The sequence below is a fragment of the Coloeus monedula genome, assembly GCF_965178545.1.
Source record: "Coloeus monedula genome assembly, chromosome: Z".
Lineage (NCBI taxonomy): Eukaryota > Metazoa > Chordata > Aves > Passeriformes > Corvidae > Coloeus > Coloeus monedula.
This window is the reverse complement of record NC_138822.1, coordinates 64,285,694-64,429,872: the sequence shown is the minus strand read 5'-3', so window position 1 is coordinate 64,429,872 and position 144,179 is coordinate 64,285,694. Positions and strand designations below refer to the sequence as shown.

Genomic DNA, 144,179 nt, shown 5'->3' with positions numbered 1-144,179 from the left:
TGATGACAAGTTCCCATGTCCTATTCTCATTCCATTCATCTGCCTTACTGCAACTCTTATGCTCATCATTTTTATTAAAGACAGAAACTAATTCTTTATAACACGCACACATATTTATTTGGTATTTTTGCCTTTCTCTGCCAAGAGTTTACAGTAGTAACTAAAATTACATCATAACTCAGCAGGGCTCACAAGAGGGGATAATCCATTTCACCTCACACTCTTAGAAGTAATAGAAGAGTAGGTAAACATTTCATCTAAAATGAGTAAGTGTTATGTATATTCAAGCAATATCACTGAAGTGAAACTGTTACTAGAGATGCCTGCGAAGTAAATCGTGGGGCAGCTTTTATGCAAGTCTAGAAGTATAAAGATCAAATTTTAAATGTTTGCTTTCATATTCTCCCTCTGTGAAGTAAAGAGACTTTCAAGCATGTTTGTTTGAACATAAGTTTTCATAAGTTTGCAGAAAATTCTTGGAATTTTGACATTCTATGAAAACTGGAATTTAGGATTCATTTTCCATGTTGCCCCTTCTGTATAACAGTGCAGCTGTGATGAAGGAAGAGCTGTGATAATGTCTTTTAACCATTTGTGCACATTCTTGATACTAAAGCTGCTAAGCTTGAATTTGACTTCAGAAGAAACTCTGGGCGAATCTACTTAGTCATCTTAATCATGCTGTGGGGGGAACAAAGCAATGTTCCAGCTCTGCTGAGGTTTTTATCAGCACATCCATGTCAGAGACAAGGGACAGCAATGCACAGAACTGGTGCATTAGGAGCTGGTAAGAATCACCTCTGTGGTGCAATGCAGCCCCAAGAATCCAGAATATTGCCTGAATGGATTGTTAAAAACTGTGTTCTGATATTTGCGATCTAATTAAAAAATACTCACTCACAATTCATGCTTTCTCAATGTTTTCAAAAAAAAAATCATCTTAATATTATCCCATACACAACTCTAAAATTGATAACTAGCACTGAGGAACGTCTTGGTTAAATCAGGCTTTTTCTTACAGCTAATTAAGATTATTTCATCTATTTATTTAACAGTCACATTGATCTTATAGCAAAATACATAACTAGCTTAAACTGTTTGCTGAAAATACATATCCCCTTCCAGAAGTATTCTAGATCTTAAGCAATTTTCACAGGTTTTATACAATGTTTGCCTAACTGTTTAAACAAGGAGTGCTGATATATTCCAAGCTTTGCAATAATTTCTAGTTTTTCTCTCATTAGTTATTTTATTTATGGATACATTTTAGCAGAAGAACTCAGGTTTTTTGGTTTGTTACCTTACCCCAAGCACCTCCTTCAAAAAAAAGACTGGCTTCTAAATGGGAAGGACTTTAATACAATGAGCATTAAAAGACTTGCAAATAAATTTTCATTTAAGGAGATTTATGCTCTAAAGATTTTTATTGCAAGGATATTTTTTGCCATTTTTTATATGTATAGTATTTCACTTCAGAGGAGACAAAGAAACAAATTATTCTATAAGAACAGTAAGTTATGAAAAAACATCTCTAACTAGACTTCTACAGGCATCACCTTTAACTATCAGGCCAATCTAAATGAGTTTGTCAGGATTTTCCAAAACAAAGTTAAGGTATATGAATGTCACAGTTGAGTTGCAGGTATAACAACTGATGACTTCTGCTCTTACCATGTCAGAACTTCAATACTACATTAGATTAAAAGTAAATTAAATAAGCATCATTGTCTCCTTATCAACAAAGACAGAAACCAGAGTTTCAAAATTATTGCTTATAAAGGATATAAATTCTCCAATTTTATGCACACTGGCTGGAGCTCAACAGTAGCGCCTGCAGTTCAGTATATTAATCCATGTCAAGTTTTAAAAAAGATGTTATTATGATTTAATTTCAATTTTCTCACATTTAATTTAATGTAATACTATTATTTTAAAAATACAGCTTGGAAAAAGCAGGGCTGATGTATAGACAATAAAGGTTTTGTCTTTGCAAAGTAACTTTATCCTTTTAAATGAAAAACAAGTTGTTTTATCAACACAGAGATGAGTCACATGGAGTTACAGAGGCCCACACAGACTCTGCTTTTAGACTGACATTGACAAAGGCCATGAGGATATTGTCTTTGCTGATCTATTAATCTCCTTTACCTAGGGCATTAGTTGGCACAGTAGTAAACCACCATCTATTCCAAAGAACCTGGGGCCTTGTTCAGGAAGAAAAGTTGTGGGATTTTTTGCTGGAAGTAAATGTACTCTTGAGGAATTATTCAGCTGCAGCTGCCTTCTTTTTCTTTATGAGTTTTCCTGGTACAATTTCTGTGCCATGCACAAACGCTAGTGCTTGAGGCAGTTGGAGTGTACAGCCAGGGATGCAGTGTAAGGTAGAAATGCCCCTTCAGCAGCATCCCCTACCTGATGCCAGTTTATAAGTGTTCATTCATTGTTGCCGCTCATTAACTTTGAGGCGCCCTACTGACTAATGGGTTTCAGGTTAAGTTAATCACCCTGTGTTCCTATGTAACAAATGGAGTTCATCAATCCACAAAAAACATACACAAAAGTTGATGCCTTGAACATACAGCCTCTTAATCCTTCCATGATCAAATGCTAAGAAGAGTGTTTCTTAGCCTGTTCTCACCAAAGCTGTTCAGCTACCCAATTCCATCAGCAGAGCTAGAAAACTCAGGAAATTGCTGTCTGTTTTCAAACAGTTTTAAAAATCCTGGGGCTTTGGGTATAGAGTGATGAAAGGCAGCACTACTACCTTGTCTTGGTTGTGTTTGTATGGGATTAAGCCAGTTCAAAATAAACCTGCTGGACAGAGTTCAGTCTGTGAATCCACATAGATCTTAGATGAGTTCTCAGTGTTGCTAGGAAACAATCAGTTCTGTGTGTTCATAACAGCAACAATGTGGGCTCTCTTGAGCTGACCAGGGAAATAAACAGTAGAAAAGGCCAGGATACCAATGAGTAGCTCAGGCCACTGTCCCCCACCTCATTTCCAGTCTATTCACCAGATGGCCTTAAAGGACACCAGCGAAGGAAACCATACAATGAGGGCAAATAGATATTTTGGCTAACTATGCCACTTGGAGGCACACAGAGAGCAAAACATTATGTAACCTAATGAATGAGTTTACTATCAAGATAAGCCATACAGATCCTGTCTGCTACAATGGAACAAAGCTCATGAAGCTACACTGAAGTGAGATTTGATCAAATCTCAGCACTAGGGAAAGAGTATGGGAGGTTTCATATAATTTCTTGGGTGATGATGTTGTTCCTTGATGACATTAATTCTTTTTCAGTGTTTTTATGATGTGTTAATCACTCTTTATAAGCTCCTAAACTCTAAGCAAAATTTCTGTCCTCTCAGGACCTCTATCATATCTGCCACAGACGTTCACCATTCCCTTTCCAGTCAAGTCATCTGAACTCCCTCTTCACAGTTTCTGTTGTTACTCAGTTAAATTCAAAATAAGTAAAAATGTATGAGGTTTTTTTAGCCTGAGATCACCTAATTAGGGTTTCCTCATTTTTAATCTCACCTGAGCAGATAAGATCAGATTTTGAGGCCCTCAAAACTATCTGAATGGCACACTACAACTGTGTAATTGTACTGCAATATCCTGCTAAAACTTCTAGGAATCTTCATCTACAAGTAGGCTTTTTGAGAATGAAAGTCTTACCCATAGGCACATGTTAAAATGAACTCAGTTGCAAAGCTAGCAACTTATTAATTTGATTATAGGCTGCTTCCATTTACTTACATCAAAGAACTCATCATTGTAGTACCAGTATCTGTGCCACTACAAAAAAAAAATCCAAAAACCAGGAAAAACATTAAAAAGAAAAAACATAAAACAAGGTATTAAGAAAATTTTAACAAACCAGACTCTTCCTTTCCATTTTCTGCAATAATTTTCTCTTAATGACTGTTCATACAAAAGAGTCACGATATGTTTTATACATCTAGTACATCATGTATCCCACAAGGTTTGTCACAGTTTTTCTTGATAAGACAAATTTTATGTTAGTCATGAAAGACTAGACAAGCTTTTTTTAACCTGTACTCTGGTGCAATACACAATTGCATTACTGTAAAGAAGAGTAGCATTATGTCCCTGAGAGGAGCAATTAATTTCTGTCTTTCCACTTCTTCAGAGGGGAGAGTAAAATGCCAGTTTTTACCTGTTTCTGTCCATCTCCTTTAGAAAAAAAAAGGAGTACGGCAAAAGGTTCTTTATTCCTTCCTCTCTGAGTACCTGCGGGACATTCTATTTTCCCCCACGCAACACTGATTATGTAAACTAAAAAACAAAAAGGTAGTTTATTCATTAACTATACAAAGTTATTCTTAGGTTTTTCTAAAGATGGGTCCATGAAAATTAGCACTGCAGCCACACATCTAGTGTTTACTTTCTATCAGTCCTCTTCTGCACTATATTCCATTTTAGTAAGAAATCAATATTATGATATCACCCGTGAATTCAATTGCATTTGGCTTACCCTCCATTTCTGTTTGTGCAAGACTATAGTGAGTAATTATGCTGGCTAAGGCTTTTCAAACAAGAAATGGAGTAAATAGTTTTCTGTATAAATGCACATATTGGTTTTGTTTATCTTAATGTCAGATTAACATTGCCATCATGAGGGTAAATTTGTTTGTATTTAATTATTGCAAGACAATGAGAGACACTAGAGTTGAGGAAGATGGCATTTATGACTCTTTTTGTCTGCAATATCATTCAAGTCATTAATATATCTGGATCCAAACACACAACAGAGGAACCCAAAAAAAAATTGCCCATTTTCTTACTTATGCAAGTCTTGTATATTCATTTATGGATTAATGTTTTGAACTGTGGCTGCATCCTCCTCAGTGGTGACTTCTATCATGGTAATGTGGTGGGATGACTCTCATCACTGGGGTGCTGCCGTGGGTGGCTGTGAACTCTTTAGGAGAGACAGGTGAAGCAGGGGAAGTGGTGAGATAGCCCTGTGTGTTAGGAAGTGCTTTGATTGTATTGAGATTGGTGATGATGAAGATGACACAGCTGAGAGCCTCTGGGTGAAGAGCGGGGAAGGTCAGCAGGGTGCAGCTCTGCAGGGATTCTGCCAGAGACCCGCCAGCCAGGGTGAATGGGCACTTGGGGTGTTCTACAAATGGCTGCCAGAAGGCCCATGGTCACCAGACTTTGCTCATGCACAACGTCATCTTGCCAGATGTCTGCTGGAAATACAACACAGCAGATAGGAAGCATCTAGGAGGTTCCTGGAGTGTGTGGGAGACAACTTTCTTATACAACTGGAAAATGAGCCTACCTGAGGAGGTGCTCTGCTGGACCTGTTGTTTGTGAACAGAGGACTGGTGGGTAATGTGCTGCTCAGAGACTGTCTGGAGCACCAGGAATGTGAGAGGTTGCAGTAGTGGCTAAAAGAAGGAGGGGCACCAGCAGAACTTCCTCCTTGGATTTATGGTGGGCAGACTTTGTCCTGTTTAGGAGATCAATTGGCAGAGTCCTGTTTTATATCTTTATTGATGATTTGGATGTGGGAATTAAGTGCACCCTCAGTAAATTTGCAGACAAGACCGACTTGGGTGGGAGTGTTGATCTGCTTGAGGGTAGGAAAGCTCTGCAGAGAGACCTGGACAGACTCTGTCAGTGGGATGAGGTCTCAGCTGCAGGAGGTTCAACAAGGCCCAGTGCAGGGTCCTGCACTGGGTCACAGCAACCCCAGGCAGCTCCACAGGCTGGGGGAGGAGTGGCTTGAGAGCTGTTGGACAGAAAGGGACTTGGGGGTGGTGCTTGACAGTGGCTGAACATGAGCCAGGGTGTGCCCAGGTGACTAAGAAGGCCAATGGCATCCTCGCCTGGATCAAGAATAGTTTATCCAGCAGGACTAAATAAGTGGTCATACCCCTGAAACTTCACCTTCAGTACTGTGTTCAGTTCTGGGCCCCTCCCTTTGAGAAGTAGATTGAGGAGCTGGAGCATGTCCAGCAAAGGGCAACAAGGCTCGGGAAGCATCTAGAGAAAATGTCTTACGAGGAATAGCTGAGGGAGCTGGGTTTGTTTAGTCACAAGAAAAGGAGGCTGCGAAGAGACCTCATTGCTCTCTACAATCCCCTGAAAGGGGGGTGTAGCCAGGTGGGGGTTGGTCTCTCCTACAGTGCCTGCAGTGAGAGGTCTAGAGGAAATGGCCTTAAGCTGAGACAGGGGAGATTCAGATTAGATATAAGAAAACATTTTTCCACTGTTAGAGTGGTCAGGCTTCCTGGGGAGAGGGTGGAGTCACCAGCAGATGGTGTTTAAGCAGCATCTGAACCTGCTGCTGGTCGATATGGTTTAGTGATCTAGAGGTAACAGTGGTGGTGCTGGGTGGACAGTTGGACACAATAGACCTTAGAGGTCTCTTCCAACCTTGATGATTCTATGATTCTATGATTCTATCTGCTCATTCACTCAGTGGTAAATAAGTACATACGGTTCAAAAAGGGATAAATGCCTCTCCTTCTTTTCTATCACCAGGAATCCTTTCTTTTAAGTCTCATGGGATCCAAACATCATTTGTGTCTCTCTCCAACACTTGAATGCAGAAAGTCAAGTCGGTTGTATAGAAATAACTGCAGCAGGGAGAAGCTCCACTCCTTGAGACAAATGATGCTTCAGTGACCACTTGGAGTTCAAGAGGAGGCCATAAGCCCCCACGGGGCAATTATTCAAGATATACCAAGTGGAGAAATTTTGAGAGATTTTGCAGTCCCCCACAGCTAATGATTAATGGATGTTCAAAAAGAAGACATAATCTGTTCATATCTCTTCCTTTACATTTTTTACCTTAAAGTAACTAAGGTCATTAAAATATCAGGTTCAAAAAGAAAGCATCTTTTGCTCTTCACACTTACTTAACATTTGGCAAAGTTTGAATAGTTTAATTATATGTTATGTAAAGCATTATAAATGAGTTTTTACATTTTTAATTGCAAGTCTTCTATTTGTACACCAAGAAAAGCCTAAAAATAACTTCTTTATCCCCATTTTATCTGTCTCAGATCTCTTTCTAATAATTTTCTGTTTGAACAGAATTACTTCATTCCCTCCACCTCACAAGGAAGCTCTCTAAGCTCTTCTCTGTTTTGATTCTTCAAACATTGTCCCACTAGAAAAAAGCCTGTAAAGTTCTTTTTCCTGAGAGTTTTCAGTTTGATAAATGTGAAATTCTCACATGAGGAAGTTATTTAGTTACTATTTACAGTATTAAATTCAAAAGAGCATTATCAGTAACTAGTTCTATAAACAGCTTCTCCCTCTACTTGAACTACCTTAGTTAATGTTGGAGCAAACTTCTATTTCTATATAATATTTAATTTCTCTTGAACTCATCACTGTTCACCCACAGGATCGCCTCTGTTAGAGCTACATTACTGACTTTGGGCACATGCCAGTTTTTGCTGTAATGTTTATCACGTCACTCTGATGATGGTTTAACCAACTGTCTTGGGGTGACTTTATGATGTGTATCCCCTTTTGCTGCTCTACGCCCAGACATGATTCCTGTGCCTTTCTGTGTCTTTAAAACTGGGCGCGAGAGAAAGAAAATAAAAGCCAGATGAACTTTTCAAAGCAGTTTGTGCTCCAAGGTCATGCTTCTGTGGTGACAAGAGAAGAGGAAGCACCCTTTGCTGCTTTTCAGCCAGCTTTTGGCTCTGTTTTCTCCAGAGAGACATGGAGAGTTAATTTTTTTTTTCCCCTGGGACTTCAGCTTCTTCTTCTTCTCTTCTGGAACTGTTTAGAACTTTCCAACGAGGTCCAGAGGGGGCCCAGGCCGACCCAGCTCTGAAGAGGAAAAAGAGAGAGACCACACCCAAAGAAAGGACTCTCAAATCTTACCAGGTTCTCTTCACAGCAAGAGGTTTTATAATCTAGCATTATTCTTTTCCCATTTTGCATTGTCTCTGTTAAATAATTTCTTTTTTTCCTTTCACTTTCCTCCGAGGAAAATTTTTCCCAAACCTGGTGGGGGAGGGATGGCTGTAACCTGACTTCTGTCTGAGGATGTTCAAATTTGGACGTTTCTCCAAATTTGTATCAAATCGGGACACCAATGCTCACTCTATAATTGTTGTTACCTGTATACAAATCTGTTTGCCTGCTGTTTTGGGGACCATTGTAGTGAAGGCCACCTCAAAAGATTATGGTTATGGTACGTACATGTTACTTTTTCTAACTTCTTTCTCCATTTTTTATTTGTCTTCTCTTGGGGTTCACTGAAAGCAAATCCTTATTAGTTTAATTCTTCTCTATTACTTTTTTCCTTCATACCTGAGGTGGATCTTCCAATTCCTCATAGGATTGTGCTCATAGCAGGAATGCAGTTAGTCATAACTTAAAGCAACTTGTGCTTCAGGAAAACTACCACTGATTTTAGTGTAAGTTCTATAGCTATAAGGGCAACAGGTTTACCAAACATATATGGATAGCTTCTCAATACCCTTTTTCTACAGAACTGTGGGTACAAATATGCGGCTAGCAAGAATTTTTCTTGCTATTTTCCAGTCCCATGAGATATTTTTCTCTCACACAGAAGATATTAGTAGAGTTCTATAAGCTATGAATGCCTGTGACCTTGCAAACCTTTGTTTATAGTACAGTAGAAAAATATTTTGACAATGGATGTTTTAGGATTTTAGCCAATCACCCCAAGGGGTGGCTGATCCTTTGACCAACTAGACCATGAAGAAAAAAGTCTATACAAGAGTTGTAAAATAATTAAATAAAGGAATCTTGCTGCACAATTCCTGCCTGCTGGATCTCTCTTCTCCTCCCTACCACTCTGGGATACCACAATACAGAACTACATTAAAATAAAGATAAAGGTAAGGAAACATCAATTAATAATTTGATTCTCGAAATAAGAGTCTTCATGAAATGACAAATCATTTTCTTCTGTTCTCAACTGGTATTTATTTCAGCCAGAGAGAGTTGAATGTGCTGGTTTTGCAAAGCATTTTAAGCACATGTGTAATACCCACAAAACATATAGTTCTGCTTGCATGGGTATGTCCCACTTATATATATAGGTAAGCCAACTCCCCCAGAAATATTCAAAATTCAGAGATAAGTAATAAGCTCTGATTATTTTAAAAACAAGATGGTTTTGCACTGAAGCTAATTCCATTGTCTTCCACGAAGACAGGGTCTTTTCAACATTTTATTTTCACGTTTACCATTGCTAGTTGACACTAACTGATTGCTCATTTCTTAAATGGATAAGAATAATAAAAGAAGTACAGAGCCAGAATTTCTCTCTCTAATTTTCTCTTGGTGAAAAGTATTTTAATTTCTGTAAATAAATAAAGATTTATTAGTTCACAGGGAGAACTATTCACAAGCAGGATCACCTCACCATAGACGAGGCTGCTCAGAGCATTATCCAGCCTGGTCTTCAGCACTTCTGGACATGGGGCATTCACAACTCCAAGCAGCCTGCTCCTGTGCCTTAACATCCTTATAATAATGAGTTTCTTCCTAATATCTAATTTAAATCTACCCTCTGTCAGCTTAAAGCCATTCCCCCTCATCCTGTCACTCCTTGCCCTTCTAAAAAGTCACTTTCTGTCTCTCTTTTCAGTCCTGGAAGGTCCTCCCAGAGCCTTCTATTCTCCAGGCTGAACAACCCCAGCTCTCTCAGCCTGTCTTCAAAGGAGAAACATTCCAGCCCCTTGATCAACTCAGTGGCTCTTTTCAGGACTTGTTCCAATGGGTTCACATCTCACAGTTATTGCAATCAGCATTTCTGCACCAGGATGGAGTTTTCCTGAAATTTTAGAGTAAACCAAAATAGACAGGCGTTTTCTTCCTGGCAGATCAGTTGTAGTAATTTAACATTTTTCTCTGGATTTGTCATGGTAATCACCTGATTTTAAAGGTACAGGATGTGCACTTGTCTCCACACTCATAATCTTAGACTGGCAAACCATGATTTGTGTAAGAGACCAGAAGTTTTGGATATCTACAAGCTAGATCTTCTTTTTTTCCACAATGGGATCCTTCATTGGACTACATGTCTAATACTTCCTAAGTGTGGGTATGTGGTCATGCCTCTTTACCTGTTCACTAGACACTAACTGTAGCAGGATATATATTTTTCAAAATAATCAAGCTGCAGCCCATAGCTGCACAAAATGCACACAAAATATAAAATAAAAGAGATAAGATAAAAATAAAATAAAGACAGTTTTAAATATTATTTTATTTCTTAATAGTACAAAAAATATTCTCTTTCCACACTCCAACAGATTTTCTTGTGCATGCACTGGGGTGTACACACCACTCTAAAGACCATTGTCCTAAAGTTCTGTAATTACTATTTCTTTTTCTAAGCAAAGTCTACCCCTGTGTAATTTACATGTCACTATCAATGACAATGTTTTTCTGAGTTATACTTTAAATGTCAGGGAGCATTCAGCAGTTTAAAGTGTACAACAATAAAGAAGCAAAGCCTGCTAGCTCTGCAATCAAGGTTTCTATAGCTAAGAGTAATTGTCCTACTTATTGCCCAGGAAAACAATGTAGAGCTGGTTTTTTCTGCAAAGACATCATATGTCATCATGTCAAGCAATTGCCAACACACAGTTTCATATGAAAATGTAGGTGGCACTGTAGAAGCCACATATGACGCAAACTAAAACAATCAGAAAAATAAACCAGAAAAGGACCTGAAATAATCTCATAGATAAGAGTATGAAGCTTGTGAATAAAATCCTGGTTCCACTGAAATTCAAAGTTCTCATACACTCCCACTAGGTTAAAATTCTGTATCAAATACAGATTGTGAGCAGCAGTCTCTTTGTCAAAGACAGGCAAGATTTCAAACAGGAGCTCTGGAAGTCAGATCAATGCATATCCTTAGAAAGATAAAATATATTTTATTTGCTGGAAAGAAACTGGTCTGGTGGAATGCATTAGGTAACAAGCTGTCAGAAAGGAACTCCATCTTTTAAAATTGAATGAAAATGTGCTTAAATATATTTTAACTGGCAATCAGAAACAGACAGGTTAATTAATTTTTAAATACATCTCAGCTGCAGGAAGGCAATCCAAATTTTGAGAATTCCATTTAGAATTCAGCTAATAGCTACAAAAAAGAGCATAGAAGAAGCAAAAGCTATGCCAGTTCTCTTCAAAAATGTATAGCCTGGAGATTGAAGTGGAATGGTAGCTGTGCTGCTTTTAGCAAGCCTTTTTTGGAAGAGTTTAAAGCCTGCAATTACAGTAGCAAAACACATCCTTTAAAAGATAGTGATTCCAGGGCCTAGAGTGGGACTGTTTGAATGTTTAGAGATAACTCCTGATACAGCAAAATTCTTATAAAAGTGTTGAAACTGGCAGGCATTTACATTTTTCAGTGCTACTGAATGAAATCACATAACCATGTCTGCTTGACGTTACAGATCAGTATTCTTCACTCATTCAGAGGTGTTTCTGCCTTAGGGAAGCACATAAATCTGTCAAATCTCTAAATCAGATCAACACATTAAATGGTGATATGGACACAATAGAGAGTTACTAGAGCATGTAGTCTTGAAACAAAGATAGGTGAGAATGCCCTTTAAATATGTAGGTACAAACAGTGGCTGGGATGAACCAACATACTGTGATACTCCAGACAGGAATCTCTAGTTTTTTCTTTCGGACACCTGTGATTAGGAATTAGTTAATAGGAAAAATGCAAGAAGCCTTGGAGTATGTATTACATAATCCTCAGAAGTTCCAGGATGAAATCCCTTGGGTTTGAGCCTGATGAATAGAATTTTGTAATATTCCAATAGGATTTGCTATCTCTTAGTCACCATTTCAGTTCAGATTAGTAATCCTAAAATTAAACCAGATGTCAGTTACTGCCTGGGCTGCAGTGAGATACAAAGAATTGCCAAAGATGCTGCCAATACCCTCACGTGCTCCTGAAAACACTGAAATGGTTTGAAATGGGTGTGGTAACTTACACAAACTGCTTCTGTCTTAACAGATGTGAGCCAAGCACTGCAGTACCAGTGAAACATACTGAAATAGCTCTAAATGTCAAATCAGGTCAGTTTATGTCATATTCTCCAGGGACAACTTGTTTATTTGGGGCTGGGAAGGGGGGTTTTTCTGCTGATTAAGTAAAAAGTATATTTGGAATTTGGGACCAGGAGAATATAGCTTAGTAAATATTTAAAGAGGAACCTAACCAATTGATTACAGATTTCAGGAAGTCAATTTCACAAAGACAGTAAAACAGCAAGTACTGTTTTCACATTGTAGAAGAAACAATTCATCAGCACTCTAATGAAATTGTCCTGGCTGACTTTTTAGCTGGGAACTGGCCAAATGCTCTTCATATACACAGAGTGGAAATACTGAAAGAAATGAATGAACAAATAAAAGCTGGTAGGATATTAATCTCTTATGCAAAGAAGTCTGCAAGCATAACAGAATTAAGTTGGGGAGAACTTTATCACTATATTATTGGTAACTGAACTTTTAATACCCTGGCGAAGGGTTTATGCTATGTGCATTTTATAGCTAGAGTTGAAAGAAGTACAATAAAAATTATTGGCTGGAGTGAATATAACCTACCATCAAAGAAAGCCGTGGTTTAAAGAACAATCCTTCCTTTAAAAGAAAATGATATAATGACTCTATCTAGGTTATAGCAGTTATAGCTGTGCTTATATGTTACATATGCAAATATTGGAGCTTGTGAGTTGAAAACAGAAAGACCATCTCTCCTCCAGAAACCCCTTCTGCTCATACTCAGTAAGTTTCTCATTCCTGTAGGCATAGAGGTCAAACACTGTAGAATCTAGCTATGTGCTATAGGACCAAGGGACAGCAAGCTCATGTGTTTCTGTACTCTCCAGGATCATCTACCCTCAGGAAGCCAGACTGGTTTTGACATACGGTGAGAAAGTGGACAGAAATATGTCTGATCAATTTTTAGCTACACATATCCACTATTTATCATTCTGAGATGTGGAGTCACACTTGACATAAAGTAAAACACACATTTTTGTAGATCACAAATATTTATGGACTGGGAATTTCATGGATATCTGGGGGAAAAATTAGGTTAACACTGAGTACAGCTAAAAGTGTTTATCTAATGGAAAGAAAGTAGTAACAGAACAAGTAGGCATTTTATTGTATTTAATTACTACTTCAGTTATTAGTATCTTTTAATAATTTAAACAGTTTGGGAAGCATCAGCCATTGCAGCACCCAGTTTGGTAACCACATTCAGTATAAACCAGGCAGGCAGCTCACACTATTCCAGTCAATTAAATTGGAACGCTCTTGGGCACCAAAATGAGATGTGTGAAAAGGCCCGCAGCTATGCTGACAAACTCTCTTAGCACCCACAAGGTGGTAGTTGATACAATATGTCTCTTAGTAACACCTCAGAGGCACAGGAATAGACTGGAAGTGCAAATGACCGGAGATGAAGGCGTCCCAGGCAAAGTACATCTGAGGAAAAGTAGATTCCAGTGCATGGGCATGTTTTAGCTACTGCTTAGCAACTGGGAAGCAGTGGTTGATAATTCAGGTGTATTACTACATTTGTAACTTGATGCTCGATGTGTCATACACACACCCCTGTATGCAAATCTGAACACTTAATAGTTGCACACTTCCAGAATTTTCTGTGATAAACTGCCTAGACTCTGGGAGAGGAGAGATTGCTCCTTTATCTAAACAGATACAAATTCATATAGTTCTAAATTTCATTAATCTACTTCACTTCCACACCCAGATTTTCTTCTGTTCATTTTGTTTCACATTGGCACTAAACTAGGCTGCAGCCTTGCCACGAGATCGCTGCCATGGGATATTGCTGAAATTAGCAATATCCATAAAATGAGAAAATGATGTGCAATGGCTGGTTATGCAGGATCCTCAGCTAGTGAAAGTGAAGGTTTGGCAGTAGTGAAAAAAAAGATTTTTCCAGAAACTGATAAAATTAAATCCCGAAGGAATTTCTGATCATTTAGCCTGGTCTTTTAGGTGGCACAAGCTGTTCTGTTTCTGCCAATTACCCCTATACTTATCCAAATAATTTATTATCCAATTTTGATTTGAAGGCATTTGATCATTAAAAAAAACCAACAAAACTTTGATAGTTTGTTCCAATATTTCGCACTTTTTTTGTTACAGCCCATGCTCAACATCCAGTTTTAATTAGTCTCATTTCAGCTTCAAGTTCTAATTTACAGCAATTGCACTTCAAAAATTTCTTTTTCTTTACAGACAGAGAAGAGACTCTTTAGCTGTAGAATATTCCACAGAAGGAAAATTAAAGGATTATAGTAACTTTCAGAATAATCATCTCTCCCAGTTTTGAAAAGCCTTTTAAAATTTTGTGGTACGTTATTTCCCTATGCATCTCCATAAAGAGTCATATTCGCCAGCAGGTTTGGAGGTATTTCTACATCTGTTCATAAGCATTCAGCTGCTTCCCCTTGGTCACTGTTAGATCACTAAAGTACTCACCCATTTTAAAAACAAAAACATTCAAAACGACCTTTCTTTTCAAGGAAGATCTGGATTTAGTATATTTTCAACCTTAACAAAGCCTTTCCCATTCTGTGAATATATAATCACTTGCAAATTATACTCACACGAGCTGGGCATGACAAATGCATATTTAGTACCCAGCACTTCTCTGAATATTAAAAAAAAAATCTGTAATGTTCAGCAATTAATTTGCTTTGCAGAGGTTTTTGGGTCATCTGGAGAGTACTGGCCATTTCATGCAATTCGAGAACTGGCAGACTCAGGGCAAAGCCAAGGGTTTAACTGCAGTCAAAATCAGTAGTCTGTTACACTGCCCCTTCCCTTTTTCTTTCCATGGTAATTTTAGTTGTCATATATGTTTTTGCACCTTTTATCCCACAATAAACCTTGTTTTGTCCAGAAGAGCTTATTAGTTTAATTGTGCATGATGTGTTACACACCTGTGACTATTCATTCCTACCTCATGCCACAAGGCATCACACCTCAGTTGGTTTTGCACATCTTAGTGGAATCTGCAGATTTAATCACTGAATCACTGAAATTTCCTAGTCTAAAAAGGAGTAAATAAGGAAGAACATTTTGGGGTACACTTAATTCCCATGGCCCAGGGTGCAACCCAGCTCATGCATTCTAGCAATGCCAAAAGTGGTGAGGTGGTGACAGACTGCAATGCAGAAATAAGAACATGCATTCTGTCCTGATTTTGGCTGGAATAGAGATAATTTTCTTCCTACTAACTGGTACAGTGCTGCACTCAGGGTGAGAGTAATGTTGATAGCACTGATGTTTTAGTTGCTGTTAATTTGTGCTTACCCTAAATCTTTTCAGTTTCCCGTTCTCTGTCAATAAGCAGGCTCATGAGACACTGGGAGGGCGCATGGCCAGGAGAGCTGACCCGAACAGGCCAAAGGGATGTTGCATACCACAGAACATCATGCCCAGGATGTAGACAGGGAGAAGGTGGTCAGGAGGATGGGGAATGGGCTGGGAACTGGTCAGCAGGTGGTTAGATCTTGTATTGTGTGTCACTTGTTTCTCTTGGGCTTTATTCTTCTCTCTCAGTCTCTCTCCCCCTCTCTTTTTCACAGCAGTCATTACTATTATTATTGTTATTATTATCATTAATCTTACTGTAGTAATGGTATTTTTCTTTGCTTCAATTATCAAATTGTTCTTATCTCAACCCACAAGTCTTACTTTTCTTTTCCATTTTCCTCCACACTGGAGGGAAGGCAGGTTGTAGAGGAGTGAGCAAGCAGCTGCATGGTACTTAGGTGTGGGATTAAGCTATGACACATGAAAGGAGGAGTTTTTCATGCCAGTTAGGATGTACTTGTGAAAACAACTGCATCCAAGGGATTAGTCCATAGTTTCATGACACAATGAGTCTGGCTTTAGAGCTCCCAGTGCTAGATCAAAATCAGTACCATCACATGACACAAAAGCACTGATCCAGCACAAATTATTGGCAGCTTGAGATATTTTTGCACTTTTTAATGGGCTGACTTTGTACCATAAGGCCAGTATTATCTGACCTCCTATATATCTGGCTATTGGCATAAAAGCTCTCATGAATTTCACAGTGCACTTTACCTAAAGCAATATAAACACAGCCATAAGCTGCATGCTTGATCTGGATCAATTTCTTACAAATGATTCAATAATATGGCTTATTAGTATTGATGACTATGAAAGTATGGCCTCACTCTGGAGTGATACACTTTAAAACAACAGTCATTAAAGAGATGTCTGTGATAAAATTATCTTGCTATTTTTTTAACTCTGACATCTGATACAAATTTTCAGGAAAAGGTGGGAAAGTTCTCATTATACAGAGTTTAGGAATGAACAGAACCAGTTGAGTAAAATACCACCTTTTCTGCTATATACACATACATACACTTCAATTATCCACTACTTTTTCTACTCAAGTACAGATTGGGTACAATAAACTGGAATATTTCTCTGAGTTGGGGATTGTGTAAGGAGGACAATGTTCTGTTCCACTCTTTTACCCTTTCTTAGCATGAGTTCAGATAGAAGATTCTTCATACCTTGTCATAAAGAACTCTATAATCTTTCTGATAACTATTGTTCACATTATTCGCAAAAGAGCAGTCTAGCGTAATGATTGAAGGAAGGTTTCTGTCACAACTTTCCTGGTCTCAAATCACTCTCTTAACAGCCCTCACAGGATAAGTGGACCAAGGATTCTACTAATCTAATACCTTACAATAGGGAAAGTACATAAGGTTCCCTCAATATCTTACCCCTTCAGCTCAGAAAACAAACACACAAAAAAATTACAGTTAGAAATGTTAAAGGGAGCCCCCCAGAGCCCCCCATCCTTGTTTATTCTAATGAAAAGCTCTGGCGTCACACCTCATCAAACACCATTGCAGACTGTATTCCCCCATTTCACACCAAATAGCAGGTGGTCAGACATGCCTGAGTTTCTACTGACACATTTCCAAGAAAAAAACTAATGCAACTGCACTAGGGGAGCACAAAAGGAGTCAGCAGACTGCAATACCAAACACAGTTGGGAAAAAGTTCACAGTCCATTTCAGGAGCCGTTTTCCACAAAGAAAATCCACAAAGGAAAACCAGATATCAGGAGTATCTTGTTTTGCTGTAATAAAATTATTCTCCATTTGTATAAATTGGTGTTGCCAGTTTGGACAGCCTGATGGTGTGTTTATGTATCCTCTCCCCAGTGGTAACAATATGTCCTGTTGTGCAGAATATGACATTAGCTGTCTTTTAAGTTCGCTTTTTCACTGTCGTCCTAAAATAATAGACTCTATCCCTTCTGTTCACCTCCCATCCTGTTCCATTAGTGTCTCTCCTCAGAGTAATCAATTCTGTGATTTTTCCCCACATATCTTATATATGCAGGACCCGGAGTTGCTCTCAATGATCCTGATGGATCCTGTCCGTCTCCGTTTACTCTGTGATTCTGTAATTCTATGATCATATGATATGTGATTATGCTTGATTGCTTGTTCCTAAATGGGCACTACAGTTTATTTCATCTATCCAGCCTAGTTTGTTTTTCTGGGTTAAGTTAAAATAGCTTCTAATCACACCAGTTGCTCAATTAATAATGAGAATCTTACTCAGGTATTCCTCAAAAAATATATACACATCTCTGTCTTGTTGTGGGGTTTAGTGCAGTGGATTGCAGGGTTACTCAATTCTGCAAAGATCACTGACTGCTAATTAAGACATTTTTCCCTAGCGCCTATATACTCATGCCATGAATTTAAAGAAAAACTAACCTTTAACAATATAATATACACAACAAAAGTAATATTATTTGCATTTGGATTTTTGGATAACATTCACAAAAGTAATGTTTGTTGGAGTTTCAACTCTTTATTATAATAAGAACACTCTGAATGCCAGTCCTCCTCTCTTCCCTCCAAAACATTTAAAATCCTTGGTATTCCAGCAATATTTGCAGACCTTTTCAATATGTTCTGTTTTCCACAATCCAGGCCATTAACAAAAATCTTGAACAGAACCATGCTATAGACAGGCTTATGCAGAATTGGAATGTCTTTCCAGACTAAGAGATACAGTCGAGAAATGTACAGTGTTTCCCACTGTAGGACCATTTCATCTGGACCATCCTTCCTTAGTTTGCAAATAAGAATGTCAAGCAGAATGATGACATACCAAAGCCAGTATCTCATACAACCTGTTTGTCCCTCATTTACTAGTCTTGTTCTACCAAAAGAGGAAAGGAAATTACATTGGGTTCCACTATTTGATCTTGAGAAATCTACATTGGATACTTAATTGTTATTTTGGTCCCACAGACGCTCACAAAACTGGTTGTTATACCACTTTAACCAATGTTAACATTAGGCTAAAAAACTCAAAATTCTTCAAATTCTTTCTTCCTGCTTTTCAAGTTATGTTCCATACATGCCTCATCTTTTCCACATTTGAAGCAGTAATCTCGATTGCTTTCAAGAATACTCAGAATTTTTTCATCAAACAAAACCGAGCTTCACCAGCTCTTGCAACCTGTAGTCATACAGCATATCCACATATTGTATTTTTCTTTATGTTATGATCTGTTTACCATTGTAAAGAAAGTTCTTTAACCAAGTGGTAATAAACAGCTCTTTGACAGCTATTTTGTCCTTTTCTGCACCTATGATTATTTAACCATCACTCTCCCTTACAGAATAAGTCTCTGTTTCATTCTATCACAAAATATTGTCTGATTCTCAGTGGGGTTTTTTGTTTCATTTATTCTTGTTTAGTCTTTTAAATTTTGTCCTGGTATATTTGTTTTTTCTTGTCCATTTAATAACAGCACATGCAGCTGTATTTCTCCCTTTTTGTTAGTTATGTTTTCTCCACAACAGGTCAGTTTGCCATCCTGATTTCAATAAAATTTCTTTTATACTTAATTTCTCTTACACAGTCCTTGAAATGATCATGCTAAGAGCCCACTGACTAGCTCTTTGCATTCATTTAGGTGTCCTTTCAGGAACATAAGAATAGCTGAATTCTGTCTTATATCAAAGTACTCCAAATTTCTAGTGTAATTCTATTCTTACTTCTACATTCACGTTTATGACTATTAAATATGTGAATTTAAAGAGTTTCTACTTGCTATATAATAATTCCTCTTCCCTAAGGAATTTTCCTTTAATAATATTGTTATTCCAATTGGTTCTCTGATATAAAGCATTAGCAAACACCTCCTACTAGAAAACACCTTCAACTAGTTGTTTCCTAATTATCTATTTGTTTCTCCTAGAAAAGACTCCAGCCACAAATTCAGAACAATACCAGATTCATTCAGGATCGTGTGTTGGAGTAAAAAAAACTTGGAAGAAATGTTATCCCTTATCTCAAGCAATCAAATTCCAGCCAAAAGGTAATAGTTCTGCAGTCTGTGGGTTTCTTATGTATTTTGCTATATATTGGGGGAACACTCACAAGATTGGTAGGTAGGATGCTCTGGTGGTGTTTCACAGGGGCAATATTTCTCACTAATTTCATAGGCTAAATGAAAACCAAGCTGATTTATGAATGATCAGGTGGGTTTGCTTTAGAGACAGCAGTGCTATCAAGGAGCTAGGCAGGAAGGTTAGGGGAGGGAAGCTGTTTGGTTTTGCTGTGACATCACCTCACAGCTGCTAAAGGGATTCAATTTTGCCAAGTTGCTCAGGACTACTACACATTTCAGCTATATGGAGCCATTAGATTAGGACTTTGCTCAGCAGCAGATTTGTTCAAAAATTCATCCATATATGTCTTCTGCAAGACTAGTTTGAGCATTAACAGCACCCAAGTTTTACCACACCTCCAGGACAGGCCAGTTGGTAAAAACGTTTACAACACTGCTCAGCTGTCTCTAAGTACTTCTGGGTTCTGCTAGTGCTAAAAGGATGAACACAAGTTTTTATAATTTAGTGTTTTGTCTTTATGCTATGTAAGTCATACATGCCTAGTGTAACAGGGCAGAATGGACAGACTTGTGCTCAAATATTACAAAGGTAAACATACAATCTTAAGTAACTCATACATATAAGTCTGTACTACACAGAACCTATTTCTCTTCTTGTGGATGATTTTATCCTTTATTACCTATAAAATTCCCCACTTTACAATAATACATAGCAAATGCTAAAATGCTGCTAATATCAGATAAGTATTTTATGTTCCTTCTGCTTTGATGCATACCATATTATGCACAGTAACAGCTACTTACTCTTTTAAGGACCTAATCTTCATATAAAATGTAGCAATAAAGAAGTTTCTATTTCACATTTCTTAAATGTGAATAGAAAAACGACACTCGGAGTTTGTAATTTCTGTCTGCCTAAAGGTGGTGAATCAGTCTTGCTATGCAACACTTAAAAGCTGTCAGCAATACCTTTCAGAGGCATCTAATCTTTAAGAAATCTCTCTCCAGTATTTACTGATTATAGAAATAATACACAGCTGCATGCCATGCATCACATGGGGGGAAAGGGTCTATTCTTTAGCATAGACTTATTCAGCCATTGTGTAATGGAACTTGTGTTCAGTGATGAATCAGTTTCTACTGTATCTGCATGAAATCGCTAAATAATTAGTCAAGATTGAAATGTTAAGACTAATAAACCTACTGGATACAACACCAAAGATGTGTTAGTCTCACTGTTTCTCCATATTTTTTTGGCTGAACAGGATACCAGAAAGAATAAGGCAGGTACAGGCTATACCTGTCTCAAAACTATACAGAATTTATACAGCCAGAGACATGGTAACCACAACCAGACACAAAACATTAAAATAAAACTCTCTTTCCATTAGCAATCCTCATGCTTCTTACAAATCAATCTCATTAACAGGGAAGGAGAAACCCCTTAAGCTGCTCCTCTTTCCTTCTCAGCATGTAGATCTGTAACATACGCAGTGTGACATCCTTCAAAATAGGGCAACTATTGTACTTCTGTAAGCAGGATCCCAAAGACCACGCTGATGCTACAGGTGGATTGTCACTAGCTCCCATGTGACTGTTGTGCCCAAATGTTTGACAGGACTCATTCATTCACAGGTCTCCACTTGTGTTATTAGCATTTTCCCAAGGCCGATTCTCACGTGCCTGAGACAGTCCAAATGGGAGTACAATGGCATGTGGGAAGAATCCTTTCCTTGTTATTAACATTTGCCAGGTGTAAATTCAGAAGTAATCTGCAAATTCTGGCACACCTTTATGAGAAAGTGTAAGGATGAATCTTACATCTCATACACACTCCTGTTGAACAGCTGTGCTTCCCTTCCAATACCCAAGAGAGTGTTTGGGGATTTTTGGTGAGTTAAGTCATTCCTGGAGATGCCATCATGTGTGTCTTCTCCTTAGCAGCTGTTCTGATCCTTTCCGAAAAAAAAAATCTTATTGCAGGTGCTAATTCCATGGTTAATCAAACCAGTTAGAACTAAATTATTTAATCTGTGGGAAGATGCTTGCCCCTTCTCCCCTGGGGTGCTCTGTTCTCTCATTCTTTTGCCAGTGTCTTTGATGCTGACATTTACACACTCATATGGTCAATTTTATACAATTACAACTCAAGAAATGTAACTGACTTTGAAATACCAAACATATTTGCCAGTTTTTTCTTTCACAGTGACCCACACAACCATATTTCTGGCATAATCTTCTAGGAATAAAACTTTCAGTATCATCTGTGAGAAGCAAGCTAATGTCTGCATGCTAATATTTTTCTCATCTTCTCTTCCCATGAGAACTTCAGGGTCTTTTTTCCCTTTAGTCAAGATACTTCCTTCTCAATGTTTGCCACTGGATGAGGTGGATTGTGTACCATCAGCAAATGTTAACAAGTATATTTTTATTCCACCAGTACGTAACAGTGAAAGGTTTCGCATGAAGATGGACAGGGATCAGAGTGAAATATATGCAGGAGATATTTTTCCAAAGCCTGGGAAATGTCTCTGAAAGTTGGACAGTTAAAAAATTAAAAACAAAATATTAAAACAACATTTTAAAAATGAGCAGTTGCATTTTTTGTACACAGTTCACAGCAGTGAAAATAATTGCTTTCTGCTCAAAATAGGACTTAGTTATAGCTCTAGGAATGAAAACATTGTATCTTTTTACACTTTTATCTATATCCACAGTATAAAATTTTATTCTCTTTAGATCACAGATGAGTAAACTTTTGCATTAATACAGAAGTCTCATATGCATTAACAGAAATGTGATTCTGCACATTTGTCCTTTATTTGATTAAAATTCATGGCTGATACACAGTGATGTTTTCTTCCCTCTATTTTATTTTATCCAGAGCGATTTCTCCTATGCGGTTCACTGGCATAGAGTCATAAAATTAGAGAGAAAAGATTAGGTTGTCCTTTGAAAGCAGATCTTTTGACTTCCCTCTAGATGTACGAACTTTTCCCTGATGATTCTGTGGTAAGCATTTACCTCAGTTTTACTACCTTTAAAGTCCAGTCACCTTTAGATAACTACGTTTTGAAAAAATCTAAATCAACTTATTCTCTCAAAGGTATTGGTTTATTTTGTTGCTCATTGAGCCCCTTAAGAAATACAATGTAGCACAAATTCTTTTGAAGTGAGGGTGTTTTATCTTCAACTTGACTCTTTATGCCAGTTAGAAAATGAAGAGTCCACAATGTTTAAAAAAAAATTAGAAGTTTGTTTTGGCTTAAGTAAAAAAGAAACAAAATCTGACCTTGACATTAAACCTGGGTAAAGTTGCACAGTCTTTTAGACCCAACAGGTTCTTTTCTCATAACAAAAAACAGTTTTTCAATATTCAGACATCTGTTATCATTAAGGATGACAGGAGTTGTTTAGAGTAATGGCAACTCACTGGGAAAGTCCTATGGAATGCAAAAATGAAAAAAACAAGGAAGAGATTAGAAAATCAGACTGCAGAAATTGCTCAAACAAGTTATGATTTATAATCTAGAAATACATCCCTCCAAAACTATTTTATTCAAATAATTGGACATTCTTGGATGATTATTAAAAACACAATCATTTTTCCATCAAGTTCTGTTGATGTTTCCCCTTATAAATCTTACTTCAGAAAAAGTGAATATCTGACATTAGAACAAGTTAACTCGATACAAAAATTTTAAAAGAGAAATAAAATTTTAAATGCACCTCAACAGTTGAATACTAACAAATCCTAGCAGAAAGGTCACTATCTTCCAGAACAGGGAAATAAAAAACTCTATTATTGTAACATTTTATTATTCTCTTATACTTCAGATTTCACATGTACTAGAAAAGAGGTTCTCAGTTTTAGACTTGTGAACAGATAGTGGGGTATTAAGAGCATCTTTGTCTTAATAGCTAGATAAAGATGATGAAACTCAGGGGCCAAGAATACTTGAGAACAAAGCCCATGATAGGCTGATGACAGCTATCATAGGCTAACACACCTTCCTTGGCCAAACTTTCAGAGATTTCATGTCTCTATTTTATTCTACTTAAATATTTCCTTTTCACTTTTTTATCCTGGAAAGTCCCATTCACCATCTATTGGCTAAGATACCTAAGTGCTCAAAAGATTATCAAAAGTGGTATCTTTCAAGGGCAAATTTACCTCACAGAAAAATTAATGTGATAAAACAGCTTTTACTAGCTTTTACTGGAAGCATGTGTATTGGGTTTGCATGGCCAGGTTTTGGTAGTGAGGGGGCTACAGGAGTGGCTTCTGTGAGAAGCTGCAAGAAGCTTCCTATATGGTTGGCAGAGCCAGGGCCATCTGGGTCTGAGACACACCCGCTGCAGGCTGAGGCCAAGCCCTTCGGTAGCTGTGGTAGTGCCTCTGGGATAATGTATTTTAGAAAGGGAGAAAATGCACCATTGAAGCCAGAAGAAAGGAGTGACAATATGTGAGAGAAACGGCCCTGTAGACACAAGGTCAGTGCAAAAGGAAAGGAAGGAGGTAATCCAGATGCTGGAGCAGAGATTTCCCCTGCAGCACGTGGTGAAGACCATGGTGAGGCATCTGAGCCCCTGCAGCCCACGGAGGTCCTTAGGACAGGTGCCATCATTTAGCAATGGCACTCCCCAGCTGAGTCTCCCCCACAAACAAGACACTCCCAAACCAGACGCTGCTTGCTCGCTCCCCCCACTCTTCTGGTGAGAGGGGAAAAAAAGGCAAAAATAATGGGTACAGATAAGAACAATTTACTGGAAACAGCAGTTAGACAAGAAAACAAACAGTAACAGAAACAATACTAAAAAGTATACAAAAAGAGGGTGACTTACAAGCAAAAAATGCTCACCAACCGATCCAATGTGGCACCACCCTGAGACAATTTACCCTGACCAATAGAGCCTCTGCACCTATGAAAGAAATCCCATTCTTCTGACCCCAGGGGTGACATGAGGTGATATAGAATAACAACCCAGACATGCTCACACAGCTCCAGTCTCTGCCCCCTTCCTGGCTACTGCAAAATATTAACTCTGTCCTGGCCAAAAACCAGGACAACAGGGAAGCAGTCTGTCAGTGTAAGCTGTGATTTATATGGTTGATTGAGTGCAGCCTATTATATTAATTAATTCTAATTAAACTACAGAATAACAAGGACAACATTTTTCATTAGAAAATGTTTTGCTCCTGTGTACTTCTGCTAATTAGACCAAATAACATTTGATTTCTAAAGCCAGTGTACAAAACATGTTTATTGGACTTCTGTTTTCTGAGCCTCTGAAGATGAGCATTTTCACATTTTCCTATACTGGTCACCAAACTATAAAAAGGCCCTTAATGTAGAGACACTTAAATGAGTTGAATATTTGTTTAAATCTGTTTTGCACAGGTAACTTATTGACTCAAGTTAATTCAAGTAAAGTATAATTACATCAAAAAAATTTTTAGGCCTTTGAACTGCTCCATGTAAGCTGCTTCAGTTTGCCCTACTGCAACATTTTGCATATGTGGAAAACCCAAAAGAATCACAGTTTGTAAAGTCTGCCTGTTGATCAACACACAAGGACAAAAGGAAGAACTTAACTGTAAGAATCAAGGTTTCTGCAATTTGAGCTAAGAATTGGCTCAGACTACAATGGTTTGAAGGGATAGGCACAAACAGGAAATTCAAGTATGTATGCAAGCATATAGACAAGCCAGCCAGGCAAATCTATCGCTACATGCTCTCCCATATGTGGAAAATCTCAAGGGTGCATCAAGCACAGCATTGCTGCACACTTGAGGGAGGTGATTTTTCCACTCTACTCTGCACTTGTAGGTGGAGACTGACCTTGAGCGTCCTGTCTGTAGTTTTGGGTGCCTCAGCAGAAGGAGAACATAAAGCTATTGAAGAGTGTCCAAAGGAGGGCAAAGAAGATGGTGAAGTGCCTTGAGGGGAGATTGTTTGAAGAGCAGCTTGAGCAACACAGCTTGGTCTGTTCAGCCTGGAGGAGACTGACGGGATGCCTCATCACAGTCTACAGCTTCCTCAAGGGGGGAAGAGGAGGGGCAGGGGCTGATTTTTCTCTGGTGACCAGTGATACAACCAAAGGGAACTGCATGAGGCAGTATCAGGGTGGTTAAGTTGGATACTAGGAAAAGGTTTTTCACCTGGAGGGTTGTTGGGCACTGGAACAGTGTTGGTCACAGCACCAAGTCTGCCAGGGTTCAAGAAGAGTTTGAAAAATGTTCTTAGGCAAATGGTGATTCTGTGATTCTTGGGGTGTCTTGTGTGCAGGGCAAGGAGTTGGACTCAATGATTCTTGGAGGTCCTTTCCAACTCAAGATATTCTATAATTCTATGACTTTATGACATTATATTCTTGTAATACAATTTCATAATCATCATAATAAATATTAATAGTATAATTATGTTTACTGTAATTACAGACACCTGATATTAAAATAGTATAAAATAAAAGAAAACATGTGGCATCAAATTCTTAAGCTCAACTAGAAGAAATAAATGATGTTCAAAGTCCAAAGTCAAAGTCCACTTTACTGTCTACTGTTCTTTACTAGGAGACCAGGTAAACACTGCAGAAGCAGGAAAAGGAGCAAAACTCCAACAGATGGGGTTGAAGAAGAGAAATCAGAATATGTCCAACAATGTAGCAACTATCTCTTGCTTTTCCTATTAAAAAATAATTTGCAAAATATACAGAGAAGCTTTATAATTAACTCCTCTACATGGAAAAACTATTGATAATTTCTCTTTCTCAGATCACTTTCCATTTTGAATGGTTGCCATTTTTAGACAGTTACATCACCTACAGATTGTTCTTCAAATTATTTGTTTCATTCTACAATGCTTTTCTATGTCCTTCACAGTTACTTTGTCACAAATCAGCAACATTGATGGAACATTTTAAAAGTTTGAACTTTGGTCCTCACAGATCATCTCTTAAATGTAACAACAAAAAGAATACTTCAATGCCACTGGGACTGTAAGCAAAGTGGTGGGAAGGAGTTTCTTTTCTACCTTTTCTACCCTATGATTTCCCTAGTAAATTTGACCTTCAAATGAGTTGTTAGCTAAGACAGATCATTCCAAGCCAAGGCTGCAATACAAAATCTATGTTGTTATTCCAAAAAGTGTTCTCGTAAGAATCTGTCGTGGTTTGAAGCCAGCTAGGCGCCAAGCCCCATGAAATCTATTATTTGTTCATAAGGGGAAATAAATATTATTGAGGAAAACTGAAAAACTGCAAGGCAAAACAGGTTCAGACTTAAACAGTTGCAGTATAAGGAAAAGTTTATTACTAACAGAATTAAAAGTAAAAAGAAATAGTAAGAAATTAAAGCAAACTCCCCTCTCTTCCAGCACCAGCTCCTTCCCACCGAACCCACATAAGGGAAAAACAAATCATGGGATTTGGTCAGAGTTGCAGTTCTTAGAAGTTTCTCCAATATTACAGAAAAAGAGTTTCTTCTGCTTTAACGTGGTTTTCAAACTGTCACCAGCAACAGTCCCACCTGGAAACAATCTGCTGAGGTGGAAAAATGTCTCTCCCATGAAAATCTCATAGTCTATTCATACTGCAGTCATGGGCCCATAATATGGGTTTTATTCTTTTAAGGATGAGTTATTCTGGCCTGAAAACAAAGGCTCTCTTCTTCAAAATCTCTAAAAGCCTTTCACTGCTTCTATATAACTTGGCATAGGCATTTTCATATCCTCACATGCTGCGCCTGAATTCTCCATCCCCCCATGCACTTCAAATGGATTACAGAGACATACAGTTTGTGATATTGCAGTTTTTACCAGGGCCTGCAGAAAACATTGTTAAGCTATGCTCTAAAAGCACCTCAGCTCTCTTTCCATGCTGGCATCTTGACTTCATCCCATGTGACTTACTTCCCCTTTCTTTCTGACCTTGACATCGCCATGTTAAGGAATTGATCTTGTTCAGGCTTTACACTGGGGAAAGCCTTGCTCCCTTGTATGCTGCTGGCTGCATGGTGTCTTCAGTTTGGTACAAGTTGTGCTGGCCGCAGAGAGGCTCCGCCGGCTCCCGCCTGGTCCGCGGGGACCGCACCGGCCATGTGGAGGAGAGGGGAAGAGGCCCGCTGGTCCCCAGAAGCTGTGCTGGGTGGTTTTAGCTGTGTGGCAGTTCATGGCTATTTTTGGCTGCCTGTGGCTCTGGGATGGTTCCCCCGCTGCCACACGGCGGGCTGTGCCGCTGCACCGGGGGAGGGGAGGCCCAGGCCCACTCCAAGAGATGGACCCCGGGACCCATTTTCCCGCTCGCTCCCCATGGAAAAACCAGAACAAAAGGGGACTTCCTGCACTTGTGCTGTCTTCAAATATGCAAATCGCACGAAGCGCCGTTGGATCAGCAACTTGTCCATTAAATAAGTCTCGACCTACTACAGTATGTTCTACTTGCATCTCTAGTGCTCAGCTTGTTTTGTGGCCATAATGTAGTGCTTTTATTTAATTTGAAGGGCCCCCTTCAAAAATCAGAAATTAAAAAATCAAAATACAGAAGTTCATATACAAAGCCACAGCTCAAATTTGAGTGAGTCATCAACATACTACAGTTGCTGCTCAGTATAAGACTGGACTAAATAATTATTAGGATTCTGCACAGTTGTGCTTTCCCATTTAAAAAGCAAGGAATGATGTTTGCTTTTGTATTCATTAGACTTCATAGACCATATAAAAATTCTGACTCCCATGGATATCAGTAACAAAAAAGCAATGATGACCAAACTCAAATCCGTCACGAATTCAATGAAAATCCTCAATGAGACAAACTTGCCAGTCACTTTTTTTATCATAATTCATAATCTATGTAGCCATATAAAGAAAATAGCATTTGTGACTATGTACTGACTATACACTGCATTCCTTTCCTCATCCATGGTCTTTTCCTTATGTTCATACTGAAAGTTCCTAATCTGGGGGTTATAAATGACCCAGATCCGATATGGAAATGGGCTATTAAAATTTACTGAGAACTCAATAAAAATGGCAAAGCAAAAGGGGACAGCACTGGGAGTGTGGCTGGGCGCCAAAGGCTTGCCCACAAAATGGCGATCCTGCTTTTTATACCCTTGTGGTTGCATCAGCCTAATGCGTATTTATTTATGGTTTTGCATAGTCTTACCTCCGTGTCAATCTTTTGGGAGCCTGCACTTTTCTGTTGCTGTGGCCTTCAGGGTCCTCACTGGTTGGAGTCCTATTCCTTTTATGGTGGTGTCTTCGAAGTCTGGCTGGCAGCAGCCCATCCATTTGCAAACCTCACAGAACTGATATTACAACATGCAAACCTAACAGCTCCGCAAAACCAACCCTTACAACCAGACCACCCCAGCAACATTAAACATTTCAGCATACCCTATCACCTTGATATTTCCCCTGGGAAAATATCATAATATCCAACATCACAACTCATAATATTACTCATAATATAACCCATAATTCATACAACATACGGCAAAAGCCAACTCTCAGTAATTCATCTATAACACTGGGGACTCTAACATTTCTTACTAATGCTTTGAACCACTGGTGATTGGTCAGTTTCCTGCTCATCTGTCCAGAGCTATACAGCATACTTTACATGAGGAGAAGGATCAACAAAGCTCTCCTTATGTTCCAAATCTTTTCTATCTGTGACTCCAACTGCTTTTAACTTCTGTTCAGGGTACACTAGTTCAGTCTGAGAATGATGAAAAGATAAAATTGAGGAGAGATTGCAAGAGCAGCTGCATAACAGAAGTGGCTGTGTACTTTTTCTGAGGTGCTTATTATTTGTGGAATATATGACTTGCAGTCAGAAGAATTGCAATATTTTTGCCTCCCTTCTGTCAGATCCAAAAATAAGTAATTGTATTTCACAGCTCATCTTAATACCTCATCCCTACGCAATTTTAACATGACTTTAGTTATAAGGTGGAATGGTGGAAATACACTCAACTTTTAAAAAAAAATCGTACAGATTAAAGGTCAATACAGATATTGTCAATGAACAGACACCACACTAATATGCAATCCCCGTTCAAGTTTTTATCTATACCTTGTATTAATTACCTTTAGAGGGAAGGAAAGAAAATTTTGACATTGGTATATTCAAACAGATAATCCTTGAAATTACTAAAGTCTTCAAAACTGTTATCCAGACAAGACTAAGAATTGCTGTTCAGAATTACTCCCAGGTCTTCCCACATTTATGGCAATAAAGTTCCAGCCACTCTTGATTCTGTACCTTCATTATTTGGCTCTTCGATTTTTTTTAGCTGGAAGCTGCAATACCACAGATGTAGTATTAGACAAGCAAAATACTCTGCTATCCAGGACGAAGAATGAGGCCACTCCAGAATGTAAGAAGGCATCAGGAGAAGGGATAAAGAATGCCTTAAGAATTAGTAATTACAATATGAAAGTGGTGTCTTAAAAAAGGAATTCCATTACTGTCACTGGTGATGACATGAAATGTTTGACTGCTTATCTCAGAATTTTGCAGAATCTATTTAACTTTGACAGGTGTGATTAACTTTTAAATCTCTTGCCTTCCATGTGTTTAAGAGTTTCTTTGATACCTTTATATTTAAGCAAATATGAAATTGCCCTTGAGAATATGACTTAATTATTTTCATTCAGCTACATCACTGTAGTAGTAATTGGTTTTAAGTAAAACTAATTTATCTCCCCAGAGTACGTCAGAGTAGTTTGTGCTTTGGGAATCTTTAGTAGTTGACCTAAATTGGATGGGTACACACAGAACAGACAGAAACATTATTAAAGTGATATTCAGAAACATAGTTTGTACACTGCCTGGTTTATGTCTTTGGGATTTCTCTCTTGATTTCTCTCAACACCTAATGAACTTTCCTGCAATAACATATATTTTCTGTGATTTTTAGTGTACATTTGCAGTTTTAGGTTGGTTCTTTTTGCCTAGTTTGAGTGAGAAAATGCACTCACAGATGCAATTTAAGAAGCAGGATCACTGCTTTCATACAAGTAAATCTTATGACTGAGAGCTGGTAACAGGCTTCTTAGCAAAGAGTTTTTAAATGAGCATCATCACTTCTCGTTGAGATTTGAGGGAAGGAGATAAGATTTGTGTATCAGCTGGTTTTAGCATGCTCAGCCAGATGTCAAGGAGACAAGGTCATTCTGGCTGGCTACCCTGAAAGAGGGAATAAGTGAGCCTTACAGACTGAGATTGCTACTAGCCCTTCATTATGCCAATGAAAAAAATTATGTGGTCTCTCTTGAGACTTTTCATATACTGTAAGTTTAGTTAAGTGTGCCTGCATTACAGTTGCTGGTGCCATCTGGGAGAGAACAGCTCACTTCCACACCCCTAAGTTATCTTAGCCTATAAAGGCTTAGGCACATGCAATCTGACTAGTGGAAATGATCCATAATATATCACAAACTGAGATTGGAAATTATTTGGAACAGTGCAATCTCATGTGGGACAAAAATATACTAGTGACCTGTGCTGGCTTTGGCTGGGGTAGAGTTAATTTTTTTCACAGTGGCTGGCATGGGGATGTGTTTTGGAGTTGTGCTGAACACAGAGCTGAGAATATAGAGGGTTTTTTTTTTGTCACTGAACAGTTCTTACACAGCACCAAGCCCTTTTCTACTTCTCGTACTGCCACACTGGTGACGATGCTGAGGGTGCCTGGGACATTGGAAGGAGACACAGCCAGGACAGGTGACCCCAACTGACCAAAGGGATATTCCAGACCCTGTGACATCATGCTCAGTGCATAAAGTGGGGGAAAGAAGAAGGAAGGGGGGAACATTTGGAGTGATGGTTGGTTTTCCCAAGTCACTGTTACATGTGTTAGGGCCCTGCTCTCCTGGAGATGGCTGAACACCTGCCTGCCCATGGGAAGCAGTGAATTCATTCCTTTGTTTTGCTTTGTCTGTGTGCATGACTTTTGCTTTCCGTATTAAGCTCTCTTTATCTCAACCCACAAGTTTTCCAGCTTTTACCCTTCTGATTCTCTGCCAGATCGTGCTGGTGCGGGAGAGAGCAGGTTGCTGTGTGGAGCTTGATTGCTGACTGCTGTTAAACACCAACAGAACCACAACAAAAATTTCACAGCATGTACAATTGAATTTCAGCTCTCAGGAGTGCTCCCTGGCACAGTTCAATTTACTAGTAGGTTTCAAAAAGACAGCTCACAACAGTGAGGTTCTTATGTCCCTTAGAACTCTTTGAGGTAGTTTATTCTGTTAATGTAATTATTAACATAATCTAGACAGTGATGCAAATGTCTCTGTGTTTGAAGAATAGTGGCTACACTTGCTCCCTGTAATAACAATCACTAAGACAAGGGGTGTGTTAAGTAGGTATCACACTGAAAGAAAGATGGAATTGCTTTTTGTTTCTCTCGACATGAAATTGATGGATGTAATTGTTTGTATGAGCAATTCCACACCCTTTCTGTGCAAGGATAGTAGCTACGTGGTATCAAGAGCTTTTTTTCAACATTCCTATTCACACCTGGTTCAGAGTGTGAGAGAACCCGGCAGTCTCTGATGCAGTGACAGTTCTCCAGAGTTTCCTCAAATTTGCAGAAGAAAGAAGGGAAGAAAGCCTAGTCTGAAACATCCTGAATTCTCAAAGGTATTCTGACCAAAAGGAAATGGCTGATATTAAAGAAGTTCAGCTTTTAACTGACTTAAGTATGTCTTTATGATTCATGCCCTTGCTGCTTATCTAAAAGTTAAAAGCATTTGGGGTATTACTGCTAAAGCTGCATTTCGAAGGGAAAAGTATCTTAAAGATGAAAAGGATATACTCAGAATGAATTTTTTTTATTCCCATCTACCTTCTAGACCATCTCCTATTTTCACATGAGCCTACAAATTCTCAAATCAGGAAAAAGTAGAACTAATGAGCTTTCCAGCAGAAACCTTCAATGAGACAGAAGAAGAAATAAAATAATCTTACTTAGGATGCTTTCACTAAGAAAATACTGTAAGAGAGATAAATGTCAAATATAATAAAAATCCAGTTCAACCAAACAGATCAATGGTCTATCTGTGCATTTTTAGTATATCTTAAAATTTTACATGGTACCTAAACTTTGTCTCTTCCTCTTTTCTATTGTTTGTTAGGGGTTTTTTCTCTTTTTTTATTTCTGCTTTCTTTTGGTTTTTTACTGAAGATGAAAAACTTCTCAAGGTTTTCTGAATTTCAAAGATTTCTATAAGGATTTCCTTAAATTTTGTGTGCTTAGCAGTCTTGCAGATCAGGCCTTTCAGATTCTACTTCCTCTATATGCAGCTGTGACTCTGGGCTTGAAACCTCTGTGTGATCCAAATGAGAATGCAGATCAGTGACAGGGAACAAAAGTTCAGAGAAAAGACTTTAAGTGCCTCATTCTTGTCTGAGGTCTTAAATCTGGAGTCAAATGTAGACATCTGAAATATCAATACTGTTAATTATATTTTATTCAGATGAGAAAAACTAATCTGAAAAGACATTCCGGGGGGATGACAAATCGTTAGGCCTTGAGGGTGTTATGTCTCACTCAGAACACAATTACCAGCTCCAAAAGTAGAGGAAATGTAGATGTTACGCTGGCGTATTTGCTCAGTGGACTGCTGTCCTCTGGTTAATTAGTAACAGTTAGAGTGTAGAAATGGAAGAGTTAAGCTTTGGAGATACCGATTCAAATTTCTTCTACAGACACTGAGATTATTCCACATGTTTTCAATAGTTCTCCATACTCATGTGCATGGAGCAGAATTCTGTGAAAGGCAAGCAAGTAGCAACCACTTCAGAAGAGGTGGAAAATAGCTTCCTTCCACTCTTGCTCTGTTGCATGAACCTACCTCAAAAATAAGGAATTTTGACTGAAGGTTTGGAAGGTACAAAGTACTGAATTAGTCTCTTTTTGCACAGACATAAATATTATCTATATGTAGAAGCAACCACATTATGTTGCTGGGCAACACCTGGAACAAAAGGACACTACTGTGCCATGATCCCAGTTGCAAAAAAATAACCACAGCAAAGTGAAGTATTTCCTAAACAAGACAGGACTGTGCTCTCATTCTGTTGCATTTCTAAATTGTAAATGCGGGTTTACAGCCAATTTGCCTCATTAGTAGAAACTTTTGCCCACCCTCTCTTTCATCATGCTTTAAGAAACCACTAGCTGTTACGATGACTTTTGAGTAACTCCTTTCATTGTGGGAAGGGAGATTCTTGTCTAGAATTTACACATTATACTGCTTCCATCCACTGAGGAGGCTCAGTGGAGCAAGCCCAGGTAAGAAGCAAATTTCAGCCCAGATAATTTTATAACAAGACAGCAGAAAAATTCCTTTCATCATAGGCAAATAGGGTGGGTAATCTCTTTGCTGTCTAGTAAGCAAAAAGGGAGACTGTAAATCTTAGAGCAGATGGTAGATTTATGCCCTAGCCGGTATTCTTTTCAGTGGATTTATTACCATATGTGTTACAGTGCGGATACTGTAACACGTGTACCAATCAAGGAGGCCCGTAGAAAAGAAATATACATGGACAGATTCTTGATAGCTGTTTCAGAGATGTTTATTTCCCCAGCCGCATGGCCGGGGCTCTGCCGAGGAACTGCTCAGTCACGGGACCCGAGGGTCCTTCTGCCCGCGCAGGGAACACAAACCAACCCATGGGAACGAGGCTGAGCAGGGACAGGGAAACCCCGTGTCTGTGCCCTCAGGGCCCCTCTGCCAGGACCCCACATCAGGAGGGAGGGCCCCAACATTTCACCTGTTTATTTTTAACAAAAAGAGATTTAAAACTTAACATTGAAAACAACTGGATAAACATAACAAGAACAGTTTCAAAACATACCAAGCCACCTCCTGAGTCTTTAATTGTCCAGACAGATTCTGTGGAACATCTTAGGGCTGACAGAAGGGAGACAGGACTCTCTGGGCATGCTTTGTGGAGAAACTGAGGCAGGAGAGGGTTTAATTTCTTCCCTCTCCCTTTTCATCCCCCACTTGGCATTGGAGAGGAGTTGTAGGGAGAGGGAATTGTATAGGGAAGCCATGGGGTGAAAAACAGATTAGGAATAAACTGGGGATAGGGTGAACTTAGGAAAGGGTTCATATTGGGTATAGGGTAAAAGGGGAAAGTAGGTTGTGGGTAGGGAAGTTGCTGGGATGGATATTGTTTATAATTTTGTGCATAATGGCTGCCTTTGACTGGAATACCTCCAGGCCCAGTAACATTCGCTGCTTGTAAACCCTTCTTTCCTTGCACTATATCAAAATGTGTAACTTCCCCATCTCCTACACTTTGCAGGTAATTTTTAGGGTTATTCCTTTTAATGGCAGTTCTATGGATGAATAAATCTTCCCCTGTATCATCTCGTGTTATAAATCCATTGTTGTTTTTTACATTATACCATTTCACAGTTCCTGTGATTTTCATTGCTACAACTTCTCCTATCACATGCTTGCATGTTTGTCATGGCTGCATGTCCCGCGTGGCTGCTGCCTTACTGACTCCAGTGTCTCAGCCGGGCCCCCACGTTGCGGCTGCTCCGTGCCCTCCAAGCAGCGCTGCTCTGGCGTGTGTCTCGGCTGGGCACAGCTCCACTCCACCGCCACCGCCGCCGGCCACCACCTACACGCTGCCCCTCTCGGCCGGGCGTTCCCGGGGCTCGCTCCACCACGCTCTGCACGGGGCCGGGCGGGCACCGCCGGGTCCCGCTGCTCCCGCCGCGCCTCGCTCCGCCACCGACACTGCGGCTCGCGTGGCTCTGCCCACACGCGGGAACTGCCTCGCTGCTGCTCGCAGAGCGCTCGGTGCACGTGGCCTGGGCCGCACGGTCCCTGAGCCAGGCTTCCCTTCACCAGGACACAGCTGACATTGCTCAACAGTCTCGGTAATTAAATAATATTCACGAAAATATTCTTCCATGGGCATATATATTAACTCAGAAATTAACTGTCTAAACAGTCTTCCAAAAGTCTTTGGTAAGAATTAAATCCCAAGCAACATGGAAAAAGTTCTTAAACAACCATGCCAGGAAGTGTTTCAATTCCTTTTGAGCTTGAATTAAGTTAAAATTTACAAATTGTTGTTCAAGAATCTTTTCAAGTTTAAGATAAATGTCCATGTGTGGCTCTGAGAGCCAAGAGTCTTTCCACAGTTCCTCCATAATTTAGATATGGAACAGCAAAACAAAAACAAGAAGAGAAATCCAGAGTTTCTAGAGTTTACTCACAAATCAGGGATCGGGGATAGTTCTGCTCGCAATTCTCTACCATTAGTTACAGTGCGGATTCTGTAACACGCGTATCAATCAAGGAGGCCCGTAGAAAAGAAATATATATGAACCGATTCTTGATAGATGTTTCAGAGATGTTTATTTCCCCAGCCGCATGGCCGGGGCTCTGCCGAGGAACTGCTCAGTCACGGGACCCGAGGGTCCTTTCCCGCGCAGGGAAACACAAAACAACCAGTGGGGAACGAGGCTGAGCAGGGGCAGGGAAACCCCGTACCTCCCCCCAGGGCCCCTCTGCCAGGAGCCCACGGGAGGGGGGAGGGCCCCAACACATATGTGCTTCTTCAGTTTTTACCATCCTTCTCTTTTGATTACTGATACTACTCTACTGGAACGCAAGAAGGGTTAGGTCTCAGTGTAATCCAAGCCAGGTTCCAAAAGAGCAATAAGCAGTGCACTCATCCCTAACACAACATGGTACCAGACCAAAAGTTTAAATTATATTAAAGAAATTATCAAACTGATTTTTTTCTCCAGTCTTTCATATGCTGTGCCCTGGGATTTGAATTCTCCAAAGAAGTGGGGAAAGGCCAGCACAAGCTTTTAAGAATATTCATGTTAAATTTGCATTAATTTGCATTAATATCAGCATTTAGCTACACATTCAAATCCATAAGACAGCTGACAACTTCAAGAAGTCTTCTTGGGTGCACTGTAAGAGAGGTACCTCCTCTGTGCCTCTTCATTCCAAGCTGCAGTATTATTGCTTCCACTCTTTCTCAGTGTCCTCATCCCCTTCTTGTCTGTGTTGTTCTTTATTCAGGTAGTTGACTTCTACATGTGGGGAAGGAGCAGCCAAAAGGCAAGCACATTCAGCCAAAGATGAATACAAATACATCTTTATATCCATGAAGAAGTATGAGCCTCTCATTAGGTTTCAGAATAAGAAAGAGAATTGGAATATCTCACTGAAAATCAGAAATATTTTTGCAATAAAAGCAGCCCAGAAGAGACCTGTGATTTCCATACCAATTCTAGAATTTTGAGAAGGAGCTCTGTTTGACAACTTATGGCTCAGTGTTCTCCTGCATGCCTTCAAAATGAGGAAAAGGATGGCCAGTATCTAGCCCTTAAAAAACAACTATGGTTGTGGTGCTACCTGTTTTGGGCCATGAAGTGCTCTTAGACAACCCATAAAAGCCATTGCCTTTCCTGGTAGCCACTTGGTTTAGTTTTATTGAAGAAAAGGGACATCCACATTTAGTTATTTTCCCTCAGCAGTAGTCTGGAATGAAAGAGGTTCATTGCACACTACTGATGGCTCATCATGGTTTTTTCTATTCACAGAAAAATCTGAGACTTCTGGATAGTATTGAAAACCTAATAATCAAAGAGTTGTGTGTTTATTTGTTCTGTTTGTCTAGTGTGATGCATGTAAATTCTAAAGTTATGGCAGACATGCTGGAGAGGGCAATCACAGTCCACTCGGATCCGTATCTACTTTACACAGGAGATCAGTCAGAGCCAGTAAAACTTAATAAATACACAATTGGGGCACCCAGTACCAAGACACATTACAGTTTGTATTTAAAGAGACACACTAGATATTTAGAGGTGTCAGAAGAAGAGTTATTCTTCAAGTTTTTTATATTTTTGATGTCTAACATCTGAAAGCACTTGTCATGCCACAGGGTAAATTCTGGCAATAATCAGTCCAAAACACATGGCCTCACCTAAATGGTCTAGATAAACTGAATGCACTATTTCCTATAAATGCATTTTATAAATAATGATAACTTTTAAACAAATTAAAATAACAGAAATGTAAACCACAATTCAAAGTGAAAGCCTGTTGCAGTGGTGCTTAGGAAACCCTCAAGTATACATGTCTCTGCAGACTCCACCATTCAGCATCAGTCCTAGCAATCATCATGACAACTTTCAAGAAACTCAGGTTTGGATGCTAAAAGGCAGGAGCAGAGAAATTTTCCAGCTCTGCAGTTTGTGAAGTTTTTCCTTTCTCAGGCTTTAGCTGAGAAACAGAGAAATCCAGCTTCTCACAGTTTCTCTGTGAGAGCTTTCGTTCTCGTGAGAACTGGATGGACAACAGTTTGTAAGAACGTGAACTATTTCTACACCTGCTATTGTTGCCAGAACACTAGAATTGTTTTCAGTCTTGTGAGAATAATATTTGGAAATGGGTGTCTTACTGCTCGGCCTATCACCTTGAGAGGTGGTGAGTGAATAAGTCAATCATGTAATTTCTTTATTGCGAACTATGCTATAAAAGAGGAGAAATTCATTAAATGAGGTTTTAGCTCTGCTTTGGCCATATCTTTTAACCTGGACCTATGTCGTGATTCACCATTCTCTGGGGATAACAGCAACACTCAGGAACCTTTGACAATCTAGCCACAGTCACACAGCTCAGCAGAAGCATTTACCCTGGTAAATACTGGTTCTTAAATCGATCCTGCTTTGAGTGGACAGTTCTTGATTTTCAGGCCAAGTTTCGTATACCCCTATAGTTTAGAGCAAGACATAACATTTAACAGCCTATAGAAAGAATCTCAGTATGACCTGGACAGTATATTTTCCTGAAAGATACTGCCCGGTCTAGAAGAAGGTGAGAGGTGACTTTTTGAACAAATTGTGAAAAGGACTGCCAAGCCTTATCACATCTTTTCAATGAATGCAAGATTTTTGTTTAACTGATATCTATATGTGCTAATATTTTTTAAGCGTATATTCACACATTGATTATTTCTTTCATTGTTTCTCATTATTGGACCTTACTTTCTTAAACATTGCTCCCTTAGAGCTTTTAGAAACCATACAATTACTGTACTTTGCAAACATATTGCTACCACATGATACTCCTACTGGCAGTGTGCTTATGGGCACTAAATAAATTTTTTAAATTGACATAAAAGTCAACATCTTTTTCAGCAATAATTTCTTCGCTTGTGAAGCATTGAACCAGTCTGCCCAGATAAGTGATGGAGTCCCCACATAGCATGTGGTGCTATGGTTTATTTGATATGGTGATGCTCAGTCAAAAGTTGGGCTCAATGATCTTGGATGTCTTTTCCAACCTTAATAATGATTCTACGGCTGTATGATACAAAGCAATAATATCCATCTTCTTCCTTTTAAGCTACTACAAGTTCTTCTCAAGGTAAATACTACTGGTATTGAGCTTACAGCTAATTTTACCATACTATTATACCATACTATATACTATTACATGATGACTACAGAAACTCTAACCAAATCCACTAAATATACTTTAGGTAACTATCTAGAACAATGCTTGACAGAGCATGGAAGGCACTTCAGAAAGATCTAATAGGGAAATAACACTTCTGAAAATACCAATTTTTACTAGTACTTGTTGCACTTGGGAAGACCTAATTATAAATACTAGGTTTTCCAATTTCTTTCAGTAGATTCTGACAAAAGTATTTAACAATCAATATGGTATTAATTCCCAGGGGAGGAAAAAACTGAAAAGCAATAAGTTAATCATTTCACAAATCATGTATTTTTATTTCCTTTTGAAAAGATACAGAAGTCGAATATATGCTTTTTAGTCAATTTTCATTAGCAGTCTTCTCCAACATACACTATTTTCCTTGGTAAAAGTATCCCTAGCATATAAACAATGCCAAGTGCACTATGCATTTTGGAGGATGTTTTGGAGACAGTTTGATGGTGAGAAAACGATGGGAATTAACATATATGATTGTCATTGATATATCTCACACTAAAAAACCTGTATTTCATTACACAATTATTTAAAAATTAATTGACCTTGTGGTGACACTGCAGAAGAGGGTTTTGAGGATCAAAAATCAGTGAAAATTCATACAGTTTGTTAAAATATCCTTGTATATGAAGATGAAATAAGTAAGTATAGCTACATGTCTGAATAAAGTCTCTGTCTTGATCTTGTCCTTGTATATACTTAAGCCACTTACATCACAGCATTGGGATGGTCTCTGCAGTCTGTTTATATCTATTTTTAAAGAAGAGCAGTCTTCTGAAGCACTGTTTAATTTTTTTTCTGATCATATCATTTAGCCTAAGATAAGTATCAAACCCTCCCTCAGAAACCTGCTCCCCCTCTTCCCTTACAAAAAAAAGAAGAAACCATATCAAATCTAGAAAATATCCTTAGAATGACACCTGCTGCCAAAACACTTCCAAACACTCAATCTGACAGAAACATTCCTTCATATATTAATATCCTATTACATCTTCTAAACCCCATATTTGTATCAGAATAAATCAAAAGAATTGCTTTCCTTAATTCTATATCAAAATAATTGCAGCAGGTAGAGTCAAAAATAGCTACATCACCCACCCATCTTTCTGCCAGTATTTCAGGGTTTTTTGTGAATGCTACATATTGTCCAGACCCAATGGTATAATGCAGAAATCTTCATGTTAATCATCGTATCCTTTTGAGAGTTCCAGTGTATACAGCCTTTGCCACCTCTTAGTACCTCAGTTTTATTGCTTTTCACTGCTAACAACTTCAATTTCCCTTATCTTTTGAAATTTTGGTTTTCTGTTTAGATCTAGATTATAGGTATTCTAATCAACAAAAGAAATTAAGGAGAACATTACCTAGTACCACCTCACTTTCTGAGGAGAATACAAATTTGGCTAATGTTATCAAACCACTAAATCTCAGCCTTATTTTCAGAGTTCAACAGACAGTGAAAATAAGTCACAGGTGTTCATCACTTGATATAATGTTCCTATTTTATTAGATGACAATACCTATATTACTCACTGATGGTTCACAGTTTCAGATGAGATTTTTAAGAGAAACATTCTGTCTTGATGTGGAATGAAGGCCTCCCTGCCTCAGTTGTGGCTACTGCAAAATTACCAAAATATTTTGCAAATAATTATGGTGAGCAAGATACTTCTGTATTCTCCCTTTGAATTTTAATACTAGATATTCTTAAAGTAGCTTCTAATGACCAAAGCCATGCTGAGTTCTATGGTGACAGGTGCTGAACAAAAACACGGCAAGTAGGCAATGTTGATAATTTCCAGATAAATTTGCTGGGGGGTTGCATCTGCTTTCTGTTGAATTCTAGAAGTATTTCCAAGTATTAAATGAGTAGTTGTTGTGCACACTTTATAACACGGTTTTGGTAAATTGAAAAAACACTATCAGAACAAAGTAATCCTTTCTCCATTTGAACAAAATATCCTTTTACTACCTATCCCAGGGACAACAGTCTAGGTAAATATGACTTTGGCATTTGGCATGACCTAAAGATCAACAAGACTAAACCTCCTTACTTCACCCAAGTTTCAATCAATCTATACATACTACAGACTGGATTACTTACCCAGAGCTCCACTAGGTGTGGTTTAGGTTGTTACATAGTATGCCCTATTGTTAATAAACTTTGCTACACTATGCTTTTTGAAAATGACACACTGTTCCACAATTTCCTTTTATGTTGTGTTTTGATCTAAAATGGCATCCTAGAACATTGGCAATCCATACAATAAAATGTTATTTGAATCATTAACAAGTTGGTATTGTTTCTAACATTGACTCTTTTTTTGAATCTTGACACTTACCTCTCCAAAACCAGTTTGAATAATTATTTTTTAGCTCATAATAACCAAGTCCATTAATTTTGTTTCTAATCTATATGTACTAAAGGATTATTACTCAGCAGCCTTATTTTTTATAGAACCAAAAATTAATTTTGGTAAATTATGGAAGGAAGAGAAGATAGCAAACATGATAGAAAGCTGATTTGGGTCAATTTATTTGCTGTGTTGTTATTCAGGTCAGTCCACTTTGTCTGTGTCTCATGTCTATTCACCCTTCTCTGCTTCCAGTAAAAACTGAGACAAAGCAATAGCTAAATACTTCAGTACAGTCAACACCTTTCTTAGTGCTCATTACACCTAGAGATCAATGACTGCTTTCAAAATGTTGACAGCTCATGGATAAATCAACTTGACTTTTCCATTCATTCCCAGGAAGTTACCTCAGGAAAATCCTTGGAGTCATTAATAACAAACATTCTGGAAAAACATCCGGAGGTTTTTACCTTGCTACTTGCCCAGTACATACTGATCAAACTGAGATTCAAAAAGTTCCAGGCATTACCAGTGAATTAATAGGTCAGCTTTTATGAGTTGTTTGTTTTTATCATTTGTTTACATAATTTTCATAGCTAGTGGAAAAACTTTTGTTAACCAATAAGAATTTCAACTAACAGAGGTAGCATTTCAGCAGAAAGAGATAGCATTTCAGTTTATGCTTTAATGAGCTGATGTGATAAATTACATGTTCCAGCTATTAAATTCCCATATTACAGACTTAATATCATTTCATCAATATTTGATTTGTGGCAATCATTAAGACAAATATCACCAGCACTGGTTAAAATTATTTCCTGACTAATATCTCACACTTCTAGTTAGCTGGAGTTTGGCTGGGATAGAATTTTTTTTGTCGTCACTGGTACAGTACTGTGTTTTAGGTTCAGCACAAGAGTAATGCTGGTAGCACACTGATGTTTTAGTTGTTGCTGAGCAGTGCTCACCCTAAGCCAAGGACCTCTCAGTGTCCCATTCCCTGTCAGTGAACACATGCGAGAGACACTGGGAGGGAGCATGGCCAGGAGAGCTGACCTGAACAGGCCACAGGGATGTTCCACACCACAGAACATCATGGCCAGAACGTAAACTGGAGGGAGGTGGTCAGGAGTGGCTGGCTGCTGCTGGGGGTTGGGCTGGGCATTGGTCAGCAGGTGGTGAGACTTTGCATATTGTGTGTCACTTGTTCCTTTTGGGCTTTATTACTCTCTCTTCTTTTCATCATCATCATCATTATTATTACTACTATTAGTAGTAGTAGTAGTATAAGAAGTAGTAGTAGTTGTAGCAGAAGCAGTAGTTGTAGTGCAATAATATTTTATTTTGTTTTAATTATTAAACTGTTCTTATGTCATAGCACAAGCTTACTTTTCTTTTATTCTGATTTTCCTCCCCACCAGGGGAATGGGGAGCAAGGAGTGAGCAAGCAGCTGTGTAGTACTTAGCTGTCCACTGAGGTTAAACCACCACACCAGCTAATCATTATTTTTGAGTTTTACCTCCTAAATTCTTCAAACTTTTTAGTAGTTAGATAAAAATTACAGCCATTTCAAGATATTTCTTTCTGGTTAGGTAGTTTACATAATGTGTTTTAGGGATCTCTTTTTGCACATCTCACAAGCTTCACTCTCGTGCTGCTGCTGGCATGCTGATGCTCTTTCCTTGAGGCTGGAGTCAAGACAACCCGATCAGAGGGGTATTGGCTGAGGAGATCACTCCCTCTGCTGGATATTCGAGCCTCTCGCTCTTACTGCAATCTCAACCCAGCATCAAAAGGATTTCAGCTGAGGGTTTACATTTCCCTATCTGTTGGTGGCCCACTAAAACCACAGCCAGTAGTCATCTCATACGTATTTCTACAGTCAGCAAAAGATACGGTCCACATGTGTCTGCTCAGCTCAGAAGTTAAGGGAGAGACAGACGTCTAATGGAAAGAGAAGATGCTTTGTAAATAAATGAAAGGAAAAGGCAGTGCCAGATTAAAAGAAAAAATAAAAATTGACTGCAAATAAGAAAAGGTAGTTAACAACCAGAACAAAAGAATATTAGTACCCTGGCAAAATAAGACATATATGTGCAAATGGGACAAAGAAAATGTTTTAAAGCAGATACTACAGAAAACACATAGAAGCTAAGCAGGTATCAGAAGTGCCTAAAAAATGCAATCAGGTGAAACATGGAAAATTCAAAGAAAACCCTAAATGGAGATACCTACAATGGGCAGCAGACTTCCAGAACCTAAAGGGGCCTACAAGAAAGCTGGAGAGGGACTTTTTACACGGGCAAGTAGTGATAGGACACGGGGTAATGGCTTTAAAGTGCAAAGAGCAGGCTTAGGTTAGATATTAAGAAGAAATTCTTTTCTGTGAGGGTGGTGAGACACTTGAACCAGTCACCCAGAGAAGTTGCCAATGTCCCATCCCTGGAAGTGTTCAGGGCAGGGCTGGATGAGGCTCTGATCAAGCGGGTGGGAGGTGTTGCTGCCCATGGTAGGGGGGTTGGAACTAGATTATCTTTGTGGACCCTTCCAGCTGAAGCCATTCTATGATTCTGTGGCTACCCCAAGCTTGTACTTTTTGCAAGGCAAGGTGAGAAATGCATGTATCCTGTGCAGTGCAGGATATGAACTGTGCAGGACCATCAGCTTATATCAGGGCTGTACTGCTCTCAGTCACTGACAATTTAGCTTCTGGGAAGAATATGAATAGCTGAACATCCAATTTTCCTGACATCTCTACTTTATTTCAAAATTGTAATGTTAAAAATATGCCAAAGCATACATCTGACTTCTCAGCTTAGAAGATGTGAGAACATGGTTATGGGCATGAGTCAGACAATGATATCTATCAAATGCAGAAATAGCCTCTTTAGCTCTTTTGGTCAGTGATGTGATACTTGAAGGCCTCAGCACAGATGGGTTGCTTCAGGAGATGACTGTGTCTCAGGATCATTCAGAAGCATCAACAGCAGTGTCTGATGTGCTGCCCACACACAGTGGCTACTCAGAAACAGAAAACTTTCGGGGAAGCATATGCCTGGGACAGAGAGCTCCAGCCCACAAATTCCTCCAGCTGTTCTCCTGGAGCACTACAAACACTAGTACACTCTCACTGCCAACCTGACAAAGGCGGGGAATATGATTCTTTGGCACATCAGTGGTTTCAAATTGGAAGAGAGTAAGTTTAGATTAGATATTAGGAAAAAATTATTTACTGTGAGGGTTGTGAGGCACTAAAACAGGTTGCTCAGAGGATATATGGCTGCCCCATGCCTGGAAGTGTTCAAGGTCTGGTTGGATGGTGCTCTGAGCAGCCTGGGCTGGTGAAAGGTGTCCCTGCACACAGCAGGAGGCTTGGAATTAGATTATATTTAAGGTCTATTCCAACCCAGGCTATCCTGTGATTCTGCAGTTCTTTACTGTGAGAGTGACAGAGTACTGGAACAGATTGCTTAGAGAGGCCGTGGAGTCTCCCTCCCCAGAAATATTCAAAATCTCACTGGATTGTTTCTCTTGTAGCAAAGTTAATTTCTTTGTAGCAGTTGTCATATTTCAAAGTTTAAAACATTTTTCTTCTTTCATATACAAAACACATACAAAAGTATTTTATATGCCAGGATGTAAGAACATGCTACCAGATAAAAAGATTTTAGGAATTGTTTTATTTTTCATTTTTCTTTCACTTCCTCCTTCTCATTTTCCTTTGCTTTTTCCTTCTTTTCCTTTTCTTCCTACATCCCATTTTTAAATCTATTTATTTTATGGTAATCATGATAATTAGATCAAGTTTCAAACATATGAGAAAAGACAGGAAAAAGTTTAATGAATTTCAGTCTGCTATAGCTTTTCTGTCTCATATCTTATAAGATTCTGCTGAGCTGGGTCAAATATTCATCACCTATCAGCTCACTAAAAATCCTGACATTTTTCTCATATTTGGAAAGTCTTGTGTATAAAATGTTGTGACTAACTACTATGTATTTCGGGCTCCTGTGTCCTGACACATGACAGGAAAGCATATTTATCACAGTATGAAAAGTATATGATGCATACAGTCAAGTCTACTGGACTAATGAGGCTGCTTAACTTCAGGATTCTCAGTCCATTTTAAGTCTGGGTTTGGCAAAGCAAGCAGCAGTCAGGGGAGTGAAAGCAAATGGAAATAAAACTTAGCTGCAGACAACTGTTGTCTGACAGAATTACATTTTCATTATCTTCTGTGGAATGATTTTTATCTGCAGATTTTTCTATTAACAGCAGATATTTTTTCAATGCCTTGTTAAAATTTTGACACTAAGCGAAGTTCATAGCCTCAGCATAATAATTTTCATGATAAAATTAATGGGTATATTTTTAATGTATACACAAATGAAGGAAATTATCTGTGACACCAAACTACATTAGAAGTTCTCTGCAACTGCTGGAATTTTCTCTGGACATAAGAAACCTGGGAAAGTGTTCCTACTGCTCCCAAAGGACATACTCAGCCACTTAACAACCTACATTTCAAAACAGAAAGTCTTACTACTTTATTGGTCCAAAGGTGGATTTTTGACACCTTCTTCCGAAAATGATGCAATAGTCAATAGCTCCAGTGAGGAGGACAGCATCCTGCTGAGAAGGCAGACAGGGAAGACATCAGGCTTTTCGGGGCTGACATAAGGGACAGACCACACAATGGTACAGATCAAGTGCCATTGCTTTTGTGAGCTGTGTGGTTTTTACATTGTCAGGTCAGAGCAAGCTCCCAGGCATGCCATTTCTGGATGCAGGCATCGGTTTTGAAAAACAAGATGGAAACAGCAGGTCTCTCTCCATAAAAGGCCACACAAAAACTTGCAAAGACTGGGGAGATGAGAAGACAGTATGGACTGTCTTCTCATGCAGATGCTGTGAGTTTCCATATGTTCAGAAACTCTTGCCAGGTTTCTGGCTAGAAAAGCTCTCGTTTCACACACCGCAAAGTGCTTCTACACCAGAGTTCCACACAGATTTCCCCAGACTGCTTGCAACACACCCAGATTATGCTGGGAAGATGTTTACAGTGAAGAGCACCTTTGCTAAATCCAGAGCATCCCTGAGGAAGAGTCTGGTTTAAGTCATTCCCATCTTCTGCCCAGGAGATGAAAGCAAATGGGATTGCGCCTCTGCTCTTCCCAGGATCTGAGTCCCACCCTGCCTGCCTTCCACATGCCTGGGTTGGGAAGGGAGATCCTGCACTCCTACCCTTGAGCCCCATAACACAGAATCAGGCCACAGCCATTGCCAGCAGCAGGATGCAGGCTCTGCAGTCTGCTCAAGACCTCATAGGCAGACTGCTCAGGCATGACCTGCCAGGATGTGGTCTGGCCAGCCTGGAGACAGGCTGCCACCAGGCTGAGCTGCCAAAACACTCTCCCTGCTGACCAGGCGGCCACAGGTGCTTCCATTGTAGTCCTGCTCTCCTCATCAGACTACACTGATGGCTCTACCCAAAGACCATCACGAAGTTGTCCTTCTGTGCAGAAGGAAGTAATGAGTGCAACCATACCAAGATTGTAGTGAACAGCAAAGGCTGGAGGGGTGAAGAGCTTCAAGATGTGCAGCTTCAAGAGTACAACACAGTGTGAGGCATGGAGGAGGCCAGGTCTGGGCTAATGAGCAACCAGTCATAGGCTGGACCTGAAGGCCTTCCCACCCTGGCAAAGGAGTACATGGCTGTACCCCATCCCACCAGACAGTCCCCAACCACCTCAGGCTGCAGCAGCCACATGAGGGGAAAGGTGTGCCTTTCTCCTCCAGGAGAAGGAGGAGAAAACTTCACAGGTGGGGGTAGCAATACCAGCTGCATTATTTTAATGGGAGACCAAGGCTTTTCCTGCAGTTTTCATAGTTTTATATTCTTCTTTTACAAGTGCCTTCAGGTCATCTTAGGGGCCAGCACATTTCCCAGCTGCTGACCTGCCCCTGGTTTCACTGCCCTGGTGTTGCCAGAGGTGTGATTTCCTGGAGGCTGAAGAGTTCTGACAGTCACTGGCCCTCCTCTTTGGAGGGCACTTTCCTCCAGCAATGCTGATGACCTGACACTCAAAGATGACTGACTGGTTTTTCAGAAAGGGCTGCAACTCCCAAACCAAGGCCTCCTCACCCAGCACCACAGATTTACTGTGTCAGTGCCTTGTGCCAAAGCCACCTCTCACCAATGGGCCCTTACAGCACCTGTTTCAGCCAGGGCATCAGGGCTGCAAGGATCTCTGACCAGTCCCAGAAAATGCCTGCCTAGACATCAGGCTGGACGATACTTGTGTAAGTCCTGGGCTCTTGCCCCACAGCACCTGCTGATCCTGGTGACTGACAACTAATGGATCTCAGGGTGTTGAACCATCTCCAAAAACTGACCACATGGAGTAAATGTTGGTGTTTACAGCCTTCCTGAAAAGGGGGAAACTGTTTTCATTGTCCACCACAAAATGCATCCCAGGCAGAACTGGTAAAGCAGGGCCTAACATAACCAAGATTCTATTGAGTATTGCAACAGATGGCCAGTTCCATTTGGTCCCCACAACCACGTTTGTGTGTTGCAACAGGCTAGAGAGACAAGAGGACAATGAGCTGCTCCCCCTTGCCAGCACCACAACAGCAGTGTCACACACAGAGGAGAGCATCATCATTCACTGCTTCACAGAGAAGAGGAAGAAAAGCCCAGGTCCCTCAGGAAGGACACTTTCTAGCTCCCCATGGCTCAAGCATCTCCCAAGCACTCCCCACACAGACAGCTTCAAGCTCTTTCTATGGGGCCTAATAAGTCCTGTTAGGAAGCTCAAAAACAAAGGCTTAGTTTACACAGAAAATGCCCTGGATTCAGCAGAAACACAAATCTCACTTTCAGAGATTTGCAGAGATGTTCACTACTGGAAACTGATGCCCAAAAAAAGGCAGTCTCTGATTTTGTTTTCCCAGTCATCATCCTTAAAAACTGAAATACTTAGGCAAATAAGAACAGTTACTTTTTAGGCATCTCAGACACACTTCAATGGAATATTAGGACTCTGTTCAGCTACCAGTAAATAAACTCTTATAGCCATATGAGATGCCCTCAGGTACGAAACTGGCCTCTATGTGCTGCTTTAGAGGACCATGTCATAGATGTCAACATTATAAACATGTGAGAAATTTAAGTAGTACTGAAGACATATGTGTGGGTATCTCAACCAAGCCTTCTATCAAAATCACAAAAGAGACTTAAAATACCAGCTTTCCATGGCCAAGCAGCTCCTAAGCTGTCTTCAGTTTATAATGCCCATAATATAAACGACAACATTTTCTACATTTTTAAGCCTAATGTCTTGCTCAGAAACTATGGGCACATAGCTTTTTCCTTAAGTATTTGTCCTATGGCTTAAACCTGAAGTGCAAGTGCGACTAAACCATGTCAAAGGCCATAAAAGCAACTGCTGTGTTAGCTTATGGCATTAGTGCATCTACCTGGAGTTCAGAGTCATGGTTACATGGTTGGTTGTTCTTAGTGAGAGCTCTGGCAGCAACCTGCTCAGTGCTGGAACAGAGAACCTTTTAAGCAATCTCACTCTGCACTGACTCCACAAGAATTATAGGTAAAGCAGAGAACTTCCTTTCAGCCCATCAGTACTTAGTTTTGGCAATTGAAATGGTTACTTTAACAGGCCTGTTTGTTGGGATAAAACCAAGGTTTACATGCAAGGATTAAAGAAGGACTTCCATGGCAAAAGCAGTGAGGTAACAATTTATGTAGAATCTGGTAAAAGTTAAATAACTAAAGTGAAAACGCTATTTACTATTTAGCATCATATTATATTACATATTTTAGATTACTATATGATAAGAATTTTGGATCTCTATGAGATCTGTCATGAGAATTCATAGGTATCATGTTTCAGTAACATAATCAGGGATGAGTGTAGGAAGTTCTTTTGAATAAAGCAAAAGAGTGTTTGAACACAGTCTCATGTTATAAAGCTTCAAAGATCTCCATTTTGGTTTTGTTATGCCATCAAATTGCAAATAGCAAGTGCAACACAGAATTTGTCACACCACAATTCTCAACTCAGAAACTGTAAAACAGAAATAATTTTCAAAAAAGTAAAGCTAGAAATTATCGCAAAACTCTTTATGTCCTCAACTGAAATTAGTATCTGAATGAGGACATTGTCTTCTGAGAGTAAGACAAGTAAGTTTTTCATAATTAAACATTTTATTTACATAATTGAAACTGAAACATATATATAAACAAGCTCATTCCAGAGTAATTTAGAGATTGATTGCTCAGTGTTTTATTATGTACCAAGATTTTTATCTGCTAAGTTCCAGCAACTTCACAGACTAAAGAGAGTTCAGATTGTCATTAAAAGGAAATAAAAAGAAAATTTAATACAACAGAACAATCTCTTGAAACAATTATTTCTACAAAAATACCTTGTTCACAGTATATATCCACTTAAACAGGTCATATGAAACTAATATTTTGATCTGTTATCAAGGATGATGTGATTCTTTAAGCTGGAGTGTCTTCTAAAATCAAAACCGAATTACATTGTTTTCTTCAGCAGTCAGACAAATTACTAATTCTCTCTATTTACTCTCTATTTAATATTTGTAAGACATAAGATTAAATACAGTAGGCATACATACATTTACATTTAAAAGACAAACACTATTTAAAAGCTAAGCTCAAAACAATTTTCAGTTTAACAGCATAGTAACCAGGCAAGAAGCTGGAAAAGACCCAGCAATGTGCACTTGCAGCCCAAAAATCCTAACGTGTCCTTGGCTCCACCCAAAGCAGTGCGGCCAGCAGGACCAGGGAGGGAATTCTGCCCCTCTGCTTTGCTCTGGTGAGACCCCACCTGGAACACTGCATCCAGCTCTGGGGTCCCCAGAACAGGAAAGATGTTCTGTTGGAATGAGTTCAGAGCCAAGATGATCAGACCTCAGCTATGAAGAAAGGCTGAGAGAGTTGGGGCTGTTCAGCCTGGAGAACTAAAGGCTCCAGGGAGACTTTATAGCACCTTCCCGTGCCTAAAGGGGGCCTACAAGAGAGCTAGAGAGGAATTTTTTCAAGAACAAGTAGCAGCAGAACAAGAGTAACAGTTTTAAACTGAAAGAGGACAGGTTTAGATTAGATATTAGGAAGAAATTATTCACAGTGAGGGTTGTGTGACACTGGAACAGATTGCCCAGAGAAGCTGTGGATGTCTCATCCCTGGAAGTGTTCAAGGCCAGGCTGGATGGAGCTTTGAGCAACTTGGTCTCGTGGGAGATGTCCCTGCCCATGGAAGGAGGGTTTGGAACCAGATACTCTCTAAGGTCCTTTTCAATCCAAACCATTCTATAGGTAATTTCTTTATATCTCAGCCTAAGAACGAGCCTGGCATGTGTAGGCATTAGCACCAATGAGTGAAAGAAATTTTCACTCTTTTCTACCCATTCCTATTGAAAAGCTAAATTGATAATTCTAGAAAAGAAATGCATTTCAAACTGCTTCATATAATGCTGCAATAAAAAAATATTTACAAGGATTTAATTTAGACAATAGTAAAACTGAGGATGATGCTAGATTTCGTTTTAATCTACAAAAGATTAAACTTCACCAAGTAGAAATTACTGTGCAGAGCTGTTCAGAATGTTTGAATGACAGCAGCATTGAAAAAACCCTGAATTCCTTTATATTCCCTCTGAAGGATACAAAAGGTACCTTTACACTACTTAGGAAATATTATCTTTATATACATATTAAGCACTGACAAGGCAGTGACTCTCATGGGAAAGGAAGTCAGGACTAAGAACAAAGACACACAGCCATGAGTTAGGAAATTACCAAGGACAGTCTTTTCACAGAAAGTGTAAAATTAAAAATAAAAGTGCCACCACCAGCTTCTGTAAACTTCATACCAGACAGCTGTACTTCAAGTTAGTTGGTGTTTTGCTCCAATATTTTTCTTAGGAAGCTTTTCCAATAATCTCCCCAGTAGTACAACTTTTCAGCAACTAAGTTTCTTCTTGGCCAATTAATTTGTGGAGGTTTCTTTGTATACATTTTCTAAGTTATATAAGGCTGCAATAATATTTTATTTCCTCAGTGCTGACCTATCAAGAAAAACTTTTCACAGCATTTGTTTTGCTGAACTGAGTAAGAACAGCTATTTCTGTTTTCCCATAAAGTAGGCTCTATCCATTTCTATCACCTTAGTATTTTTCTTTGTGTCTACTCTAGCCCAAGTTAATTTTTTTTTTTTTAATTATTCTCACTATCCATATTATTTCAAATAAAAAATTACCAGAGCACTGATATTCACCTGCGTATACTGGAAATACACCCACAGTCCAGGGCAGAATTAGTCTTTTCAGAGCTACATCACACAACCAGTGCACAGACACCCTGTGATCAATTAATATACTCCATTACTTAACCTCTTTATTGCTTCCAATTGATGAGTCACCACCTGATAGCAGAAATTCTTGCCAGCAATCTCAAAGTGCATAACCATGTATATTATTCACCTGAATCTCATTCATTTTCCAATTCCCTAACAGCCAAGGTTATAAAGTTAATAATCTTTCCAAGTTCTAATCCAGCTTCAATTTAAGCAGTTTTAATTGCTATTCCACATTCCAAAAAAAGATGTTATCTGCTGATCAGTATTTTTTTATTCCTTTCTGGTCTTTTCTATTCCATGAAGGTCTGATTAAAATACTGCTTCAAGTAACTATCCATTTCATTCTAATATTATTTCTGAAAGTATTACCCTTGCTTGTGTATAAAATTCTTGGGTTTTTAAAGAAATTTAACTTCAATTTCAGATACCTTCCCCAAATTCCTGAGCAGTACAGACTGGCTGAATTTCTTTAGCTTATCTAAGCTCAATTTACAAGTCAAGCACTTTAGCTGAAGATATACTTTTGTTTTTCTTTGCTGAAAACTAAACAGAACCAACTTAATCAAAAGCCCTGATCAAAATTTACAATGACTGGCTTAATGGTAATGTTGGTATTATTTACACAAACTAAATATAACATAGTACTCCCTTCAAAGGGTTGATAGTGCAATGTTATGTCTGTTTAGTGAACAACACTTAAGTTCTTCCTTGAAAGTCCCTGATATTGTCTTTCTGATGTAAGCTTCACAATTCTTTGGGCACAGACATGTTCTTCTCCATCCTGTATATTCCCAGAGAACACAAATTCTTTGAAACCCTGCCACCATGGAGAAAAAAAACAGTGCTTTTATTTTCAGCTGGATAACTGGTATGTCCTCCCAAGTTGTGGGAAATGTGGGATAAATCCCTTTTCTGTATAAGTAGTTTCCTTCTAGGAGCTAGTTCTCAACAGCTGATAAGCAATAAAGTGCAGCAACTTACTATATTTGCCGTACATGTTTTTTTATGTTTTCTTTTATCCTCTCTCAAGATAGCAGGATTCCTTGACCAGCAGGATTCTGAAGCAAAGAAAGGATCCCAACATTTAACACAGCTCTGGAGTCCATTCCAGGGAAAAAGTGACCATAAATTAAGAAAACTACAATAAGAATTACTTTATTAGACCTAGTCCTATGTGACTTAATAAATGTTTCGCCTAGCTATAATCCAGCCTATCATTACACACAGAAATTTTAGATGGATTTGATTATTTTTCAAAAAGAAGCAAAAGCAAAGCAAAGCAAATGTTTTGTTAATTGATGGATATTCTGTATAGACTTTAAATTTCTTATAGGAGTATCACAAGATTTACAAATCAAATATAAACCATTATCTTCAAGTAAAAGGGTATGAAATGTAATTTTCTTACAATTTACTTTGTAATAGGAAAAGCTTTTCAACGATGTGCTGAATTGAAAGTCAGGCTGTATTCTCAATAAGATAATAATATACAAAAATATAATCTCCATATAGTAAAAATGTTATGCTTTATGGCTATTGTAGTGCCTAAGGTTATTAAAATTTATCCAACAATTAATCGTATAGTGAAGGGTGAAAGAGGCCAGTGTTGCTCACTGAGTTTCTCCTGATACAATGCTGTCTGAATATGCAAGCTGCTTAGAAAAGAAAAAGGAAAAAAAAACAAAACCAAAAAAAAAAACAACAAAAAAAAACAACAACAAAAAAAACAAACAAAAAAAACCAAAAAACCAAAAACAAACAAACAAAAAGAAACAAAAAAACTTAACAGGTAATGGCAAAGATAATTTTCCTTTTATGCTCAGTATCAAGTCCTAAAAGTTCTACCCAACTATTTCCATTTCTTCATTCTTTTCTCCTAATGCTCCCTCTCTGGCCATTTTAAAAGATATTTTCCTCCATAACACATGACCAAATAATAGACATGCAGGTCTTAGAGATGACCCCGCATAATGGAGCAACCTAATGGGTTGAAGAAACAGGGATTACAGATTGGGTTAATGCCTTGGGTAGTCATTAGTGCACTACCAAATAGCTGCAGAAAATGTAACTTCTTGTATTGAAGAAGTATTTTGGTAAACTCTACAGGAATGACAATTAGGTCATCCCTTCCCCATGACAGTTATATCAACACAATTGGAATAGAAATAACATGTTCCTGTGTGATTATTGGAATACATGACCACTTGTTAAGAGGTTCTCATAGAGCACCTGTGAGCTGGATACACTATTCATTGCCATGGACATGAGAACAGAAAGTGCTGCTGTGTACACACAAATCACTACAGTCCTGCAGGGTGCTTCCTTGTTCAATGACCCATTGCACAGACCTTCAGTGCAGTCTTCCCAAGACACGGTCAGTGCCTCAGAACAGCAAAGAGACTCTCTGGTTTCTGACTTACTGTGTCAGTTTGGCACTGATCCTTGAATTCCCACCACAGATTTAAGGGGCTATCCCAGGAAAAGTAATTTCATATATAGCCTGCCTTGGAATTAACTACTGCATCAGCCTGTCGTGAGTCCCAAAGCCACAGCACAAGCAATATCCATTAACCTCTGTAATTCATCCTCTCTAGCCTTGCACAGTCCAGCCGCCCTGTGATAGACAAACACTATCTGTAAGAAAATAAATAGAGTTAACCACACAGTACAGCTGAATGGCTCTGAATATAATCTTATAGCCAGTAGCAAAGTCTCATTTTTCCTCATTCCATTTGCTGTTGCTGTGACATGAGCCATACAGTCCTTTTCATTTCTTGCCCCCAGTGCCACCTTCATGACTATTTCACCTTATCTGTGGGATTCGATTAAATCCAAGTAGTCCAACCCTACATCCTACTTAAACAGAAGCAAATGAAATGAAAAAAAATTTAAAATACCTCTCTCCTAATATTTTCAACATTATTTTATGTCAGAAGTTGAGGTCTGAAATATCTTAAACTCATCATTTTAACCTGTATTTTATTTCTTTCATTCATCTATTTCACATGTTGTTCTACAGCTCTATCAATTAAGTTTGCTAAAAAGCGCCTTATAAGCTGCAACTCTTATTACTGATAAATATCGCTTTTTCTAATAGTCCTTTTAGTCTAAATTTGAGCATACTGTAGCACACTAGAAATTATTTGAAAATAATAGTGTGTTTCTCCTACATATAATTACTGTACAATCCTGGCAGAGCAAAACAGAATTTAATTATTGGGACATCCTACTTGTGATGTTCTTTATTGGGTCTTCACTAAGAAAGAAAATGTAGCAATTAGCACATCTCATGTTGTAATCTCATGTAATAATCACTAAAAAAGCTCCTAACAATAATCTCCTCCAAAAATAAAAACAACAGGTTTTCTGACCATGGAATGGGAAAATGGTAAGATAAGAATATGGTTCATTGTAGCACAGGCTTGTTGTTAGTTCACGTTTTGTTTTTTTTTAAAACTCATCACATCCAATTTCACTGTTTAAGCACAAACAGATATAAAGGAATTTAGCTTGCTGTAAATACCAAAAAGAATACAGCTTTCTGAATTAATGTTTTTACACTGTTATTTAAAACACTTGTGTCACACCGTTGTTTGAAAACTTTTCAAATGAGCAGGTCTGCAAATAGCAAGAACTGAATAACTCTCCCAAGTTAAAAAAAACCAAGCAACCAAATAGTTCTATTCTTACAGGATATTCTGTAATAATAGGGTAGAAGTAATAATAATAGGGTAGCAAAGAGAAAATACTAATAAAAAGATCAGGTAAATGAGAGCACTGGAAAAAAAAAAATGGTGGTAGTGCACTTTGGTCTCCATGAGAGCCTAAATCTTACTGTGAGTCCTACATTATCCAAAACAGCTACCTGATAATATAACCTTGAGTTGACCTGCAGGGATCGTACATGGAAATACAAAGATCACAGAAATCATATATCATAAATAGAGGAGAAAGCCTGAAATGCAGGTATCAGTGTTCCAACTCATCTCCACAGGCAAAAAAAATGAACAGACTGTAATTTTATTTTCCCCAGCAATCTGCCAGCCTTTCTTACTCTTACATTACTTTGTTTCCTTCCAGTGTTTGAAGTGCAGCAACCATCATTAGGAAATTGTCAGCTATGAGCACGTTTCAGCTCCCGGTGAAGCCACAGTGTCACCGCAAGAGATCAAATCCCCACTGAGGCACAAGAGACGCCGTACGGAACTCGCCAGCTCGCTACTCTTGGCTGCCGCGGCACAGACGCTCACCGGCCAGGGGCCGCCGTGCTGCCTTTCCTGCCATGGAGCCCCGCGTGATGTGCAGCAATTTCCTACAACGATTCATAAGTGTACTTCGTTCCCGCGCCCCATTTCATTTAATGCTTCCTCCTTTCTCTTGCTGCACATTAGGACCGTCGGGGGCTGTTGAGGACGCCCAGCCTAGCAAGTGACGGCTGGCGGGCGCTCGCCGGTCTCTGCGATGTCCCTGGCCTCGCTCTATAACTGAACGATCTCTGGGTCTGGGCTTGTTCCTCGAGCCTGAGGAAAGGCAGTTTCTGTCCCAATACCTATTGAAAAGTTTTCGCTCATTCCCTTAACCTAATTCCCTCCGCCTGTCTTCTTCCTGGTCACAGCTTGCCGTCGGGCTGACCCCACCCCGCTCCATCTCTGCCAGTCAGGAGACGACAGGAATGTGCCAGCCTCAGGGCTCGGCGCGGCGCGGGCCTGGCGGGCGTTGCTTTCGTTCTCGCGGCAGCACGGCTGGCCCCGCCGCTGGCGAGGGTCCCGGGCTCCCGGGGGACGCGGGACGACAGCAGTCGCCTGGGCGGCCCGGGCTACCGCCGTGTGCCGCCCGAGGGCAGGGGCCGCGGTGGCGGAGCGCTTTCCGCCGCCGTTTGTCTCCCGTCTCTTCCCGTTCGCAGGAGCAGCTGCTGCTGCGCAACCCCTTCCCCGCCCGCCCGGTCGCTCCAGTGCCGTCGCGTCCTCATCGCAGCCTCGCACGGCGCGGCCCGGTGAGCAGAGCGGGGCCGGGGCGGCGGGAGGCGCCGCAGCCGCCCGCGGAGCCGAGCTGGGCCCGGACCCGGGCCGGGGGGCGCGGGGGGCGCGGGGTGAGAGCGGTGGTGCGGATACCCGCCCGGAGCCGCGGGAGCGGCCGGGCTGTCCGCCCCGGGTGAGCCCGGCGCCCGCCTGAGGTGCAGCCCCGCTCCTTACTGCCGGGGGTTAACTCGGCGGGGCCGCCGCCGGCCGTCAGCACCCGCCGCGCCCGGGCCGGGGGTGTCCGGGGCAGCGGCTGCGGCAGTGCTCAGCCTGGTGTCCCGCTCTACGCTGGGACAATGGCACCCTATTCCTGCTTGTTTCGGCCTTTCTTTTGTGCAACAGCTAGTATTTGTATGTGTAAGAGCATGAAACAGGCAGCTTTGATCTTGGAGTCTCATGGAAGAAAGAGATTACACGCCCATCCGTGGTCTTCCATTGACCCGCCTGGTCTGTTCGTTGTCAAAGCCATGTACACACTCCACACCCTAGCTGTGTCTGGAAGACTTGTTGACTTAAGCAGCATGTAGTAGGGTGTTTTAGCAAGTTTGAAAATGCGTTGCAAGTAACTTTTTTCTTTTTTTTAACTTCCTTTTAATTACATGGTTAGTCTTGCTACGAAAGAAAGAGATCACATGCTGGCCACCCTCTATCATCAACTAGTCATCACTGTCATTAGCTTACATGATACGGAAGCTGATCGCACAATGGCTGAACTGGTAGAAGAGTTCATAGACGAGAGGACACACAGGAGCAGATGATGCATCTTTCTGCTTTTCTTCTGTGGCAGCCTGGAGACAGTTCTTTAAATTTTCTGTCTCCCCATCTTATGTGCTATTTTACTGAGAAACACTGTTAAAGTAGGTTTCTTAAAGCATTTCTTTAAGCAGAAATACTTTGGAGATCAGAAACTAGCAGCAAGTTTTTAAAGTGTACCTTAATGTCTTCCATGATTGTTTCTTTGTCAGGTAAACTACCAGTTGCTCCTTTTCTGGGAGCTGAACTTTCTGATATGGACTCTTTTTGGCTAGGACATCTGATCTAGCTTTTCTCTGCCATCCTGTTACAAAGCTGACACTCATCTAATATTTTTTCAAGACTCTCGGTAACTACTGCTCACTGCCCTAGTTTCTTGCTGCAACCTAATTATTATTGTAATTTTCATGGCTGCAATATTCTGAAGGGGTCACAGGTGATTTTTTAACAAAAGACGGTGATAACCATTTGTGCCACTATATTTATTTTCTCATTTTTATTTGTGAAAGAAGGGCAAGATAGTTGAAATTCTAGACCAGATTTCAACAGAAATTTAGGGCTTTGTGTTTAGTTCTTCACTGTGAACATTTGAGAATTTTTAATTGAAGTTGTACTTAAATTTCTTTAGCAATCTTTTTGAAAACAGAATGACTAAAACTTAATACATCATATAACTTGGATTTTATAAGAAATTTAGATATAAATAGGCATTCTTTTTTTTTTTTTCCCTTGAAAATATATGCAAACTGTCTAGTGTCCTCAGCTGGTAAAACTTCAGTGAGTTCTGCATCCAGAACTTGAATTCAGCAAAAATAGCTGACCCATTTGAAAGAGTTCACAAAGTAGCAGTGACAGTTGGAGATCAAGAAAGCATTATCTCTGAGGAAAAAGAGGAAGATTTATTTAGTTCAAGGATCAGATTATAGGGGAATTAATACCTAGTAATAAGTGTTTAAAGTTGTAAAATGTTCTTGCATGGAAGAAAAAGGAGCAATTTTTGGTCTCTGTATTGACAGCAAATAAGGGAAATTACAAGAAAGTTCCATTTAAGTATTAGGGGAAATGTTAATAATAAAAGATAAGGAGGATAAGGAGATAATGGAATAGTTTGAAAAGGCTGTGAGATCTGCATCAGAGGTCTCTAAGAGAAGATTAGGCAAATGATTTATTGAAAGGGAACAGAGACTGACTTGGAAAGGAAGTCTTAGGACTCTGCTACTGGTTTTACTGGTACGAAATAATGGAAAAGAGTTTGAAGGTCATCAAAAATAGCTAGGGAAGAACACAGGCTTTTTAACATCCTGATGTAGCCGCATGCTATTTTGGAGGCAAACATGAGCTCCCACAAAGCTACTGACCTGAAAGCAGTACAGCCACAACACACATGACTCAGTATTTAGATGAAAATGCCCACTCAGGGCCTGACACTATTTTTGGAGTTTCAAATGGAAAACTAAAAAAAAAAAAAGCAAAATAATAGTGAATGCCAATGTGATGAGAAACATGATGTGTGTAGAAACCTCTGCAATGTGTTAACGTGCATCTGTAGAGTTTCTTCTGTCCTTTGTAAGAACTGCAAAAGACACATACATGCAGATTTTTAATAGACCTACAGGAGTTCTACTCTTTAAATACTTCTAGGCCCAAAGGACACTTCAGCCTGTGGTGCCATAATGTTAAAAAAAGTATCCACTTGAGTTGGATTTTTTCCATGTAGTTCACTATCAGAATTCTTGCTTACACAAAATATAACCCATACTATGTGTGTTACTACACGTATACTATGCACTCATTTCTCTTATGTAAGTGTTACTTTTAATAAAAGGTATATGCTGAACTAAAAAGAACCTTTCAAAGTGTATAGCTAACTAACTAATTGAATAAATAAATAAATGAAAGACCTTTTATTTTGCAGTAAAGCTTAAAGATGATATGAGATGAGGAGGATGTTTACATCACCTCAAATGCCAGTGATCCTTAGAGAGCTTTTGTTTGCATGACTTGAACCTTGTCTTTTAAATATAGCAAGAGCATTTATTTATCAGTCTTCTGTCTAAATTGTTGAGAGTTCTATCACCAAGTGGGTTTTGCCTTGCTCCAGCATCCTCAGCTTCAAATGAAGCAGCTGTTCAACAGATGGCAAAACATCCTTTTCTCTAAGGGGAACAGAATGTATATGGAGACTTAAATATATCACTTGGATAAAAAAATACAATAAAGGAAGTGATGCAAAGTGTGTATCACATCATTTCAAGAATGTATTTCAGTAGATTAGGATATGGCTGTATCTAAAAAGAATGTCTGATGGTAAATGTCCTTCAGTCCATCCTGGTTGGTCTTAGATTTGAGGCTCTGACTGAACTGTTGTAAAATTAAATTCATTTTAGAAGTATGTTATGAATTTGTGAAGAATAAATTAATTAGAATGGCTTTGAAGTGTTTGAGTCATATAAAGAAATTCATAACTGATAATCATTCTTTCAGTACCCTGTGGTACCAATGTTTTAACAGCAAAGTGATACATAGTACTTCTAAAATTTATCAAGAGTCTGAATTTACTTTTTTTTTAAAGTAATCATTCATAGACAGGTTAATTATTTTATACATTCCGCTTTTGAAATGTGTCTGATACAGAAAGTAGCAGCACTGACATATGGGAGTTAGTAAAAACTAAGTTTAAGTAAAAACTGAAGTTCTGCTTAAGACAAAGCATTTGAATCATTCCATTTTTGTCAGGAACAAGACAGGTTACTAGTATAAGTTAGTATCTTCAATTTAAGTGTCTCTTCCATGATCATCTGCTTGGCTGTCTTAAGGTATGTTAAGGGACCTTTAACAAAAATTCATTTTAATTTATTGTGATACTGCAAGAAAATATTGAATGTTTGCCTTAATTTCACTTTTTAAGCTTAGGGTGGATCTGACTGTTAAAAACTGCACATACACTTGAGTGCAGAGTCTACTGTATGTACACACATTTCAGCTTGTCCTTGTCAAACTATATTTCAGACCTTTACTTTTCTGGAAAAAGTAGAAAATGTGATAAACAAAGACCTCAGATGTAAATAAAAGATAATGAGTCACCTCTCTGTGTGTTTCGTTGTCTTTGATTAAATCGGAAAACAAGGCAGAAAAAGGAAAGGTAGAAATGAGAAAAATGCAAAAGTCTGTATGTTTCAACAAGGCAAAGTGCTCTCCAGACAGCCCGTAGCGAAGACCTCAAAGTTTCTTTAGTTAGTGAAAACTAAAAAAATTTAGGTGTTAAAATAGTTGCAAAATCAGATGTTTGGACTCTGAAACTTTTGACACCGATTTTTAGTTTTATATTCCAACTTCCCCGTCAGTCAGCACTGTGCGCTTTAGCACTCTTGAGTAGGCATAACTCTAGAATAGAGCTTGAGTTGATATGTAGATGAAAAAGATTTTCTTATTTTTTTCATGTAGCTAGCACAAAGGGGTAAGAGCATAAGTACATAGAAGGAAGAGTTGGAGGACCTTTGGAGAAAACATGACAAAAAGGGAAGACTTTGGAATATGATAGAGAAGACCAGAGAGACAATCGGGACACAACAAGACACAAAAGAAGAAAAACAGAATTTGTCTTGTCCTTCTGGTTGTCTTAATTTAGGTCCTGTTTCACAATGAGGTTAATACAGGTCCATGAAAAACGGTTGCACCAGTAGCGCTGATCCTTCCACACAAAATAATTTAAGGGAGCAAGCCTCTAGGGGCATGTTGAGAGAAGAGTCTTTGTCATCTATAGTTTTATGTTGGCATTCATTATTGTTATGTGCTATTCTATGTCTGTATGTTTATTTGTTGCTTAGGATAGCAATGTCTTATTCCTATGGACATACTCTAGAAAAACTGGAGTTCTCTTTTCTTTTGTCCAAATATTGGACAAGTTACTTGTTTGGTTGATTGGCCAGCTTTGTTTTATTTTCTTTTGGTTTTAATTGTTTTGTTGTTGTTGCTTTCTAGTTCTTTTATGCAACCTGGAAATAAAACCAGCTGTTTCACTTTGCTTTTTATAACATCTAGGTAGCATGCTATACAAGATGAGAGAGTGTTTATAAGTAATGTATTAGTCTCCTCTGTGGTAGTGAGAATATTTATGGACTTCAGGGTTGCAATGACACTGAACCGTGCCATAAATCAAATCCCTCCTGATGGGAGAGAATTTTCTAAAAGTCCTTGCATGGAGTTTCAAAGATAAACCAAGACTTTCCTTGAGTTTCAATGTTGCTGGATTGCTTATTAAGTCTTATCAGAGGAACAGAGCCACTAGCATGACCCACGTACAGCATAGAGCGCAGAAAGCAGGAGTGAAGTCTCTAATTATCAAGATTTACACAGCCTTTTAAAGATAATTTAACCAACAGTTACTAGAAATGTATATTATTTTCACTTTCCTACCAATTATTCAGTAACATGGGCAGGAACTGTGGAATTCTCTATCCAGTCATTCCAAACTACTTTTACTGCAGGACATGGAGTAGTAGAAGAAGGAGAAGAAGGTTTAGAGAACAACAACAATCCTCTATTTTGATATTTTTTACTCTTATCTGTTTACTACAAAGAGAAGCCCAAAACCTCTACATTTTTCACCCTGTGACAATCTTACATAATAGTCTATCACCTAATTCACACCACTGTATTTTCTAGTTCCTGTCTGATCGTTGGTAATTTTTTCCAAGGTTGGAGGTAAAAACAATGTTGTTCAGGGGGGTAAGAACCCTTAAAAACAGGCAGAGAAATCCTCTCGGCACTCTGGGTTCCTACATTGCAAGAGAAAAGTGGTGGTTTCAACAGGTGACCAAATTGTATGTTTTGTGGTCTTTACAGGTCAACATACAGAACTGAAGAATCACAAGTTGAAATAATGAACAACCGAGAGGCTGGTGTTCTGCATTGCTGGAGAGGTAGGAAATATATAGTAGAATTTATATAGAAATACATTTTTCTTGCAAAATGTAATGGAAAAAAACAATCCAAAGTAAGTATAGCTTCTTCTGAAGAAGTTTGTAAGTTCTTCTGGTGCCATTTTTTTCAAATGAAGGAGAAGTATTAGACGTAGCCTCATTTTGTAACTAATCTCTTGTGGAGATAAATAGTAAAGCATAGACAGTTCCGTAGAGAGAAGTAATTGTAGTGAAGCCAAGTAGGCACTGATCACCTTCATGTTCTGCAGCATGAAGGCTGGTGTTTGTGGACACTTGACTACTAGCCTGTGTAGAGAATTACCATTTCACATATAAAAATGGGGTTTGGTTTTGATGGTTTTAGAGCAGTCATTTTTTTGTTTTAATATCTCCTAATGGACAACTCTTTGTGTATAAGGTGTATTTCAAAGACTGATTTTAATTTCCACTGTAGTAGTTAACTGTGTGTGAAGTATCCCTACATCAGAAAATTTTGCCCTTCATTTTTTAAAAATGGGACATAGTCTGTGCACAAAAATAGTTCAGAAGATTATTCTGCCCTGAGTGGGATTATGCCCTGCTAAGTAATTTATATTGTCTTTTTTAAAATAAACAGAAGGATAATTACACAAAACCGTGACAGACTATTTCCTCCTGTTTTATAATGGCAGCTAGTAATCATAAAGAGCTAGGGTCTTGCGAAATGTGCCAAAAAGGCTTACAGCTGATGATCTTGAATCAAAGTTAAAAACCAAATAGAAGGTGGTGATGTTTTTTATTAACACAATAGTAATGCAACAACATCCTTTTTCACACTAGAGAGGGGTATAGCCAATAGATGTAGAAACAAAAGGGGTTTTTAAGACCATTATATAATTAGTATTATAAATACACCAAAATTTAATCATGCCACTTACAGAGCTTGAAGTTCTGGAATAATTTTCACACTTTATATTTGATGGGTTTTTTATGCGTGGTTTGAAGTGATTTTTGGGGGAGAATGTGGAAATTCCAACTCCTTCCATGGAAAAAATGTAGTGAAAAGGAGGTGTCTTTGTCCAAGCTCCCCCGGTGGAGCTTTTCAGTTGTGAGTGGAGATCTACCATCATTGTGCACGTGACTGAAGTGGCTTCCTCTCTAGTTATGTAAGTAGCAGATAAAAAAAGTGTAATTTAACGCTGTATGTGAAGAAGTTGGGAGGCAAAGACAGTACTATGATGTTTTCAGAATGTTTTCACTGATGAATTTTAGGCCTTTAAACAAAGACATAGCTGAAATGTGAATGAAAAAATGCAGAACAAATTTGAAAACAAATGTTGAAGTTACAAACACAGTATAAACACTTAGAATTATATGCAAATTGACATGCAGGTAGTCTTCACAGATAGGACAAAAACAATAGCATAGACATCATAAATGGATCGATCTGTCTTCTGTCAACATGTGGAGAATTTTAAAAAACTTCTACCTTCTGTCTATAGCCCCACTTTTAATTTTCAGCAGAATGAAACTTTTATTCCAGTGACTTTCATAACATAGGCATCCACAACTTTCCATATTCATAAATTTTAACAACTGATGTTAGGACTTTCTCACCAGGGTTTCCTTATAATTTTAGCCATCCGTATAACTCTATTTCAGTTAGGTAATTGCTTTTATTTTAGTACCAGTTAGTAAAATGCTACAGGTTTTAGACTTTTTTTCTGTTCAGTTGATCACATTATTGTAGTAAAAATTGTAAAGCTGCTAAGATTACCTGGCTTCTCTCCTAGTTATTTTAAAAAGCATTAGAAAATTAATTAGAAACTACTTGTTGCATTTGTGTATTGCTGATCATAGTCTTCATGTAAACTGTAACTTACATATTTCTATCTTTACTGAAAAATTGTGCCAGCTGACAGTGATTCTAAAATCAATTTCCAAATATTCTTGGAAGGCCTGCAACTGCATACTTTCTGTTCTTTTAAACAAAAAAAAACCACCTCCAGATGCCTTCATCTCCACAGTGGAGTTTGTCCAATGTTTTTAGATTCAGAAACAGAGAATTATGGACAGTATCTACCTGATTTTAGCTTAAAGAAGCACATCATATTTGAGGTTTATAATTCGTTAATGTTCACTGAATTTGGGAAGCTGACTTATGGCTATATTTAAAGAAAAAAAAAGCTTACATAGATGTTGAGTATCAATACAATTGTTTTGTTAATGGATATCACAGCCTTCAGCTGCTGCTCAGAATTCTAGCAATGTATGGCATGTGAGCTTAGAAGCCATTCCAGAGTGGGTGAAATGTGTCATTGAAAAGGTAGGTTTTGTGGGGGTTTTTTTTGCTTTAAATCTTTATCATTCAAGACGTAAAATAATTAAACGGAACAAGTTTCAAGGATATTTTTCATTCAAGGTCTATGTATGTTACAGAGACCTTATAACTGAGGAAATTCTTCTCAGGAACTTCTATCATTACCATTTACAGATTTTTTTTTAATCTCTTAAATGTTGTTTCATTTTGTTTTGTTTTTAATATATGCAGAAGAGCTACAAGTGATTAATTCTGTTTCCTGCTCTTTAACAGATGAATGTATTTATGGTTCTTCAGATAACTGTCATGGGCATCTCTGCATGTTTTTCAATGCTTAATATTATATTTATTACCTAGGCTTTGGTGTTTGCTTTGTTTTGATCACCATATCTTGCAGTACTAACATATAGGTTGACAGTGACAACAAGAAGCATATTTCCCCATAAAAGTGGACTGGAGATTTGTTAAGAGTTCAGTTTTTGGAATATAATGTGTTTTATACTTAAGTCTTTTATACTTAATGTGCTCTTATGTCATAAGAATAGAAAGTAGATACCTTCCTGCAAATTCAAAGATCTGATGACAAGCCAGTGTCACTGCTTTTAAGTTTTAACTGCCCATTTGAAATGACAAACCATCTCATAATCTCCTATTGTACTGACTGCCTCAGTTTGTATTTTCTTTAAGTTGTTTTAGATCTAGAAGTTAATGTTGTTGCATAGATACTAATAAGCAGAAGCAGTGGTTTTCTTCTGCCACACAGATTTTATTTTATGAATCTTTGATTTTGATAAGTAAATGATAGTTGCATTCCTTTTTCCTTAGACTTCAGTGTAAAATTTTACTATATGTTAAGTAATTTGTGCCCTAAGCAAATCCATACTGAAAATGATGCATAAAGAGAAAAAATTGTTACGACTGTAAAACTAAGAATTCAAAATTTAAAAAAAAAAAAAAATCATCTTCCGTCTTTCTATTCTTCTATTTGGGTTTTTTGTTAAACATTAATTAAACTTTTTAAAATTAGTGATCTCTTATACTTCAATGAACATAACAGAATAGTTATATTCAGAAACACTAATCTTGGAAGTGTGTTTGAAAATCACATCTCATGAGTTATATCCTCACTTTACAATATTGCCTAATCATGAATCCTTAATAATAAGGATGCAGTTTTTTACAGTACTTTGCCTCTTAAATTATTTCAGTATAATTGGATTCAATATTGATTGTAATATTATTCTTTTCACCTTTAGCTCTTAAATTATTCTTTTGCACCTTTTGCTTCTGCATTTGAAAACTTGGAGGGTCAAACTGGGGACTGAGGAAATACAAATACAAAATACCCATAGACTGCCCAGAAAAGGCTTGCCATATTTGTTTGAGACTGCAGAGGAGCAATTCTCCTCTGGTGAAAAAGGCAGAGAATGGAATTCTTTGTGTACCCTTTCAACATCTTTGTGTTCATTGCATCACTTATTATCCTTGGAACTCCTGCCTCGTTCACTCTATCTCCTCCAGCAAGATCCTGTGTTTTTATGGATAAATGGGGTGGGGGGTGGCGGAGGGTATGGGATGCTAAACAATTCTGACTTATCTCCAGATCCTCCTGGGCTCTGAATAATTTTGTGATCATATGTTATTTTCTCCTGTATGACTCCTGAATCAAAGGCTAAATCATTTTACATAAGCGCAAAGTCTATTTGCAGGCTGTAAAAACCCACTGCTTCCCAGCCGGTTCTTTTTTGCCATCTGTCCCTGTTCTTAACCAATCTCCTTGGATTTCATGTACATATTAGTGTATAGATAATCTTCAGTAATTACAAATATCTAGCTAGTGTTGCTAGTGACCTTTATTGACCTGCATTTCTTTAACCGATCACTTATCACTTGTTTTGGTTTCTTTTTCTAACCACTTCCATTTTTTCCTCTTTACGCAGTCCATCACTAAATCTGTGTACCCTCAGCTCCCCTTCAGATCTTGCTGATTTTCCCCCTACCACCTCCTCCACTAGTAGGCTGTTACTTCTTTTACTGAGTCAATGCTTCCACACTCTGTTGCCAAACTCTAATGCTAAATCAATTCCGGGCTCCTTGGTACCACACCTCATCTCCCAGTCTCTGTGCACATGGGACATAAAGATGTCCTTTTTCCTCCATACTGTGTTGTGCATTTCCATTTTTTCCAGGCTTCTAGCCTTCTTAATTTTCACTCATCACTCGTCTTCTCCATTTGAAGATTCAGGATACTATTCCATGCCAGAGAGACTCAAAAAAGTCACTAGAAAGTGCTTTCCCTGTAATTTTAGTGTCTAGCCCCTGGCATCTGGGAAATTGAGTGTGGGAGGTTTAAGAGTAAATCTCTGAAGGAGCTTAATTCTCCTTTGGGAATGGCATATGACACATTGGTCAGCCTTATAAACTGAGAGATTTTGTATGTTCACAGAATTCCCAAGAATTTGAAAGCCTTTAGTTATATGTAAACTATTTTTTCCCCCAAGTAAAAAACCTGTCAGCAATGAAAGACACATCTTTGATATTTTGTGTAATTTTGAGGGTTTAACCCACAAGGCAGGAGTAAGTTTCTCAAATAAGTGTTTCCAGAACTTCTTGTAGCATTGTGTGTGAAAAATAACGTTTTTTCCACACAAGTTGCTGGGTTTTTTTTCTGAAACTACAAAATTGGTTTTCCTGACATTTTCTGTAGCTTTCTATAGGACAAGCATCAGTTATGGACTCATCTTCCCAAATTACCTTGAAGGACATTTGCAGCTGAAATAAACTAGAAATGTTGGGCATCTTCTGTATTCATGGCTCTTTAGACACTGAAGTGAGTAAAGTGTGGCTGGAGTTGATAATGTTGTTTCTTGTCTGGGCTTTGATCCTACAAACAGTTGCATAACTTAGTCCTCAACAGTGCTGCTGACAGATAAATATAATTGCTGAAAATACTAATAGTTGCCTAAATATGTAGGAGTACTAATAGTTGTATTAATATGTAGGAGTTTATAGATCTTTGATATGTATTTCCTTTGGAAAAAGGGCTTTCAGGATTGAAAAGAAATTAATAGAATTATAAATAATGAAAATAACTGTCTCCTTATATGTAGAGTATTATGGATTTGTCATGGTATCTGCACAGAGGTTATGTTGTAATGCTCTGTACAACAAAATACAAGTACCATTTTAAGCTTTTGTGGGGTAATCAAACTGAAAAGCTATATTCTTTTTGAAAGAAATCTCCTTCCACTGTACTTAGTATGCAAGAAATGTATCAGCACTCAGAACACTCAGCTGAGAAGCTGTGCTTGCCAATTCCAGATTAACATGGGAAATTGATTTCACTGCTTTAAGGATCTGATGTTTTCATTAGTATTGCAGCATTATTCTGTCTATGGACAAATTTTAAATATATTTCAAAGCTCCTACATTTTAAAATGTGTGTTAGATTTCTTAGAATTGTTTATCGCTGTAGCAAGCAGAGCTTTGACCAGAACATTATTTATGGTGGATTTTCTTTCTGCTGTGAAGTGTCTTTTATTGTATTTAAAAAACAAGAAGAAAATCTTCTTATTAAAGGAGAAAATAACTCCAGTAATTATTTCTTGCTCATTTATTTTCAGTGAACATGTTGGGTGCTTTATTTTTTTCTTTTCTTGTCAATAGGCTCAGTGGACAATTGGAAAATTGCACTGTCCATTCTGTGACGCCTGCTTAGGGGGCTTTAACTTTGTTTGCAACAAAGAATGTTCCTGTGGACAGTTAGTAAATATACATTCCTGCAGAACTTGGACTGAGCATCAGCCACCTTTCTCTGCTAAATTGTCAAAATCATCAGAAAATCATTTGCTTCTCAAAATTCAGTCTGGTTTTAACAAGGATACCTGCCATGAAGTGGTAACTGCAACTTTGGGAATAAAAAATTAAGGGCTTTCCTATATGGCTGGAAGTAACAAAGGTGCTGGAAGATTAACAGAAGCACTTTGTCTAGAAGTAAGAGCTCCCAGATACGAGATAAAAAGTAAAAAACTTCCCTTAAAGGCATTAAATCAAAAAAGAAATCTCCCTTCTTCCTATCCTAAGAAAGATGCATGCGCTGTAAAACCTTTTCACAGAAGATCACATAGCTTGGATTTAAATATCAGAGAAAGACTTATTTTTTCACCTGTGTTATATAAAATTTGCAATATGGGAACACTTTACCATGGCCAAAATGAAAATCCACTTGTTTACGCACAAGGGGGCTTGCAATTAGAGTCCAGTAGGAAGGATGGTAGTTCTTTTCAGGATCTGTATAGTTCCTGTGCTGACATACTACAAAGCCAATTGCAAGTTGCTTCCGTTACCACATCACTGCACAGAGAAACAGAAAGTGAGTGTGATTTTGGAGTTACTGGACCATCTTCTGGGAGTGTCACTGCTGATGGGTTACCGTTTGTGATGAACCTTTCCTTACCTACAAGGGCTGTAGAAGACAAACAACACATCACACCTATTGGTCTTGTGCAGCCTAGGAGTATTTCCTTCAACCAAAAGCTGAGTAAGAGAGAAAGAAACAAGTCAAAAAGCCTGAGGAGAAAACAGAGAAGGCAAGAGCAATGTCTACAGAAGCAGGTAAGTGTTTAAAATTAATTATGCTACTTTTTTGGTAAAGTTTGACTTGCTTTTAGAAATCATTCTGACTTTTTTTTAGTTGCTGTCTTTTAATACTGGTTTAATGTGGAACTGTCTAGAGTCAGGTATCAGGCAAGCAAAAATTTGTGACCCCGTCCTACGTGTCATTTTTTTCTAATTCCATCGTATCAAGTTTTCTTTCTGTGCAAAATCAAACCACGACGGGTTTTCATTTGCCTTCTTACTGTTTTGTGATGTAATAATAAATTTGAAGTGGGAAAAAACACAGTGAAATTTAATCAGTGTGATTAAAGAATAACTAAACATTTGTATCTTCTAAATGAGAAACCCTACCATGTCAGAATTTTCTAACTTTAAACTAATGGCATTTTGAGTTATCTTTACAGTTAAGAGTGTTTTAAAATATAATTACATGTATTATTTGTTGTAAGACAAATATTTTTCTATGAGTAAAGATTGATTACTGCCATTTAAAATATTAGTCTTTAGTAGGTAAGTATTTTGTCTGCAAATCTAACACAAACTGTTACATTTTCTTACCAATTATACAATAATGGTTTCCATCTTCAAACCGTCTAAAGCAGAACAGAGTTAAAGGCCATAGGCAGTTGCAACTTTTGGTGAAGGGCCATGGAGAAAAGCCAGTCATAAAATTACTTACACAGTTCTGGTTTCCTCTCAAATTTAGTAGAATGACTAATGATAAATACGCCTTTGAAGGAAAATTTCTCATCATAAATTTCCTGCAACAAAATACCTGTGTAGTAAGCAAGAGCAAACATGCTAACTAATCAGAGAAGTAGTATCTACACAAGCAATTATTCCTGCATGAGGTAGGTTTGTCACTGTGAATTCAAGATTTAAGAGAGATACTTAAAGGCTGTCTCTCTCAATTAAAGGTGAGAACCAGCTTGAAAATGTAATGGGTCTGGGAAATATTAGTCTTCTCAGTATGGTATGCATATATTCTTTTTCCTTTGGGAAAGGTTTTTGTTTTGCTTAAAGACTTAAATTGGTATTGGGACCTTTTTAAAACTTGTTCTTGTTTTGTAAAATGCATCTCTAAAGCTGAGAGTCTGGATGTCTTAATACTGAATACTTGTTTTCTACTAAGTCTAAAGATTCTTAGCTGTCTGGATCCCCAAAATGGCTTTAAAAGTTCCAGATCTCATTGTTTTGGTAAATGAAATTATGATTCACAAGCTCCATGTATATGAGCATTTTCACAGTCATGTCACCTACAGTCTCTCGAGATACTTTAGTCTTTAGATGTTACTTTCAAGAATAAAATATTGTACAAAGTTTCAGAATTTTTGATAGCTAAGAAAGAAAGGTACTTTCAGACCTTTTCCTTGTTAAAACATGCTTAACCAATTCCTACATTATTTTAGTTACATTTGTTAAGATCCAATTATTGGAGAGATGCCTCTACCCAAATTAGGCTGCAAAAAAGACCATATGCTGAAGACTGTAGTACAGATTTCATTTAACAGTAAATGGGAAGTAGAGAGAGATAGAAAGAAAGAGCAAAAGAGAGGAGGGGAGTGAAAAAGAGTGACAGAGAGACAGATTAAGTAAAAAGTTATCACCACCTGAGGATCTAGACATCATCCCATTGGTCCTCTTCTGGTTTTCTCTGTAATGGAGATCCAAGGTCACTCAAAACTCCTCCCCATTTGTACACTTCAGCAGACAAAGGAATCAATGCTCATTGGATACACAGTTCTCCTGTTCTATTGGTTAAATTATTCCCTTGATTCCATGCTCAGTTTTCCTCTTCTTTTGAGTCAGTAGTCCATGGCCTCCCCCTTCTGGGCCCAGTCAGAGCTGATTGTCAGCACAGTTGCTGAGCTGGCTTTCCTTACACCACCCTGTGGCTCAAACACTCTTCCAGGAACTTTTCCTCAGTTCATAAGTTGTCCATGGGGGTGATAAAGATTGTGGTCACTAGGAGAAAAGACAGAAACAGCAGAAGCAATAACACAAATAAGTAATCATACTGCAAACAACAGCTATGCACTTATCAACCCAATTCTAATTAGCCACTGCCCCTATCCAGTGATTCCCAAGGATCAGAGTGTTCTTTAATGGGTAGTGGGTGTGATGGATTTCACAATACTGTGTGTGTTGGATATAGGCCCAAATTAGCCATAGAATTACACAGTGGGTCTTGATTTTTAAATCCCATGAAAAGGTATCCCCAACAGATACATATGTCATATATTAAGATGTGTCAGTCAGCCTACTCTGAAGCAGATTTTCAGGTCCCTTAGTACACCTTTGCACACTGGGAATAAGTGTGAATGGGTTTGTTGACAAGTTGGGCTTACATACTTCGAAGTCTTTAAAATGGTGTTCTCTTTCAATCACATCCACATGTAGTTGGAAGAATTTTATAGGTAATGTTCCTGTCCAGCTGGGTAATTCTGTAAACCATGGAAAATTAACTTCTAGCTTACGAAGTTTTCAGTCAATATACAAAAAGAGTTTTCATACAAAAGGTTCTTACGCAAACACATCTTTACATCGGGCCTATACTCTCTTGTCCAGGGGATGGAGTATAGCTCTGTTGCAATTTAATCCTGACACAAAATAAGACTTTCAGATTTAGTTATATTATCCCAGGTTGCTTTTTAATTTTTTTTTCATTTCAGTGGGCAAACTGCCCTTGTCACATTCCTTTTTAATTTCTTCCACAGTAAATTGCACCCACAACTGAGAAACTCGTGGTGCAGAATGTACTGTAGTTACCATATTGATTAGCACAAATAAAAGGAATTAGGTAAAGTTAAAATATTCTATTAGAACACATGGTAGGAAAGCCAATTGTACATGAGACACATTCAACTGGGAATATAAGTCTCTGATTTGATTTGGAATGTCTCATGATTGATAACATATTTGGTTCCGAAAATGGTCACAGGTAAAGTTGCTTAATAGCTGGTAAAAGGTTTTTCTGTATTTCACCCATGGCCCATTTGCAGTCCATGGCTGTCTGTTCTCCTTATCTAGAAAGGAAATGGTCACCCATTTCCCATGTAACATTTTCTTCTGTTTTATTAGGATTATTTAGTTCACTCATTAATATCTCTGAAAAATTTAGCCAAATCATCATCAATCTAAAGTCTTCTGAGGCAGAACTGCTTAATACATATTTGTATGGTTCCAAATATGCATAAATTCTTACACCAACTCCCAGGCTAAATTTGATTTAGACAAAATTATACATTCATAAGACAAAAGTAAAAGCTCTTCCCACACAATTTTTTTCCAATAAAAGACAAACTTGGCAAAAATCAAACTAACAACATATAAAATGGTTTGACTAATATATGGTCTCTCAACAAGTCACTTGCAATGAAAACACAAACAAATCACAAACATTAATAAGCTGATAATACAAGCAGTTATGGTGGCAGTTAAAAAATTTAACCAGTTCCACGCAGCTTGATCTCATCTGTTGGCAGGTTCCTATAAAAAGAAAAGTGAAAATTCAGCCTACTATAGACAGATTATTAGTAGGATGGAAAATGCATTCAGTGTTGATTAAAAGGTCCTGTGTCTACCACAAAGGTAAAAGGGCCTAAAGGAAAAGTCATCATCATATAGTCTTGGTTGACTTCTGTGAGCTTTCTCATGTAAATCCACTGGCAGTTAACCCACTTCGAGCTGGTTCTTTTGATCTTCAGCTTGGGCAGGGGTGTTGGCACTCTTAGAAAAAGAAAGCAACACAAACTTCCCTGGCAAGTTATCCCTTAACAGCTTGAGCTTGATACCTCTCAGGTAGAGTTTTAACTTCTGTTTCATGAAGTGTTTGGTACACTCCTCTTGTTGCTTCTTCCCTCATCTTTTCATGGGGGGTTTCCTCCAATTAATTTCATGTCTAGAGGGAATGAAGCTGCTTGTTAAAATTTGGTACATGCCACCACTTGGGAATTAGGGACTGCTTTAATGGCTTAACCTGGATTTCTTTTAGGGTTAGGATTAGCAGACTTCAGCTTCTCACCCAGGAGCCATGAATTAACCTAATCAGTTCCACAGATAACATTGGCTCCATTTACTCCAGTGATTTTACCTCTTTGCCATCTTGGAAGTATACCGAGATTTTCAGTATCCCACTGCATTAATATTGATGGATTTAAATCTTGCCTGATTTATGGCCAGACTTTGATATCTTAGTTAGCCATATACAGCACCATTTTAGTAGCTGTTTGCTGATCCTGGCAATCATTTTTGGTTTCAATTTTAATTAAGCATCAACATGCTACTTCCTTGTCATCAAATGTCAATGCAAACGTTACATTTTTTTCTTTATCCGAACAGTGGACTCATGCACTGTCTCCCAACTTCTCCACTGAACAAAAAAAGGTTGAGTTACAAGATCATGTTTCAGAATATGTTACAGGTTCTATGTCCTGCACTTCTTCCCATAAGATTCTCCCTCTTTCTCATGCACATTCTGAAGCTCTGCCTGAAGCTCTTGGATGTCATCATGCTTGACAGCTAGCAGTGCCTCTACTTGCATTCAATTTTCATTTTCCTTATTTAACTGAAAGTACAATTCTTTCACCAAACTTGTGAGGATAGCATTATTTCATCTTCAGATTTTTGAATAACCAGTAGCTCATTTTGAGGAACCAGTAGGTTAATTTTCTTGCGTCAACTCCACCTGTGGGATAGAGGGGCAACTAAAAAATTTTTCAAGGAAGGGTAACAAAATACTTTTTTTACACGGGCCACCCTGGACAGCCATTTTTTTCCAAAAGTTCCCCCAGGACAAAACACATAACCTTCCTCAGAGGAAAGCTGTGGAAAAGTTTCCAAGAGTTCACAGCGAAGGAACCACCCAACCCCCCTAGAGGGAATTGTACCATTGTCAAAGGCACTTGAGATTAGAGAACAGTATCCTGCCAGCTATGCCAAAATAATGTTAAGATCCCATTATTCAAGAGACACCTCTGCCCAAATTAAGGTGCAGATGAGACCGTATGCTGAAGTCAATCGTACAGATTTCATTTAACAGTAAATGGGAAATTGAGAGAGATAGAAGGAAACTGAAAAAGGGAGGTGGGAAAATGAAAAGACTAACAGAGAGACAGATTAAGTAAAAAATTTTCACCACCCGAGGATCCAGACATCATCCCATTGGTCTTCTTCTTCTGGTCTTCTCAGTAGTGGGGGGGTCCAAGGTCACTCAAAACTTCTCATTTATACACTTTAGCAAACAAAGGAATCAAATGCTCATTGGATACACAGTTCTCCTGTTCTATTGGTTAAATGATTCCTTGCTTCCCGTGCTCAGTCTTCCTCTTCTTTTGAGTCAGTGGTCCATGGCCTTCCCCTTCTGGGCCCAGTCAGAGATGATTTGTCAGCACAGTTACTGAGTTGGCTTTCCTTGTGGATTCTTTGTGTTCATTATCAGTGCTCCCCCAGTTTGTTTGCCTCTCCCTAGTCTGAGATAATTGGACAGTGTTACCACCTTTATCTTATCTCAAGTTCCCATCATGTGACTTAATTTACTGTCCAAATTTCCAGGAATTCACAAAGGCACATCCAACAGTGGCAGGGCAGGGGGCGAGGGGGGCAGGGTGGTCACCGATGAGCAGTTGCCTCTTGATATGGTTTGCCATAATGGGCAAAGTCATTTGGTGGTCTTAACAATGTTTGAGGCAATTATGATCTTTAAGTCTCTTGCAGTATTATATAGCAAATTATATACAGTTTATAAATCTGTTAAGTCTCATCAATAAGCATACAGTTTACAAAATACAAAAATTTCAAAATTAGTTGTAAACTAAGTGATTGGTTTCAAGTAGTAGCTTTCAGAAGAAGATACTTTGGTTTTGCATTGATTATTTTAACCTTGGTGAGAGTTTGCAGTCATGGCAGGGAATTTTTAAATGGTCTGCTTCTTAGACTGTGTCAAGCAGCACGTGTGTCTAGTGCTGCTGTGTTTCCCAGTGCTGAGGTATCTTCCCAGGAGAATGTGAATCTAGAAAATTGCATCCTCCCTACAGTCTGACGTGTTGTAAATGGGAATTGTTCTCTGCCACACACTCCGTTTCGTGGCTGCTCACCTCTCATGTCAGGATGGTATCCTCGTTTTATTATTGCAAGTTTTACTTTTCATCCTTTTTGTTCTGTATTCTAACAGTCCTTCTTGTAAAAATGTGGATTTTATCACTCTGGTACTTCCAATAGAAAGCTGATCTGTGGTACTTTGTAACCACAATTTCTATCATACCATATATGCTTAAGTGTTGGGTCCCTCCCCCTGCCATGTAGCCCTGGCAGAGGGGCCCTGAGGGCACAGACACGGGGTTTCCCTGCCCCTGCTCAGCCTCGTTCCCATGGGTTGGTTTGTGTTCCCTGCGCGGGCAGAAGGACCCTCGGGTCCCGTGACTGAGCAGTTCCTCGGCAGAGCCCCGGCCATGCGGCTGGAGAAATAAACATCTCTGAGACATCTATCAAGAATCCGTCCATATATATTTCTTTTCCACGGGACTCGTTGTTTGATACATCGGGTTACAGAATCCCCACTGTAACACTTAAGCAATCATGAAGTAAAAGTTTGATGAAGTAAAACTTCATGAAGAAAAAACCACAAGTTTCTGGTTGAATGGAGTGAAAGGGGTTTAATAAACAACAGTGGGAAGTATATAATTTAAGTACTCTTTTAAGAATTAGTTCAGTGCAGCAGAACCCTGACGTAAGTAAGTATCTTCAAAGATGTCTCTATTAAAGTACTGAGCATATAATTTCAATCTTTAATTTAAGCTTTTCTGGAGAGAGAGCAGTCTGAGATAACAAACCAGTTAAGGCTTTGGAATTTCTTCGTAAATGCAAGGACTGCTTTACTAAGTTTATTTTGTAACAAGATAGCTATCTGTCAGAGTTATTTTATGTCTTGCAGAAAGGCAAAGTGCAGCCATAAACATTGTGTGGCAGCAGAATGCACTCTGTAATTAAATTGAAGTATTTAAAACTTGTAAATAGGAGCAATTCTGTGAGCTCCTGACCTGCACTTCCTCCAGAGGCTTGCACTGATGCAGGTTCTGAGGTGTAGCTGCTGGACTGAACTAGCTAGCTAACAGTAGAGGGACCCAGGCTTCCTCTCTCTGTTCTGCAAAGGACAGCTCTTAATGCCTGTGCAGGGGATGCTTGCATTTTGTGTGTGTGTTTGTGCACATCTGTGTTCATGGGGATTTAAAAATCTTCTGTTAGGGTATGATTATGTTGTTAGCACATGGTAATTATATAAACTGTTAGGGTATGATAATAGCTACTTAAATCTAGGAATTGCCGATATTAGCAATGATTCTTGTTATAGTTGCTGTAGCTAAGCAGATGAAGTATTTCTTTTATAAATTCCATTTGTGTGTATTTTCTTACATGTTTACATTGTTTGCTAATGATGATAATTTTCTGGAAGATCTCAGAAAAATACCATTTGTGACTTCTCCAAAAAGCTATATTGCTTTTTTTCTTACAGTCATTTTACATAGAAGAAGGCTCTGTAGTCAGCTTCAAAAATGCAGTGTCCTCTTGGAAAGGATACTGATTTGTAGGAAAAAATACTGGCAGTTTTGCTTCATTCCTCAATGATGCTTCACTGGTTCTTTTGTATCTTTTTGGAAACATCAATGTTTTGTCTTACAAATATGGTTACTGGTCAGTTTCCAAGAAGTCAATTTGCTTTTCATGCTACCAAATGTTCATCTGAACTCTGGATAAACAGGTGTGTGAGATACAGCGTTGTTTATCCGCACTGTCAGGTCTGTTATTTTGTCCCACAGCCTTGAGTTTTGAAGTTCATACTGCTGCCCTCTAGCAACTGACAGTCTTGTAGTGACGGTGCTAGGCTTTAAAGGTTTAGCTTGTGACCAAAGTTTGTTTCATCTTTCCAAGTCTCTTTTTCATGTACACATTGGTTTACAGTTCTTTTTCTTGCACTGTCGTGTTTTTATTGAAACTATAAATCCTTTAAGTGTCTAGTTATGCATTTATGTACTTGGATTTTATTCACTCTTTCTGTGATGATACTCATAAAAAGAATTATTCTCAGATTGCTTATGGATCTCTCAGCTGGCTGCTGGGGGACTAAAAACATTATTTAGTGTTAGGCACCAAAGTAAAGCAGGAAGAGAAGGAAGTGAAATGAAATCACAGCTAGACTAGGCAGGCAGTACCTACAAAGTTCAGTTGAGACCTTTGTTAGCGAAATACAAGGACCTGGAGAAGTCATTTGAAATAGAAAAAGAGGAAATACAGGGCAAAAGGGGAAGCTCTTATGTTTAAAGTCCTTCACTGAGTGTAAAATGAAGTAATGTTAATGGTTTCTTTTATTTACCCCAGAATATACTTGTGGTCATTTTTGTAGGTTGGTAACATACTTTTGTACCTTCACTCTCCCTTCACTGAACTGCAGCTTCATGCCACATCCAAAGTACCTTATGTGGTGCAGTTCATGTGTGTAAGATACAGTTACTATGTTCTGTTTGTTATCCTTAAAACCAATTCTGTGCAGGGCCAAGTCTGCGTTTCTTTAACAGACCTCTGGGAAGTTTCTCATAGCTGTTTTAGTCTGCAGTGCCAACCCTACTGTGATCCCATGCATGTACTCCTTCATATCGTGTCCTGTGTACCCATTTCTCAAGACCTCTGCTATTGTTAGCAGCCCTGCATTTCTTTACACTGCATCATTATATTAGCAATGCAACTATCTCTTTATACATGGAATAACTGCTGTTAGTTGTTGTACCATAGAAATACAAGAAAAGTAAAACAAATTAGCTGCAGACATCTGGTCAGAGAAATTGCTGTCACAGCTAAACAAAGCAAAGCCAAGCAGCGGGCAGGGCAAGGGGAGTCAGCCACAGCAAGCACAGCTGTTCCTCCAGCAGCAGTGCAGCATTACAGGGCAGTGCGGGTACATGAGGCAGTGTCTTTTTGAACTTCCTGATAAAAGGAGGAAGAAATTTCAGGCATGGGTTGCTGCTGAGCTGAAGTTTCTCTTTGCTTTTGCTCTGGTTGTAACTATTGTTGCTACATGGTGACTTTTGTTATTAGCACATTCATTCTGTCGCCGATTATAACTGGATTAAGAAGAAGGTATTAAGAATTAGGATTCATGCCCAAATGCATGATTTACCTTTGTAAAACAGCAGTTGTGATTTCTGTGGAAGTTGTATCTGAGTAAAATAGCCTGTAAAAGCTACTGTTTTCTGAGATGCACCTAAACCTCCTGTTGCGTGCATTTTAACGTCAGCATTTTAGAGTCTTAATTACTTTTAGCTACAGTCTTTTTATGCCATTATTTGTGATTACAGCTTTTGAGGGTATTTTCTGACCTGATCTCTTCTACTGTTGGACATGTCTTCTACACAATTTGGTGTTAATAATAACAAATGGAATAGACAGCTTTGCAAATTTTCAGGAAGAACCTTTGTTTGCATTTGGTTATGAGTTGTGTTGTAAACAACACTTGTGTTGGAGAGGGAAAGTTGCTCAGGATGCTACTGGATAAAAAGTATATCAGGATTGTCTGAGTGTACCTGTATGTACTTCAACATATTTTATGATCATCTTGAAGCTAGATTATTTAGACTAGAATATGGTGTAGCTGAGCTGTCATAATAGCTCTGCTGAAGGCCAGAATAGCTGGCTGTGCTGTGAATTTATTCCTTCTTTTAAATAAATGTTATTAAGCTGCTTGTCTATAAAATGCTTTTAGGATATATAGAAATTATAGAATGATCTCAGCAGAGTGGAATTCCACAAGCTGTTACGCATTATGTGCCCATCTTGCAAAAGAGGGAGGGCTACTTGCTGTGCTAGGGCAGCATTAGTGGGTAGTGTGCTAAGAAGAGGCAGTAGCATTCACTGACGTATTTGTGCTTTTCCTGCGTCCTTGGTAATGTGTAGTTTTTCTGAAGAGGGACATAGGAAGTCTTCAAATGCAGCCACCTCTGCCTTAAGTAGTAATGTTACTCATAGTGCTACAACCCAAAGGGTCAATAGCTGGGGTAATGAATGTCCCACGCACAAATAAGATCCTGGTCCATCTTCACAGGCACTGTGCCTTGCTGGATTAAAACAGCAAAATAAAGAAACAGCCCATTGAAATTAATTACGTATTTTATTGCTGACTGTCTGGAAAAAAGAAAAAAGCATGTTTTTTGAATAAATAACCGTAGAATCTTTGCTGCTGTGCCAAGGCTATATTGATTGCTATTCCAAGAAAATACTGATGATCAGCCTAGAACTGTAGAAATACCATACGGTTTTTTTCTTTCGGAAACTGTAAGGTTTAGGAACTATTATTTTAATTTTTCTAGAAGCTCACAGACAACTTAGATCATAAGAATTTATGAAATTTGCAGTCTCTCAGCTGAGAAAGACAATGACCTGTTCACAGAGATAGGTTGCAGTATTGTGCAGTTAGGTGAATCCCATAATTTCAGAAGTGATTCTTATTACATAGATAGAGTGAAGAGTACACTAAATTGCAGTTATGTAAGATGCTTTGTGGCAGATGAAAATCAAAGTTCAGCAACAGTAGGAACAATAATACAAGAGTACTTTCATATTGCGAGTTTTACTGTGTATTACCAGAACAACGTCAAACACACAGTAAGGAGAGAATTTAAGATAGAATTTTACAAAAAAAAAAAAATTGTACTCCTAGTTCTTCATTTCTACGAATTGGTACTGACTCATTCTCAGTGACTAAGAGTTTGAGTAAGTTTTGTACTTCTGATTAGTTTTCAGGGTATTAAACTTTCTGAATACATATAACTGAGGTAAATGAAATGTGGCTTGTATGGAGATTTGAGTGCAGGACTTGGTTCTTCAAATTAAAAAATTGGGTTTTTTAGGAAAAAAAGTTCCTGACATCTGGGAGAATTAATGCTCCCTACTATTTCATAGAATCAGAATTATAGAATGGTTTGGATTGGAAGGGATCATCTCATTTTCACCCCTCAACCCTTCTGTTTTCCTTCCAGTAGACCATGTTGCTCAAATCCCATTCAACCTGGCCTTCAATACTTCCAGGGATGAGGAAACCACACCTATTTCTTCATGCTTTGTAGCAGTAAGTGTATCTATGAATGTTTTAATGTATAATCACCTCCCATTTACTTTAATGGTATTCAACTCCAAAGCACTTTTTTTTCCCCTCATGTCTGCTTTTGGGAGAAAGTAATGCTATCTGAAAATAATTTTTTTCTTTACATTTCTTTCATTACGCAGGCAGTCACTGAGAAAAAGTCATTGTACACATCCAAAAGACATCACACTAATAGAAGAGATCAGATTTTATATAAACTGTTTCTGCAGTTGATAAGCAATCGGTGATTCTAGTAGGAAATGGCGAAGTTAAAGCAGCAAATTAGTGAAAGGAATTTTTCTATATAGTACTGCAAAATACTGAACACATGTATGCTAACAGCATTTCAGAATTAAGGAAATAATTCAGAAGTAAGGGAAGATACCACCTACTGTTACAGATGAAGAAGCTGGAAGTCTTTTGGGCATATGAATGTCTTTTTAACATCCAAAAAACAAGTTTATACCAACAAGTTAGATGATCTAACACCCTGACCTCTGTAAAGCTGTGACATCATCGTTTTTTAAAGCTAGCTATTGCCAAGATTTATTTGGAACAGTGCTTTTTCTGCTGTCACGTGATCCCTAATGCTTTATATCAACACCTAAATTATAATGATTACACATCAGAAGGGAATGGTTTCCTTTACAGATGATTTAGCTAAAAATATGCTTCACATTTAATACAGTTTGGAATATGGGGGATGGAATGTGGTGGAGGGGGTTCTTTCTCTTTTAATTTGCTCTGTGTGAGAATGCTAGCAATTTTTCAGTTCCCCTTATTAGTAATTTTTAATCAAGTTTCTATTTAAAGTTATTTTAGCTTTCATTTGAGCATTAGGAGATAGGATATATTGTTTCTAAAAGCTGGAGATGGGAGTATGAACAAGAAAACATTTGGACATATTGAAAATTAATAAATTAAATGTCCTGATTCATTAATGATTTTACATTTTTGAAAATGCTAGTCTAAAGAAACTATTCATTAGACAAGGCTTTCTCTCTGTAGCCTTTATTAAAAAAAATTCCAAAACTTTGACAAAAGGTTAATCAGATCTTAATATTTTGCAGGTCAAATGTTGCAGAGATCTTATTTTCATATTTTGTATATCTCATTTTCTTCTGTCTACAGTGTGAGGAGAGCTTGCACTACTTAGACTAATCAATCTTGTATGATTAGTAGAAGTATATAGAATCAAATATTTGACATTATGAACGCTCAACTAAATAAATAATTTGATGCTTCTCCCAACTTTAATGGCATTATTTATTTCATTTGTATTTTTTTCAGTAGCTTTTAAAAGCTATTTTGAGTTTTGCTTTGGATTTAGACTTTTTGCTAAAGTGCACTGCTAATACAGTTTCTGAAGCAAATTGAAAATAATTACCTAGCAGCTTGGGAACTAAAATGGGATTTTACCTAAGGGAAACTGAGAGGAAGCAACTGGTGAAGAAAGATAGTTCTCAATTTCTTCCATAAATGCAAAAATTTGAATTCATGTTTTGGTAAAAGAAGTGTGCGGGTTTGGACAAATTTGGAGGAAAATAGCCTCTGAGAGAAGGCAGGTTGCAACCATCCCTCCCCCACCAGGTTCGAGAAAAAAGAAATTTTCCTCAGAGGAAAGTGAAAGAGATAAAAATTATTTATTTAACAAACACACAGGAAAAGGATAATAATGCTAAATAATAAAACCTCTCACTGTGGAGAGAAACCTGGGAAAATTTCAGAGTCCTTCCGTAGGTGTGGTCTCTCTCCTCCTCCTTGGAGATGGGTCATGGGCCCACCTCTGGGGCTTTGGTGGAAAAATCCTCCCGATGTGTTCTGATGCTGAAACAGTCCAGAAGAGAAGAAGTGAAAAAAACTGAAGTCCCAGGAAAACAAAGTTCAACTCTCCATCTCCTTCCAGAGAAAAAGGAGCTGAAAGCTGTCTGAAAAGCAAGAAGGGTGCTTCCTCCGCCTTTGCTGCTGTTAGAAGCAGAGGAAGTGTGTACCTGTGTCCTTGAACAACTGCTTTGAAAGTTCACTCGTTTTTTTTCCTCTCCCCCCTCTCAGGCTCAGTTTAAAGGCACAGAAAGGCACAAAGTTAATTTCTGGGCATAGAGCAGCGATAGGGGATACACATCATCAAGTCACCCCAAGACAAAGAAGTATAGAAAATGGAGACATGACTAACCAAAAAAAACCCAAACAAACAAAAACAAACACACACATACACACATCCCCCTCAGAAAAGTGTAACAAATAAGAATTTCAGGGTCTTTTTTTAAAGTAAAATTAGAAGATCATAAAAAGGCATAATCTAGAATATCTCAGTTTCCATTTTCAGATAAAAATTAGTATGTCTCAGGAAGAGGAGAGCTAGAATTATAGTGCAACTCTGAGAAGTGCTTTACTAGGAAAACAAAACTCCATCTGCGTGCTTACCCCACTGTTTTTCTTGTCATATTAGTTTTCAAGTCAAGCATTCTGCAGATTAAGAAAATAAGTAAGGGAAACTATTTAATTAATAAAAAAACAGAGCAAAGAACATTCATGAAAACATCAAAAAAGTCAGACATGGTGAAGGAACTAAAATACATTAAATAGTGAAAGAAACCAGGCAAAGTGGAGTGTTACATTCAGTGAGCTCCCTGAACTGGAAAAAATAGATGACTTTGGAGCTTTCTGACTGTGTTCCTATTGGATGTAGCAAAACGTTTGTTAAAAAAACAACAAACAAACATGTATGAATAGCATGAAACATTACACCTATGATTCTTGGCAAAAGGTGAAAACTGCGAGCTGGTCATTCTGGAAAAAGCTAAGAACTGTGTGCTGATCATTCGTATGGAAATAAATTTGCAATCTTCCTTTTTGTGTGTTTCCTCAATGTTTTCTGCCCTCTTTTTTCATTGCAGTCACAATTTATGATTTGTTAAGTTTTATTCAGATAACTGGTAATAATTAGGAAATTTTAGGAAATTAGGTATACATAGGATACTCCTAAATGCTCTATGTGAAATGTTGTACAGGAACTTTGAAATAGGAACAGATACCAGTCATAAGGCAAAAATCTGTAGAAACCAAGCCCCACTGCAGCAGACCACTCAGCACTGGCACATCCAGAAGCAACATGTCTTCCCACAAAGGACCTGCTGTTCTTCAGTCAGATTGATTTTCTTTTATTCCTTTAGTCTGATGTGTATCAAATATACTTAACTGTAGTTTAGAGAACTTTAGAGTTTGGAGTTTGTTTTATTGACAGTATTGGAAAATAGGATTCTAGAATAGCAAAGAGAAAAAGACTGCATTGCATGTGGACTATTGTATATGGATTTTATTATTTGCATTTTTCCAGCAAAACCCATGAAGTGGGTTTGGTGCTCCATCTCACATTCTACAGGACAGACAAGGTTGTAAAAAAATACATGTGAAGAGATTTTTTAAAGAGTAGACATGGACAGACCTGGTAGTTCCTCTTGGCTGCATGACACAGCTTATACTGTTAAGTAGTGCTTCTTTTGAGGTAGGTCCAAAATCCAGACTGAATTGAGTATGTTAATTATGTTACAGTAAAGAGGAGTACTGCTTTTGGTGTATTAGCAAACTGAATTTGGGGTTTATGCACTAGAAAAAATGCTGAACAGAAAAAATTCTGATAGATGATCAATTCTCTTCATCAGGGAACCACTGAACTGAAAGGCAGAACACCGTTTTTGTAGTTGGTGTGACAATATGCTGCTGTTTCCATCTGCAGCACAGCACAACAGACCGATCTGGTTTCTAAAAGTAAGCTGTATTAGGAGGATATGAATAATGTATTAGAATTACTACTAGATAAATCTTTCTGGATTGAAATCTGTTAATCTATGGAATCCATATTTAGAATAGTATTAACCAGTGTGTGGATGTCTGTCTTTTGGATTCCTTTTGTTCAAACAGTAACCCACTTCCCTTTACCTTAAGTATAAATGTGACATTGACTAGTGCATGGAAACTGTTTTAATACTAATGTGTGAGCATTACTGAATTTTTGGGATAAATGATGAAAAGTACAGTACGTGACCCAGCACAGTGGGAACAGAATGTTTTGAGGATCTCCTTGGCTTAACTTGAGCCACTATTAGTATAATATAATCTTACTTTATAATGGAAAGATGCACTAGCATGTAGTTGCTCAGCCAGAGTGCTAAGATGGGCTCCTAGTTGTTCTCTGCATTTTCTCTAGATTGAACTTCTGTAAAACCTGTTAGAGGCAGTAGCAGTGAACACCTTATTATCTCTAGCAGAATATTATATGAATTCTCTGTTTCCGTTTATCTATACCACTATTTCATCACTTTCAGCTACAAAAATAACATTGTTCTCTTGCTTCCATGACAGATTTCATTTGGCATTTTGAATCTCAATACATCCAGTGATCTGATTAGATGAGATTCACAATATCTGTTTATCTGTCCTAAGTTTCTCTACCTAATATTCTGCCTGTGTTCTTGGCAGCAGTTAGCTTCTTTTGCCCTTCCGTGTGCAGTACATGACACCATATCAAAAGGCTTTGGCCCAGTGCAGCTGCTTTTCTGAATTCTCATGTGTTCTCCCAGCATCTTACCTTCAATTTCTTATTTGAACTTTAAAATAAGTTGGGATATTTTTCCACTTTTCTTCCATCAATCTTTTGTCATTTTTCAGATACGGTTGTGCATGTTCTGTGCGAACAGACTTGCTGTAATTTTGTATGTAGTGAGCTTTTTATCATCATTTCTTGTACATAACATTCAATTGTTCAAGTAATTCTTCAGGAAAAACAGGCAGAAAATGGGATTTTGAGCATAGTGGAAGAAAACAATTCTTATACCTCAAAATGGATACTATAAAAAACTTTGTCAGTATTTTCTTATCCATATACATGATGTATGGAATGTGAACAAAAACGTTACTTTTTAGTGCCATAGGTATAGAAACCTGTGCAGCGAAACCCTTCAGCTAGTGAACCATGACCCGAACATAGCTCGCAGCACTGTCTGCACTCCTTTATGTCCCATTCAGCTTGTAAGCAGTACTTTATGTGTGGAGAGGGAAGAGACCTGGCACAAACAGAGCTGGTTGGAAGTTCATTGACAAATTGTGCATCTGGAATCCAAGAGTGAGACTACTAAGCCTAAGAAAATAAATTCAGGGGGGTTTTTTAGCTGTCTCTTGTCATGCTTCTGCTATGATGCATAGGACTGCAGCTGAAGGTGGAAGAACAACAAAAGGTAGTGGAGCTTGAGTGCAAATGCATGTACCTTCCCTGCTTCTGCTGTGCTTTGTTGTGAAGCTGGACTATAAAAAGAAAAGGGAATGGGGTGAAACAGAGCATGCTCACTGGGAGGCTGTGATTACTTAGAGAAGTGAAATCTAAGTCGAAAACAGAGTGGTGCCCATCTGTGGGGTATGCCCAGCCCCTGCCCTGGAGGGATCTCTGCTGAGATAAGAGATTTCGCAATTGCCCAGCAGGACTCCCTGGAAAGGCAACCACTTCTTTGGTCACAGTGAGAAAAGACAGATCCACAATCCTTTAGGAGAACCTATGCAGATCCTTCCTAATCCATTGGTCCTCACCCATCCCAGATCCTCTGTAACCCATTGGTCTTCACCCATCCCCTGTATCCCTATAAAACCAAGCCCTCTGGCCCTGTGGGGCTCAGAGAGAGGGCTCTCATCCCTGGCTTTCCCCTTCACCAGAGGGGACCAACAATAAAGCTACCTTCGTGCAGAACCAGCCACATGAACCTCTCGTCTCTCTCTCTGGTCTGGCTTGGCCTGGAGGCTGCCCTGCAGAGCTGAGCTGGAATCACGAGCTGATATCACTAAAAAGCTGACAGTCTCTGCTAGGGCTCCTCTGCCAGCAGCTGAGGGAAGACACCGGGCCTCAGGAAGGCGATTCCTTTCGGGACCATCTCCCCGGACTGGTCACCTCTTCCTGGGTCAGAGCTGCTGACCCCCACACCAGCTGTAATACCCATCAACTTGCACTTAAATTTGGATGCTGAAGTAATAGACCAGGGACTTGTGGGTGTATGTAGAACACACAGGATGGAGAGTGTCTCTTATTCATTTAGCTCTATCTTTTTACATTTAGGAAAGAAGTTAAGACATATTAGTAAAAAACGAAGTACAGCCATTCCACAGTTTGCTCAAGAACTTCACCTGTTTTTTCATCTGATTTAAGGAATTTTTCTAAGGACACTGCCCCCCTAATTTAGTGTATAATGTTTGTGAAATGTTTGTAGTTAGTATCAAATTTATTCAGAAACACAATAGTGCTTTGTTTAAATTTTGTTTCAACAAAAATTTGTGCTGAAGTGCAAACTTTTTATCAATGCCAATAGCTCACCTTTCCTGATTTAGAGCCTGTTGGTGCAAGATGCATCTTCTATGACACAATCTTGTGGAAGCTCACTAGGAGTTCACAGTCCCTTCTACTTTACAGGATACTCCTTTTGACAACTTACTAACCAAGCTAGATTTTTGGCACAAGAAAGAGCAAAAGGTGTGATAATTGTACTATGTTGCTTCATGTTCCCTACTACAGAGTTCCTACTAGTGATTTTTTTTAGACTGTCTGAACAAGACCAGCCTGTCAGAATGGTGGATGGGCACACCATGTCTGTGATTGAACCAGAAATTTCCAGGAATTTTCCAGGAATTATGTTTTGCTTTTGTCAAACATGAACATCAGTGATGACTCACCACCTCACTGATACACTATTGCAATTTCGTTTTATGAATTATATTCTGGGAAACTTGCACAGTTCTTTGTTCAAAATACCAACACAGTCAGAACCACATGGCAGTGCCAAAATATGCCAGTATCTGATTACCTTTTTAGTTTAAATGATAGTGTGAGTAGGCAGTATAGGTGGTGGTTTCATGTGAAAGCGGATGAAAAGGAACCCCCATAAAATTCTGGCTGGAACTCTCTACTTGTCTCATCTGACCCATGGTGCCCTGATTTCAGAGAGGAAAAAAAAGACTAAAACTAAATACTTTCCTATTGCTTTTCCTACTATATCAGATCATGTTGGGTTTACTAGTTTGCTGTAGCCAGCATAAGAATATAGTTGGAACTGTGTGATTGGAGGTATACAAATGTTAGCTGGTAGATCAGCTGAGCTAGTAGCTGACCTAGTGGCTTTATACTTTTGATTTTTGCTACTAGTTTGTTCTGTAGCCTGACAATCCTGGTAGGAAATGTTCTTATGTTAAAGTCTTGGTTGTTTGGAGTCATACTGTTTCCTATCAGCAAGTCATCTTTACTTGATGGATGTTTCTTATGATGGCTATAAAAATGTAATTATTCTCAGTGGAAGTGTGTGAGACATTATCCAGAACTGATTTGCTGTGGACAGAATTAAGTTGAGGGCTAGAGTATAATCCCCATGTATTGAAACCCTGACTTTATAATGTGAATATAAAACTCTGATCCAGCTTCTACTATATTCAAATTCTCTAAATTTTGAATATGGACTTCTGTATCTGCTTTTGAGCTTTTTTATCCTTGCATATTTAATGTATCTAACAATCCATGCTTAAATCATATAGCATATACAGTGATACTTTGCTTTGCTTTATGGTCAGGGAGTTTGTATTTTGCCTCTATGGCATTTTTATACTGCTATAGAAATGATAGGGATTAGTGGGTGGGGGTGGTGTTGAGAAGGACTACTTTTTCTGCAACAGAGTCTGAAACATTATTTAAAAATTTAAAACTCTGAAAGTAAATTTCCTCTCATGTTACGTAAGAAGTCTTAAAATACCAGGGGGTTATGCAGGAGGGACAGGGGGAGAGCTGGGATAGGGAGAACCAGTATTGTGGAAAAATGTGTTGATTCTTATTTAATTAGAGCAGTCTCAGCACCTGTGCAGTACCATTTGTGGAGGGAATTTATAAAATATATTAATACAATTTTTTTTTTTTTTTTTTTTCAATTCTGAAAGGACTCATCTGAACCCACAGTTCCAGATGTCTGTTCCACTTCTGTAATGAAAAGTATTTGACAGTGGTCACTTTAGAGAGCACTTCTTAGGCACTAAGAACTGCCTCCTCATCTAGTCATGCAATTGTCCTCGTTCCACAAGGCAGTGAGCATATTCTTGTGTTAAAAAATCGGTATGGTAACACATAGCAAAAGTACAATGCAAACTGTGTATCTGGTGAATCCAGTGTTTCCTAAGATACTAAAATATTTGGGGGAGGATACATTTTAATTTACACTCAGTGATGCAAGAACAATGAAAAGGAACATCTTACTTAGCAGTTGTGCCTGGGTGCTGATAGTGTTGGATAACCAAAGTCTGAAGATGTATCCTAAGACTGAACTTAGTCCTCAGTTTATTCTAGGAAAGACACTTTTCCACTCTCATTTTTGGCTCCTTGCTTTGTACTAAATTTGGTTTGAGTGGACATGACTGTACATCATAAGCATATTAACTACAGAATTAACTACTCTCTACAAACATTTTTAAAACTGAACTGAAATTACAGAACTGACTATATTTTTATCATTTGATAGCAGAAAAATTGCCCATCCGTGTTTCAGAGAACTTAAAGATCTTAAGAATCAGTGGCATTTTAATTCTATCTCTGTAGAAAATTTTTATGTCATGTCAGAATTTCGGAAAATTAAAAATATTCTCTGAAAAAAAGAATGTGTTCTGGAAATCATAGAATCAGAATGGTTTGGTTTAGAAAAGACCTTAAAAACTATGTATTTCCAAACCCACTGCTATTGGCAGGGCACTTTCTATTAGACCAGGTTACTCAGAAGCCCATCCAACCTGGCCTTGAACACTTCCAGGGATGGGGGAGCCACAGCTTCTCTGGGCAACTGTGCTAGTATCTCACTTTCCCCACAGTAAAAGATTTCTGCAAAATGTCTCGTCTAAATCAACCCTCTTTCATTTTAAAGCCATTCCTCCTCATCCTGTCACTGTATGCTCTTGTAAAAAGTCCCTCCCCATCTTCCTGGTAGGTCCCTTCTGGTGCTGGAAGGTGCTATAAGGTCTCCCTGGAGCCTTCTCTTCTCCAGTCTGAACAACTCCAGCTCTCTGAGACTCTACTCAAAGGAGAGGTGCTCTAGCCCTCTGATCATCTTAGTGACCCTGCTCTGAAGACCAATGCTTATACAGTTCAGTAAGATTTCATCTGGAGAAGTTTTTAGAGACTGCTGTGAGAACAAGGGTGAGGCTGGCAGACCAGGGTATGCTAACTCAAATTTAAGTTTGAACTGATGCAAAACTAAGCATGTCACTTTTTCCAAGCAGTATTTTCGTTGAGAGTACTGAATACAGTGTAGGTATTTCATCGAAGCACTAGAAATCCTGGGGTGTTTCAAGGGATAAAAATGTGAAAAACCCAAACATTGGTTGAATGATCATCTTACCCAATTGCAAGAATTTTCTTTTGTATATATGTGTGTATATAAGTATACGCCTGGTGCAAACGACAGATCATCTCCAATTTGAGAGATCATCATTTTATGTAGTATTTTTCTCAGATGCAGTAAAAGATGCTGCATTGATTGTGGTAACATGGGGCAGTCTGAATTATTAATTTAGTTTCATTTTGCAGGTAAAATAGCTTTTAATTGATTATACTATTATTTACGATATATACTTTCACAGAGCAGTTATCGGTATTTGAAAGTTAAAAGTAAATATCTAATGTTGATATTCATAAATCAGTATGCTCAAAACTAATGTATAATCTGAAACTAAAAATACGTATTTTCAGAAGTGCTTAAGAGGCTCTAATTCAGGTAATAGATCTTAAGTTTTAAGAGATTAATTGTTTGCGGGGTTACTGTTGCAAATCACTTTGGAATAGGTAATTTTATTTGAAGCTTTAATTGGCAAATAACCTTTGTCAAGTGGGTAAATCAAATTCACACTTAACAGTAGAGCTGTCTATAAGCATACTTTCTGATGATAACATACATTTGTTTTTGCTATGCTGAAAACTGAAGTTAAAACAGCTATACTCAAACCTGGGAGAACAGAGGTAATTACTGTGTTCTCTGAGGATTTTTCCTGGATTCTTTCTGCCTTGTAAAAATTGCTGTAATTTGTAACTGAAATGAGTCATTCTTCTCATTCCAAGTTTTTCTAAGAATCTTGTTAACCTTTGGATTCTGGAAAGAATTGCAGCTCTAGCACAAGAAACTATATCAGATAGCCATATGATAATTCTTACGATGTGTACAGCTATACATTTTATGAAATAATATTTGAAGGGGTTTTTTTCCGTTGTATTTTTTCCATTATAAAGTAATCTCATTTGATGTAAGTGAAGAGCTCAATGATGGTATCTGTTCTATGAGTGCAAAGAGAAACATGAGACACCAGCATCTGTTTGATGCTAGCATGTATACCTTTTAAACTTCTGAAAGATTGTCCTTTTGAAATACAGACCTAGAAAATGGTATCATTTAGATTGTCAGATTATGTACTTTCGTTGTAAACACAGAGAATTAAATGTTCTTTTTGTGAAAAATGAGAACAAAGTCATATTCTTTGTCAAGGGCAATGTCTGAGGTCCTTTCTTTTCAAAGTGTCATTACTACCAAGACAGAGATGTATTGTTTATACTGTTTAAGTTTTTGTTTGTATTACATTTAGGCACTCAGAAAGTCACCAGTCACTGGAAATCCACAACACCTAGAGATAAGGCAGGCAGAATATTTTGGCATTAATTTATCAGATTCTGTGTTGATGTGTTATCTTTTCAATCTCAGGAGTACCTTAGTGACTAGATAAGGTGCCAGGAAGAACTAAGGTTGAACTAATGAAAGCAGGTGTGTAGTACAGACCTAAGGACAAGTTCATAGTTTCCTTTCCAATGTTATCTGTCATTGATTTCCTTCCTCTTAGTTTGGGGGGCTTATGGTGAAGGGTTTTTAAAAAATCATGGAAGTAAGATCTCACTGGGTTTTATTACATTATAGAATTGGTTTGGGCTTTTGACAAGATCTTTTTACATAATGTTTTAAAGCGCTTAATATGAATTGGTCTCTCCTGGAATTGAAAAAATAGCTGTTGAAACTCAAAGTTTACATACAGTAATGTAAGGAGCCGTGTGAATGAACTGTGATTGAAGGCTGAAGAACTATAAGAACTATTAAAAACTTGTGTATATCATTTAATTTAGTATTACAGTGGTTTCTTATATTTTTTACTGTACAATTCCACCATTATGGAGCAAGTGACTTGTTTTTTGTTTGATGGGTTTTGGTTTGGGTTTTTTTTTTTTCAGTAATACCTGCTCAGAACCTTCAGCGCTGTCCCAGCCAGCAGCCAAACACCCACCCACCCAGCCCCTTGCTCACTCGTCTCTTTTGCAAATGCAAATAGGGGGGCAGTTCTTGGGGGGCAAATAAAAGGAAGGTGAGAACATTCATGGATCAAGATAGTGACAATTTAACAGGGAAGGTAAAAGCTCTGTGTGCAAGCATAGCAAAAAGAGGGCTTTATTCACTCCTTTCTATCAGCAGTTAGATGTCCAACTACTTCCTAGTAGTCAGGGCCTCAGCACATGTAATGGTTGCTTGCACAGGGAAATTTAACCACAAGCATTCACCCCTTCCTCCTCATCTCCCTGAACATTTATTGCTCATACTCGGTGGTGTGGGTCACCTGTCTTGACTCTATCAGCTCCTGACCTCAAGCCCAGTCCCAGCCTGTTTGAAATACCTAAGGAAGCATTCCAAGGAATGAAGCAATAGCCAAAACACACGTGTGCTATCAGCACTGTTTTGGCCACAGGTATAAAGCACAGACATATATCTATGCCATATATCTTCATACTATGTATGAAGAAATTTTTTATTTCTGCACTTGATAGTAGTTTTTTGACACACCTTCCAGCTTTTCTCTGCGTTTTCTTCCAAGCAGCCTCCCCAGGTCCCGCATCTGTTTCATGCACCATGTGTGCACTAAATGATTGTGGTTAAATAACTAAAGTTGACAGTGATGGACTTCAGAGCTAAGACTGCATTCAGGCTTAAGCAGGACAGAGCTTGCATCGCTGAGTTTTTCTTTCAGGTTGTCTCCATCAGTTAAATTTTATTACTTTTGAAGGTTTATCTGTAGAATGAGGACTAAGAGACTTCTTTTTAGCAACAGAATGTTAGGTGCTAGAAGATTTGAATTTGTCGTGTGCAGTCTAAGAATTTGTGCTGGTTGTGTCCTTCACAAAGGCTTTATGTTACATCTTCTGCTTGAGGGCTTTAGCTTGTGTTGTTTAAGGTCCAAAATTAAGTCCTACCCTTGCACTTAGTGCACTGTGAAAGTCATAAAATTTAAAGTTTGTAGCTGAACAAGTTTTATTCTTTGTGAGATTGTCAGGCTTTTGAACAGTATAAAAGTGAGCTTTGTTGCTCTAAACATGTCCTGCTTTTGCCTGAAGAACTGACATAAATAATACATCTAAAAATGCTCACAGTTTGTCATCTACAAACTTATATTAAGGAGGCAACCAACCCAGCACAATCAAATTAAATGGCATTGGTGTGCTTTGTGTGCTTCACTGTACTGGGTCTTTTGTCTTTGCCTGTTATGTTTCCTCATTAGAAAAGACTTTCAGTGTTCTTCTAAACTAGGACATGGGATGCTGCCCACATTAAGGAGATGAAAATTATTAGCTAACATCTAACAGTTTCCAAGACCTCACTTGATAGTCCTAGGATTATGAGGAGGCTGTTGTGTGAGATCTGTCCTCTACCTCAGTCTACTAGGATTATTTTTATAGTAATTCCATTTCCCCCTCACTGTTCTACTAAATGCAAAGTACGAAGTAGTGTCTTTGCTTAATGTCAGTAAAGATAATTAAAAATGAAACAATATTTAACTAATATGTTAACAGTAGTGGGCAGCGTTAGAAATCTGTTGAATTTTTCAGAAAGGGGATAGATATTCTAATATCAAACTATAGTACAATACTTTGCCACAGAAATAAATTGCAGTTTATTTTACACCATGTAGAACAGTAAGTCTGAAGTAACCCTTCCTGGTGTTCTTTTTTTCTTGTGTATATTTTGAAATGTTCTTCACATGAAAACATTGTAAGCCGTGTGTTCTAGTTTTCTTTATGATTCAACAAATTTCCTAACGCTTTTATATCTTCTTGTTGTCAGTCTTGCAAGTATTTTTAGGATGTCAGCAGTGAAATTTTTTGAGGTGCTTTGTCCTCGGATGATTAATTATTTTGCATGTTGGCCATCATAGCCAGATCCAAGTATTCATTATGTCATGTATCTGAGTTGGGTCAAATATAAGAAGTATAGGGCAGTGCATTCAATTCAGTAAATCCATGTATTGTGAGAATTTTAATGAATGTAGATGGCAATTTGTTGCACAAGCAATTAAGCTTTTTAGATAAAGTGTACCAGTGCTAAGCTAAATCCAAAGGTTCAGATTCATTTTAGACATGAGAAGATGATCATGCTTATGGTGAATTTTTTTTTCTGGTATGTTTTGGAAAAATGTTAACCCTCAAACAAGAATCTTGCCTTCATCTAAGGATCACAAATCATATTTCATGGTAACATCGTCTTTGTTGAAAGGTAAGTAGTAACTGATAAAATTCAATTTTCTGTTGGTGTGTTGCACCAACATTTGTAGTTGCAGCCTACTTTTTTAATCCAGGCAGAGAAATGTGAAATAGTAGATTATTTTTCTGTTTCAGTATCCTGCAAATCCAAAGAAAAGCTTTACACACTGATACATTTTTTGGATGGTGGATTTTCATACTCAGTTTCTGAAAGGCTTTGTGAGATACTTCATTAGAAGAAAAATCTGCAGTATTTTTTTAAATATACAGTTACACTGTAGCAGAGAGAAAAGGTTGAAATCTTCAGAGGTCATTATTGAGACCTCTCAAGGCTTTTGTAGGAAGGCTCATGAGAAAGGAAATGGAAAGGAAATTTAAAATGGCCTCACTGTCTTCTTAAATAACATCTGGGGAAAATAAAGTAGGGTGCAATATCTTGCTTATTTAACACAGAAAATTTATGCCTTCCATAAAATAAAGTGTCAGTGTCTCATACCTGTTCAGGGAATGTAGTTTGCTCTGTGTGAAATGAAGTGTTTACAGATATGTGTATGAAATTACTAATAATTACAGAAAGATGCATGCATGTAAAATTTTTCACTTATACTATGAAATAAAAAGTAAGCAATCATTACTGCTCTGTTTATCAGGCGGAAAAGATTTACATAACAGGAGCTTAATTTAAGTATTTGGAAAGTGGATTTATTCAGGTATCAGAATACTGACAGCTGACCCCTTTGAATCCATTCATCTTTAGCACTTTCACGTTGAGGCATCTAACAATTAAATTTGAGGAAAATAAGCTTTTGCACAATTTGGATTACTTTGGATATAGCCAAATAAAATACCAAGGTAAGAATGTAGTGCTTGTTGCTGACTACTGCCAATACAGAACCACAGTTTATAATAATATTTCTGATAAATTTTCTGATAAAGTATCATAAAGATTTAGAATTGAGGAGAGAAGGATTACAAACTGAGCATCTATATATTATTTGTCAGAAAAAACAATATACACAACATTTGTGCTGCGTTTTGTTACTGCAGGTCCACCTGGATTATTTTTCTCAACAGCACAGGATCAAGTTTCAGTATCAGTTTCCAAGGGTTACACAAAAAGAAGAACAAAAGGGACTTTTTTTTTTTCTGTTGCTGCATGAGGACACCTGAAACACTTTTGTATTTTGGTTGTTTATTGTTATAATTTTGCATTGCAATGTCTACTACAGATGGATTACAAACTGCAAGTTTTACTGAGTCAGATAATTATGTTATCAAAATGGAGATAAAGATCTCTTTGTTGATGGCGCTTAAGAGTCTCAACCTTAAATAATTTTTTACTTTTAAAAATGTCATTTACAACTTTGAGAAAATCTCCAGAAAAGCAGTATAGCTTCTGTAGAAAATCAAACAGATTTGTACTTCCAGTAAGTTTGTAGTAATGGAAAATCTAATGTAATTTTCCTGATTTATTTTTTTAAGTAGAAACAGGTACCTGTGTATTTTGGTGATGTGTGTGTTTGCATTTTAAGGAAAAACTGTATGTGAATTTTTCAAGTCATTCCAAACTGCATAAGAAGTGAATTAAAACATTTGATTGTGATGAAGCTAGGATTATTCCATAGTCATTTTAGTAGGTATAAAAATTAAGCAACAGTGATGCAATCTGATTACCTTCACCTAAGTTTCTCAGAGATACTCTTTTTTGAAACCCTTTGCTTGTCTTAATTTTCTTTCAGAGCAATTGAATGCTGTACTCCAAGCACTGTTTAGTGATGGAATCGATTTCAGTAATCAATATTTAAACTGGTTTTAATAAACTTAGTCAACCCACTTAAATAGGTGGCGTGATTGTTCTAAGCAAGATGATCACCCAGTTGCTCCAGCCAGATAAGGAAACTTTTGAAAACTGGAACAGTCCTTTAATTGTCTAAATATAGCTTTAGGTTCCTAATTTTAGGACAACTTATTTTAAAGCGATTCATCTCACTAGGTGAATCTTTCTTTTTATGCGATATCCTTGCAGATTCATAACTCTTGATTTTGGGGTAAATAGTAGGCTCAATCTAAGGCCCACAGTGCGCACGCAGCCCATACAGAAGGATGTCACATGCCACAGGTGTCCAGATGAAGGGTCAGAGTTGGTCGTACCATAATGTGCATCCTGTTGAATAAAGATAAAAGCAGAGTTAGTTTATCTGGGTTAAAGACCTCCTTTGGTTATAGCTGTTATGAATCCTAACTAAATTATCTTCTATCTGATGAATAAAAGGCAAGAATTTTCTCACTTCTACCCCAGCTTGTGTTGGAAACATGTTATTATTGTATTCATAAAATTTGAGTGATCATGTAACCACCACAGCTGATGACTGAAAGGATGGTCATGGCTACATAGTAATAGTGAGGAATTTGTGTAAAAATTATTAGAAGACATTTTTGAAAAAGCCTGTTCTGAGAGTTCAGTTCAGCAAACTCATCTTTCCGTCCAAAACAGTAAGAAGTCTTCTGTAACTATATCTAGCAGCCAAAAACTCAGTGTAACTCTCATTTTGTTGATTTTTTGCTCATTGCTAGCAGACAAATCTTTGTAGTTACTGTAGACTTTATGAGTAGAAAGAACTTTACCTTGAAGCTGGGAAATGCCAGGAGCATTGAGACTGGTAGGGAACTTAAAATCTGTACATTGATCTTACTGTTTTGGAAAGCAGTGTTCCACAAGTGGAGACCCACTGAGTATAAACAGTTTATAAATGCTGTTCAGAAAAGTAGCAAACCTCCACATCTGACCAACACTCTTCCATGTTGTCTCCTCCACTTTCTGCTGTATAGTGCTGGGGAAGAGACCTGTGTTAATGATAAGAGGAGGTATTCTTCACTAAGGGTCTCTTGTATGCTGCTACCTCAGATTGTGTCATGCATCACTGTAATTTGCCTTAAATTAATACCAAATGACAAGAAGCATTTCAGTAGCATTCTTTCCTATACTATACTTATGCAAAGCTGCCAAAATGTAGCAGCACTGTTCAAGACATTCTTTCACAGACATACCGTTATGAGCGTTTTCCCTAAAAGTAATAGTGTATACATTCACACAAATCCTAGAAAAAGTATTTAGAAATATGCACTTGTCTGTTATTTCAGTGCTGCAAATCTTTTTGGTAAAATTAAAAAAAAAGCTGTTTTTGCAGGTATAAAATTAATATTTAAGCCAAAATATTTTATTGATTGTCCAGCCCACTGTGTATGTAAATTGACAGGACTTCATCTTTTTACCAGGAACAAGAACAACTACAAGTTTGTACTAGAGAGGAGTTGTACTCTCACTGTACTGGAGAGGAGGACTTCAGGTGTAGATAGCAACTGTTTTGCTCTAACAAACAAAAAACAATTGTTCTTGCAGTTCATTTACTTCTTTAGGACTCTAATTTGACCTTCCAGTTCAAATATGTTTGTAAAACTGAGTAGAATGTTTAGCACTCATGATAGTGCCAATTCTGCATCCTTTCAGTTTCCAAAATGCAAAGGAGGTCTATGGTACCATAAGGAGGAAGAATAATTGCCTTTTCTTCCCTACAACTTCTGTAAAAAAATGAAGAAGTTGTTACAACAGATCCTTTTGTCTATCATTGAGACATCATACCAGGGCTCTAGGAAATTCAGAGAAGTTTCTGCAGGCCTCTGGGCCTGAATGAATTTTCCTTCTCTTTGTTTGAAATAGCGGTTACAATAAAGATGAATAATTGTTCATATTTGCTTTATTCTTAGATCTAGTCACACTAATAGCTGTGCCTGGATCTTTATTTTTGGTGGAAATCTTCATCTGCCACTTAGCTATAATGCTTACATCGTCTTCTTAAATGCCTGTATAAACTGTGTACGTGTTGTATGAAATGCAAAATAAAAGTGAAGATAAGCTTGTAACATGCTACTAATTTCTTATATACTAGTTAAGGGTGATTATAAATATTAAAGTGTTTAGATGATTGTGGTACAAGAACTTTGAGTAATATTTTTTCCAGTGGCCTATCTCTCAGTTTATCTTTATAATTGAATTACTTTAATAGGAATAAAACTTTGTTGTAAGTCTATGAAGTAGTTGCAGGGATCTTCAAGATATTTTCATAAAAGCTGTGTTTACAGGTGTTCCTTAACAATAAATATGATTCTTCCAAGAGAAATTTCCAAAAGGGTAATAATATGTAGAGCTGCTGGTTTAGATGTATATTTCAAAAGCCTAAAGGCTCATTTACTCAATAGAAGGAACTGCAGAGATTAAACAGATTGCGTAACAAAAAATGCTTAAATAATTTCAAATCCATCATGATAAGAAACTGAAGTATATTATATAAGATGCTTGGAAAGAAAGGGGATAAGTGCCGAATACCCATGTACAACATCTAGCACAAGAAACAATTCTGTCTGGTCTGTTTTAACTTGATTAAAACAATATGAATCAGCAATAAATTAGAATAGTTGTTTCTCTTTTTCTGTGAGGTATGTACAGGAATAAAAAGAAAATATATTAGATCATTTCTTCCCTTTGTTTGTTTTTTCTGAGGGTTTTTTTTTTCCCACTTCTTCACCGAATAAGCCTTTATTTCCTGACAAAGTAAAAATATTTCATTGAAACAAATTGATTAACTTGTTGTGTCTCGGGCCTTTTATACTCTTTCTTTTTTAAGACACTCTAGTATATGTGTCCTATCAGTAGTTGCCTTTGAAGCCTTGGTCTACAATGCACCTAATCACACAAGATCATAGAATGCTTTGGGTTGGAAGGGACCTTAAAGATCATCTAGTTCCAACCCTTTTCCATGGACAGGGATGCCACTCAGTAGACTGGGTCACTCAGAGCTCCATCCAACCTGTATTTGTGCTTGATGAACAATTCCAATGCCTAAGGCAACTTCTAAATGAAGCTGAATGAAAAAAAAAAAATACAACCAAAAGCAACCCAACATCCAAATAAATACCACTGTTAGCTTCTTAGCTCTAAAAAGAAATTTCTCTAGAAAAATAATGAAAAAAAAGTCTTTCAGTTGTTTCCCCTAGAGCACTTTACCAACCCCAAATGCAGAAGAGTGAGTCTGAATGAGCTACCAAGAAGGCTACCCTGGGTGCATTAGGAAGAGCATTGCCAGCAGGTGGAGGAAGGTGATCCTGCCCCTGTACTCAGCCCTGGTGAGGCCTCACCTGGAGAGCTGTGTCCAGTTCTGGGCTCCTCAGGACGAGAGACATGGAGCTCCTGAGCCGGTCCAGTGGAGGGTTAGAGAGATGATTAAAGAGCTGGAGCATCTCTTTTACACGGAAAGGCTGAGGAACTGGTCCTGCTCAGCCTCGAAGAGATGACTGAGGGGGGGCCTTATCAATGTACACAGGTGTCCGACAGGAGGGTGTCAATAGGATGGATCCAGGCTCTTCTCGGAGGTGCTGAACAATAGGACAAGAGGCAATGGGCAGAAACTAATGCACAGGAAGTTCCACCTGAACATGAGGAAGAACTTCTGTACTTTGTAGATAACCGTGCACTGGAACAGGTTGCCCAGAGAGTTGATGGAGTCTCCCTCACTGGAGATACTCAAGAACTGTCTGGACACAGTCCTGTGCCATGTGCTCTGGAATGACCCTGCTGGGGAAGGGAGGTTGATAGAAAAGAACCAGTGTGGTCTCTCCCAACCTGACCCATCCTGTGGTTCTGTGATTTTGAATAGAGGACATGGCAATAGATAGCTCCACAGAGCTGCCTCAGCTGCTTGGCTCTGCTTTGAAGTTTTTGGCTTGCCTTTGGGTTTTTCTGAAATGTTGTATGGGGAGAAATTTAGAGTGAAGGGAGTTTAGACTCAATTATTGATTTGTAAAGATGTTTAAGCCATGGGCATTGATATCTCTACCCTATTATGATTTATATGTTTCAACCTTAGTTTTGCCAAACACCTCAAAATACGTCCTTTTGTATTCATTATACCAGTAAACTGAAACGGTGTTCAAAGGCGTACAAACCCTGGCATACCTTATGGCCTAATTTGGAAGAACTACTGCTAGTATAGCTAGCAAAAATTTTTGGTAGGGTTTTTCTGCATTTTAATATTGGATTTTTTTTTCTGAGTTTACTTTTGAAATTCCATTAAAAATCACTAATTTATTTACAGAAATAAGGCTAGATAAATTCTGTTTGAAGCAACAGAGCACTTAAAGACTTCCCTATAACAATGACAGTCATTTCAGTCCCTGTACTCAATATACCTATCAATTTTAAGATATTTTCAGGAAGTAATGTACCTGATGTCATAACCCTTGTTCCAGGTTTTTTTGCAATTGACTGAGAGGCTCAAAAGCTCTTGTGGGACAATCTGATGTATGGATAGACATGGCACTCCTATAAGCTACTTTCTTGTTGGAAACCAGACTAAACCTACTAATATTTTTGTCCAGCAGCAACAAAGAAGCATTTATTTCTTTTTGTTCTGTTTTTGTACAAAACAGTATCAATACTCACGCTTTCTTACTTTTTCAGACCTGAGGTGTATGATTCTGATTCTGCATTATAACTGAAGAATAAAAAGTTTGGTTTAGAGTTGCAAATCATTCTAGAGGCAGTTTTCTTTGCAGGATAACCATATGAAATATAAAACTGATTTTTCCTCAGTCATCATTCCTTTCAGCTGTGGACATTTTTGAGCTTACAAAGCATTCTGAATAGGTCAGTTTAAAATGAAGGGTTTTGCAAGTTTTTTTTATTCATAATGGGGCATCTTTGTCAAATGTCCTATGTGCTTTATATGATTTTACCACTGTTCTGATCATACTTCCAGGTTTTACTCTGAACTTCCTTTTACTGATAGCATTCTTACAAAATCTTTTCTTGTAAGTGTCTATAACCACTAGGTCTAGGTCTTTCACATTATTACAGATAAATCATACATTAAATATAACGTTACTCAGTGGTGCATGTGTTCTTTCTGAATGTGGAACTGAATCAAATACTTCATTGCAGTCCAGTAGCAGTGACTTCTCACAAGCTCCAATATCTGTATTTAATGCCCTCATGCCACTTCTCAACCACCGCTGTGTTAGACTCCATGTTACTTAACATGTTTTGGAGGCTTCTCAAACAGAAGTTGATCCACTGTTCCTCTCTTTTCTTTTGTTAATGTCCTTTAGATATCCAACCAGTGAAATATCAGGGGTTACTTTCAAATCCATATTAGCAGTTCCCAATCGACGTGCGAAGATGAAAGGCTCTTACCTTTCCTTCATTTCTTAGGAGGAATAGTTTTGCTTTCAAGGTTTTTATGTTATTATTTAGCAATCTCTTACTGTCCTTGATGTTTACATGTCCTTTCTCAATTTTGTTTGTACTATAATCCTGTAAGAAAACCATTCTGGTTTATGCTTGTAAAGTTCTCATACACTAAAGCCGTGACTCTAGTAATGCATAGGCACCACATAATTGCAAACCAAAAAATAATGGTTGTTTAAATTATTGTGCATTATCTTCTTGCATAAAAAAGTTCCTCTGGTTGTAGCTTTGCAGTACTGAATAATGCCATGTGCCTACATAGGTCTTTTGAAAAGGGTCACAAAGGTGTGGAAAAGACATCTCTTCCACTAAGAAAATTACTCTTAACTAGATATTGTTTGCACATTAGAATAGTTTTGATCTTCCTAATCGCAGTTGGTTCTGAGATACCCCTGTCTGTTCATCTTACCATGATTACAAACCTGTCTCAGAACCAACCATTACCCTTGAGTCCTCAGCCGTTTTGCCTCTAGCTCTCTTATTTACTTAAGTGCTTTATGTAAGACATTTATGTTGTTGTCAGCTCCTCTGTACCCATTTTCTTTCCAAACAGTGCTCATCAAAACCAGTCAGCAAGAACTTGCTCTTCCGCATATTTTGGTTTTGTGCTAGATTTTAATTATGATTTTGACCTTACATAGAATCAGAGAGTCATTTAGGTTGGAAAAGAGCTTTAAGATCATCAAGTGCAAACACTAACCCAGCACTGGCAAGCTCATGTGGCGGGGTTGGAGGGGACTGTTATTTTCACAATGTATTAGTGTTTCCTAATTTCTGCTGAAGTCATCTGTCCTGTAATTACCTGAGATTACTTTCCTCACTTTCTCCACCAAATTATTTTCCACTTTTTTTACAAAGAAATGGTATTATGAAGCTTTCTTCATTCTAAAAGTACTTAGCTGTAATCAATTCTATTACCCTTTGCCATTCTGTTCTGGTGAGAGTTTTCTCTGCTGTAAGTGCAGAGACAGTCTGAGTTAAACAGTTTTACTGAGAGCTGTAATACTCTAGTATTTAACGTTGCTCTAACAGCATTTCCTACAGCATGGAGCTGGAAGTAATGGTCCCAAGCTGTTGCTGTCTGTGACTAGCTTCTGTGGATGTTAGTCCAGCCACATCTATGCTGCCTGCTTATCAGTACTACCTACTTGCCTCTGTAGTAAATTTCCGTACACACTGAAGTTTTCTGGGACCCTGTCAAGTGGAGAAAATCAAGCTGGAGTGGTAAGTTCTAAGGTTAGAGACACACAGTTACTGACATTCCTGGTTGTACAAGAGCTTGCATTTGGACACAGTGCTAAACCCAAACTATCTCCGTGCATTTTTGGCACAGCAGGTCAGAATTTACAAGCCCTCTTGGCACGTAATATCCTGGAAAGTGCAATGCAAAGGCTGACACAGAATGAAAGGACAAGTGTTTATCCAGAACTGATAAATCCTGGCTTAATACTTACACTCTGTGTTTTTAGTGCATTTCACAGTAGCCATACTGTTAAGGACTTAATCACTATTTGCAGAGTTCAGTATCTCCCACAGAGAGAGATACTCTTTGGGAGTAATGAGAGACACAGAAATCCAAACCAGTAAGCCATAAATGTAATCTTCTCTGAAACACCTAGAGATTCCCATATCTACAGTAACCACAATATTACGAATATTAACAATTGTCATTAACTTTTAGTACCAGTGTCAGGCAGTAGTGGTCTGTGATGGCCTATGAGTGTCAAAAGTGGCCTCTGTAATATGTAGTGTTGTGGGTTGACCCTGGCTGGACTCCGGGCACCCACCAAAGCTTCTCTATCCCTTCCCACCCCAGCTGGACAGGGGACGCAAGTATTGGGAGTTTAGAGTAAGGTAACGCGGTGCAGTGGTCGGTGGAGAGGTCACCATGTTTTCCCAAAAGCATTCCTGGGAAGGGATCGCTCCAGCAGTGCCATGTGGCACACCAGCAGGCTAACTTCACACCTGTGCCAATAGAGGCATGAAAGCACACACTCACACTCAGGCTGGATAGCTCATGCGTTACCAGAGGCAAAGAGTCAGGAGGGGTTCCTTGTATAGAGTCCCACAGACAGAGGTTCACAGCAGCCACACTGTGAAGGGATCCCGTGACAAAGAACCCAGAACAATGCAGGGTCCAGGGTTTTACATAGGAGCAGGGCAAGCATCAGGGATTAGTGATATGAGGGCATGAGGGCACTACAAAGGTGGGCTAGGGAATGGGAGCCAGTGGGGAAGCTCTGGGGGAGTGGCGAGGGGCAAGGGCCAATGGGGGGAACCTGGAGTGGAGAACTTACTGCATTACAACCTTTTAAGAGGTAAAAGGTGTGTATGGTCAACCAGCCAACCACACAGACCAAATCTGCATAGAACCACAAAGCCTGATGGGGGAGGCTTTCTTTCCCACTCTGAGCCTGGGGGTGATGTTAAACTATTGAGCTGGCCCACCAACAGGCCTCTCCTGCTCCGGAGCCCTTTGGCCCCTTGGCCTCCACTGCCGCTGGCTCAGCCACTGCAAAAATAAGGGGCATGAGAGAAGAGTTTTGACACTCAGCTGCGTCTGATATGCTTCTGTCTTTGTTTTTCCTGGTGGGTCTCTTGGATATTGGACTGTAATGGGTTCTGTGAGCTGTGAAAGAGAAAACCAGAAACAAAGAAGATGGATAGAGGCGGTAGAGCATGGTAAATTTCTCCTGACTGGTTCCCATAAAGATAATTTTTTTTTTTCTTTAAGCCAATATCCTCATTCTAATCAGGATAGTGTTAACTTTTGCAGCAGCCAGGAGGGAACATGGCTAGGACCTGGAGGATTGTTCTATTCTACCTCAGGTCATTGCTGGGGTCAGGGGAAGGGAGAGAAGGGCTTCCTTCCAGTTGAGTAAGCATGGTGCCAGTTCTGAGCCAGAGGGAGCAGTGGGGTAATATCTATTCTCAGGAGTTTCCACAGTGAGCAATAATGGGTTTTTTTCTTATACTTTCTGCCATTAGTGTTGTTGCTGTTACTGTTAATTTTCTCATCTCATTGCCGTTCCCAGTAAATTGTTCTTATCTCAGCCTGTGATCTTTACCTTTTGTGCTTCCAATTCTCCTCTCCAGCCCTCTGCAGAGGGGAGGGGGAGCAAGTGAGTGGCACATGTTTTGGAGAGTCTCAGTGGGAGCACTAAATTGAGGAGTACCATTCGTTAATCACGACAGTCAAAAACCCTGGGTGCTATTAATACCAGATTTTTCAGATTACTTGGAAAGGTTTAGTCATCTTACAAGAGCAAAGCATGAACATGGCAATATACACAAGTTGTTACATTCATATGGGATATGCACCATTTATGAAGTCCAACTATGTCTTCCTACAAATATATGAGTGCAAGTAAATTTGAAGCATATGTGCTGACCAAAGCAAGCAGTCACCAAAGATGTTAGAAGTTCCTAGGCTTTCTACTCTAATGTTTATGTTGTGCTTTGTAGTAATAAAGTTGCAGCTTGTTTCGAACTCATTCTTTTTGGAGCATGGCCTTCACAAATTACTGTTCAAAAGCAGAAAAATCCACAGTTTTATTTTTAGAGATTTTTATTTTGTTTTGCCTTTCTTGGCAAAGTAAAGGTATTTTCACACCTGAAGGATGGGATGCTATCCAGAGGGATGTGGACAAGCTCAAAAAGTGGGTACACAGGAATCTCATGAGGTTTAATAAGACCAAGTGAAATACACTACACCTGGTTGGAGCAAGCCCTGATACCAGTACAGGCTGAAGCATGAAGGGATCAAGAGCAGCCCTGCCCAGAAGGACTTGGGGGTGCTGGTGGGTGAGAGGCTGGACATGACCCAGCCATGGGCACTCACAGCCCAGAGAGCCAAACGTGTCCTGGGCTGCATCCAAAGCAGCGCGGCCAGCAGGGCCAGGGAGGGGATTCTGCCCCTCTGCTCTGCTGAGACCCCACCTGCAGTGCTGCATCCAGCTCTGGGGTCCCAGCACGGGAAGGACATGGACCTATTAGAGCAGGTTCAGACAAGCCAGAAAAATAATCAGAGGGATGGAGCACCTCTCTAACAAGGAAATACTGAGAATTTGGTTTGTACAAACTAGAAAAGAGAAGGCTTAAGGGTGACCGAATTGTGGTCTTCCAGTACTTGAAAGGGCTACAAGAAAGATGGAGAGAGGCTATTTACAAGGGCATGTAAAGGGGGAATGACTTCAAACATCAAGAAGATAAGTTTAGATTAGCTATTAGGGACAAATTCTTCACTGTGAGGATGGTGAGGCACTGGAACAGGTTGCCCAGAGAAGCTGTGGATGCACCATTATAGGAAGTATTCAAGGCCAGGTTGGATGGAGCTCTGATCACCCTGGTCTAGTGAAAGGTGTCTTGCACATGGCAGGAGGGTAGGAACTAGATGATCTTTAAGGTCCCGTTTAACCCAAACCATTCTGTGTTTCCACAATTTTTGTAATGCAGCTACATATAAATTGTTGAAATTCATTTTAAAAGAAGAAATCTGATGATAATACAGTTGTACTCAGCCTTTTTGGTTTTATGACTTCCTTTTTTTACTGTCTTGTGATTTTTCTTCTTTCCCACAGAGAACTTTTTCTGACATTCCTGTTGAATGTTTCATCATCTTGTTAAAAGTAACCTGTATTAAATTTAAGAGTATCACTGGTGTGTACCATCTTCTTAAGCACTACTTAAAGTGACCTTCTGAACAATTGCTTTATCAAAAACAGTTATGACCTGAATGTGAAAATATGTTCTCTTTTTCTTCTTGCAGCCTGCAAATGATAACCTGCAGACAGATGATGAACATGGACTCAGAGGAGATAAAGAAAGCTATCTCTGTGCTGTGTGTCTGGATGTTTATTTCAATCCTTACATGTGCTATCCATGCCACCATATCTTTTGTGAACCTTGCTTAAGGATGCTTGCCAAAGACAATCCAACCAGCACTCCATGTCCACTGTGTCGCAGTACAATTGCCAGAGTATTTTTCCAAACAGGTAAAAATGAAAGTTTTTTACACATAGAAAAATACTGGTAATTTTGCTTCCTGTATGCATGCAGAGCAGATTTTGGTAATGTTAATCCACTGCAAGGTTTTCTTTCCATGTAACTCCTCCTAGGACCATTCCATGCAGGCTCTCTTCAGTGTCAAAAAGTTATTCAGGCACCGTACTTCTAAACTTTTTATTTTAGAAGTGAGATTCTGATATTTTGTATTTCTTTGGCTTCTTCTTCCTAAATATAACAGGCTCCAAACAAAATAAACATTTTTCAAACTATCGTACTGGGAAAATGTTTTTAAAATTGCTAGCTTAATGGCACACCAAAAAATGCTCTTTTATTTATGACATTAAATTTGGACACAAGTGAAAATAAAGGCTGGCAGAACTCTTGGTAATTTTCTTAAATCTCCCATCCTGGCCTCTTATACCCTCATTTCTAGTGTTCCTTAACCTTAACAGTAGGAAAATATGGTGGGTAGGGGGTGTTTGATGTCATATTGAGTATAGAAATAGAAGAGGGTAAGTAGTCCTGCAGATAGAGTATCTGGAACAGCATGAGTCAGTCTTTTATGTCCAAAGCTTATATAGTCGATTCAAGTACTATTGATAAAATTGCACTGTGGCATCTGGAGTTAGGTCATTTACAGCACTTAAAACTGTGCATAGACAGATCACAAAGTAATGGAATGACTCAGCCATGCAGAAGTGTTTGTTTCATTTTAGATGCTACAGAGATCTTGCAGTGATCCTCTTTAAGCTATTGTAAGTGCTGTGATGACAGGTTAGGGATGCAGACTGAAGTAGGATTTCACATTGATCAGCAGAGCTGCCCACCTTCTGTTTCTGGTTGTGCACAGACTCTGCCTTTGTACAGGCATAACTTTGTATGATTTGGTGGCGGGTCAGTTTGAGGAACTGACTGGGGTAAATAAGAGCTGATTTGGGTGGGAAGGAGGCATTTTTCACACGAACCTATTGCCCCAGGATGATTCACTGAGCAGCTGCTGGTGGTCAGGGATAGAGACTGGCTATCCCTGCATTGACTGCACTGCAGCAGAGGAAATGGATGGAAAGCTGCAGCCTGAGCACTCTCAACCACCTGCCTGTCTGGTGTATAGAGATTTCAAGCTGTTCTCATTTCATTTCCCTAATGTTTGATGCTCCCTTCAATTTGATGTACCGATGAAGTGTGTTTCACTGATAGAGAGTTAGCTTTTTCTAGGGCTATTTAAATTTTTAAAAAGCTATTTAGCAGATTTGCTGGAGAAAAATACTACTGGTAGAGCACAAAGGGAGAATAAAGATGCTTCCTAAAATGTATTTGCAAAACTTTTCAACACATTACAGTAATCTAAGTGAGATATTACCAGGATTATTTGTAGCCTTTAAGTACTTAGCATACAATGTGTAAAAATGCCTGGTGGGTGGGAGTGAAGAAGAAGGAGCCAGATTCTTCTGAGTGGTGCTCACTTCAAGCACAAGAGGCATTGGGCACAAACTGAAACACATGAGATCCCATCTGTACACAAGAAAACACTTTCTTTCATGGGACGGTGGTCAAACAGGCTGGTCAGAGAGGCTGTGGAGTACCCATCAAAACCCAGCTGGACCTGGTTCTGGGCACCTGCATAGCTGACCCTGCTTGAGCAGGTTGGACTAGTTGTTCTCAAGACATCCCATTCAACCTCACCCACTCTGTTAAAATATTAAATAGGTGTGTAGCTTTTTTGAGGAAAAGGATTTATGTGACTAAGGAGGAAATACGGTGTCTTAGATATGTAAACAGAATCTACTATAAATAGAGAACCATAACAATGTGTAAGATATTTAGTATTAACAACTTCAGATGAGAGAAATCAGCAGCTATTTGTATATTGCCGTGCAGTGTATAGCAATATATGCTTGACTTAGCAATATATTTAAAAATAGCTATGCTAATTTAGCTTTGTTTTATTATCTATATTTAGAAAAATATTTTGAAATTTTCCAGTGTGTAACATACTGAGCAGCTTTTAAATGAACCAAGTGGTATTGATGATGATACCATACCCTTAGTGAAATTAGTAAAATCAGCACATTAAGAAGAGTGATGGTGCCAGAGCAATGTAAAGTATAGTAATTTTTTTTTCACTCAGAAGATTTATTAAGCCTTTTTAAAGTTATGATAAAGTCACTGCTACTATAGGTTTGTGCAAGCAGCAAAGCAAAGTTGCTAGTACTCTTTACATACTTCTCTAATGCTGCAGCTGGGATGTCTTATTTCCCTCATTAATTTATTTTGGATGCATTCTGCAGCTTTCCATTTGTGTATGTGCATTTATTTTACAAAGATATATCAAAAAGAAAAACAATTAAGGATCTATTCAGAAGTTCACTTCTTAGCTTGTACAGTTTTGCAGACTGAACATAACTACAACAGAAGGATGCATGTAACATTGAAAAAAAAAAAAAAAGGCTAACAGGTCGATTATCCATCAGTTATGGAGAAAAAAATGTTTAACTGGGAGCTACAAAGGCAGATTTGACTCATGAGGGTACTTCCTCTGGCTGGTTGCCTTGATCAACTGGGCCTTTTTTACAGAATCCCTTAAGCTTGAGTTCCAATCCAGATAGGTTGCTCTGATGGTGTTTACCATGCATTCCCATCTTTCTTAAATGCCTTCTTAGAAGCCCTTCTCCCGTCAGGATAAACTCAATCTGATCAGATGATAGGGTGCCCAGGATACACCTGAGACATCAGCTTTTGAGCTGATTGCACCAAGTAACTTCCAAATCTTTTAAATGCTTCACTAACCAGGAAAGAGTGATCTTCTACACTTTCATTCATACAAAGTTTCATTTATGTTGTTTCCAAGAAGGGCCAGATCTGACACTCATGTACAATAAATCCACCACTTTGGAGGAATGCAGATTCAGGGTAGTGGTTGTGCAAGGGAGGTCCAGGCACATGGCAGGGAAGGGGTCATGTATGTACAGAAAGATGGGTGACCTGGCCAGCCTGAGGGGATCTTTCAGTGAAAGCCTAGCCAAGCAGCTTTCTAGAAACCCGTAGGACTTGTCAGCACTCCCTTTTCTGAAAAGGGAGTTTTCAGGAATTAGATGCCTCACCAGAGGTTTCAGTATTTAAATCTGGACAATAAAATTGAAAGAACTGTGTTGATTTCTATGGTCTGTAGCAGGAAATTAAAATGTTCTCTGTCTATGCTGTGAGAGGCAAGCAGAGTCTCATCAGAAGCCTGAATCTGAATAGTACTTAATCCAAATATGTTCAGTAGCATATAAAGCTCTTCCATAAAAATTTTAAAAACACTAGTGAAAAATACACAGTTTGTTCATTTTACATTTAGGAGAGAAAATGGCCTTTTCTGCTTCAGTGACAGCAGTTTATATGTGCAGTAGCTCTATTTTCACATAATGAGACAGAAGATTTGAAGATTTCTGTGTTCTTCATGTATTGTGTAGCCTCATTCCACCTGCATTGTGACATGGTGAAATAAAGGATAATTTTTAGAGTAAGACCAGCGTAGAGTTTTTACTTCAAATCTGCTGTCTTCCCCTTACACAGAAAAAGCTACTGGAACCAAAGGTATTTGGAATTTTTTTCTTCTTTTTGGATCCTGCTCACAAAAAGCTTAGCTTTCTTAAATTTGCCAGAGAAAAAGATTTTATCCTTTCATAAAATATTTATTATAAGAAAAGTATGTACCATTACAGTGGGCCACATAAAGTAATTAAACACAAGCCTTCTCAAAAAACCCAGGAATGTCTTTTCTTTTTTGAAGGTACAGAAAGAATTTGGTAGCAGCTGCTGTTGGTATTTATCTGGAGCCTTCTTGGTTTGGAGACACGAATTGGGCAGGGGTTTCATGGGCAGGGGTTGAAGTTTTTCCTGTTAGCTACTAGCTTAGCAACCCTGTTTGTTATCAGCAGATCAATTCTATGGTAGGAAAATACTGTTGATTTTAAATTGTTTTCCATTGCACTGCTATGGATAGATTAGTTTGGCAGTTTTGGGTTGCAATCATGAAGGTATTTCCCCAAATTATGCCCTGAAAAAATGTTGATTTATTGAGATTAGTACATAATGCCAACTCCTCCAATGTGTCATGAATCATCCTACAAATGTTTTCTTAGTTCCTGTTAATCCAAAGTATTTTTAAAAATCTCAAAACAATTTCAGACTCTTCCCCTTTCTTTGCATTACTGACTATTACTGAGTGGGAGTGTTAAACAAAAAGCAATATGAACTGAGAATTCATACCACAGTCACTTTTATGGATATAATTTTTATTCATAGAGGTCATCATAGTTTTGTAAGTTAAATAGCTTGATTTCTTAAATATATCATTTTGCCAGAAATTGACATCAGCTTTTCTAATTTTTTTTCCAAAGAAACAGAATGTTTAAGACTTGCTCTTGCTATACATGGAAATGCTTGGGTAAATGTCATTTTAAAAGAAAATTAGATGTTATAATCAGAAAAAGGATTACACAGTAGATATGGCATTTTTATTTTGTATAAATTTATGCAAATTATCGCTTTATTTAGAGCATTGATGTATGCATTCTTTCCTCTTAATTATTGTAGATCTGAATAACTCTACCAGATCTTTTTTCCCTATGGAATATTTGAATCTAAAGGAAAGCTTTCAAAACTCCAGTTCTGCTAAATGGCCTCTACCAAGCTGCAAGAAAGCATTCAGAGTTTTTGAAGGTAAGATTTTTAATTTTTTTCCTAAATATCATTCATTCTCAAGTATAATATTTGGAAATAAGACTCTGAGAAATACATGCCATTGGCAAATGGATGATTCTTAAAGTAGAGCTGAGATTAACACTCCTGGGTGATTCATACACAGGGCTCTGAATCTAAAGATAAACTACAAACTGTAAAAAGACAATTGTTTGTGTACATTTTAATTTATTTTTGAATCTTTAATTCTGTGCACATTATCAGGATAATTGTATGTAGCTTCCGCCTTAGAAAAATTTCTGTCTGCATAGTGGAATAAAGAAAATTACTCTAGGAAAAAAGTTCCTAGTTCTGAGTGTGGTCAATAAAGACCTCTCAAAAAAAATCAGTCTTTTATGAAAGAAGTCATATAAAAAGTTTCAAATAATATAAATTATTTTAAATATTTCCATACTGCTTGTTTAATACATATGAAATGGAGTAATGGGTATGGGTGTTTTAGTTTCATTTTCTCTTTTTTGTATGAAGAAAGCTTAATCGTCTTATTGCTACTTTAACACTTAAACATTTTCATGATTATCTGTTAACTAAACAGCATTTAAGTTAGACCACTTAAATGCAGGATTCATGTTTACCCATATTTCCCTGTTTTCAGTCTAATGGCCTTTCTTCACCAGGCCTCATGTACATTTACTTACATAGTTACTTGTATATACTTTTTATAGTGCTGAGTCTGGCTAGCAGATACACTTTTTCTGTTTGTAAGAATAGACTGCTTTTAAAAGTATGTGGAAAAAATAAAATGGGACATCCATTTTGTATTCGTTTTATAAGTCTACCCAGGCCTTTGTAAAGGTGAAATTTGGTAAATTCTGGTACTCCACTTATAAAACTATGTCATGTAAGGTCAAGATTTGATACTGAGAATATCAAGACATGTTCGTGGCTATGAAAAATAGCAAAGCTGAGAAGTTTGAGGTCTGGTAGAGTCTTTGGTATTACTCAGAGAGGAAGGTGTTGGCAGGACAAACTAAGATGACTATTTATTTTCTCTAACAGGAGTTAATGTAGTATGGGTGTTAATGCTGGCTTATTGGTTTATTTTAATATATATTATGTATGTGACATAGTTCCTTTATGTTCTGTAGTATTATATAAATTATGCCTTTCATAAATATGAAGGGCCACAATGCTAAGTATTGTACAAAGCATAAATAATTAGAAATAAAAGAAGGACCTGGAGAGGTACCTAAAAATTTGGCATATTGTTCAACAAAGGTAATTTCAAATGCTGAAATTACGTGTTTCCACAGGGTAGCCTAGAAGTCCCACACTAAATGGAAGCATGATTAGACCTACTTAATAGGACACCCAAACCACAAAGCTGCCTGAAACTTTGTTTTTTTATTCCTAATAAAAGTGTTGCTGCCATGTCTCTCTCTTCTGACTTTCTATATCAATAAAAACTACTCCAGGTTTGTGTGCATTCAACAAGCAAAGATATAGTACTTCTACCTGGACTGCTTATTTGGGCTCATATCTAAATCGTGCTTGGCAGCACCTAAAGTTCCATATTTTGTTTTCATAATTGCTTGTGTTCTCTGCCTCAGGAGGCTCCTAGGGACTTAACAGGCATAAAAGACTGAGAATAGTGGCAGCAAAAGTCTTCTGACACTGTATTAGATTCCATTGCAAATGCAAACCCTGATACCACTGAGAGCTGAAGGGGTAAAGTAAGTACTTAGATTATTTTTTTTTTTTTAATTCAGAAGGTAATAGCCTAATAAGATATTAGAATTTCAGAAGTCAAAAATAAGGAATGGGAAGAGGAATATGGTGGGTACATGAGTAGAGTGACTGGAGTGAAACAGGATATGATTACAGTGCTAGAAAGCAGTGAAATCTTGCAAATTTGAATGTTAAAATAACCACCTTTGTATAAGAGTGCATTGTCAAATACTGCAATACAATACTGCATTTTCAAAGAAAAAATTCTGTAGCCATGTTAGAAATGCATATGCTCTTTCACCTTCATATCCAGCAGGTCCAGTGTTCACTGAGAATCTAGAAGCTCTTTTTGTATGATTCCAGCTTTCATTGTGACAAAACCTCTTCCACAATATCGTTTTAATGCTACAGATATAAAAATAGTAAACCTTGAACAGTAAATCACTCTTTAGAGATGCTAGATAAGATCAGACCTCAGAACTAGATCAGGATATGAGGAGAGAAAGATGGCTGTTAGGAAGTCTAGATCATATACAAGATTTATCAGTGTAACTAATTTAGACTTTCTGGACATTGCAGGGCTGCTAGATAAAATCAAGCACTTTCTCTTCTTCCTTACTTTTTTCCTGAACTGATTCACTAAGCCAAATATATTTGGTAATCTACATGTAAGTCTTCTTTCATATCAGATTTCCCATGAGGAATGTAGAATTATCTTTAACTAATCATACAACCAACCATAACTTTTGAGTTCTTATACAAAATGAAAAAACCTCAGCACTGCAAGCACTTTTGGGCTTTAAGCTGATGAAAATTCCTCCAGAGTAGTTTGCCCTTGTATTGTACTGTATTTTTTTCCAATAAAATAATCGACAGAGTTCCCATTTGTTTCATAAACATTGCTTATAGTATCACTCGCTATATGGTATGCTCTGTTTGGTCAAGGATAGGTTAATGATAAAATGGAAATGCTATTCAAGAAGGAAACCAATTCTTCTTTTCCTATTCAGATTTTTAATACATGGAAAAGTTAACAAGCTAATTTTAAATATTTCTCTAAAATGTCTTCTGTTTCATATGAGATAAACAAAAATTATATTATTTATTCTTTTGAGTAGTGGCAACTTCAAAAAAATGTAATTGCACAGTAGAAATAACATGTCAATTAGTGGTTTCCTTAAATAGATTTTAAAACCGATAAATAGTGTAGTTTGAACAGGAGAGTTAAATAGCAAAACTCAATTGGATCCTATTATCATATATTCATAGTTTAGTAACAGGTGGCCTTTATATGCCAGTAAAGTGGAATTGCATTCTGTAAGCACTGTACAGTCACAGAAAGTTCACCAACTAAGGGTAAGTCTCCAAAAGTAATTTGATACAGAAATGTGAGCTAAAAGAAGTGATTAGGATAATTTAAATTGCAAATATGATAGTTAATTTGACAGTGACTTTTGTGTAATCAAGTGCAGAAATTAAAAATGACTGAGACAGTGCACTGGGCCTAAAAGTGTTATTTCAAAAGTTTTTGCATAAATCTGAGATAGAAATGCATTGAAGAGATAGAGGATAAAGTGATGGTAGCATTGTAGATGGGTGTTGGCTGCCTGCATATAGAGTAAGGTTGTAGAGATGGCTCCGGAAAAGTAGAGGTGGGTGTTCAGAGCAGGAGAAGGGGATTGTGAAACCTCTGAGTTACAACCCTTGGTGACTGTTTGAAATCATAATTATTCCTAGGCTAATAGGAAATTCCCTCCAAGTGTTACTGTTGCTAATGTTTTTATTTAAAATATGGCAGTTAAATTGAAAGTCTAGTTAAAAATAGAATATTTATTTCTATGTTTTCAAATGTTTACTCTAGAAAACATTCCTCCAGTGTTGCATACCATGAAATCTGTGCAGATTTTTTCCTGAACTCATCTCTTTAGGTGCTTAATAAAAAGATTGACTTCTACATCAGTCAAGGACTGCACAATAGAGTGTTTTCCAAGGCTACTAATACCAGTGGAAATCACCACCATCTCAGTAGGTCACATCTGCCATGTCCTTTTGTGTAATCATTCTCTAGAGAAAATGGTGAACAATTTCCTTTAGAGAAAGCTTTTGATAATACCTGTTGGTACATTTTTAAATATCTCTGTCTTTAAAATAGGGGTACAACACTAAAATTTACTTTCTTGATTCAAGATCCTTGTTATCATTATTTCAGTTTGATAGGCAACAAAAGCAGGATGTTAAAAACTGAGAAAATTTACAGGTTTTAAGTTCATATTTCCTTTTTTTAAAAATAACCAAAAAAAGTAATACTAGTTTTCAAGTTCAGATACTGTGATCTACTGAGAAGAAAACAAGACAGGTGTTACTGAAAATAGAAGGTGCAGCATTTAATTTTAGCTATAAAGAGTAATGCTGGCATATAAGAAGGATCCCAGAATAATCCTTATTTTGGGCTATTTTTCCCAAATTCTACTATTCCATCCCATCAGGGTCACCCAGAGCAGGTGAGACAGGAACTCATCCAGGTGGGTTTTTAATGTCTCTGGAGAGGGAGACTCCACAACCTCCCTGGGCAGCTCTGCAGCCCTCAATGTAAAGAAATTCTTCCTCATGTTGAGGCGGAACTTTTGTGTTTTAGTTTATGGCCATTGCCCCTTTCCCGTTCTCTGAACACCACTGAACAGAGTCTGGCACCATCCTCTTGGAAGCTGCCTTCAAGATATTTATGTGTTATTGAGCTTTTCTCTCTGTCTTCTTTTGTCTAGGCTCCACAGGCCCAGCTCTCTCAGGTGTCTCCTCATAAGATTCTTCAGTAGAGCTTGTGAAATCACAAAAAGTTAATTTGCACACGTCTATTTCTCACAAAATGCATTTGCAACCTACAGTCTTCACAGAAAGTGAATTTTCTGCCTAAAAAAGACACTTCACTGGAAAGTGTTGTCTCAGAGCGTCTGTTAGGCTTATAGTACGCTAATACAGAAAGACAGAATCCAAGCCCTGCTGGTTGAGTGTCTTTGGTCAGCTCCACTGATGGCAACTTTGTTATTTTGCTGATTTTTCAGCACTTGGACCTAACTCTTGCACCCATTTTTCTTGCCCACAAGTTTTTTCAGTTCCAGCTGATGCCTCCTCCTAGCTGTGCTCTAGCTAGCCTTTATGCCTCTCCTTCTGCACCTCACCAAGTAGAAGTCAATCTGGAAGGAAAATAAAATGGACGGGAAACTAAAATAAAAAAGTCATTGCCACAGAGATATCTTAAGCTTCAGCTTCAGAGCTGCCACTTGTCCCTGTTATTTTGCCAACAGTGTTAGTACAAAACATTGTGCAAGTATCAATAGCCTTGTTTATCTTTTAAGCTTTTTTGCAGTGGCTGTTCTTTAGGGACTCCTTCAGAGCCACACTCTGATTGAAAAGAATGTTCTGTAACCTTTTTCCATTCCTAAAGACTGCCTCCAGCACTAGCCTGTGTAGGAGAGTAATTTACTGCTCAAAAATTATGGTTGCTGATTTGTCTCTATTGGTTCATCAATGCACTGAAGGGAATCAAATTCTAGCTAATTTGTATGTGTCATCAGGATTGCTTGTTTCCATTTAACCATGATGTTGTAAGACTGGTGTACCAGGAATATTGATAGTTGTAATTACGCAATGCCAAGGGTTGGATAGAATGGCCATGGCAAAAAAAGCATACTATAGCCTTTCCCTGTTTGACATGGACCTGATTGGATGTTAGATTGGCATCTTTAGTTCTGCTTAGGTAACCAAGTGTTCATACTGGTCAATGAGACAAACTAAGAACATCTTGGGACCTCTTACAAAGCCATGGTCCCACAGCTGTACCAGAGAGACCCAAATGAACTTGTAGGGGAGTTGGAGGTATTGTGGTTTTGACTCTGCAGCCTACAATTCCTAAAATCTTTTAAAAAGGTCCTTTTCTAAAGATGCTTGATAAAATATAGCTGTGTTCAGGGTAAGAGGGAAAGTTCTTTGAAGCATTAATAGCCAATTAAAAGATACCAAACAAGGAATATAAATTAATGATTAACTTTTCTCACTGAAGGGATATTATATGGGTCCTGTGTGGGTCTATATTACAGTTTCTAGCATCCAGCATATTTGTTTACAAGATATGAAGACGTAACATTTGTTTACAGTACTGAAATATTTGGGATAATAAAAATTAACACGACGTGCAAGGAGTGGCAGGAGACTGTCTTGGTACCCAGTGTTCTTCAGCAATGTTTACATTGTTTTCCTTTCATCGCAAAACAAGGTAGTTAACAGGAAGGGTACAGACAAGATAAAAGAGAAAGTCAGGTTTCAATTGTTTCCTGATGAGGAATATGTAAATAGACTAGAATGCTTCACACAAAGAAAGAGATTACTAGAAGAGGGAGGATGATTGTGGTAATTAAGATCACAAAAACCGGGACAGAAGTGTATGGGCTGCTGTTGTTCCTGGTCTCATAATAAAAGATCTAGAACTCTGCAAAAGAACTAAAAGACATTAAATAAAATTATCATTATGCCAAAGCATGAGTTTAAATAATGACAGATTCTTGTTCCTGTTAAACTCAAAGATACCACATTTGTCTACAGAGATCCTGGAACTGCAAGTCCCTAGGACTGAGAGGGAAAAGTATTGCAATATGCTTGCCCTGTTCTTAGTTTTTTTCAATGCCAACCAATTCCTCATAGTTTGACTTGTCAGAGAAAGAATGATAGGGTAGGAAGACCTTTAGACTACTGAGTATGCCTGTTTTATGAGATGTTCTACAGTTTTATGACAGTGGTGTCTTCCATTACAATTTTATTTAAGCCATCATAAAAGAATTTTTTTTTTAATTAAATAAGATCACATAAATATTTACTATTTGCTCTCTAGAGACAATTGTAAACAATACATAATCTTAGTTTAACCACCCTAGCTAAACTTTGAATTACTAGTTTTTTGAAGTGGTAGTCTTTCATCACAGAATTTGTTCAGAGCATAAAATACCTCTTGGTTTTAGTATTTATGTTTTGTGCAAAATTCTGCTTTGATTAGATCAGGTTAGGATTGGTCTCTGTGAACAAGTGGAAGAAAAGATGCCTTCTTTCTTCATCGACAGGAATTAGCAAGTGTTTTTTATGTGTTTTAGTGGAAATGGGGAATAATCCTTGCCAGCTATGCCAACTAGAATAGGAAAAAATGGTTATATTCTTAATTAGCTGTTAACTATTATGGTTAGTAAATTTTATGTCATACGTTCTTCCCCAGCACTGCAATGCACTGCCTAGGAGAGCAGTTTGTACTCATGTAGCCCCTAAAGGGTCTCAACGCTGCTGGTGTAAATATCTTATCTTGAAAGTTAAGTTTTCTTGGTTTTCAGTCCTTTGATTTGATACCTCAGAGAAACCTTGTTTGCTATAAAAATAACAGTTTTATATTTTTACCATCTAGATGGTTGTTGCTGCCTGTTCTGAGCTTCCCTTCCCCCTCCCAAAGACACCTGCTCCTGCCCATGTGCTCCGAGCTCCTTTGTTCCAAGCGCCGGCAAAGCCAAATGTAACTCAGACTCTTCAGCAGTGTCTCACTGGCCGCTCACCCCGGATCCGCCCCCAGTCCTCCCCTTTCCCCTTCTCCTTAAGAGATGGTCGAGGGAAGGCTCCGCCTCTCTCTCAGCTCAGCGAATTTCCTGTGAACATCTCTGGTTGTCTGTCTCATTTGAAAGCTTCTAACTGCAGGGAATTGAGCGAGCAGGGAGCTGTATTTCTCCCTCTTTGCTTCTGCTGGTGGTATTTGCTCTGCAGCTGATTCAGGTACCGATTTTAGAGCTACCAAAGTGCCAGATCGCCTGTGCTACCTCTCAAGGCTGCTCGAGGCTTTCTAAGGCATTGAAATACAAGCGCTAGCCGGTATAAAGCTGAAAAGATACCTTCCACAGATGGTAGATGGTTGGCTTCATTGCTGTCAATGAGTTGACAGAGAAGAAAGCAGGACAGCCATGTACAGTGTTTTTCCTACCTAGCATGCCTGTGATTACTACTTCATACACCTGTACCAGTGACAGATAGGTCTGTGCCCATTCCAAATTTGGACATAAACAAAAGTTCATTTTGATCCTGGAGCATTTATTGGGCAGAAACCTGACAAGATTTTTGGAAGAATATGGTGCTTGCGCAGCATAACTGTAAAAAGTTAGGCAACATTTTCTAGGCAATACGGAATTGTGGAGACTCTTTAAAGTGAAAATGAAAGCTGACATTTTAATTTGATGAAGGACAAAAGAGGAGCCATGGAAGCACTCAAGGTGATGTGTGAGAACAATAAGCAAGAAAAGGTGATCATATTTTAATTAGTCCAGTGCCAGCCTAAGCATGCCTTTTCAAAGAAGCCAGAGATGAGCAAACAGCAGAATAAATTCAGGAGCTTTGGTGAATATCCTTGCTGAGTAGATAAAAGTTGAATGTTTGAAATGGCATCAGAAAAAAATCAGAGATAGCAACTATTACACATCTAATCAAGGATTAAAGGAAGGAATTTTTAACAGTTCATAAGCATTTTCTTTTTATTTCAAACAGCTTCTTTCTTGTTAACTTTTTAAATAACCCTGCTTTATGAAAATTTATTTTCAATTTTCTGTTGAGCATCTATGAAGGCTTTTTAGACAGCTCTTTCTGTGAAACCTTGGCTAACTTCCTAAAAATTGGTTGACTACTGTCAGCATCAGAAAACTTTCAGTTCAGAAAAACTGCCAGCTTTCTGAAGATACAGTCTTGTACTTTGGATTTTTCATTCTCTGGAGGAATATTTCTTTTGTTTGCTCAGATGAGAAATAGGAATTTTGTCCATTGACATTAGCTAAAGCTGAACATGGCTTTGTTTAAAGACAATGGCATGGCTCCAAGGTAGGCCATTCACCAGTTTCTCTGGAGAAATTAAGGGATGTATGTTGTCAGATTTGCATATAAACTAAATGTTTTGTGTAAATACTCAGAGCCTTGTCTTACAGAGGGGTGTGGTGAGGCATGCCTATTACGTGTATTCCCTCTGACCTCTGCTGTCACATAGTCCCTGTCTTAAGAGAAGTTGGGCCAATGCATGAATTTATTTTTAAGAAATTATTTGCATTACTGTTATCTTATGATATATGATAAAATTGGCTTCAAACGTTAAAGCCTTAAGCACTAAAAGGGTTATAACAGCAGTTTATAACAAAACTCTGCGAAGTTTTTGTTAAATCATCATTAGTATTGAGTTAATATTATTTTTTAACAAAAGACAGCAATCATGCAGGTCACAAAATAAGAATCTAGAGGGAATTAAGCAGCATGCCAAGTAGCATTCACAGTAAAGACAAGAAGGGATATGACATATTTTTAATGCTATTTTATACTTATTCAGTCATCTCTTATTATATTGTCTGCCTGTAAATATCAATAGTTTTGCCCCTCTACATACTGTGAGGTAGCAGTCTGTACAGAGCCCAAGGCTGTAAGTAGTTAGGGAGGGAGGAGCTGTAGGGAAGAATGAAACTAGAGGGAGGTGATGCCATTACAGCTGTATGAGACAAATGGGTAAAGTCTTTTGTGATGATAACTTAGCAAGAGTGGCTAGCAGCTGAAATACAGTATTTGGTTATCTGTGAAGGTGACATAGAAATGTTCAGTGGTAAAATGTAGGAACAGCAGAGAGAGATGAATGATGATAAAAGAAATAGAAAATAGATTAAAAATAAGACAAAAATTCACTGATTTACAATATTCTGAATACTTTTCAAAATTATTTTTTCATATAGATTATTGATGCACATACTACAGAAAGTTAAATACCTTAAGTTGCTGTTTGAGATTCCTTGGTTTTCACTGTCTGCACTGTCATGGCAAAGAGAGAAGCTGTCCACAAATTAAGTTCACTGTTAAGATACAATTTATCTACAAAGAAATGCGAACAAAAGTGATTACTACTCCCTGTCTTAAAGGCAAATATATAAAAATTACCATAACTGTCATTTTTATGTCATCAATATACATGTACAAAACTTACCTTTAAAATCAAAGGAAGACATTTTGTGGTCTAGAATGTATGCAACCTATGCGTTTAGATCTCTATGACATGCATGGGACCATGCAGCTTCATTCCTTGATATCAGTCCTCAGCTGTTACATAATATCCTGACTGGTACTTTGTGTGTTTAGGGGAAGAAAGAAAAAGCAAACAGGTAATTCACCTAGTTACTTAAAAAAAAGATCTGCTTGCTGACTAGCTTCCAAAATTCCTTCAAGTCTTCCAAAGTCAAGTGATTTTTACACTGTGACATGTGGATTAATTACTCCCATTTTAGTATATATCCTAGCAGTTAAGCTAGCCAAGTGGCTTCTATTTGTGAGTATTGATAATTATAGAATAATCACAGATGATTATGTTTTCTGTGATAATAATCACAGACTGAGCATGCTTTCTAAGCTCATTATGCCCTCCCACAGTCCTCTTGTTTCTTGATTCCTTTATTTTCAGGAAAATAAGCATCCCAAGACAGAAATTAGGAGTTCTACTTTTTCTGTGAATTTTGAGAGGGTCTGGACATAGTAGTCATTGAATAATTCTCATAAAATTGGTAAATACATTTCTTATTTAATAAATGAGTGAAAATTCTAGTTATGCAGAATATCCAATGTAAAATGTGTATGCATGCATTTAATGTGGCTTTATTGGTTTTGTTATTAATTTTTAAACTTCCTCATTTTCTTCTCTAACAATCTGCTTATTTGTCTATATATACAAGCTAACTTCATGGGTTGTATTTTAACTGGTAAAAGCTGAATTATTCAGCTATAAAATAGCAAGAGGTAACTGTCTTCAGATTTTTTATTTATTTGCTTAGTATTCTGAACATAATTGTTAACTGGTGGAGAGGTACAATTTTTTTTCTTAGAATTCAGACTAATAGTAGGAATGTGCAAAAACTTCACTTACAAATTTTCACTGAAATCTGACAAGCTGTATTTGAATGGAAAAAGATCTTATATTTATTTCCTATCCAGAGTAAGACTGTCAAATCTCTTTGTCAAGTGAAAATAATTGTAATTGTGATGGAATGCAATTTACAGTATTTCACAGAGGAAAAACTTCAAATGACAAGTTGCCTCCACTCTGTTCTAAAGGCCTGAGAGATGTTAATTTCTGGAATTGATCATAAATGACCCAAAGAAATGCTAAATTCAAGTGGCTTTTATGTATTGATGTGTAGTTAACAACCTTACATTCTGGGCTTATTTTGTTTACATATCTCTGTAGAAAAACACTGAGATTAGCTATCCAAAAAAAATAGTACTTATAATCTTGAAAATAATATGGGAAGTTAGAGCAGTATGAAATAAATATTTTTAAGAACTGTCATTGTTACAGGAACTTCTATGAATTGTTTTGGTTAGGATTTTTCATTCTTTCCATTTTGTATATTTTTGGTTCATTTTGGTATATTCTCTTCCCAGATCCATGTGGGATTTATAAAGTTTTAAGAGAGGGGAGACTATTCTTAGATATAAATGCCAATAGTTTTGCTGATACCAGACAGCAAGAAGCATTGTTTGCCTGGTGCTTGATTCTGTAGGGCTGAAGTTTTTACAAGCTTTTTGTTTTGACAAATGAAATGTATGTCAGTAGTGACACTTCCACATTTTGGCATTTCTGCATAGTATTGTCTGTAGCATGTTCTTCTTTTCATGTTAAATGCTTTATGGAAGTCACAAAACAGACATCTAGCTGTAACAGTGGTTCCTAGCCACTTTGGCTTATAGAAAGGAGTATCCCTTATGGAATCAAGTCTTGTGTCCCATATGAAAGGCTTCAGGACATGGCTTTTACAGATTTTCACAGTAACCAGTTGCTTATCTAGACTCTTTTAATAAAACAGACAGTGCTCTTTGACACCTTTAAAAGCAGTTACTGTGTGTTCCTCACTAAATTGCCCGCATGTGGCTGATTTGTTCATGTGCAGAAAGTACCTGTATCATATGCACAGTGAGTTCAATAAATGACATGCATGCACAGATTACTGCTTAAACATGATTTACCTCTCTGAGACTGTCATAGAATTCAACATTTAAACAAAAAGCCCAGCAAAAGTTCGATAACTGGTAAGACAGACAACATAGTGAGTGTAAAAATGGTTTCAGATAAGAGTTATGTCCATTTTACATCCAGCTTTTCTGAAGCCCAGCTACTATCAGAAAGCAGGTCTTGGATTTTGGGGATGGAAAAGAAAAGGAGAGATGTTTAGGCTATCATGCAAGTTTAGTCACACGTGGATATAAGGTGTTAGCAGCCAGTGAGAGCCCATGGGTGAAATCAGATGGGCAAGAGAAGAGAAATATGCAAAGAGAAGAGAGAGTGAGAGGGAGGTAAGAGCAGGATAGTAGGGAAGATTTGCAAAGATGATTTTGCTGTGGAAAAGGCCTTGAATGGTGATAGTAGAAGTTTTAACATAGGAAAGCTGAAGGTCCTGGTGTGCATCCTGGAGCAAGAAGGGTTTGGAATTTGGTATGTCTCTCACTAAGAAAAAAAGACTTCTGAGACAGTGGATGTGTGGAGCTGAAATACTGAGGCAAGAGGGTGGGGAGGTTCAAGCTTTTCATGCAGAAGGAGTGATGTCTGGATCTGAGAAGGATGGTGGTTGCATTGTGGCCTTGATTTGGGGAAGGAACTGGATACTTTGGGAACTTGAGGTTCAGTGGAGACTTGAGACTGAGTTAGAGGCTTGGGGCACAAGATGCGGAGTCAATGGGACATGCCTGCAGTCATTCACACAGGATAAGTGCTATTCTCTCATAAACCTCTCTGGCAATAAATGATTTTTATTTCTTGGAAATACAAATCTCACAGCTCATCTTAACTAGCAAATCTTGCAATTTAGCTATTATGTTAGCATAACCAGAATATAATGCCTCTTGATGTGTGTATGGGAGAAAGCTGGCATTTATGCAGGAAGTTTGGAATGATACCTTATTCATGAAAAGAACATAAAAACACCTTTATACTTGAAAAATTATAGAATACTTGGAAATTTTGTTTTTTTCCTCCATGCTGTCATCAAGTCTGCAGGTGACAACAAATTGGTAGACTCAGTGGGGCTGCTATTCAGAGAGAACAACAAGTTGGAGAAATGCAGGTGCTTCAGCAGACAAAGACCCTTTTGCCAGGGACCTAAAAAGAAAAACAGACCCAAGTAGAAGATGGAAAATACAGTGTAGAAGAGCATGTAGCAAGCCAAGTTGAGTCCTTGTTGGAATGCCACAGCGGTCTTTGTAGTTCAGAACATTCATATGTGATTTGGGAAAGTGATACATATATAGCTGATAAAATTTACAGTGATATTAAATTACTCACTTCACTGATGATAGTAAATATGAACTTGACAGCTAACAGTTCTCTTGTTCAGTGACCTTGAGGAGGCAAGGATACATTCTCTTCTGGTCTGCAGAGAAAAGCAAAGTCAAGGACAGATTGATAGACTTAGCACAGGGCTGCCATTCAGAGATACCTAGACAAGTTGCAGAACTGTGCTGGAAGGACTTCGTGAAATTCAACAAGGACAAATGCTGAGACCTGCATCTGGGAAGGAAGAGCCCCTGGCAATGAGACAGGTTGGGCACTTACAGCCTGGGGACAGATCTCTGGAAAGAGCCTGGGCATCCTGATGGAGAGCAAGTGTGAGCTGGAAGTGTACCCAGGCAGTGAAGATGGCCAACAGCATCCTGGGCTTTGTGACCAGGAGTATGATGTATGAAAACCTGTACATGAAGCTTTTATCCCCTACTACTCAGCACACCACATCTAAAATCCTGCAGTTTTGTCTTCCTCCCCTGTATGGGGAAGATAGCAGTAGACTAGAGCGCTCAGAGGCCTGGAGAACCTGATGAGAAAGCAGAGGCTGAGAGAACTGGCTTCTTCAATCTGAGGAAGGGTAGGCTTTGGGGAGGATCTCTAGTCAACCTTATCATCCTTATCAATAAGGAGACCACCAAGAGGAAAGACCAGCTGTTCACAGTGATGCATGGCAAGAGGATGAGCATTAGGAGATATGAAAAGTTCAGGTTTGCAAATAAGGAAAACACTTCCACTGTGAGGACAGTCAGATGGTGGAGCACATGGCCACAAAGGCTATCCATCTCCATAATGCATAATATGCACTGTGATGAGCTGTAAATTAGCTATTGCCATTTAAAAAAAGACATTTGGATAATACTGGGATTAATTTTCTGAAAACATTTCATGCATAGGCACAGTCAAAAGGTAAGCAGGAATTATAAAATCATACCAAAATGGAAAATATTATGTCGTTGTCTAGATTTGCGGTGATCCCACATCTCAAGTTTTGCATATAATTTTAGATTACATCACCTCAGAGAAAGATAAAGCAGGGTGAAGCATATTGTGGAAAGGATAATTTGAAGTATTGAAGCTTTTCCATACAAAGGAAATTCAAAAGTTCTTTTGTTTGGAAAGCGTATTAGAGAAGACAGATACAAGAGGTCTGTAAAATTATGAATGGCATAAAGATGTTTTAGGAAAGATTATTCACGGTCTCTCAGAGGCATTCTTGCATTAGCAATTATATGAGCCATAATAGAGCACAAAAATTGGTGCTGTGGGGTCAGATGTCCACATTTGCATGTGAGGCAACTTACTTGCAATCCCAAGGGCTAAATGCCCATTAGTGGTTAAAGCATATTACTGGAACACTTCTGAGCTCTTAGAGCTCATCTTCTGTCTCTAGTTCTACCTGAAAGGAAAACAATGTGTTTGCTCCAAAACTCTTGCACCAAGGGACATAAAGTGCAGTAAATGGAGTCAGTGTGAGATCTGGTTCAAAAGCATGCAGAGACACATGTAATGCTGTTTTAACACATTGTTCTGAAAACAGCTTCCAAAGATCTAGCACACTAAGCTGCCAGTTGCTGCAAGGGCACATATGGGAAGGTCTCCGTCAGTACATGCATTTTTTCTCACAATCTTTCAGTAGATCTATCTTATCTTCTGCAGAAAGAAGAGACTGTGCCAAAGTTATGTACTTTGGTATATCTGATTACCTCAGAACACTTGTTCATACATAATTTAATTTTACATGAGCACTTATAATGGAAATGGTTATTGTAGCTTGCATTATTATTCATTTGGGGACATTTTTAGAGTAAAATTTTCTATCTGATACCTTCTATTCTCAAGTTTTTAAAAAGTAGGTCAATTTATAAAATTGGGAGACTATTTTAGTTTTTTTGTAGTTTTATTTTGTGTTTTGCTAGTACTTCAGCAGAAGGTTGCAAAACACAACAGATGTGCCTGCTGATGCTGTAGTGACAATCGTTTTTGGTTTGCACACTTTGGTGCATATAAAAGTGTGATTTGCACACAACATTGTTTTTGTTATCTAGTAACAGGTTCCCACTAGTAGTCTGCCAGACTCTGCCGGCACTGTGCATGCATATTCATGTGATTTGAGTAGAAGTTCTTGTTCAGAGTATAGCAACACAGGCATGTGCAAGGAAGTTAAATAAAATACACATTCTCACAAATACATGCCCATGCATAAATTATTTGGGGACTATATTATTTGGGGACTGAAATCCTGTATGATAAGATTTATTTTTTAAGAAGGAGAAAATACATTAGAAGGGGTTTGATGCTCCCTCAGGTCTTCTGTTTCATAATTCAAACCCCTACTCCCTGTTGCTGTTTAGTTTTTGAGGAACTCTACAGCTCTCAGTTTTTATCTGCAGATGGCTAAGAGACATGGCTTATTTCCACTCTGGCTGGAGATACAGACATCTGAAGGTATTTTTCTTGTCAGAATTTATTAAAGAATCACAGAATGATTCATAAAAATTGCACATTACATGAAAACAGACGAAAATCCAGAGTACAACTGTCCTTTGTCAGAATGGGACAGATGTTCTGCCTTCACACCACAGCTCCCAGGCTTTTTTTGTACCACAACCTACTGTCTGACACAGCTGCACAGACTCTTCTCTAACCTCATGTCTTGACATAGGGAAGATCTATGCTCCACAGTACCTCTCTTGCTACATGGAGAAGTCTGGGGAACAATGAAGAGGACAGGACCCCACATTCAGGCCATCTTGTAGTCACAGGATTTTTACTTCCACTTGACTTGTTTGCATCTGTCTATATATTTTTAAGGTGTTACCAGCATGCAAACAGTGATTTAAAAATTGAATTTTAACCTGGTACGCTTTATATTAAACACAATGCACATAATATTAAAGCAAGCAGAATTTATTTTGAAGACTGTTTTGAAAAAGAATCTCAGACTCTAGAAATAGGAATTCAAATGTGTTTCAGCCATTGAACTATGTATATACAAATCTGGATATGTTTTGATTACTGAAGAATTCAGATCAGTAGACTTAGGGAATCCAGATTAATTAACTACTGAAGAGATTGATTACAGTGTATGGAGCCTTTCACTTCTAGATCACTGAGTCAAAGTCAGTGAAAGAAGGCACCAAAAGAGAGGTGTTCATAGATCTCGATAAAATAAGCAGATAGCATTACTTAACTATAGTAGAGAATTCCAAATCCAAACAAACAAACATATTATTTTCTAGACATGGAACACAGAGTTACTTTTTAAGTCTTACAAAATCAATTCCACAGATAGCTTCTTGTCCAACAAAGTGATGAAACTTAGCTGTGAGGTGTGAGATTTCCTGCTTCTATTTGTCTTTTTGATAACTGGGGGAAGGAGTGTTAACTTTTTTTTGCTAGTCAATCTGGTTCCTTTTAAAAAGATTTTTATCTCCTAGTCTGTTTTTCACCAGGTTTTCAAAGGCACTCAAATACTGTAACAAGGAGGCATTTCCCACATGCTGCTCACAGGATGGACTATATGGACTTCGAGGATGATAGCTGTGGATGGCGGTTTGATATGGACATGGTGATAATCTACATTTATTCAGTCAACTGGATTATAGGATTTATTGTTTTCTGTTTTCTTTGTTATTTCTTTTTCCCTCTTTAGGCTGTAGAAATAACAGTTAAGGAAAATGACAGCCATGTGAACCACAAAAATGTGAATAGAAAAATATTTAAAAAGGTAAAATGTTTGACACTGCATTTTTATCATTCAGAATTGTAATAGACTGCATCAAGCATGCTGTGAAGCTATTTGATTCTTCTGCTATATGTGACAAAGTACTTGAGTTTGGTTACAAATATACTGTGAAATCTGTATCATACTTCATTCAGTGGAGTTTTGCCTTTGGGAGATTTTGATGGGAAAATAATTTACCTCTAATTTATAAAGTGATTACTCTGTAGAAGTACTCCCAGTTTTTAGGGGAGGTCTGTGTACCACAACAGAATGTCATCCGTAGAATCATTTTGGGGTTTGACTCCTGTTGACACACTTTGCTCACTCACTGGTGCTTCAATTCATCATACATAAAAGCAATAAAGATGCTTCCCATTTTTACTCAGATCTTTTGGGAGCAGGAGCAGTGCTGCACCATGCATTATATAGACATTCATCAGAGCTATTTCAGTGGCTTGATCCAAATCCTGAAAAATTTTGACAACTAATAGACCTGTCAGCATTCCACTGTGGACATTTTGAACCTATTAACCAAAAAGAAAAATTATACTGCAGTGTGCTGCCAGTTCATCTTTTCAGGAAATAGCCATCAAAAGGAATCAACTAACAACCACAAGTTCTGCACAATAAGAGGACCATTTTTGTGCAGATTTCCAGTGTAGCACTGTGCCTTTTTTACCCATCCAGGTGAGTGTGTTTGGATTCAGCAAGACAGCTAATGGAGGGCAAGCAGTAGGCCTGCTGGCTGTGATGCTGTGAGACACTGACCCAGATAAATACTGGCAATAGAAGTATTCTCCAGTGTAAATCAGTATCATTATTAAATTGCTGTAATAATTTAGGATACTCTTTAAGTGTGGGCTCTCCAGGACTTCATGTCTCATGGGAGAGTACATAAGAGGGCAGAGTATTTATTTGCACCTTTCTTGTGAAACAATTCTAAAGCACTTTATAGTTATTCTGTATATAGATTGATGACTTACAGTACCAAACTGCAGCCAGTTCAACAATCATTCCAGACTTGCTGCTTTACATGGTATTTTCAAGTGAAAGTGAAAGAGCATCTATTAAATTATAGAAAAAGATACTAGAAACTAACGTGGGAATCAGGTACTACTGAAGAATGGCACAAGATACTTTAGGGCCTTTCTTGTCAGGAAGGTACAAAGAAGTTTTTATTTCTAATGGCATGACTCTTCAAAGTACACTGTACTTTCATCTAGAAAGGCATGGGAGTGTAGGTATATTGTCCCTCTAGTATCAGAATTTGTGTGGGAGACCTGTGGTTTTTCAGTAGGTGGTGTACCCCCTGTTCTAGCAGAGAACAAGGAGAAATGTGTTGTGGAAGGTGCCATCTGCCAAATGTGATGGAATGAAATCAGAGTTTTATTAAGCATGAGCTTATATTCCTTTACTGAAGCAGCTCCAGCATGGTCAGCCTCTTACAGGCTGTGAAGGGATCAGGACCAGAAACTTTCACTTAATCTGAAAACCAGCAGTAAATCAACTACTAATACTTAGTTTTCTTACAGGCTGCATAAAACAATCTTTTCAAGAATATAAGAGTAGAATTTAAAATTACAAGTGTAACTACACTGGTTAGACTAAATAAGCTTTGCCATCTTTTTTAATAGATGCAAATTTAAAGAGATGTGAAAACTGAAATTCACCATCACCACATAGTTGTGTTTGTGACAAAAATGCATTTTTGTAATAATAATCCACTTAGTTACTTTGTCTCTACCTAAAAGTGACTGGCTCTATTATTAGTGGCAGTAGGCATAATGTTTTAAAAGGTTTAAAGCTGTAATAAATCATTTGGTGAAAGTCTTTTAAAAGCTAGTCTTTTAAAATCTGGGGGCTCCTCATATGTCATAGGCTCCTGTTTGGTACATGCAGATGTGTGGGTGTGTATGCTAAAATATTATCAGTAACTTTAAGCATTTCTCTCATATATGCCAAGACTGGCATTCTAACTGCAATTTTTGTTTGCCTCTCTAAACTTATGAAATTACTGCTCATATCTCAGCAAAGGGAGGGACCAATTCACCTGTTAAGACAAAACTGCTTCTACCTTTTGATCTCATAAAAAAACTAAAATAAAAAAATGTCATGAAAAATTACTTTAACTCAAGTGACATAGTCTAAAATTCCAGTAATGTTATTTAAATTTTTTTAACTGAGATGTCTGATAAAGCAATATTCAGTAAATATTCAAAAATATATAGAGACATAGGAAATGTCATATACGTGCTAACTAGTTATATAAGAAAAAGGTTCATAATTTTTAATAACGTGTTGTGGATACAAAAATGCTGTCAGCAAGAAATTCTCCTGCTTCTTTCTAGTCCCGTGGGATACTTTTCTCTCTCACAAAGATATTTGCAGAGTTCTATAAACTATGAACACCTGCGACCTTGCAGAGCTTTGTTTATGGTACAGTAGGAAAATATTTTGACAATGGATGTTTTAGGATTTTAGCCAATCAACCCAGGGGGTGGCTGATCCTTTGTCCAATTAGACTATGAAGAAAAAAGTCTATAAAAGAGTTTGTAAAATAATTAAATAAATCAATCTTGCTGCACAATTCCTGCCTGCTGGATCTTCTCTCCTCCTCCCTACGGCTGCAGGATACAGTAATAACATGTTACTATGGTTTTATTTGAATAAGGGCAACAAAGAAGAGGAAAAATCCAATCTAACATTGGCCCCTTCTGTACATTTTTGATAAGAATTGATGGCTGAGAGTGCAACATTTTTCTAAAGTTAGTAGGTCTCACAATTTTGTAGGACATTTCTAATTGTTTAACTCTACCTTTCTTCAAGGCCTAAACAATAAGCTATTTCTTGAGCAATATTGTTTTACTGGTTGTTATTAATTCCAGAGGAAAATTATTTTAAAATTATTAAAAATGTACATGATGAAGACTACTCCAACTCTGAGAGACATCCTCTACTGGAAAACACCTAAAAGGTATAGAGTGGAGATGCACTTTTTTTGTCATGTATTGGGTTTTTTTTGAGATACATACCTTTGTAAAAATGCAGTTACAATTCAAAGGCTCCAATTTGAAGTTTGCTGTAATGCTGTTGATATCTCTTGGAGCAAGAGCAGGTCCTTTGTAGGCTATTTTCTGGTTAAATTTGTACTGATCAGCAAGCATGTATTTCTTAACTACCTTAGTATTAAAATGTTTACAATAAAATTTGAGTTGTTTTGATTATTTTGCAGCCATTTCACAATTTTGCTTGGTGGAATTAATATTTTTTTTCAATCATTGTCTTCTTTGATATCTCTTTTGTGGGTGCAGCTAAGGTTTGCTGAATTTTTCACTACGGGGATTACCTCTTTTCATACTTAGCAGCCTTTTTTTTTGTTTCAGTACTTTCCAGGCAGCAGTCAGCTCTTGTCAGAAATCATCTGGAGGTATGGTCTGGATCTTAACACATTCTGATGATGAAGAATAGTCAGTACTGGTGCTGTTAGTCAAGACCATTTAGCTGCTGAAGACAGCAGAAATCCAGAACAAGACGTAACTTTTACAGGCAAAGTAACTTCATGCATACTCAGAAGTGTGTGAGGTTTTTTGCCTAGCAGTGGGTATGTTTGTAGCTCCCCTACCTGCCAAAGGTTCAGTCATTTTACTTCTCCCATGAGACAGTTCTAAAAAAAATCCCAAACAATAGCTGCTCGGGGAGTAGCTGCTGTGAAGCACAGCAGAGTCTTTCATGGCTGTGTGCCCTGCCTACAGAAGCTCAGATCCAAGTTAAGCTTTTTCCAGTATTCTACATACACACGTCGTGGTTTTATCACATCAACAACAGCCTCAATTACTGATACTGAAATGGAAAAGAAGGAAGAACCAGAGTTTAGGTATGTTTTGTCATTTTTAGAGAAAATTATTGCTGATAATGTGAAAGTCTGGGAGTAAGAGTAGCTACTTTAGCTATCATCTGACAAGTAACTGTCTTGATAGTGTGTAGTGTTGCTTTTGTGGATGTGTTTTCAGCATCTTTTGTTCTTTGCAATCCTGACAACATCATGAGATGCACACTTTCCTCTAGGGAATTCCAGGTCACAGATGAACAGAAAAGAAAGGTAGGACATCAAGAGCATCTGCTGATGTTCAGCCCCACACCCAGGCAGATGCTGTGAGGAAGGAGGAAAAATACGATGTGGATTGCTCTGGATCTGGAGCAAGACATGAAGCTCTCCTTAGAGATGCCTTTTATTTAGCAGAAAGTTCTAAGACAGTTATAGTGTAAGGACTTAAAGATCACAGTTTTCTGTTGCAAATGCAGTTACTACAGAAAGACTTTGTCATGAGATAAGCACAGAATGGAGTGACAGGATGGCGTAACTCCAAGCCTGCAAGGTCTGGCTAGCACATCCCGGGTAATCCAGACAAAAATTCACACTGTGACAAAGTGTGTAAAGAAGCAGCTGCTCATATGCATATCACTGGTCAAACAAAGATCACCCCAAGTTATAGGACAGCTGGCATCTTCAGCCACCAGCGGCCCCTTCCCCCAAATATGCCTCTGTAGATACCTGAAACTTGGACTGTGAACTGAGCCACCATGAGGAATACTTGAGACAAGATAAAGGTGGTACTATTGTCTGTTATCTCAGGCCTAGGGGGAGGTAAACAAAGCTGGGGAAGAAGAATGAATCAGTCATAACGGCTGAATTTATGGGCCACAAGGAAAGCCAACTCACCAGCTGTGCTGAAGTCAGCTCAGACTGGGTAAAAGGTAATTCTTGCAGGGGAGATTGCAGCCACTGACTCACAACCCAGAAGAAGACTGAGCATCATTATCATTAGAAGTGAGGGAATCATTTAGCCAACAGAATAAGAGAACTGTGTAGCCAATGACCATTAATTCCTTTGCTTACAAAAATGTATAAATAGTGAAAAGCTTTGAATGACCTCAAAACCCATACCACCAAGAACCCCCAGGTAAAGAAGGACCAGAAGGACCATGGGTGGTGACTATCTTCTGCTCTCTATCTCCTTCACTCCTTCTCTCTCTCTCTCTCTCTCTCACTCTGTCTTTCTCTTTCACACTCATTTTATTGTTAAATAAAACCCATACTATTGACTTTGGCATATGGTCTCATTTGCACCTTAGTTCAGACCAAGGCTTCTCTCAGTAATAGGATCTTTAACAAACAGTGAGGTGGATTTAAAACTGGCTGAACAGCCAAGCTCAGAGTGCTTTGATTAGGGGCACAAAGTCTGTCTGGAGGCAAGTAGCTAGGGGTGTATCCCAGAGAAAAAACCTGGGTCCTATCCTGTTAATCATCTTCATTAATCACCTGGATTTTGGAGCAGAGCATACCCTCAGCAAGCTGCAGAGGACAAAACAGGAAGAAGTGGGTAATACACCAGAGGGTTGTGCTGCTGTCCAGTGGAACTCTGACTGGCTGGAGAAATGGACTGAAAGGAACATCGTGCTGTTCAACAAGGAGAAGTGCAAAGTCTTGCACCTGGGAACAGCCCCCCATGCCTCAATACATGCAGGTCAGCCAGCTGGAAAGCAGCTCTACAGAAAAGAACCTGGGGGTCCTGGTAGACTTCAAATTGAGTATGAGCCAGCAGTTCATCCTTATGTCAAGAAGGCTAATGGTGTCCTCAGCTGCATTAGGCGGTGTGGCCAGCAGGTCACAGGAGATGATCCTGCCACTCTGCTCAGCACTGATGAGGCCATCTCTGGGGTGCTGTGTCCAGTTCTGGTCTGCTCTGTGCAGAAGAGATACAGAGCTATTAGTGAGATGTCAGCAAAGGACTACTAAGATGATTAAGGAAATGAAGTTTCTCTCATATGAGTAATTCTGTGAGTCAACACACAATTGACTGGTTGAGGACTAGAATAAGTGATTCTTGAGTAATGGGTAAATAAAACAGAAATATCTGAGGAGAACATCATGTTTTCCCTTAATAACAAAAAGCAGTACAATGCTGGAAGAACTTGGCCTACATTTTTGTTCATTTCTGTTCTTTTCTGTACATATCTGTAATTCTCTGTCTAGAATAATTAATTACAATTTTCTTTTCTTTCACTGTTATCTTGAGTCAATACAACCAGTCTCTCTTTGGTAACAGTTCAATCTTTAAGGAGTTATTTTTCTTCCTACCTATTGAAATCTGGTTGTTGCAGTTGTCTGCAGTACTCAGAAAAGTACTAAGGAAAGAATCACAGAAAGTTTAGTTGTATTATTTCAGTATGAGTCATCTTACTGTCAGAAATCGATATGCTGACTTTATAGCTAAACTTTTTATTATTATTTAAATTTTAAAGCTTAAAATCTAATTTTTTACAGGTAAGGGTTTGAATTCAAATTTCAAACATTACCTCCTAATTTTGGCTGCCTCAGTTTGTCATTCTCAATGTGAGACCTTCCTTCTAAAGTGACTTGCTGCAGAACTGAAGATCATATTTCTCCAAAATGGGTTTTTTAGGATTTCTTATACTGGGATCCAAGGCCTTAAATGTATTTAAGATGGACTTCACAATGATCTGGATCCCAGCAGAATTAATAAGAGTCATCACTGTAAAATCTAGTTTCTCATATACACCTGCAACTGAATTTGTGTCTTACAAACTTTTTCTATTACTGTAAAACATGTTCTGACGGCATTTCTGTAGTTTTGAGAATTTCTTGTGAAAGGAAGTTCACATTTTATATTTACTTATATTTGATTCCTCTATGACTGAAAGTAAACTAAACCTCCAGAATCTTAAATGTATTAGGATTTCTTTGTTGCTGTGAGGTAATCCTGGAAAATAAATACTGTCAATATTAGCTTAATAAAATTACTGAGTTAAAAATAATAATAATCTATTTAATTTTCCAGCAAATATCTTCTTTGGTTGAAATATTTCTACGTTTCTGGTAAGGCACTAAAATGTGTCCTTATTTGAAAGTACTTTCCACTGTTACACTGTGGAAGGTTAACCATGAAATGTAATAATGTATAATTGAGGACATTTAACTTTTCACTTAATCATATTTTTACAGTTTTTTTATTACTTTAAAAAGTTCCTAAAAGAAGACTGAGGGTATGTATAGTCCCATAGTTTGGTTTCACTAAAATTATTTTATTACAGGCAAATCCTACAGGACAAACTTCATCTCTGATGAACACTGCAGAAAATGTACCAAATTAACCGACAAATTTGATCAGAGGAATGCTTCTGGACAAGTCATCAGATTGACACCGGAAAAAAAAAAAAAGCTCTGGGCTTGCTTTTTGTCTTGGTTTGAAAGACAGGTGTCTGCTAAGGAAGGCAGGAGCCCCCCTTGGAATGGCAGATGCAACCCCCCCCTTCCCTCCGAGTTATTATCATTTTGAAATCCAGGGGCTTTCAGGCAAAGATATGAGGAACAGGAATAACAGTTCTTTACTATGATAGATCTCTATGTGTATAACCAGTCAAACAAACAGCAATAACTCTGGCAGTAACAGCAAACAATCACAAACCCAGTCCCAGCCTTCTCGGCTGTCGGGCCCTTTCCCCTCGGGTGCAGTTCCGCTCGCAGCCGGCAGGGGCGCTGGCGGCTCCCGGTGAGCAGGGCAGGTGCGATGGTTCCCCCGCGGCTGCAGGGGGCGCTCCGGAGCGAGCTCGGGGAGCACGCGGCACTGGCGGCCTGGGATCCCGGGAAGGGATGGGACAAAGGCTCCACAAACCCCTGGGCAGCCGATCCCGGTGTCCGGCCGGACCCTCGGGAGCAGCAGGCTGGAACGGCAGGGACGAGCACAAATCCCGGGTGGCAGACGAGATGTATCCAAACGGGGAACCCCCCGGAGGGCTGGGCAGGCAGGGCGAGCAGGGCTACAACGCAGCAAAGGCTCGAAGCAACGGCGGGGCAGGGCGGCCACGGCCCGGCTCCCAGCAGGGCAGGGAAGGCGGGCTGGGGATCCTGGGGTTTTTCTCTGCAGAAGGAAAAGCAGCTGATGAAAAACAGCCTCCCTCTCCAGCGTTCAGGGACCGACTAATCGCACACCCAGGTGAAACAAAAGAGTAGCCAGATGCACCCCACTCCTAGTGGGTAGTTCTTTGTTTTTCTTAAGTACCCAGCAATTTGTCCCCCTAGCAACACGTATGGGGAAAATTCCTTTAACAAAAAAAAAACTAGGAGAACTCCTAAAACCCCAACACTTCTCAAGGAAAGACTCTCATCAGGGCAGAGTTATGTAGGAGACCAAATGGATTTCCCTGCCCTTTGAGTGCTGTGCAAGGCAGTCTCTACAGTCTCCCCTGGCACTCTGGTGTCCTCTGTTGCAGAGGTATCCCATAACAAGTCCTTGGGAATTATGTAGGTCATCTGATGGCACACATTGATTTTCCTTTTCTGCTTTATTAAAGGATTCCCAAATACTCCCAGTTTTCTTAAGATATTTTGGTTCACCTATGACTACTGGAGTCTGTCCAAAGAAGGCAAGATGATGTGCTGTTATTTTTCATTGCTTTTTTGCCCTCTGGGGCTGCTCTTCTATTTCAATCAGTTGGTTTTGCTAAGGCATGACATACCCTCCTCCCAAAATTCTGAACTTATACACAGGTGAGGAACTGTAACCTGACTTATTCTACAGCCTTTAATGTAAGTTGTGGCATATATAAATGGAAGGAAAATATATATGCATGACAAAGAGGAACAAAACACCTTGTTGTACTAGATGTAAATAAAACCCCAAGATCTTTTCAAAGGAACTCCTGTGTCCCTGTAAAAAAGATGCCAGGAGCCAGAGTATGGTTGGTTCTTGCAGGAAAGCAACCATGAAGGTGTAAAATAGCAGATAAGCAAAGGACAGCAAAGCAGCTGCTTCCAGGGAGGTACTGGATAGCAGTACTGGATAGCAGTACTGGGTAGCAGTGCCAGGTAGCAGTGCCAGGTAGCAGTGCCAGGTACTGGATGAATGCCCTTCAGCCCGGCTCAGTAAAAGCACAAGCAGTGTTAACAGCACAAGATTATTTTACAGACCACTGCCTAGAAAACAACTGACTGTTCCCTCAGTTCTGTTTATGGCTGGTAAGAACAGAAGAGTGGCTTATGGGCCTGTTTGCTCATTGTTTCTGTGAGGATGAGAGCCCTCAAGGTCTTGGCTCAGCCTGCCTGGACCTGATCTTCTTAAGGGCTCTTTAATCCTTGGTCCTTGATCAGGAAAGTATACTGCTTCATTCAGGATTATTCATGATACATGGAAATGTTACTGAAAAAGCCCCACAGGATTGTTTGAAATTTAAAATATATTCCTGTAATATTGTAGCAGCTGTCACTGTCCTGTGTGCACTTATCTAAGTAGTTTTTGAGTTTAAACAATATTCTGTAACTCAATACTACAGATACCTCTCTGGTACTCAGCAGCAATGCTGCCTTCCCTCAGCCACATTTTTTATTGTCCACTCTACAAAATACACTTTCACACCCTTGACATCTAAATACTAATTTACAAATGAAATAAAATCGCTCCCAGGATTTCTAGATTGATGTTATACAAGTGATACAAATCATTATGCTACTATATTAATGATGGCTTATTTAAATTTGCACTTTGGTTTTAGGATGAGAAAACTGCAGTAATTATATTCTGACTTTTCAGTAGATACCATTTTAACTTATTAATAATCTATTTCATTTTCCATCGAACATTTTAAACATTTAGTTGAAGTATTTCTACATTTCCATTAAATCATTAAAATATAATCAGGCAATCATTTAAAAATACTCCATATGTAATCTTTTATCCTCAAACAAGACAGTGAGGCAGAGAATGTAAATGCCACCAATAAAAGGATCATAGTAAGTCATCTGATACAGACACAAACATTAAAAATTAATTATTTCAAATCCTTTTTACTCTGTCGTCAAATAAATGAGTATTAAAATGCTAATCATGTGATATACTCCACTGTTTCTGAGCTGGAGAATGAAATTCAGACTGGAGATGGGAAATCTCATGTAGCTTCAATGTATTACCTCTATAAAATGGAGGATATTTGATACTGACAGAAAAAATTAAGCTGACCATCCTGGTAAATTAAAATGGAAATGTAATATTTTTTTAAATCCTATGTAATACCAACCTACCTAAAATAATCCTTGGCTTGGAGTAGTAACTCTTCATATAATCAGGCTGCTACCCAAGAAATATTGTTTAGACTTACAATCAAAGTGTGAAAATAACTGCAATTCACAAAACCCTGTCCTTAATCCATGCACTATAAATCCTTAGGGAGATGCATGATTCCAAAATTCATTACCAGTCAGAGCATGGCATCTGATGGTGCCTGAAAGACAACATGTTTCAGTTATATGAAACATATGAGGTAAGAATGTGTTTGCCTTGCAGATGGCTCTAGATAGCTAATGTATGCATTTCAGCTGTCAGAAGTTAAACTAGTTCTAAAATAATTTGAATTAGACTTCAGGGGAGGAAGAATATGCTAATTTTCTTTTACATCTTATCACACAGAGAATGTTTGCAGGAAGTTAATGTTACAGTCAAATTATAGCTCTCTCTGGTTCCATCTTATAGAATTGGACTCCACTTTTTATCTTTTTAAAACTTGGGAATTAAATGAACATAGAAGTTAATAAGTCACTCTACGGTCACAGATTTTTTCCAATGCATATACTGCAATTTTACATGAACAGCAATTGGAAGACCTACAAAGTTGTCTGTTTGTTTTCTGTTACACTCACCTAGGAATAAAGGCTCACAACTAATTTTTATTTGTCATGTAGATTATGATTTGAATTCTAAACTACAGAAATGATATAATGGTATTAAACTATCAGGCTGTACTACTATTTTATCTCTAATTCTGCTTAAGACAGGAATATAATATAATGATAACAATAGCATAAATCAAGATACCCTTCTCTTTCCCTAACTATTATTCTGAAGTGTTTTATTTTCAGAGTGATTTGCAGGTGAAATTCTCGTAAGTCTTAATCTCTAAAAACAAGTTGTTCAGAACTTCCATTTTTCTGAGTCTAGTAGCAGAGTCTAGTAGCAGTAATGCTCAATGTGCAGATCACTTGGGACTTCTCAAGTGAAAGGCACTTTTACAAGCACTGGGGATATACAAACGCAAGTATTACCGTGTTAATCTAACAGGTTAACACGTTTTTTGGCATCAATAACTAAATTATCATATTACCATAATTTAAATCAAAGGAAAGCCTAATTATATATGCATAACTTGTATAGATACTAACTAAATTCTTTATTTACTTTAAAAAGCCCCACAACTCCCCTGCCCTGGTTAAGCATTTACTGCTTTACAGGAGGTTTAATGTTAAAAGGCTTTCAGGAATGACTATGACCCACTGGCTGGAAGGACATTTCTGGAAGATTCCTACTAGCCTCCACATACTGCTTAGCTAAGTACCCTCAGTGGGAAAAGGAGAAACTGTCTAAACCCTTAAATAGAACAGATAGCAAATTGCTTCAGGCAGCAAAATATAAATCACAATGTTATTTAGTAAACAGTGTTTCTGGCTTTTGCTCAAGAGAAAGTTGAGTTTGTTTCACATCTCAGCTTTTTAATACAAGTAAAGCAATCCAAGAGTTACTGCACAAATCCAAGTCAAGAAATATTTCCATTGTTAGCATCATCAGTGATCAGCAATGAGATCATAGCAGTCATACTTTTTTAATTCAAAGGGATGTTAGTGAAGACTGTGGACTGTCTCTTTGAAGAACACTATCATTCAGCCTGGTGTTAGAAAAACATTACAATTGTTACATAGGATGAATGCAAAAATAATATTTTTGATTTTATTGAAATTATTTTCATTTTAAACATTAATGATGTGTAGGTTTCATTATCAGGTAACATCAGGTAACATTAATTAAAATGTAATGAATTGTGTTAAATTTTTTTAAATCTTCAAAATGCAACAACAACTGTGGTTAATTTTCTTCCTGAAAGATAAAGCAGTGACTTGAACCACTGCACAGTAACCAAGTCACAGTAAAACTACAAAATCAAGGATTTGAAAGAGAGAATATCAAGTCCTAGAAAAGAGACTTTTCCAAACAGATAAGGACGAAGTCCTGATTCAGCAATGAACATTGTCCACCAGCCCCTTCTTTTTAACCTACTGTTACGGACAAATGCATTCTCTCACGAGACCATTTTATGTACTGCTGCAACAGCCATACTGCACCTGAAATTGCTCTGCTTTTGCCACCTTTTGGTACAGGAATCCTCATGTGGACTAGAGCCAGCATAGCTGGCTGTGTGCAGTACCACTTGGCATTAGGAAATCATACAGATGGCAGGCAGCATGGTCAGGTGACAATGCAAACTGCCCGTAGTCTGCCAGAATAGGCTTTGGGTGACTGTTTTAAAAGTGGATATTGAGTGTCTGCACTTATCCAAATATTTTTTGTTTACTCCCAGGAACAAACAGTAACATGAAATGAATTAGGTCTGTACTTTCCAAAGATCCTTGACACCTAATTGCCCTTAGAATAGCAGTATCTGTGATGAGTAATAATGCATGTGTTAATCACTGATAACAGTAATCTTCTTCTGCAGCTTAGTGGCCAGCACACTTCAGGAAAAGGGTTTAAACATATCCTCCTACAATCAAAACTTTCCCTGTCCGCAGCAAATGCTCTAAGCACTAGATGAACAAATAGGCATGTCAGGGAGCAACAACACTTTCTTTAAGTGTCAAGTGAAAGAAAGGTTCTGTATTGCTTGGACTCAATGATCTTAAGGGTTGTTTCCAATCTCAGTAATACTATCTGAATTTAAATATTTTATTAAGTGCAGAAGATGGATTTTCTAAATTTCAGTTTCACAGAAATTTATTGTTAGTTACATGCTTTAGTCAGGAGTATATGAGAGAAGGGGAAGGGAGACAAATGCTGTTGTTGGATACACCTTTCACATTCTGGGGGCTGTTTCCCCAAGTCATCAGATGACTATTGTGAATTCCATTCTCTGGACTTTCATTTCTTTCTTCTAGATAAAGTGAATTCTAGGTAAACCCTATTTTGAATTTCAGTTCCCTTGAAAAACTAGAAGATCTGAGTATGTTGATCTCTTAAGCTTTTTTTAATCATGATCCTTTATTAATTCAGCTCCTAGACAACAATTTTTGTTTGTACTTCTTAGAAAAAGTTTCCAGTGTTCTAAAAGCAGCCACAGTTTGATGAGACTACTTTCAGTACGTTCTGTGAAGTCCTTTAAAAAATAAGTAAATGCAGCTAAAACCACTGTCTACTTAAAACCTCTTAATATTTAATTAATGCAATAGTATATATGAATGTGCTTGTAGGTCTTGTTATGGTTGTTGTATGTTGGAAGAAGGTGTAACTATAGTACTACGAATATCAAAACCAGAGTATATAAAATTAAAGCCCTGGAAATACTTCTCTTTTAAATCGTCATAAGGAAAACTATTGGTGAGATGAGTGGATTGAGAGCAGACCTGCAGAGAATGATTTGGAGATACTGGTGGATGAGAGGCTGGACATGACCCAGCCATGGGCACTCAGAGCCCAGAGAGCCAAACGTGTCCTGGGCTGCATCCAAAGCAGCGCGGCCAGCAGGGCCAGGGAGGGGATTCTGCCCCTCTGCTCTGCTCTGCTGAGACCCCACCTGCAGTGCTGCATCCAGCTCTGGGTCCCAGCACAGGAAGGACATGGAACTGCTGGAGCAAGTCCAGAGGAGGCCCCCAAGATGATCAGAGGGCTGAAGCACCTCTCCTACAAAGAAAGGCTGAGATAGCTGTTCAGCCTGGAGCAGAGAAAGCTCCAGGGAGATCTTACTGTGGCCTTTCAGTAGGACCACCTAAAAAAGACAGTGACAATCTCTTTAGCAGGGACTGTTGTGACAAGACAAGGGGTAATGGTTTTAAATGAGGAAAAAAAGTACTCTGCAGGTGGTGAGGCGCAGGAGTACATTGCCCAGAGAAGTTGTGGATGCTCCATCCCTGGAAGTGTTCACAGCCAGGCTGGATGGAGCTCTGAGCAACTTGGTCTAATGGAAGGTGTCACTGCCCATGGCAGGGGGTTGGAACTAGATGCTCTTTAGGGTCCCTTCCAGTCCAAACCATTGTATGATTCTATCATTCTACGAATTTGAGGCAAAAGTTGATCTTCAATTTAACTACTACTGCTTTTTTTTTAGGCATTTCTTACATGCCAGTTATACACAGCACTATTTTAAGATTTTGGACCTCAAATGCACAGGTTGGAAGAAGATACCCTGCAGTGAGTGCACTAGAGATCTATGTACATGCTGAGTCTAATGCATAGAGTGGACATGAGCATGTAGTGCCCAGGAGCTTTCCAAGTTTAAAAACTGCTGATCCACAGACTCAAAACAGCACATGTATTGTACAAAGTGAGTATGATGATCAGTTAATTCATAGAAGAAAGTCATTAGTGAGTTTAAAAAGTATGACAACAAGAGAAAAGACAGAGAATTATGAAAAACAGTAATTTAATTTTCACTGTCAGGAGAAGGAGTTTAAATATGATGTGGTGATAAGGAGGGAGCCAGTATGGAATTCAGAGAGGGAGAATAAGGTGGCTTGTCCTGTAGTCATGTATCAGGAAGCCCATTAGAGAGCTCCAGCCCACTGTTCTCATGAGCCATTTAAGGTAATGTGTGGACTATATTAGCTTGGGCCAGGCTGTGAACAGAATTACTTGCTGCAACAGGATCAATATGGAAAAGAAGGCCAGTTTTATTATTCATCAAAAGATGCTTGTGCTAGGAGTAGGTACAGCAGGAAAAAAAAGAAAAAAAAATCAGATTACTCTTTTTTCATTAGCTTTTCAAAGAGAAAAAAAATGAGGCATTCACACAGCAGTACAGAGATAAAGAAGCAAAGGCAGTGAACCTAAAGGTTTAAAGGGAAAATAAGGCTCTTCTGTTTCCCACTGAACCTTGAGACATCAACTTGAATCAGAGTTTAATTCATTATTACATTATCTAGAGCTCTCAATTGCAAAATACTAATAGTGTTTCTGGATTTGTTTTGTGGCTTTGACCTGATTTCCTTCATACCTTCTCAAAATAAAGCCATCTACTGCCAAAGGAAGTTTTGAAAAATTTACAGAAAAGGATTAAAAATTACTTGAGCAAAATTACAAATAGAAAATTTTGTCTAATATGAATGCTTTGAGACAGACATTTTGGTGTTTTTGAGTACCATTCATAGGAGCATATGACCTTTCACCCAGCTTACACAATTTAGATCAGTGAAAATGGTTTCAGCTGTCTTTGCTTTTCACACCCTTCTTTGGCTCAAAATATGTATGTAACAGGTACTTACAACAGAATGTCAGGTAGACTGTATAGACTTCCCCATCCTCTTCTGGAAGAGATTAAAACATACTTGTCATTGCTTCTAATACTAAGTGATTTCTCTGTCTCTCTGTACAGTGTATAGTACGTTTTAAAACCATGCACCATATTCTGCATTTCCTTTCTATGAAGCAAAAAAATATCCTAAATAAGAGGTATCATTGCAAATTTGCAAGGTGAGACACAGCATATTATACACAGTCTTTTGGGTACAGGGAAAATTGATCATGACACAAGGTAGCCAATACTACAACATGCCATAAACTGTTCATTTAAGCTAAAAAATACAGATGACAAGGAATAATGCCTCACTTCTCGAAAAGTTTGTCTGTTGATACCAAAATCAGCCAGATAGAAACTTTCTAACATGGATTTGAGTATTAGAAAGCAGGGATTCTTTACTGCAGCGCACTGGTCACTCAGAAGATATTACCTCTAACTGAGAGTGTCGAGCGTCAGGTGAAGAGAGTGTTTACCATACACACTGATTAGATATCCATCAGCTATCCCTGCTTACTTGAGGTGTCTGTATCATTTCATTTTACACAGTCACACCCCTTATCAGAAGTCTTTCTGTGGTTCTTTGTTGTCTGTCTTCAACATCTGGTGTCCTTTTCAGATGGCTGTTCCTCAACCCCCACTTTGGAGTAAGCACAATATCACTGTTTTGCAAACCTTGTGCTTTGTCAGCCTTGCAGAGCCGAGCTGGCATACTGCTTGTGTTTTGCATGGCTTCTCTTTGCCTAAGTTACATTCTTTATCTATTTCTCCAAGGCTGTGCTATCCTGTTCTACTGTCCTTATCAGAGTAAAATGCTGTTCTGTTCTACTGTCCTTATCACTGTCTTTGACTAAACAAGAACTGCTTTATGGACAATTGAAAGGATTTCATTTATTGCCTTAAAGTGCCTGTATGTAAATTCCAATTTTTAGCTTT

At 38.3% G+C, this 144,179-nt stretch overlaps 1 protein-coding gene across 1 annotated transcript; it reads left to right on the top strand.

Annotated features, from left to right (window-relative positions):
• Positions 1-43,608: 43,608 nt before the first annotated feature.
• On the top strand, positions 43,609-127,826 carry RNF180 (ring finger protein 180; the record flags this gene model as incomplete). Its single annotated transcript, XM_082301693.1, is given in 9 exon segments — positions 43,609-43,674; positions 56,397-56,932; positions 57,407-57,515; positions 64,693-64,779; positions 68,440-68,697; positions 68,701-69,387; positions 106,154-106,379; positions 110,974-111,099; positions 127,612-127,826. Coding segments are annotated over 9 exon segments (2,310 nt in total).
• Between the last annotated feature and the right edge of the window lie 16,353 nt (positions 127,827-144,179).